General features: G+C 42.7%; 1 protein-coding gene and 1 long non-coding RNA gene across 2 annotated transcripts; one reads left to right on the top strand and one right to left on the bottom strand.

The window, feature by feature from the left end:
• Positions 1–28,711: 28,711 nt before the first annotated feature.
• Positions 28,712–130,886, top strand: LOC130355341 (uncharacterized). Its single transcript, XR_008888478.1, has 3 exons — positions 28,712–28,777; positions 72,093–72,198; positions 130,704–130,886. It is a non-coding gene; the product is annotated as an uncharacterized LOC130355341 (long non-coding RNA).
• LOC130355340 (aquaporin-5-like) lies at positions 119,536–130,432 on the bottom strand. Its single transcript, XM_056555370.1, has 4 exons — positions 129,879–130,432; positions 128,284–128,445; positions 124,908–124,988; positions 119,536–121,352 (listed from the first exon to the last, which is right to left on the bottom strand). The coding sequence occupies exons 1-4, from the start codon at positions 130,239–130,241 to the stop codon at positions 121,134–121,136; spliced, it is 825 nt and encodes a 274-aa protein (XP_056411345.1). The 5' UTR covers positions 130,242–130,432; the 3' UTR covers positions 119,536–121,133.
• Positions 130,887–144,179: the final 13,293 nt, after the last annotated feature.

Raw genomic sequence — 144,179 nt, 5'->3', positions numbered from 1 at the left:
AAGGGCATACCTGTACGTATGTGAGAGATTTGGTCCCTGCCAGGCGGGGACCGGAGTCGGGTCCTGCAGAAATCATTCAGCAGGCATTCAGTGACAATGCCTGGGTGGGGGGGTCCTGAGACCCCCCCATGTCGGCAATCACCGTAAATCGCATGCTGGGAGTTGAAGTTTTGCAACATCTGAAAGGGCACTGTTTGGAGACCACTATACAGTTTTGTCCAAACTGTAGCGCTCTAGATGTCAATTCAAAACATGCTGCCGAGACTGTCGGCATGCTGGGAGTTGTAGTTCGGCAACATCTGGCACTTCAGATGTTGCCAAACTACAACTCCCAGCATGCCTGGGCAGTCTGAGCATGCTTGGATTTGAAGTTTTGCAACATCTGGAGGGCTACAGTTTGGAGACCACTACACAGTTGTCTCCAAACTGTTCTCCTCCAGTTGTTGCATAACTCCCAACATGCCCTTCGGCTGTCTGGGCATGCTGGGAGTTGTAGTTTTGCAACAACTGGAGGCACACTGGTTGGGAAACATTGTCTGTTTCCTAACTCAGTGTTTCCCAACCCGTGTGCCTCATGCTGTTGCAAAACTATAACTCCCAGCAGGAACTGAAAGACCATGCATGCTGGGTGTTGTAGTTTTGCAACAGCTGGAGGCACATTGGTTGGGAAACACTGAGTTAGGAAACAGACAGTGGTGCGGAAACACTGCGGTAGTCTGTTACCTAACTCAGTGTTTCCCAATCCCAACCAGTGTGCTTCAAGCTGTTGCATAACTACATCTCCCAGCATGCACGGTTGTAGTTTTGACCCCCCCCCCCCATGTGAATGTACAGGGTACATTCACATGGGCGGGGGTTTACAGCAAGTTTCCCGCTTCAAGTTTGAGATGCGACAAATTTTAAGCTGCAGTGGGAAACTTACACTACAATTGAGAAATTGCGCTTTTCCTTTTACCCCTTATGAAAAGGTAAAGTTGGGGTGTACACCAGCATGTTAGTGTAAATTTTTTTCATTTTTTACACTAACATGCTGGTGTTGCCCCATACTTTTCATTTTCAGAAGAGCTATGAGGAAAACAGACCTCCAAAATTTGTAACACAATTTCTCCCAAGTACGGAAATACCCCATATGTGGGCGTAAAATGCTTTGGGCGGCGCACAACAAAGCTCAGGAGTGAGAGCGCACTGTGTACATTTTAGGCCTAAATTGGTGATTTGCACAGGGGTGGCTGCTGGTTACAGAGGTTCTAACATAAACGCAAAAAAATAAATACAAACGTGTGACCCAATTTTATTTTGGAAACTACACCCCTCACGTAATGTAATAAGAGGTACAGTGACCATTTACACAGGTGTCTGACAGATTTTTGGAACAGTGGTCAGTGAAAATGACACAAAAAACGGTCATTACAGTTGTGAGTAATGCATGCATAATCTGCTATTTTAAGTGCCCTATTTCTACTATTCCATATTATAAGGGCTTTGATTCCATCAATGGTAAGCTATGTATGTGTAAGGATGCATGGAACGTTGGTCACATGACTCATTTCACCTACTTTCTTTGCAGAAACATCTGGAAAACCAAAACCAGTTCAATCTGGCTCTAGCCAGAGAAGTGTGAGGATATCTCCCAAATCTGCACATTGCTAGGTAGACCAGAGCCAGATCTAGCTTAGGCTAGGTCCGAGCACAAAAGTTTGATTATCACTCAGTATTCTGTTAAATCAAAAGCCTGCTACAAGGCTTTGCTAGAGCAAATTATTCCTGTTGCTAAAATCTAATATGAGGCAGATTAGGGTCTTATCGCAGTGATCCCCCACAGTGCAGCTTTCAGGAGGTTTTGTCCAATTCTCCAATTCAAGCTGACAGGGCTACAATCTCCAAAATACTGTTTCCTGCTCTGAGAGAGAGAATCTTCTAGTCAGAAGAGGGAATAGCTAAGCAAGGACTCTTTTGCTAATATTTAAAGTGTACCTGTCAGACCCCACATAAAAAAAAGAATATATATATATATATATATATATATATATATATGTGTTACTCAGTACTTAATCCTGACCATGTAAATCTATTTATTTATGCCTCTATCATCTATATTTATTATAAAAATACCTTTTTACTTTAGCTCACATTGTTAGAAATCCTCTCAGGGGAAAGGGAGCAATTTAAGGGGACGGGCCGGGATGTCATGAGGGGCGGAGCCATGACATCACTCTGCTCCAGCCCCTGTATTGCCTGTCATTACGCACAGAGCGAACTCGCTCTGTGCAGTAATGATGGCGGGGTGCCGCAGCGGCGATCCCCGGGGTCCCCAGCAGCGGGACCGCGGCGATCTAACATCTTATCCCCTATCCTTTGAATAGGGGATAAGATGCCAGGGGCGGAGTACCCCTTTAATACAATACCATAACGTATTGTGGCCTATAAAAACCGTACCACCCGAGAAATTCCATAATCATATACTCTATACCTATGAAATGCATAACATTATGTGCCACTAACATATAGAAATAATGCCCCATTCTGTGCCCCACATATATTAATTATGACCCGTCCTGTGCCCACCACATAGTAACATTGTCTGTCCTGTTCCTCCCACATAATAATGTCCTTTGCCCTGTGACCCTCACATATAATGCCACCTGTCCTGCCCCCTCAGGGGGCATTATATGTGAAGGGCACAGGACATAGGGCATTATGTGAGGGGCACAGGACAGGGGTATTATATGTGAGGGGCACATGACGGGGCATTATAAGTGTGGGGCACAGGACAGGGGGCATTATAAGTGTGGGGCACATGACAGGGGGCATTATAAGTGTGGGGCACATGACAGGGGGCATTATAAGTGTGGGGCACATGACAGGGGGCATTATAAGTGTGGGGCACAGGACAGGGGGCATTATAAGTGTGGGGCACATGACAGGGGGCATTATAAGTGTGGGGCACAGGACAGGGGGCATTGTAAGTGTGGGGCACATGACAGGGGGCATTATAAGTGTGGGGCACAGGACAGGGGGCATTATAAGTGTGGGGCACAGGACAGGGAGCATTATAAGTGTGGGGTACATGACAGGCGGCATTATAAGTGTGGGGCACAGGAAAGGGGTTATTATATGTTAGGGGCACATGATGGGGTCATTATATGTGAGGGGCACAGCACAGGGGCATTACATGTAAGAGGCACATGACAGGGGGCCCCCTGTCATGTGCCCCACACTTATAATGCCCCCCTGTCATTTGGTGGCTGCAATCTACAGGACAGGGGTATTATATGTGAGGGGCACATGACGGGGCATTATAAGTGTGGGGCACAGGACAGGGGGCATTATAAGTGTGGGGCACATGACAGGGGGCATTATAAGTGTGGGGCACAGGACAGGGGGCATTATAAGTGTGGGGCACATGACAGCGGGCATTATAAGTGTGGGGCACATGACAGGGGGCATTATAAGTGTGGGGCACATGACAGGGGGCATTATAAGTGTGGGGCACATGACAGGGGGCATTATAAGTGTGGGGCACAGGACAGGGGGCATTATAAGTGTGGGGCACATGACAGGGGGCATTATAAGTGTGGGGCACAGGACAGGGGGCATTATAAGTGTGGGGTACATGACAGGCGGCATTATAAGTGTGGGGCACAGGAAAGGGGTTATTATATGTTAGGGGCACATGATGGGGTCATTATATGTGAGGGGCACAGCACAGGGGCATTACATGTAAGAGGCACATGACAGGGGGCCCTATGTCATGTGCCCCACACTTATAATGCCCCCCTGTCATTTGGTGGCGGCAATCTACAGTAGTATGTGACAAGACAAGTATGTTAGTGGCATGCGAGCTGTGTCAGCCGCCAGGCGCCCCTGTTGCTATGGCGCCCTGTGCAGCCGCACAGCTCGCACACCCCAAAGGCCGGCCCTGATCACAGTGCTCTCTGCTGCCACCTCTGTCCATGTCAAGAACTGTCAAGAGCAGGAGAGGTTTGCTATGGGGATTTACTCCTTCTCTGGACAGTTCCTGACATGGACATGTCAGGTGTCAGAAGAGAGCACTGTGGACAGACAGAAAATAACTATACAACTTTCTCTGGAGCATACAGCTAATAAGTACTGGAAGTATTAGGATTTTTATATAGAAGCAATTTTCAAAAGTTTATCTTTCTGGCACCAGTTGATTAGAAATTTTTTTTTTTACACCGGAGTACCCCTTTACGGTTATTTTCATGTTGACATCGGAAAATCAGCAGGGACATACAAGATTAGATTTTGTAAATAATTATTTTCAAAGAATCCCAGGTACATATCACATCATAACTGCACCCATCCTGCAGCCTAGTATTGATACATTGTGGATAATAATTCATGTAACAGTAATATTATTTTGCCTTATAATGGATGAGTTCATGCTGATTTTACAGGTCACTTAGCATTAGCCTGAGTCATCTCACCATGCATCTTCAGGAACTCCAAAGCAGAGGGGTAATCCTTTTATGTACAGTCTTGGAAGTAAATGTTGGCACTCCTGAAATTTTTCTAGAAAATGAAGTTTTTCTTACAGAAAAGGATTGCAGTAACACATGTTTTGCTATACACATGTTTATTCCCTTTGTGTGTATTGGAACTAAACCAAAAAAGGGAGGACAAAAAAGCAAATTGGACATAATGTCACACCAAACTCCAAAAATGGTCTGGACAAAATTATTGGCACCCTTTCAAAATTGTGGAAAAATAAGATTATTTTAAGCATGTGGCAAGTAACAGGTGTTGGCAATATAAAAATCACACCTGAAAGCAGATAAAAAGGAGAGAAGTTCCCTTATAGTCTTTACATTGTGTGTCTGTGTGTGCCACACTAAGCATGAACAATAGAAAGAGGAGAAGAGAATTGTCTGAGGACCTGAGAACGAAAATTGTGGAAAAATACCAACAATCTCAAGGTTACAAGTCCACCTCCAGAGATCTAGATTTGCCTTTGTCCACACTGCGCAACATTATCAAGAAGTTTGCAACCCATGGCACTGTAGATAATCTCCCTGGGCGTGGACGGGCAAGAATAATTGATGTAAGCTGTCAACACACGATAGTCCGGATGGTGGATAAGCATCCTCAAACAAGTTCCAAAGATATTCAAGCTGTCCTGCAGGCTCAGGGAGCTTCAGTGTAAGCGCAAACTATCCGTCGACATTTAAATTAAATGAAATGATATGGAAGGACACCCAGGAGAACCCCACTGCTGACGCAGAGACATAAAAAAGCAAGACTACATTTTGCCAAAATGAACTTTAGTAAGCCAAAATCCTTCTGGGAAAACGTCTTGTGGACAGATGAGACCAAGATAGAGGTTTATTTTATAAAGCACATCATTTTACTGTTTACCGAAAATGGAATGAGGTCTAAAAAGAAAAGAACACATTACCTACAGTGAAATATGGTGGAGGTTCAATGATGTTTTGGGGTTGTTTTGCTGCCTCTAGCACTGGGTGCCTTGAATGTGTGCAAGGCATCATGAAATCTGAGGATTACCAATGTATTTTGAGTCGCACTGTACAGCCCAGTGTCAGAAAGCTGGGTTTGTGTCTGAGATCTTGGGTCTTCCAGCAGGACATTAATACCTCAACTCAGCCCAAAAGGACTGAGCAAAAAGTCCACTTTTTATCCCTCACTTGATTAAAACTTAACTTTTAATTAAACAATAAGGTGAATAATCAGAGCTATAGGTGATTTTAAAAGACCCAGCATTTTAGCACCACATGTATTATTATACTTGTCCCTAGGGACCAACTGGATTTAGGAATCTACTCAGCGCATCTGCAGAAGGCGCTGATTAAGGGTGCTTATGCTGATATTTAAAATACTAACACACTGTCCCTCCTAACATGTTTCGCCACCAAAGTGACGTCTTCAGAGGTTAGGGAACAATGGCTGTAAGAACGCCGCGTGGAGGGTTTATATAACCTCCCTTACCAAAGTCACAGCCCCTTCCTGTATTTAACCATCCAATAGAAATCTATCAATAAGATTGGCAGTTCACCTACCCAATTGCCAGGATTAATAGATTAACCAATCACAATAATGACACCTGGGCAGGTAACTTACCTCCCCAGGTATACGTTAGCTTACCTGTCTATCTTCCCCAACTGTAATTTGATAGGTCTACTCATTAACACTCACGGAACTCCGTCAGTTCCGGTTCCTTCTGCGCTAGGTCGCGGCAGATCCCTAATGCGCCTGTGTGAAAGACCACGCTTGCGCGCCAGATTGTAAACAAACAACGTCACTACGTAACATAGCGCATGCGCCCGTCCACCAATCAATCGTGCATGCGAAAAAACTTAGAAAGTAGAACGTAGTGACCGGAATCAAAGTGCGCATGCGGGAAAACTTAGAACTAGAAGGGTAGTAACTGCAGTCCACTAACAGTTTTCTTCATTGGGACAGTTTCCATCCTCCTCCCCTCAAAAGAGGGATACCTATAGGCCAGTATTTAAGGGCCAAGAGAAACTGTTCGAGTGAGGAGACCTTTCAGAAGGAATGTAAGGAGTTGTATGAGAGATTCCTGAGTCGTGGTTATCCCAAAAAGTGGCTCCATAGAGCCTATGCCAGAGCGAGAGCAACACCACGTAGTTATTTATTGTCTAATCAATCTAGAAGTACTAACGAATTTGGAAAGGTCATACGCTGTATTGGTACATATGACTCTAACAATAATCAAGTGGTGAGGATATTGAATAAATTTTGGCCCTTTCTTATGAGTGATACGGACCTCAGAGAAGTATTACCCAAGAGACCAGCAATAATGTATCGCAGAGGACGAAACGTGAAGGAGTCCCTTGTTCATAGTTTCTACTCTGAGAACAATATGCAAATGTGGCTGAAGTCACCAACTACTGGCTCATACCCCTGTGGGAGTTGCACTTTCTGTAAGTTTATGCCTAGAACCAAAGAATTTACTAATCCGGTGGACAATAAGAGCTATAAGATTCAGACCTTTATTAATTGTCAAACGACTGGGGTGGTGTATGCGGCCCAGTGCCCATGTCCGAAATTATATGTGGGCAAAACAATTCAACAACTACGGAGGAGAATATCCAAACATCTGAGCACAATTAACACCCATATGGATACCCCTCTGTCAAGACATGTTAGGGAAGTCCACAGTGGTAATGTCACCTTGTTAAAATTTTGGGGCATTCAAAAGTGCAACTTAGGCCCACGACGGGGAAATTTGAACCGTAAACTTCTCTAGGAAGAAGCATTTTGGATTTTCAAATTGAAATCTAGAAGCCCATTAGGTCTAAATGAGGGCTTTACATTTTCAGCCTTTTTGTAAAGTAAGACATTTCTGTAAAGTGAGACATACCTCCAGCAGTGACAGTTTGTGTAAATTATACAAATATGTGTATTGATATTAGTACTAATTGTTGAGCTACGCCCACAATATATTATAAAAGTTTTCCTTCCTGTTTTTCCTTAATATATATTTTTTTCATTTTTATTTTTTTTATTTTTCGTTTTGTTTTATGTGTATGAAGATTATGGATTCCATTTATTGTAAATTTCTTTTGGACTACTTACCTTAAAAATGTGGAAACATGCTTGCATTTAAGGTATATTCCCTGATACATACTTTTGTATGTTTACATTTTCATAAACCATTGAGTTTGCTACATTAATCTTTTCACACTGCAACTTGGCGATCTGTGAAGGTCCATTTAGGATTTACTGCTGGCCAGCAATCAATCCTTTAATAATGGTCCAGTATGTAGCATGGGGCATACACACAATAAACGTGGATGTATATGGTATATTCGGTTTACTACCCATTATATGTAATATTGTGTGTTGAGCCTCATCAATCATAATCTTTTATACACAATATTTTACAAATTAATCTTATGTGGTTGACAATTGCCTGCCTTTTCTTGATTGGGATATACTTACCTAGTATTGGATACATAATTGTATTAATATACTGAAAAGAATGTCCATATTGGTTTTGATATAGTGATTAACAGACCATTTTTAGGTCTGATTTAAGCTATCATTAGTGAGTATCTATTAAACCTAGTCTTCCCGTATGCATGTTAATCTGCAGTTACTACCCTTCTAGTTCTAAGTTTTCCCGCATGCGCGCTTTGATTCCGGTCACTATGTTCTACTTTCTAAGTTTTTTCGCATGTGCGATTGATTGGTGGACGGGCGCTTGCGCTATGTTACGTAGTGACGTTGTTTGTTTACAATCCGGCGCGCAAGCGTGGTCTTTCACACAGGCGCATTAGGGATCTGCCGTGACCTAGCGCAGAAGGAACCGGAACTGACGGAGTTCCGTGAGTGTTAATGAGTAGACCTATCAAATTACAGTTGGGGAAGATAGACAGGTAAGCTAACGTATACCTGGGGAGGTAAGTTACCTGCCCAGGTGTCATTATTGTGATTGGTTAATCTATTAATCCTGGCAATTGGGTAGGTGAACTGCCAATCTTATTGATAGATTTCTATTGGATGGTTAAATACAGGAAGGGGCTGTGACTTTGGTAGGGGAGGTTATATAAACCCTCCACGCGGCGTTCTTACAGCCATTGTTCCCTAACCTCTGAAGATGTCACTTTGGTGGCAAAACATGTTAGGAGGGACAGTGTGTTAGTATTTTAAATATCAGCATAAGCACCCTTAATCAGCGCATTCTGCAGATGCGCTGAGTAGATTCCTAAATCAAGTTGGTCCCTAGGGACAACAAGTATAATAATACATGTGGTGCTAAAATGCTGGGTCTTTTAAAATCACCTATAGCTCTGATTATTCACCTTATTGTTTAATTAAAAGTTAAGTTTTAATCAAGTGAGGGATAAACTTTTTGCTCAGTCCTTTTGGGCTGAGTTGAGGTATTAAATGAACATATGCTTAGTCCACCCCTCACTAGGGTCATTGATCCTTGTGATCATTAATTTTGAGTTATTCCAGCAGGACAATGACCCCAAACATACGTCAAAAAGCACACAGAAATAGATGGCAACAAAGCGCTGGAGAGTTCTGAAGTGGGCAGCAATGAGTCCAGATCTAAATCCCATTGAACATATGTGGAGAGATTTTAAATGTTATGGGCAGTGCTCTGGTCACTCATTCCAGCCGTGAGCGCCCCTCTCCTCTTGTCACTGCTGGCCCCGGGACTCGCTGTGCGGGAATGGGCCCGCATGTGAGTCCCGGGCATCTCCTTACCTCACGCTGTCACTGTCTCCTCTCTGCATGCGCATCGTCGGTGCACGCATCCCCTTCCCTTAGGGTGCGCACGCCGGCGCTCTTCATTTTAAAGCGCAAGTGCACTCTTGATTGGTCTGCTGATGGGTGGACCTTATATAAGTCCTTTACCTCCCTATTCTTGTCCAGGATCTTTGTGCTTTGTGCCTCTGAGAAAGTGTTACTTGTGTTTTGCCTACTGTGTCCTGACATCCTCGCTAGTGACCTGACCTTGCTCCTTTGCTGCCTGCCTTCTGACCTCTACTACTTCCTGACTATGTCTATAACCTTTTGGTATCGTGTTACATTTGGGCAACTTGTGTGGACGGATCGTACCAGGGGTAGCAACTTGAGTGCTGCCTGCTGCTGCAAGTCCATCCCTCTTTACGGCGGGCTCTGGTGAAAACCAGCAGCACCTTAGACTCCGCTCCCTGGTACGATTAAGTCATTGTCCACATAGGTCAGCGGATCCACTACCATCTGCTGTTAACATTAAAATTGCTGTTAGGAAAAGGCGCCCTTCCAATAAGAGAGACCTGGAGCAGTTTACAAAGGAAGATTCCGGCTGAGAGGTGTAAGAAGCTTATTGATGGTCATAGGAAGCAATTGATTTCTGTTATTTTTTCCAGAGGGTGTACAACCAAATATAAAGTTAAGGGTGCCAATAGTTTTGTCCAGACCATTTTTGGAGTTTGGTGTGACATTATGTCCAATTTGCTTTTTTTCCACCCTTGTTTGGTTTAGTTCCAATACACACAAAGAGAATAAACATGTGCATAGCATAATATGTGTTACTGCAATCCTTTTCTGGGAGAAATACTTAATTTTCTAGAAAAATTTCAGGGGTGCCAACATTTACTGTCATGACTGTAATGAAATGACAGCAATGAGAGGAACATGTAATTTATTGTAATTAGTAAATGATAACTGTGTCAGCCCTTAGCTAAGACAATGTTTATATACAAAGCCTATTTACTGAGCACAATTACATGTATTTTAATTGTATCTTATGTTATACTCACAGTAATAAGGCTTCTTAAAGGAGCAACTCCCAGATACTCACATACAACAAACTGATCATTAATGCAGTCAAATAATAACAGCATATTGAAATCAACTTCTTCATTGCACTGTACAATAATGTCATAATATTAGCACTTCTGTCCATCACTATGGAATGCCCGTTTGACCTTTACCCTTTGTGGAAAGTTTAGTGGATTGAAAGGTTATTTTTTCTTATTTTTTCCTGTGTACCACCAAGTGGTAAAACAAAGATGTCAATTTATTTAAAATTTTCGAAGAGGAATAACAAAAGATCAACACAATGCAGAGATTTTAGGTGTTGCACAAATGTTATTTTGTGGGGAATGTAAATATTAAAGGGGTACATCGCCCCTAGACATTTTATCCCCTATACAAAGAATAGGGGATAAGATGTCTGATTGTGGAGGTCCAGCGGCTGGGAACCCCGCACTCTCCTGCCTGGTAACCTGGTGTTTTCAACATTCATGCTCAGAATGCCGGTTTCATGTTTATGGGAAGGGGCGTGATGGTTGAGATCTAGCATCCACAGCTGGCTTGTCCCCTCCCATAGACAAATATGGAGGGACCGTGACATCACAACCATGGACTACCAAAACTGGCGTTCTAAACATAAATGTTCAGAGTGCCTGGGGTGCCAGGCCAGAGATCTTGCTAGGTTCCAGCAGCCGGACCCCCCGTAATCAGACATCTTATCCCGTATCCTTTGGAAAGGGGATAAGATGTCTAGGGGTGCACTCCACCCCTTCAACTAAGACAAATCTGTAGAGTTGAAGATGAATCACAAGCCCTTCTCCTGCAGGAGTGGAATCCCCCACAAACCTTTTCTTTACCTTTGAACGAAAAGGCACCTTTTAGGGTCCAGGATCAATGTACCTCGTTTGATGGAGCTCAGGGAGGAGCAATGTTGCCCTTATCAACCATCAGGGCATCACCCAAGTATGAGCCAAGGAGCACAACAACTGGCACACCTGTAAAAACAGGGACACAGGGTTGCAGGGAGGTGAGGAACCTAATGGTCATACACACCATTCATAGACCTCCAGGAAGCCACTTCACCCTGAAATATCCTTGTGGACAATTATACATGAAAAGTAAACACGCAGTGCGCTGTGTAGTACCGCCCGGACATCAGGCTGGACTATAAAAGTTTTTCATACAGACCATCAGCCAGAAGGCCGGAAGCTAGGGGTGTGTGCACAGAAGGGTAAAAGTGAGGTGTGTGCAAATTGCCATCCCTCAGAGGGGCAGTGTTGAACTTTCAGCCACCTCAGGATCACCACCATCAGGGCACTGCTTCACCGTGGCTCTTTTTTTAAAATTTTTTATAACAATGTTTTTATTGCTTTTAAAATATCCAAAAGATGCAAAACACAAACATTCATGTCAGAAAATATAACATGATATGCACAAAGATACAATATACAGTATCTGGCAACATTTAGAGTGGATATCTATCACGTAGACCATATTTGGTCAGCATATGTAAAGAACAAACTAAGATAACATTACAACAATGAAAATAAATAATGCACCTATATTACGAGAGTGGTATGATACAATATTGTTGTCACGATGCCGGCTGGCAGGTAGTGGATCCTCTGTGCCAGAGAGGGATTGGCGTGGACCGTGCTAGAGGATCGGTTCTAAGTCACTACTGGTTTTCACCAGAGCCCGCCGCAAAGCGGGATGGTCTTGCTGCGGCGGTAGTGACCAGGTCGTATCCCCTAGCAACGGCTCAACCTCTCTGGCTGCTGAAGATAGGCGCGGTACAAGGGAGTAGACAGAAGCAAGGTCGGACGTAGCAGAAGGTCGGGGCAGGCAGCAAGGATCGTAGTCAGGGGCAACGGCAGAAGGTCTGGAATCACAGGCAAGGAACACACAAGGAACGCTTTCTCTGGCACTAGGGCAACAAGATCCGGCGAGGGAGTGAAGGGGAAGTGAGGTGATATAGGGAAGTGCACAGGTGTAAACACTAATTGGAACCACTGCACCAATCAGCGGTGCAGTGGCCCTTTAAATCGCAAAGACCCGGCGCGCGCGCGCCCTAGGGAGCGGGGCCGCGCGCGCCGGGACAGAACTGACGGGGAGCGAGTAAGGTACGGGAGCCGGGGTGCGCATCGCGAGCGGGCGCTACCCGCATCGCGAATCGCATCCCGGCCGGAGGTGGTAACGCAGCGCCCCGGGTCCGTGGAACCGACCGGGGCGCTGCAGTGAGGGAAGTGTAGCGAGCGCTCCGGGGAGGAGCGGGGACCCGGAGCGCTCGGCGTAACAGTACCCCCCCCCTTGGGTCTCCCCCTCTTCTTTGGGCCTGAGAACCTGAGGATCAGACTTTTGTCCAGGATATTGTCCTCAGGTTCCCAGGACCTCTCTTCTGGACCACAACCCTCCCAATCCACTAAAAAAAAAGTTCTTCCCCTGACCTTTTTAGAGGCCAAAATCTCTTTGACAGAGAAGATGTCCGAGGAGCCGGAAACAGGAGTGGGAGGAACAGATTTAGGAGAAAAACGGTTGAGGATGAGAGGTTTAAGAAGAGAGACGTGAAAGGCATTAGGGATACGAAGAGAAGGAGGAAGAAGAAGTTTGTAAGAGACAGGATTAATTTGACACAAAACTTTAAAAGGACCAAGATAGCGTGGTCCCAACTTATAGCTCGGGACACGGAAACGGACATATTTAGCGGAGAGCCATACCTTGTCTCCAGGGGAAAAAATGGGAGGAGCTCTTCTTTTCTTATCTGCGAATCTCTTCATGCGAGAAGAAGCCTGTAAGAGAGAATTTTGGGTCTCTTTCCATATGGTGGAAAGATCACGAGAAATTTCATCCACAGCGGGCAGACCAGAGGGCAAGGGGGTAGGGAGGGGGGGAAGAGGGTGACGGCCGTACACCACGAAAAACGGAGATTTGGAGGAAGATTCAGAGATTCTGAAATTATACGAGAATTCGGCCCAAGGTAGAAGATCTGCCCAGTCATCCTGGCGGGAGGAAACAAAATGTCGTAAATAGTCACCCAAGATCTGGTTAATTCTCTCTACCTGTCCATTGGATTGAGGATGGTATGCAGAAGAAAAATTTAATTTAATCTTGAGTTGTTTACAGAGAGCCCTCCAGAATTTAGACACAAATTGGACGCCTCTATCCGAGACGATCTGTGTAGGCAACCCGTGAAGACGAAAAATGTGTACAAAAAATTGTTTAGCCAACTGAGGCGCTGAAGGAAGGCCAGGAAGAGGGATGAAATGTGCCATTTTGGAGAATCGATCAACGACCACCCAAATAACAGTGTTGCCATGGGATGGGGGTAAGTCAGTAATAAAATCCATACCAATCAGAGACCAAGGTTGTTCGGGGACAGGTAGAGGATGAAGAAAACCAGCGGGCTTCTGGCGAGGAGTCTTATCCCGGGCACAGATAGTGCAGGCTCGCACAAAGTCCACCACATCAGTCTCTAGAGTCGGCCACCAATAGAAGCGAGAGATGAGTTGCACAGATTTCTTGATGCCCGCATGACCTGCGAGATGGGAGGAGTGACCCCATTTGAGGATCCCAAGGCGTTGGCGTGGAGAAACAAAGGTCTTTCCTGGAGGAGTTTGCCTGATGGAGGCTGGAGAAGTGGAAATCAGGCAGTCAGGAGGAATGATGTGTTGAGGAGAGAGTTCAATTTCAGAGGCATCTGAGGAACGAGAGAGAGCATCGGCCCTAATGTTTTTATCAGCAGGCCGAAAGTGAATTTCAAAATTAAATCGGGCAAAGAACAGAGACCACCTGGCCTGACGAGGATTCAGCCGTTGGGCAGACTGGAGGTAGGAGAGGTTCTTGTGATCGGTGTAAATAATAACTGGAAATCTTGATCCCTCCAGCAGATGCCTCCATTCCTCAAGTGCTAATTTAATGGCTAGAAGCTCTCGATCCCCGATGGAGTAGTTCCTCTCCGCCGGAGAGAAGGTCCTGGAAAAAAAACCACAAGTAACAGCATGCCCGGAAGAGTTTTTTTGTAGAAGGACAGCTCCAGCTCCCACTGAGGAGGCATCAACCTCCAATAGGAAGGGTTTAGATGGGTCAGGTCTGGAGAGCACGGGAGCCGAAGAAAAGGCAGACTTGAGTCGTTTAAAGGCGTCTTCCGCTTGAGGAGGCCAGGACTTGGGATCGGCATTTTTTTTTGTTAAAGCCACAATAGGAGCCACAATGGTAGAAAAATGTGGAATAAATTGCCTGTAATAATTGGCGAACCCCAAAAAACGTTGGATGGCACGGAGTCCGGAGGGGCGTGGCCAATCTAAGACGGCAGAGAGTTTATCTGGGTCCATTTGTAGTCCCTGGCCAGAGACCAAGTATCCTAGAAAAGGAAGAGATTGGCATTCAAACAGACATTTCTCTATTTTGGCATAGAGTTGATTATCACGAAGTCTCTGAAGAACCATACGGACATGCTGGCGGTGTTCTTCTAGATTGGCAGAAAAAATCAGGATATCGTCCAGATATACAACAACACAGGAGTATAGTAGATCACGAAAAATTTCATTAACAAAGTCTTGGAAGACGGCAGGGGCGTTGCATAGACCAAAGGGCATGACCAGATACTCAAAGTGTCCATCTCTGGTGTTAAATGCCGTTTTCCATTCATCCCCCTCTCTGATGCGGATGAGATTATAAGCACCTCTTAAGTCCAGTTTGGTAAAAATATGGGCACCTTGGAGACGATCAAAGAGTTCAGAGATGAGGGGTAGGGGGTAGCGGTTCTTAACCGTGATTTTATTAAGACCGCGGTAGTCAATGCAAGGACGTAGAGAGCCATCTTTTTTGGACACAAAGAAAAATCCGGCTCCGGCAGGAGAGGAGGATTTACGGATAAAGCCCTTTTTTAAATTTTCTTGGACGTATTCAGACATGGCAAGAGTCTCTGGGACGGACAGAGGATAGATTCTGCCCCGGGGTGGAGTAGTGCCCGGGAGGAGGTCAATGGGACAATCATAAGGCCTGTGAGGAGGTAGAGTCTCAGCTTGTTTTTTGCAAAAAACGTCCGCAAAGTCCATATAGGCCTTAGGGAGACCGGTTACATGAGGAAGCACAGGGACACGGCAAGGTTTACTGGGAACCGGTTTTAAGCAGTCCTTGGAACAAGAGGGCCCCCAACTCTTGATCTCCCCAGTGGACCAATCCAGGATTGGGGAATGGAGTTGAAGCCAGGGAAGTCCAAGAAGGATTTCAGAAGTGCAATTGGGGAGGACCAACAGTTCAATCCTCTCGTGATGAGATCCGATGCACATTAGAAGGGGCTCCGTGCGAAAACGTATAGTACAGTCCAATCTTTCATTGTTTACACAATTGATGTAGAGGGGTCTGGCGAGACTGGTCACCGGGATGTTGAACTTGTTGACGAGAGAGGCTAAGATGAAATTTCCTGCAGATCCAGAGTCCAAGAAGGCCACAGCAGAGAAGGAGAAGGCAGAGGCAGACATCCGCACAGGCACAGTAAGACGTGGAGAAGCAGAGTAGACATCAAGGACTGTCTCACCTTTGTGCGGAGTCAGCGGACGTCTTTCCAGGCGGGGAGGACGGATAGGACAATCCTTCAGGAAGTGTTCGGTACTAGCACAGTACAGGCAGAGATTCTCCATGCGGCGTCGTGTCCTCTCTTGGGGTGTCAGGCGAGACCGGTCGACCTGCATAGCCTCCACGGCGGGAGGCACAGGAACAGATTGCAGGGGACCAGAGGAGAGAGGAGCCGGGGAGAAGAAACGCCTCGTGCGAACAGAGTCCATATCCTGGCGGAGCTCCTGACGCCGTTCGGAAAAACGCATGTCAATGCGAGTGGCAAGATGGATGAGTTCATGTAGGTTAGCAGGGATTTCTCGTGCGGCCAGAACATCTTTAATGTTGCTGGATAGGCCTTTTTTAAAGGTCGCGCAGAGTGCCTCATTATTCCAGGATAATTCTGAAGCAAGGGTACGGAACTGTACGGCATACTCGCCAACGGAAGAATTACCCTGGACCAGGTTCAACAGGGCAGTCTCAGCAGAAGAGGCTCGGGCAGGTTCCTCAAAGACACTTCGAATTTCCGAGAAGAGGGAGTGTACAGAGGCAGTGACGGGGTCATTGCGGTCCCAGAGCGGTGTGGCCCAAGCCAGGGCTTTTCCAGACAGCAGGCTGACTACGAAAGCCACCTTAGACCTTTCAGTGGGGAACTGGTCCGACATCATCTCCAAGTGTAATGAACATTGGGAAAGAAAGCCACGGCAAAACTTAGAGTCCCCATCAAATTTATCCGGCAAGGATAGTCGTATTCCAGAAGCGGCCACTCGCTGCGGAGGAGGTACAGGAGCTGGCGGAGGAGATGATTGCTGGAGCTGTGGTAGTAACTGTTGTAGCATAACAGTCAGTTGAGACAGCTGTTGGCCTTGTTGCGCAATCTGTTGTGACTGCTGGGCGACCACCGTGGTGAGGTCAGCGACAACTGGCAGAGGAACTTCAGCGGGATCCATGGCCGGATCTACTGTCACGATGCCGGCTGGCAGGTAGTGGATCCTCTGTGCCAGAGAGGGATTGGCGTGGACCGTGCTAGAGGATCGGTTCTAAGTCACTACTGGTTTTCACCAGAGCCCGCCGCAAAGCGGGATGGTCTTGCTGCGGCGGTAGTGACCAGGTCGTATCCCCTAGCAACGGCTCAACCTCTCTGGCTGCTGAAGATAGGCGCGGTACAAGGGAGTAGACAGAAGCAAGGTCGGACGTAGCAGAAGGTCGGGGCAGGCAGCAAGGATCGTAGTCAGGGGCAACGGCAGAAGGTCTGGAATCACAGGCAAGGAACACACAAGGAACGCTTTCTCTGGCACTAGGGCAACAAGATCCGGCGAGGGAGTGAAGGGGAAGTGAGGTGATATAGGGAAGTGCACAGGTGTAAACACTAATTGGAACCACTGCACCAATCAGCGGTGCAGTGGCCCTTTAAATCGCAAAGACCCGGCGCGCGCGCGCCCTAGGGAGCGGGGCCGCGCGCGCCGGGACAGAACTGACGGGGAGCGAGTAAGGTACGGGAGCCGGGGTGCGCATCGCGAGCGGGCGCTACCCGCATCGCGAATCGCATCCCGGCCGGAGGTGGTAACGCAGCGCCCCGGGTCCGTGGAACCGACCGGGGCGCTGCAGTGAGGGAAGTGTAGCGAGCGCTCCGGGGAGGAGCGGGGACCCGGAGCGCTCGGCGTAACAATTGTACATGGGGAGAGATTAAAAGAAAATAAGATCTCAGCAAATAAAAAGAGGAAAAGGGTCAATAGTCATATAGGCACATCGAGTAATGTAGGTTGTTTTGGACACCGTCAGCTATTAAAGTTGGACTGTGTTGAAAGGGCTATGAAGCCATACATCCCATCTAGCGAGAAAATCCCGGTCTGTATTCAAGGCACAAGAGACCTTATATTCGTGCCAACAATTGTAGTTGACCTCCCTCCTAATCTCCGCAATCAAAGGCACCCTTTCAGATCTCCAATTTTTCGTTATATTATGTCTGGCCGCTATCAAAGAGTGCAAAATAATGGTTCTATGGAAGTGGGAATAGGTGTGCAGGTCTATGTTTAATAGGACTAGAGCAGGGTTAAGAATTATTGGGAATCCACGTAAATGTGAAAGAAATTGGTCCAATTTTCTTCAAAGGGAGAGTAATTTAGGGCACTCCCACCAAATATGGAGGAATGTGCCAGTTTTAGGGCAACGCCAGCATTTTCCAGGGGAGTCAGAGAAATTATCTAACCTAGAAGGGGTGAAATACCAATGGAAGGAGAGCTTTTTAGAAGTCTCTAAATGACTGGTGCACTTGGTGAGTTTGCTTACTACTGAATGAGTATGTTTTCACTGGTGGTCCGTAAAGTGGGTCTGAAGTTTATGTTCCCACTTAGTTACAATCGGGATTGGGGGATGAAGAAATTGATTAGAAACGCATAGCTTCAAGTGATTCCTTTGCTCAGAGATGAGGATTGGGAAAGCCAGTTAATTAGCTCAGAACCATTATCAATGTGCTGAAATTTTAAAGAGTCTAGTGCATGGTGGATTTGAAGTTATTTGTAAAAGTCTTTGTTACTTATAGAGTGTAGTTCCTCGAAAGTTACACAGGTCTTGCCGTCCAAGAAGTTGGCTCTTTTCTCTAACCTTAGCCTCCCTATCAGATCTGAACGGACAAATCAATGCTGGGGTAGCAGTTGGGCCAGCCTGTTACCTAAAACTTCCACTCCGTGTGTATAACATCATCCATTCGGTGTTAGTAGCCCGGCCAGAGCCAGATACTACACTTGATCTTGGTCAAGAGCATGAGAAGCGACACTGTATGCCATTATGTGTAAAAGGCATCACATTGAATTTGATGTCTCAGGCCTGTGCATATGGGATCTATGAAACATAGCTGAATATGGATAGCTGCAATTATTCTCAATGACCATACATTGTGTACCATGAGACCATTATTATATAAGTGTGTAGGTGTGGGACCAGCATTTACAATCAGTTACTGAATTATAGTCCATGATAAGATCCCTTATATAATTAGTATTTCAGACATATTCTAATTATACTGTTGCTGGCAAGATAAGGCAATGTCTGATGTACATCTCCCTGAAGAAGAAGAAGAAAATAAACTCATTTAAAAACCATGTATTATTTAAAAACCATGTTATTGGTGGCATGTGAATTAATGTATGTAAAAATATTTAATGAAAATGAAATAGTTACTACTAGACTTCATGCAAATTCCGACCTATGATATTTTCTCCAAGTGTAAATAAATTTAATTAAAAAGGCAAGTTATTGTTTGTACAAAGTTGAGGTGTAGGTATGAATGGATATTATAATCTTTCGTTTAAAGGCGAATTCCAGTGGAATTTTTTTTTTCTTTCTAATCAACTGGTGCCAAAAAGTTAAACAGATTTGTAAATTACTTCTATATAAATATCGCAATCCTTCCAGTACTTATCAGCTGCTGTATGCTGCAGAGGAAGTTGTATAGTTCTTTTCTGTCTGATCGCAGTGCTTTCTGCTGACACCTCTGTCCATGTCAGGAACTGTCCAGAGCAGGAGAGTTTTGCTATGGGGATTTGTACCTGCTCTGGACAGTTCCTGACATGGACAGAGGTGTCAGCAGAGAGCACGGTGGTCAGACAGAAAATAACTATACAACTTCTTCTGCGGCATACAGCAGCTGATAAGTACTGGAAGGATAAAGATTTTTATATAGAAGTAATTTACAAATCTGTTTAACTTTTTGGCACCAGTTGATTTAACAAAATTTGTTTTCCACCATAGTACCCTTTAAGTGAAAGATTATCATATCCAGACATAACTTAGTGCAAACAATTACTTACCTTTTTAATTTTATTTATTTCCACTTGGAGAAAATATCAAGGGTCGGAATACGCATGAAGTCTAGTAGTAACTATTTCATTGTCATTCGATTTTGTTCAATTTTGTCATTCATGTCGGTGGCAGAGGGGGCATGACAGCCCTCTAACATGAATGCAGGGGGCGTGGTGTGACGTCCCGCAGGAACCCTGCATGCTAAATATACTGTTTAGAATGCCGGGCGCTGCATGGAGATTGTGGGGGGCCCAGCAGCGGGATCCTCACGATCAGACATCTTATTCTTTATCCTTTGAAAAGGGGATAAGGTGTCTAGGGGTGGAATACCCATTTAAGATATGTGTGAATCCAGACCATGATTTGGAGATGGGCATTAAAAGTTGAATAAAGATCTACAGAAGGAAGAGGCTCTTCTTGCTATTGCCATGAGGATCTCCCTAATATTTTGAGGAAAAATAATTGTATAAAACTGGTTGTGTCCATTAGATATTATATAACATTATTCAAGCACACATTGAAATAGGTCAATTTATCAACAGTAAAGACTGATCTGGTTGCAGAGAGAAGGAAATGGGTGGCATAACACGTCAAATGTAACATAAAGCGTAAAATATGTAAATCACAAATTTTCTATGGCCCTAAATACATTTACAGTAAATAATAAGACACATTCTGGCCTCTCTGGTGTCTAATGTAATCTGCAGATTGGTTTGATAAGATGTGGTGGTAACAGCGTAGATCTGTCTCTGCTATTCGCTGATATTATTGTCTAACATATAATTTAGATACAAGGAAAATTTTATAATATGTCTCTCTCTTAACCTCAGGTTCAGCAGCTGCCGTTCCATTATACACATTTATCTTTACACAGAGAGAAAATGTTCTCAGTCAAGTGGGATAATTACTACGAGCGTCAATGCAGATTACATCAAAACACGATCTGACCTAAGTCACTGCCATTCCTTTCATCCAAGTTACTGCTCTGGAGTAAATCATCCAGCAGAAATACACTATTCTCTCAAATGTTTATTTATTTATTTTTATTTACAGAATAATACATGTGTATTGGTTAAATGTTACATATTCAATGAAATGCAAGAACTGATTGGTGAAAGAACAAATTGTCATGTTTTGGGCGCCAACTAACAATTATATGTAAAATCTATTGGTGTAATTAATAGATTAATCAGATAAAAGAAAAAAAATGGAATTAGGGAACCAGGTAAGGGTTAACGAGAGGAAGTGAGGACTGCATTAGAAACGCTGCTCAGCGTTTGGAACAAACTGTTCTGGAGCTGGCGTCGGGAGCTCGTGACATCATTGCCCCGCCCCTCATGATGTCATGCCCCGTCCCCTCAATGCAAGTCTATGGGAGGGGGCGTGACGGCTGTCCGACACCTGCTCCAGCGTTTGGAACAGTTTGTTCCAAACGCTGAGCAGCGGAGTACCCCTTTAACAGGGGGAAAAGAGATGGGAGCACCTGAAGGGTTACAGAGGGTAAGAGCAAAGGGACAGCAACTGAAGGGTTAACAAGGGAGAAAAGAGATATTTATGTTTTATTTTGCAATAGTAAATATTGCATCAACAGGAAGCTGTAATGGTTCCAACATGAGCAATAGGTTTATTAGGTAATATGTTGTTTTGCTGGAAATTTAGTAACTGGTAGTCAGAATATCAAATTGAGAGGCTGCTATGGAGGTAAAATACCACATATCACTAGCCAGATTTCCCCCATGGATCTGATCAGTTTCTCTCTGACCTGTGACCATGTGGTTATACATTTTTCCTGTATTAAAATTATAGGCAAAGCAGATGTATGGTAAAAGTTTTAGTCTAATAGACCCTTATCAGGTTGTCTTATTGTTAAGAAGATAAGGAGAAAAGGTTTTAAACAAGCAGAATGCATAGAAGAAACTCCATCTGTTGAACTATATCCCCGGTAGAGATGTCGCAAATTGTTCTCCGGCAAACAGTTCCCGGCAAACTTAGCATGTTCACGTTCGCATCGCCGGGCGAACATATGTGAAGTTCGATTCACCCCCTATACTTTAACATTGCGGTAAACTTTGACCGTGTGAGTCGGAGTCAGCAGACACATTACAGCCAATCAGCAGCAATCCCTCCCTTCCAGACCATCCTACCTCTTGCACGGACGCTATTTTACCCTCATTCAGCATGCTGCAGGCTTAGGAAGTGGAGGGACAGAGAAGCTGCTCCTGCTGTAATAGGGAAAGCGATAGCTAGGTTGCTGCTAGGTGGTGTATTCAGGGTCCAGTTTACTCCTAAAGCACTAGTCTAACATATGCTTTAAGAAAAGCACCCAAAAAAGCCCTTTTTAGGGCTCAAATATCAGTCTGTGTGTCTTGCAGCAGCTGGAGGCACCCTGGTTGGGAGAGAACCTCTGGTTAAAAGGGGTACTCCAGTGTAAAATTTAAGTTCCTTCAAGCAACTAACTACAGTATTAAAAGGGCTATAAGTTCAGTCCGTGTGTCTTGCAACAGCTGGAGGCACCCTGGTTGGGAGGGGACCGCTGGTTAAAAGGGGTACTCCAGTGTAAAACTTAAGTTCCTTCAAACAACTAACTACAGTATTAAAAGGGCTATAAGTTCAGTCCGTGTGTCTTGCAACAGCTGGAGGCACCCTGGTTGGGAGGGGACCGCTGGTTAAAATGGGTACTCCAGTGTAAAACTTAAGTTCCTTCAAGCAACTAACTACAGTATTAAAAGGGCTATAAGTTCAGTCCGTGTGTCTTGCAACTGCTGGAGGCACCCTGGTTGAGAGGGAACCGCTGGTTAAAAGGGGTACTCCGATGTAAAACTTAATTTCCTTCAAGCAACTAACTACAGTATTAAAAGGGCTATAAGTTCAGTCCGTGTGTCTTGCAACTGCTGGAGGCACCCTGGTTGAGGGCCTCTGCTTAAAAGGGGAACTCCGCTGGCAACCTTTTTTGCTCATTGTCACACTAGTGCAAATCACATTTGGTGTGACAATTGTTCAAATAAAAAAAACAAAAAACTTTTTTGGCTGTGAAATAAAACCAGTGCTGCCTAAAGGGGGGCTCTAACTATGTGCTGCCTTATATGGGGGAACCTATGTGCTGCCTAAAGGGGGAATCTAAATATGTGCTGCCTAAAGGGGGCTCTATGTGCTGCCTAAAGGGAGGCTCTAACTATGGGCTGCCTAATATGGGGGAATCTATGTGCTGCCTAAAGGGGGGCTCTATGTGCTGCCTAAAGGGGGTCTCTATGTGCTGCCTAAAGGGAGGCTCTAACTATGTGCTGCCTAAAGGGGGAATCTATGTGCTGCCTAAAGGGGGGCTCTATGTGCTGCCAAAGGGGGGCTCTATGTGCTGCCTAAAGGGGGGCTCTAACTATGTGCTGCCTAACATGGGGGAATCTATGTGCTGCCTAAAGGGGGATCTAACTATGTGATGCCTAAAGGGGGCCCTATGTGCTGCCTAAAGGGAGACTCTACCTATGTGCTGTCTAAAGGGGGGATCTAACTATGTTATGCCTAATGGGGGGCTCTATGTGCTGCCTAAAGGGGGCTAAAGCACGTTATTCCAAAGAATTTAGGAATAATAGGTGATTTATGCCCTTTATGGATTAAAACCAGACTCTGCATCAACTATGTAATTTTCCATGGGAGTTTTGCCATGGATCCCCCTCCAGCACGCCACAGTCCAGGTATTAGTCCCCTTGAAACAACTTTTAAATCCCTATTGTGGCCAGAAAGAGTCCCTGGCGAGTCAATGGCGGTTCGCCCGGTTCGCCGGTTCACGAACATTTGCGGAAGTTCGCGTTCGCCGTTCGCGAACCGAAAATTTTATGTTCACGACATCACTACTCCCCGGTTGATTTCAGACAAAGCAATAAGTCTAGGGGAAATCAGTTATCATAGAGTTATCATTAAAAGGGGTACTCCAGGGAAAAACTATTTTTTTTAATCAACTGGTGCCAGAAAGTTAAACAGATTTGTAAATGACTAATTACAAAATTATAAACAAAATTATGGCACAGTGTAATATATATTATAATTAGGGATCTATGATTCCTATATATAATTATTACATATATATACTCCTTATACTGAATAGAATATGCACAAAAAATGGGATGGAGTACTAGATTAGTATTAAAATATTAGAACTTTATTAACAATTCATTACATTATATAAAAACATCATGAAAGGGAAAAGCCAACTTGTGGTGGAAAGAGGGCGTCACTCCAGAAGGTCCACAATGTAAACTACAATATTAGACACATTACATATATGGCACTGCTGCTCATTCTATTGCACAATCCCATAGAGGATATACCTCAACAACTATAAAGTGCTTAGAAACAGTGTACATACCAGTAAACAAAATTCCAAACAAATTCTCTATCCAAAAGCTCAATGGCGCTCCTTCTCTTCTGAGCATTGTAGTGCACCCGCAGAGCACTTTACATCCTCATATGGGGTATTTCCATACTCAGTAAAGATGGGGTTACAAATTTTGGGGGGCATTTTTTCCTATAACCCTTTGTAAAAATGTAAAATTTGGGGAAAAAACGGCATTTTAGTGAAAAAAAAATTATTTTTTACATCTGCACATCCGACTTTAACAAAAATGTGTCAAACACCTGTGGGGTGTTAATGTTCACTGTACTCCTTGTTACGTTCCTTGAGGGGTGTAGTTTCCAAAATAGTATGCCATGTGTTTGTTTTTTTAGCTGTTCTGGCATCATAGGGGCTTCCTAAATGCGACAAGCCGCCAAAAACCATATCAGCAAAATTTGCTTTCCAAAAGCCAAAAGTGACTCCTTCTCTTCTGAGCATTGTAATGCGCCTGCAGTGCACTTGATGTCCACACATGGGGTATTTCCATACTCAGTAGAGATGGGGTTACAAATTTTGGGGGGCATTTTCTCCTATTACCCCTTGTAGAAATGTAAAATTTGGGGAAAAAACTACATTTTAATGAAAAAAAAAAACATCTGACTAACAAAAAGTCGTCAAACACCTGTGGGGTGTTAAGGCTCACTGTACCCCTTGTTACGTTCCTTGAGGGGTGTAGTTTCCTATATAGTATGCCATGTGTTTTTTTTTTTTTTTTTTGCTGTTCTGGCACCATAGAGGCTTCTTAAATGTGACATGCCCCCCAAAAACCATTTCAGAAAAACTCACTCTTTAAAATCCCACTGTCGCTCCTTCCCTTCTGAGCCTTGTAGTGCACCCACAGAGCACTTGACATCCACATATGAGGTATTTCCTTACTCGAGAGAAATTGGGTTACAAATTTTGGGGGGCTTTTTCTCCTTTTACCCCTTGTAAAAATGTATTAAGAACATGCAAGTGTAAAAAAAATGAAGATTTTGAATTTTTTCCTTCACTTTGCTGCTATTCCTGTGAAACACCTAAAGGGTTAACACACTTTCTGAATGTTATTTAGAATGCTTTGAGGGGTGCAGTTTCTACAGTGTGGTCATTTATGAGGTATTTCTCACAGTAAAGCCCATCAAATCTACTTCAAACTTAACTGATTCCTGAAAAATTCAGATTTCGAATTTTTCGTGAAAATTTAGAAAATGATGCTATATTTTGAAGCCCCCAATGTCTTCAAAAATTAAAGACATGTCAACTTTACGATGCCAACATAACGTAGACATACTGGGGGAGATTTATCAAAGGATTTAGACCGTTTTTTCCTGTCTAAATTTGTCGCAAAGATAGTCGCAGTCCAACTATGTGTGACTTTTCTGCGACTTTTGCTTTAGAGGATTTTTAGAACATGGCGCATTCTAGTCTATTTTAGACAGAAAAATGCATTGATGCTGAATTTATCAAAAGTGACTTTTCAGCGACAAGTCGCATCGGCTGAAAGTATGCTGAAATGTCAGACCATACAGCAGCAGGTTTAAATACAGTCTAAAGCATAGATCCCGAAGTCTGTGCACAGAATTTATCAAGAGCCTTGCACCTTTTGATAAATTAGGCGCACAATTGACCGGCCTAAAGCTCTGTAGTTTAGTCTATATTGATGCGTGACATAGACAGCTTTGATAAATCTCCCCCACTGTATTTGAGAATCAATATATAATTTATTTGAAATGTCCATTTTCCTTACAAGCAGAAAGTTTCTAAGTTAGAAAAATGCTAAATTTTCTAAATTTTCATAAAATTTGGGGATTTTTCATCAAGAAAGGATGCAAGTAACAACAAAGATTTACCAGTATGTTAAATTAGAATATGTCACGAAAAATCTATCTCAGAATCAGAATTAAAGGTAAAAGCATCTCAGAGTTATTAATGCATAAAGTGAGAGTGGTCAGAAAAGGGCTGAGTCCGTAACCCCTTAAGGACCCAGGATGTACGGGGACGTCCCCGCACCCTGGGCTTTAAGGGTGTTTTCCGGTCCCTGCCACGCGCCGGGCAGAGATCGAAACTGGATGCCTGCTGAAATGCTTCAGCAGGCATCCAGGGCAAACGCCGAGGGGGGCCATGAAGGCCCCCCATGTCGGCGATCGTCGCAAATCGCAAGGGAAATCGCCCCTGCGATCTGCGGCGATACCGGGCAGATCGGGTCTCTGGGACCCGACCGCCCGGTAATTTTGCATGATCCCGGTTGTCACAGACAGCCAGGACCATGCTGGAGGCTAGGAGCGAGGTGGAAAGCCTGCCACCTCCTCCTATCCCCTGCGATCCGTCGGTTAGCTAACTGACCAATCGCAGGGGGGGTTACTTCCTCCCACCCTGCCCGGCCCCTGGAAGTCCGGAGAGAACGGGACGAAGACCGGAGGACGTGGCGGGGGACGGGGGAGTGCTGGGGCTGGGGCCCGGCCCCGGTACTTACCTCGTTCCTGAAGACCCGAATCCCGGCAATGAAGACGGCGGCGGCGGCGACAGGTGAGTTCCTCTTCAGCCGCGGTCGGGCCCTTTACAGCAATGCACGTCGCCGTAAAGCGACATGAATTGCTGTAATGGGACCCTGTATACTACAACTCCCAGCATGCCCAGACAGCCCTTGGCATCTGGGCATGCTGGGAGTTGCAGTTTTGCAACATCTGGAGGTCCACAGTTTGGAGACCACTGTGCCCTTCCAGATGTTGAAAAACTACACATCCTCAGCATGCCATTACTGTCCAGGCATGCTGGGAGTTGTAGTTCTGTAACATCTGGCCCTTCAGATGTTGCAGAACTACAACTCCCAGCATGCCTGGGCAGTTTTGGCATACTGGGAGTTGTAGTTTTGCAACATCTGGAAGGGCACAGATTGGGAACCACTGTATTTGGTCTGCAAACTGTAGTCCTCCAGATGCTGCAAAACTACAACTCCAAGCATGCTGGGAGTTGTAGGTCGGCAACATCTGGCTCTAAAGATGTTGCCGAACTACTACTTCCAGCATGCCTGAGAATGTTTGGGAGTAGTGGTTTTTATCACCGAGAGAATTCCTCCTGATCGACTAGATTAGGGTAAAATATAAAACATAGCCTTTAATAATAATTAATTAAAACCTCTATATAGAAAAAACTGCAAAATGAATAGAAAAGCGTGTACAGTGGTGTCACAGCACTCAAAAAAAAATAAATTTGGGGGGTCAAAAAAAATAACTAAAAAAGGTCAAAAAATGAGCCCAGAGGTATACCATCCCGCATTTTATATAAGAGGGACAGAGTGTTACTCAAGTATGAACATATAGGGGGGGCATTAGATGTACAGCTATAATATCTATATATGATGGGTGAACAACCAATCCCTACAGATATGATTTGATAGATGCTAATAACAGGGGGATGTGCCCACTAATGGCTAAAATGCCCACTCCTCTGTCCCTGCCTTTTGAGGGACCCACCTCCTTAATAGGGTGGCCTCAACCACGGTGCCGGGCCCTACCCTGTCTAAGTGAGGGAGAAAATAATAAACATACGATAGAAGGCAGTAGGCCGTGGACTAGTACTGTAGGTGTATGTGGGTGTATACCCCGGGGCTCAATGTACGACCAAAAGAAATAACGTGCTAGAAATAACGTGCCAGATAAAAATAGAGAGCAAGTAGCCAAGAAACAAGCAGTATTATCCCAGATAACAATTCCTACGCGTTTCACCTGCCTGATATTGCAGGATCATCAGGGAACAACACTTGGCACCGAAATATTTAAAATACAAGATACATCTGTAACACCATTATTTATAGAGTCACAGCTTGTCAGCAATAGGATAAACAGCAAAAAAAAAATATATATATATTGAATAGATATAACAATAACTTAATTGCGTCAGATGAGTGTATTAGCCAGGAGGCTAGATAACAGTAAATGGTGTGTGGACTGTAAAAATCACAACAGCCACACAATGTATTCAGCCTCATAGGACAAATGCTGCCACCTGCAATTAATCCGGAACCACAATGATCCCCATAAAAAAGAGAACAATAAGGATGATTACATGCAGACATAAATGTTTTTTAGAACTGAATTGTGGGGTTTCTAGGACACTTGAAAACCCCAGCCAAGATATTCAATATATCCACACACTATAGGAAAGGAGGGATACAGGAGGTGCATGTAGGTAACTAACAGCTAGTATACAACAGCCGATCCAAAATCCATAGTCTAATAATTAGAACAAGCTGGGTATAGAATGCACATCAGATAATGATAAACGTATATGTGCACACTGATTAATAATACATGGATGGGCAAACAAGGCCGTGGTGTGTAATGGCACACACACGGTGAGTATACATAGGCATCCCCGACAATACAGAGGTCCGGACCCCAAACAGTTCTTAATTGATATGCATGATCCTGATGGGGGAGCCCCGCTAAGGATATCTATCCTGATGGCATGCTGCAGGCTAATGTGTCCGCAGACGCCAGGGATTTTTAAAGTCCCGCGGTATGACTAGCTTCCGGTGTTGTCGTGAGATGTAGGAGAGACACTGCGCATAATCGGATGGTAGTTAAGATCTTACATGCGCTTCACAGTGAAACGCACATGTGATCGGAAATGGTATACATTTGCAGCGCTCATTCAGCAGTGCGCACAGGACGCCTGTGCGTCTCACATGACATATGCGCTCCACACACCGGAAGTGTACAGAACCAATGCGTTCCATACACCGCTGACACCTGCGCTCCAAACACAGGAGGTGTTCAGAAGCGATTGGTTTTACACAAAAAGGTAATTATTAAAATATTTAGATTATCAGATGTGTTCCTAAGGGGAGCTAACCATGATAGCCATATAGTGATATGGAAATGTACAAGTGAAAAAAAGGGGGGTATTGTGGTATAGATATATATGGGCGGCATGATGGTATTATAGAGGCTCTAGGTATATATCATATGAAAGCATGATTTCTTGATGCAAACATGAAATCAAAAAAATACAACATAGAGGCAAAAAAAGTAAAGCTATTGCTAATACTCTACAAATATATCAGATTAGGATCCATTGCTGACCAATGCATTACATTAGATAAATATATACAACCGCAGGTAACCTACATTATATTAAAGACCACGATAGATATTAACATGAGGGGCCCCTCACATCACCACCCATACGGTCCCAGATATTGTAATACATATAAGGGTGGATTTTGTTTCAAAGAGAGGCTGTATTCCGTATGATAAGGTAAAGAACATATATTAGTGGTGGTATCAGGCATGCGGCGGAGCTATATGTAAGATACAAATGATAGAACACGATAGGGGCTCAAAGGATCTAGAAGATAGAGAGGTTACTTGATAAAAGAAGTGAAACAAAGACACTCATTGAGACCCCCTGGGGCAACCGTCCCCAGTCTGTAGATCCATTGAACCTCCTTCTGTAAAAGTATTTGATCCAAGTTTCCGCCCCTTATATTGGAACGGACAACCTCCAATACTTGAAATGTGAGGGCACGAGGAGATAACGCATGGGTAGTCCACATATGGTTGGGTACAGGCTTATCCCGTTTGTGATTTATATCACCGACGTGCTCCAAAACGCGACGACACAACTCCCTCTTGGTTTTACCTACATAGAGTAGGGGGCATGGACACTGGCAGGCGTAGATGACTCCACGTGTTTTACAATTAGCGAAGTCCCTGTTGAAGAATCTATGCCCGTCGTGTGGGCCTGTCAGGGATTTAGTTATTTTGATATAATCACATCCCTTACAGACTCCACACCGGTATGTGCCATTTATGTACAGGTGGTGACAAGTGACTATGTATTAGCCTGTCGCCCAGGTTTCTACCTCGTCGGTACGTTATTTGGGGGCGTTCTCCCACTAGATCGGTTATTGATGCATCTGATGTTAGAATAGGCCAGAATTGCATGATGATTTGACGGATAGAATTGGCCACTATGTCATATGTACCAATTATTCTCAGACAGTTATCATCTTTTTTAGGTTTGGGAGCTAGCAGGGTGCCTCGATCCCTTTGGTTGGCCTCATTGAAGGCTTGTTTAAGGATACTTTCCGGGTAACCCCGCTCCCTAAACCTCTGTCTGAGTTTATTGGATTCTGATCTGAACGATTCCTGGCTGGAGCAATTACGTCTCATACGAAGATATTGAGCTTTAGGGATGCCACGTTTTAGAGGAGTCGGATGATGACTCTCCCATTTAAGAAAGCTATTATCTGCAGTAGGTTTTCTATATACGCAGGTATCTAGATGTCCAAAGGAATTCCTGTCTAAAACCACGTCTAGAAAACACAGAGAATTTTTATGAATTTCGTATGTAAAATGGAGACCCAGCTGATTGACATTAAGATCTTGTACGAATGACATGAATTCATCCCTTTGTCCAGTCCAAATGATGAGCACATCGTCAATATACCTTCCCCAGAAGGATATTGACGATTGATATTTCTCATATGCATCACTGAACACAACAGATCTCTCCCACCAGCCCAGATAGATGTTGGCATAGGTGGGCACTGCTGGACTGCCCATGGCAGTCCCTCTGAGCTGGTGGAAGATCTGTGCGCTAAAGATTAAATAATTCCTAGTCAAAACGAAGTTTAATAATTTTAGTATAAAGTTGTTATGTGCTCTCAGATGTATGCTCCGACTGGACAGAAAGGATTCCACAGCCTCCATCCCCTTATCATGGGGTATGGAGCTGTACAAAGCTTCGACGTCTATTGAGCATAACCATGCTTCATCATCCAGGGTAACATCCTCCAACTTGAGTAGGAGATCCGTCGTATCCCTGATGTATGAGGGAAGGGATAGTACGAAAGGTCGTAGAATTTGGTCTAGATAGACTCCTGCATTTTGGGTTAGATTATTTATGCCTGAAACAATCGGACGGCATTTAAGTGGGGAAAGGCCTTTGTGTATTTTTGGGAGACCATAAAATGTGGCAAGAGTAGGATGCGATGGATAAAGGAATTCATGTTCCTTTTCGTCAATCAGCTCAGATTTTAGTGCCTCATCAAGTATTTTTTTGAGTTCTTTTTGAAACATGGGTGTAGGATCTCTTTCGAGGATACAATATCCAGTCCTGTCTTTTAGAGCATTTTTGCACATGATGATATAATCAGAATATTCCATAATCACCAAGTTTCCGCCCTTATCGGATGATTTTATCACTATTGATCTATCCTTCTCAAGTACTTCAAGGGAGTGTAATTCTTCCCTGGTAAGGTTTGTAACTGGTTTATGATCCATTTTTATGGTCTCCTCTATAGCTTTAGTAGTCACTCTTAAGAATGTACTAATGCTGTCGTCATCATTATTCGGAGGCATCCTCGTACTACGTGTAAGGCATGTTGAAAAGGGGCCTTTCCCTGGTTCTCTATCCTTATCTTCTAAAAGAGAGACAAGGGCCTGTACATCCGTGAGTTTTTCGGGAGTAAGGCCATGTTCCATACCTATTCTTGTATCACGCATTCTGAAGAACTTCTTCCATCTGAGAGACCTAGCAAAAAGATGAAGATCCCGTACCCAGCCAAAAGCATCTGGCCGGTTTGTGGGGATAAAGGACATGCCCTTTTTCAACAGTGAAAGTTCAGACGTGGTAAAGTTTCTCTTAGAGAGATTGATAATTTGTTTATCGCCGGCAGAGGGACCAGTAGAGGAAGATCCAGCTACCAGGGTAGATGTTATCCCTGGCTCTGGGTGGGTAGCGTACCTCTCTCCAAAAAAGAAGGAGCAGAGGACGAACTCGTGGAGGGGGGAAGTGTAACTGTATTGATTTGTGGTGGCGTGGGTGCAGAGGAGGACCCATAATAGGAGGATCCATGTGCTTGGTTCTTGTTTCTGCCTCTTCCTTTGTCCCTGCCCCTGCCAGCATAATTGTACCTGTTCTGCCATCCTCCTCTTCCTCTATATCTCGTACCGTAGGGTGATCTAGAACGGGACCCCCTATTGGATTCCTGGTCGGAGTTCTCCGTGTCGGAGGAAGATACCTCTGTATCAGTGCCGCTTCGACCACCGGCACCCAGAAAGGAGTAGGCTCTGTTTTCTTTAAATTCTGTTAGATCTCTAACGTATTGTTTATGTTTCCTATCTTTTAAGATGTATTTACATTTTTCCACCTTATTCTGCAATTCAAGTTCTTTTTTTGCAAAATTTGGATCTGTTTTCAAAGTAAGAGCAATATCAATCGACTCCTGTAATTTATGAGTTGTGGTGGTTAAAGTTCTCTTTTCCTCTTTTTCTCTGTTCATAAAGCGGAGTGAGCATATGGTTGCTTTTTGCTCCCACTTTTGCATCAATTCTGGAGTGCGTGATCTCTCAGCAGGGACCACATTGATCCTTAGCCCCTTTGGTACAATGTTATTGGAAATATAGCTTTCCAAAGAGCGTACTTCCCACCAGGATTTTATATTATCCCTGTAATGATTTGTTAGATCCTTAAACACTGAGTTTAAAGTAGGTATCTCCTTGCTCCTCAAATTAATGTTTTTATCAGAGAAGACCTCTCTCGCCTCCTCGGCCCAACTATCGACGTTAATACTGTTGGACAGAAAATTCGCCATCTACAGAACACCACAGGTCAGATACTCATTTAAAGGGATATATTTCTATGAAACAAGCAGCCGTCAAAACCGCAGCTGATACGGGTACAGCTAGAATAAAATCCCAGTATACTCTGGAACAAAAAAGTAGAGAAAAAATATATCACTGATCTCAGACTACGCCAATTTACGTGGTCAGAGTACCATCATGATAAACGTCATGAGAATTATAGAAAATTTATCACAGAGAGAATTCCTCCTGATCGACTAGATTAGGGTAAAATATAAAACATAGCCTTTAATAATAATTAATTAAAACCTCTATATAGAAAAAACTGCAAAATGAATAGAAAAACGTGTACAGTGGTGTCACAGCACTCAAAAAAATAATAATTTTACAGATAGGGGGGGGGGGGGGCATTAGATGTACAGCTATAATATCTATATATGATGGGTGAACAACCAATCCCTACAGATATGATTTGATAGATGCTAATAACAGGGGGATGTGCCCACTAACGGCTAAAATGTCCACTCCTCTGTCCCTGCCTTTTGAGGGACCCACCTCCTTAATAGGGTGGCCTTAATCACGGTGCCGGGCCCTACCCTGTCTAAGTGAGGGAGAAAATAATAAACATACGATAGAAGGCAGTAGGCCGTGGACTAGTACTGTGTGGGTGTATACCCCGGGGCTCAATGTACGACCAAAAGAAATAACGTGCTAGAAATAACGTGCCAGATAAAAATAGAGAGCAAGTAGCCAAGAAACAAGCAGTATTATCCCAGATAACAATTCCTACGCGTTTCACCTGCCTGATATTGCAGGATCATCAGAGAACAACACTTGGCACCGAAATATTTAAAATACAAGATACATCTGTAACACCATTATTTATAGAGTCACAGCTTGTCAGCAATAGGATAAACAGCAAAAAAAAAAATATATATATATTGAATAGATATAACAATAACTTAATTGCGTCAGATGAGTGTATTGGAGTAGTGGTTTTGCAACAATTGGAGGCAGACTGGTTGGGAAACATTGTCTGTTTCCTAACTCAGTGTTTCCCAACCCGTGTGCCTCCAGCTGTTGCAAAACTACAACTACCAGCATGGACTGATAGACTGTGCATGCTGGGAGTTGTAGTTTTGCAACAGCTGGAGGTCCCCCCCCCACCGTGAATGTATAGGGTACATTCACATTGGCAGGGGGCTTACAGTGAGTATCAGGCTGCAAGTTTGTGATGCAGCAAATTTTGCGCGGCAGCTCAAACTCGCAGCCGGAAACACGCTGTAATCCCCCGCCCGTATGACTGTACCCTAAAAACACTACACTACACTAACACAAAATAAAATAAGAAGTAAAAAACACTACATATACACATACCCCTACACAGCCCCCCTCCCCTCCCCAATAAAAATGAAAAACGTCTGGTACGCCACTGTTTCCAAAATGGAGCCTCCAGCTGTTGCAAAACAACAACTCCCAGTATTGCCGGACAGCCGTTGACTGTCCAAGCATGCTGGGAGTTTTGCAACAGCTGGAGACACCCTGTTTGGGAATCGCTGGCGTAGAATACCCCTATGTCCACCCCTATGCCAATCCCTAATCCAGGCCTCAAATGCGCATGGCGCTCTCACTTTGGAGCCCTGTCGTATTTCAAGGCAACAGTTTATGGCCACATATGAGGTATCGCCGTACTCGGGAGAAATTGCCTAACAAATTTTGGGGGGCTTTTTCTCCTTTAACCCCTTATGAAAAGGTGAAGTTGGGGTCTACACCAGCATGTTAGTGTAAAAAAATAAATTTTTTACATTAACATGCTGGTGTTGCCCTATACTTTTTATTTTGACAAGAGGTAAAAGGGAAAAAGGCCCCCCAAAATTTGTAATGCAATTTCTCCCGACTATGGAGATACCCCATATGTGGGCGTAAAGTGCTCTGAGGGCGCACAACAAGGCCCAGAAGGGAGAGTGCGCCATGTACATTTGAGGTGATTTGCACAGGGGTGGCTGATTGTTACAGCAGTTTTGACAAACGCAAAAAAAAAAAAAAACCACATGTGACCCCATTTCGGAAACTACACCCCTCACGGAATGTAATGAGGGGTGCAGTGAGAATTTACCCCCACTGGTGTCTGACAGATCTTTGGAACAGTGGGCTGTGCAAATTAAAAATTTCGTACAGCCCACTGTTCCAAAGATCTGACAGACACCAGTGGGGGGTAAATGCTCAGTGTACCCCTTGTTACGTTCCTCAAGGGATCTAGTTTCCAAAATGGTATGCCATGTGGGTATTTTTTGCTGTTCTGGCACCATAGGGGCTTCCTAAATGCGACATGCCCTCCCGAGCAAAATTTGCTCTCAAAAAGCCAAATATGACTCCTTCTTTTCTGAGCATTGTAGTTCGCCCATAGTGTTTTTCAGGTCAACTTATGGGGTAGCTCCATACTCAGAAGAGATGAGGTTACAAATTTTGGGGGTATTTTCTGCTATTAACCCTTGCAAAAATGTGACATTTGGGGGGAAACACACATTTTAGTGAAATTTTTTTTTTTTACATATGCAAAATTCGTGAAACACCTGTGGGGTATTAAGGCTCACTTTATTCCTTGTTACGTTCCTCAAGGGGTCTAGTTTCCAAAATGGTATGCCATGTGTTTTTTTTTGCTGTTCTGGCACCATAGGGGCTTCCTTAATGCAACATGCCCCCAAAAAACCATTTCAGAAAAACGTACTCTCCAAAATCCCCTTGACGCTCCTTTGCTTCTGAGCCCTTTACTGTGCCCGCCGAACACTTTACATAGACATATGAGGTATGTGCTTACTCGAGAGAAATTGGGCTACAAATATAAGTATAATTTTTCTCCTTTTACCCCTTGTAAAAAAGGTAAAAAATGTAAAAGTGTAAAAAATGAAGATTGTGAATTTTCTCCTTCACTTTGCTGCTATTCCTGTGAAACACCTAAAGGGTTAAAATGCTGACTGAATGTCAATTTGAATACTTTGGGGGTTGCAGTTTTTATAATGGGGTCATTTGTGGGGTATTTCTAAGATGAAGACCCTTCAAATCCATTTTGAAGTGGTCTTGAACTGGTCCCTGAAAAATTGTGAGTTTGGAAATTTTGTGAAAAATTAGAAAATTGCTGCTGAACTTTGAAGCCCTCTGGGGTCTTCCAAAAGTAAAAACACTTCAATTTTATGATGCAAACATAAAGTAGACATATTGTATATGTGAATAAAAAATAATAATATTTGGAATATCCATTTTCCTTACAACCAGAGAGCTTCAAAGTTAGAAAAATGTTCAAATTTTTCATCAAATTTTGGGATTTTTCACCAAGAAAGGATGCAAGTTTTGACAAAATTTTACCACTATGTTAAAGTAGAATATGTCACGAAAAAACAATCTCGGAATCAGAATGATAAGTAAAAGCATTCCAGAGTTATTAATGTTTAAAGTGACAGTGGTCAGATGTGCAAAAAATGGCCGGGTCCTAAGGTGTAAAATGGCTGGGTCCTTAAGGGGTTAAAGACGTATTCCAGGAAAAAACTTTTTTTTATACATCAACTGGCTCCAGAAAGTTAAACAGATTTGTAAATTACTTCTATTAAAAATTCTTAATCCTTTAAGTACTTATGAGCTTCTGAAGTTAAGATTGTTCTTTTCTGTCTAAGTCCTCTCTGATGACACGTCTCGGGAAACGCCAAGTTTAGAAGAGGTTTGCTATGAGGATTTGCGTCCCCAAGGGGTTAAGGACACAGCCCATTTTGGACTTAAGGACACAGACAATTTTAGTTTTGCAAAACAAAAATAGAGAAACAGAAACAAAGCCGCACATCCATCATTAGTATTCTGATCTACTTGCTTCTCAGCATAATTTCAAAAACTGACAGGTTGTTAGTATACTTTTTGATTAAAAAGTACAAGCCCACTCGTAATGTCAAGGCCGCCTATTCAGAGTGGGCCCCTATCCTAACACTGGCGTAGTGCCGGACAGTGGCCACTGCTACCGAAACACCATGCCCACAGGGGGAATGACCCAGTGGCCAGGTAGCCCCCCTGCTGCCCGACCAAGCCCCTTGCTCTGGGCAACACCAAACCACAGACAAAGCATCACAGAAACAACGCCCACCGCAGAGCACCACACAAGTGTGAACACCTACCATGTGCTCCCTGCCAGAGGGCTGGGCGAATGCTGGGAGCATATGGGTTATATGCTGTTTCCTGCCAATTAAAAATGCCTGGGATGAATGGGTTGAGTGGAGTGCTGGCTATGAAAGAGGGGACAGACTACAAATGTACAACAAAAAGAGAGGAACAATAACACAGCTGCACATCCACAATTTGTATTTTTGTGTAGGTTGTTAGTATACATTTTAATCAAATTTTAGATTAGCATTTTCATTTTTTCCTGCTTGTGTTTTAAGAGACATAACTTTTTTCTTTCCATCTTCAGACCCATACGAGGGCTTGTTTTTTGCATGACCAATTGTACTTTGTATTGACGCTTTCATTTTACCATAAAATATATATGGTACAAAAAAAATTATATGACTTGTGTGGGGAAATTAAAAACATAAATGAAATTTTGCAACTTTTGGTGGTTTTGTCTTTATGCTGTACAGTTTACGATAAACTGAAATTTTTTCTTTATTCTGTGGGTCCAAACGATACTCATGTTTACATGTAGAGATGAGCGAATTTTTGAAAAATTCAATTTGGCCGATTTGCGCATCGCTATTAGAATCACTGCTGCAGAGCGTCTGGATGTGGCAGCAGGGAGCCCATTTGGCGTCAAAATTGAAGAGAATAAATAGATTTTATGTAATTTTTATTTAATTCAATTAAAATTTATTTACATTTTTCGAGTACTCATTCTGGCGAGCATCGAGCAGGTGGTCCGCCGAGAGGCGAGCTACCACCTGTTCCAGCCCGTGCCTCTCAGCGCCCCGCCCACCCCACACTTTCTTACTCTATGTGGAACTGCAAATGTTTCATGTAATCAGTTATGGTTCATTGTTATCGCTCCAACCTGTTTCATTGGATTCTTGTGTTCATTATACAGCTAATATATGACATCAGTGTCCCGCAGCGCTTGCGATGTCACTGACCACGTGCACCTCCACCAGGAAGTCCCCACAGGCCACCATAGTGGCTGAATGGCACAGCTTGGAGTTGGCAGCAGCATGAGAAGAACATACAGTGGCTGAATGGCACAGCCTGGAATTGGTGGCAGATGAGGAGACCATATAGTGGCTGAATGGCACAGCATGGAGGTGGCAGCAGCATGAGGAGAACATATAGTGGCTGAATGACAGTCTGGAGGTGGCAGAAGCATGAGGAGACCATATGGTGGCAGAATGAGAGAGCCTGGAGGTGGCAACAGCAGTATCAGGAGTCCTGAAAGTGACCCGGTGACAGAGTGGTGCGGTGGGTGGCAATACCAGTTCCCGGGGACAAAGGTTTGTGAAATGGTCTGATGCGGAGGAATGTTTGTAACTGGGGAGCAGCACCACAAATCTGATTGGCACTATATATATTTTTGAATAGTGTTGAGCAAGAATATTCGTAATGTAAAATTTAATCGTGAATAAGAATATTGACAATTCGCGATTTCGCAAATATTTAAAATATAGTGCTATATATCCCATGCAAATTTTGATGCTAATTTTTCATGCATATTTTTATTTTTGTCTTCATTTTTTTCACATGCAAATTTTTATGCAAATTTTCCATGCGAATGGAAAAAAAGTGAGTGGACATAGCGAATATGCAAATTTCACAAACATAGGACAAATAATCGTCAATATATTCGCGAAATATTACAAATTCGAAAATGGCCCCTGCTGCTCATCACCATTTGTGAAGTGTTGGTGGGGCACCATGGCTAATCTACACTGAAGCATCAGGCAATAGTGGGTGGAAATCCTGGCTGATCCATGCCTGATTCATCTCAATAAAGGTTATTCTCTCCACATGGCCCCGCTGCACTAAACTCCCACTCTTATGGCACACTACTTGCCCGGCAGGACAGCTTTTCCAGGGTAAACTCTGCTAGTTGCAGCCACAAATGGGCACGTCAATGTATGCCACCACCTGGTGGTTCAGGTCCTGCTCCAGGTCTACCTGCCCAGAGAGACTCCGAGGTGAGCCCAGAGAGACCCTGAGTCAGACCTGCGAGAGGATGGCATCGGCCAACTGACTACGTAGGATGTCTCTGTAGTAGGTCAGTTTGTCCTCCCTCTCAGTTTGTGTAAAAAAAGGCCCTGATTTTGTGGCGGTAGCAAGGGTCCAATAAGGTGGAGAGCCAGAAGTAATCCCATTGCCGAATGGTGACAATTCAATGGTCACTACACAAGCAAGTGAGCATGCATTGAGCCATTTGTGCAAGTGACTCGGAGGGACTCCCTGCCTCCATCTCCACTTCATACTGCCACAGTGTGTCTGGGTCCCCTGTCTCGCCTTCCTCATAACCCTCTAGCTCCTCTGGCTGCTCCTGCTCCTCCTCTCCTGTCAGATGACTAGAAAAACCGCCATTTCGCTAAACCTAAACTGTGCTCCACTGTGCCCCTCCCCCTTGTGCCCCTCCCCCTCCTTCAGTTCAGCCCCCACAGGGCTCATGGGGCCGTGAGATGTAGGCGCCACGTCTCTAGTGACCTGACCAGCCATCGTTTCCAACAGAAGTTGTAGGAAATGAAGCAGTGGAATGACGTTGTTCATCCTGTAATCCTGGCGACTGGCTGATAATGTGGCTTCCTCAAAGGGCCTAAGCAAACGGCAGGTGACACATATGAGCTGCCACTGGTTGACATTGAAGTTACACAGGGGAGTACCCCTATCCACCTGGATCATCAAGAAATCGGTGATGGCTTTTTTCTGTTTGTACAGTCGGTCCAACATATGGAGGGTGGAATTCCAAAGTGTGGCAACTCCACAAATCAAACTATGTCGGGGGATACCGTTCTGACGCTGCAGCTCATGGAGGGTGTACTTTGCGGTGTACGAGTGGCTGAAGAGCATGCAATGTTTCCTTCCCATTGTTAGGATGTCTTGCAAATGTTGTGAACACTTCAGAAACCGCTTGACAAGCAGATTGAACACGTGTGCCATGCATGGCGCATGGCTCAGCCTTCCTTGTTGCAGCGCAGACAAGATGTTCTTCCCATTGTCAGTCACCATGGTTCCTATTTCCAGTTTTCGTGGAGTAAGCTATGGTCCGATTTCTTTATTAAGGACTTTTAGCAGTTCCTCCCCTATGTGAAGAACAGTGTGACACCGTCGTGCCCTGCACACATGGTATGCTAAAAGGGCACTGAGACTTGTCTGTGCAGTGGAGGCTGAAAAAACGGTGGAGGATGAGGAGGCGGAGTCGCACACTGTCACAGGACCAATGGCTTAGAGCATGGAGGAGGAAGCGGTGTGGCCTGTCCAAGTTGGTGTTGTGGCTGTGCAGGGACCACATTCACCCAGTGGGCCGAAAAGGACATATATTGTCCCTGGCCATAGTTACCGCTCCAGGCGTTGGCACTGCCGTGCACTTTGGTACACACTGACAGGCTTAAGGACTGGCCCACCTTCTCTTCCACAAAATTGTGCAGGGGTGGTACTGCCTTATTCGCAAAGAAATGACGGCTTGGGACTCTCCACCTCGGCTCGGCACAAGCTATCAGTTCTCTGAAAGGTGCAGAGTCCACCACTTGAAAAGGGAGGGACTGCAGCACCAGAAACTTGGACAGGAGCACATACTGTTGTCTCTTGGACGTGGCTTCGCCGATGGATTGCTGGCAGAATGACTGACTAAAAGTAAGAGGAGCAGGAGCATCTGGAGCAACAAAAGGAGGGTATGACAAACAGCTCCCTTTGGCTGAAAGAGGGAGCGGTGTGCCACTGGGTCATGCAGCAGGCTGGACCATTACATCAGAGCCATGATTCACCCATGCCTTTTTATGCTGGTGCAGCATATGTTGATGCAGGGCCGTGGTGCCAACATTGGGACCCTGGCCACTTTTCACCTTCTGCCGACACATCTTGCATGTGGCTATGTTAACCTCCTCCAGATGCTTGATGAAAAACTGCCACACCCAGGGTAGCTGATTTTCCCACCAACAGTCCACACTAATTGATTGCTACTGCCGCCGTCTCCAGGAACCCCTATTCCACTACCTCCCGGGAAGGTAGGCTGCGGCGAAGCAGGTGGTCTCCGCCAAGCATGTTTGGCTCCGGAATTTCCACTTCTTCCACCATGCTGACTGCCAACCATGCTACCACCTTGCTGGCTCAGCTGCTGCCTCAAGGGCAACCTGCAACCTTCTTCTCCTGGTGATGATGAAGCCCCCTCTGCACCCGACTCCCAATTGCGATCGGCTTCATCATCAATAACAAGTGTCTGCATGTCGCTGATGTCCTTCTCAGGTTCCTCAACAGTGACTGCTACCTTGACAGATTAACAGGTACAAAATAGTACACTACTTCAAAGTAGGTATGTGGTATGCATTTATGAGGGGATGACAATGTGCTACAGTACGCTTAAAAAAGTATTGGAGTAAAACACCAGCCGGTAATTGCTGTTGCCTGGCCTTTTACAGTATGTAGGCCCTTGACAGATTAACAGGTACAAAATAGTACACTAATTAGATGTAGGTATGTGGTATGAGGGCAGAAAAATGTGCTACAGTACGCTTTAATTATTTGAGTAAAACACTAAATGGAGTTTAATGAAGCGATTCATTTGATAGAATCACAGCGATATTTGCATTCATTCCGAATCAAATTTTTGATTAAATTCGTAAGGAATTCAGATTCGTCATATTTGATTCACTAATCTCTGTTTACATGCTTTACTATTATTGTACTGCTGCACAAGAAGCTTGGCCATTCTGCACACCAGAGGGAAGTAAGACACCACCATTGCCCATTTGGGCTTATCAGACCCCCAAGATTGCACAGCAGGGGACTAATAAGACCACCAGAACCTCCAGTTTTACTATAGATGATGGGATTGCTCTGTGCGCTACATTACTCACTACAGAGCTGTACATTTAAACAACATGTCCTAAAGGGGTTAAAACTTTGGGGATAAGTGTGTAATCAAGGGGGTTCTGACCTTTGTGACTGCCCCGATCTCCAGAAAGGGGTACATTCTCTCCCTGCGTATGAAGTGGTGTCTCAGCACTGTCTATTGGAGTGCCAGGGATTTTTAGCACTCCCGGAAAATGGGGAAAAGCTTTAAAATAGTGGAATACCCCTTTAATACATTTTACCAGAAAACCTGATGTTTGGATGACTTCTACTGGCCACAGAACTTTGCAACCATCATTACTATTAAACATCTCCAATAAAAGAAAATGTATATTGGCTTTGATTGGAGTGATTTGTTTAGAGTTGTTGATCATTCTTTAGGAATGTCTTTATTGATCTTTTGTCTGATCATGAGCACTGGGTTCAGATCTCTGGACTTAATATACCTAATAGGTGATTTAATTAAGACTTAATTGTTACAGCGGTGACTCCTATTATAAGATTAGGATCGCCAAAACACAGTATCAATTATTTGTAATAGGTCTGGAGAAGAAAGGCTTGACTGAAAGGGAGACTCTCTAAGCAACGTCGTCTTGTTGTCAGCTATACATCATGCAGTCTTTCAATTGGCTAAATGTTTGATCCAAAGACTTGGGTATATAGTTCATAAAACTGTACAATTGTATAACATTTGAGAAAATCGGATCATCCACACTTTCAATGTGCTTTCTGCAGTCTCTTCAATTTATTGCTAGTCATGACCTTATACATGAGGGGGGGGGGGGGGCTGGGTATTGTCAGATTGCATATCCTAACATGAGAAAAGGAATGGAAATTATGAGTCAGTCTATTGTCCTTCGGTATGGTTTGAAATAGCTGCATATGATACAACAGGATATTTTGGTTTAGTTCTGCAATTTTTGTAGTAAATATTTCATATTTGTATTGTCAGGAAGCTGTAATGGTTCCAAAATGATGCTGCCTATGCACAGTGAGGCAAAAAAGTATTTAGTCACAACATGATCCCCCCATGCTTCACAGTAGGTATGATGCTCTTTGGATGCAACTCAGTATTCTTTCTCCTCCAAACACGATGAGTTGAGTTTTTACAAAAAAGTTCTACATTTGTTTCATCTGACCATATGACATTTTCCCAATCCTCTTCTGGATCATGCAAATGCTCTCAAGCAAACTTCAGACAGGCTTGGACATGTACTGGCTTAAGCAGAGGGACACGTCTGGCACTGAATGATTTGAGTCCCTGGCGGTGTAGTGTGTTACGGATGGTAGCCTTTGTTACTTGGTCCCAGCTCTCTGCAGGTCATTCACTAGGTCCCCCCCCATGTGGTTCTGGGATTTTTGCTCACCTTTCTTGTGATCATTTTGACACCATGAGGTGAGATCTTGCATGGAGCCCCAGATCGAGGGAGATTATCAGTCATCTTGTATGTTTTCCATTTTCTAATAATTGTTCCCACAGTTGATTTCTTCACACCAAGCTGCTTGCCTATTGCAGATTCAATCTTCCCAGCCTGGTGCAGGTCTACGATTTTGTTTCTGGTGTCCTTCGACAGCTCTTTGGTTTTGGCCATAGTGAAGTTTGGAGTGTGACTATTTTACACCTTAGGACCCGGCCATTTTTTGCAAATGTTGTGGTATCTTGCATCCTTTCTTGGTGAAAAATCCCAAAATTTGATGAAAAATTTGAAAATTTTGCATTTTTCTAACTTTGAAGCTCTCTGCTTGTAAGGAAAATGGATATTCCAATTAATTTTTTTTAATTCACATATACAATATGTCCACTTTATGTTTGCATCATAAAATTGACGTGTTTTTACTTTTGGAAGACACCAGAGGGCTTCAAAGTTCAGCAGCAATTTTCCAATTCTTCACAAAATTTCCAAACTCACAATTTTTCAGGGACCAGTTCAGGTTTGAAGTGGTTTTGAAGGGTCTTCATATTAGAAATACTCCACAAATGACCCCATTATAAAAACTACTCCCCCCAAAGTATTCAAAATAACATTCAGTCAGTGTTTTAACCCTTTAGGTGTTTCACAGGAATAGCAGCAAAGTGAAGGATAAAATTCACAATCTCCATTTTTTACACTCACATGTTCTTGTAGACCCAATTTTTGAATTTTTACAAGGGGTAAAGGGAGAAAATTTATACTTATATTTGTAGCCCACTTTCGCTCGAGTAAGCACATACCTCCTATGTCTATGTAAAATGTTCGGTGGGCGCAGTAGAGGGCTCAGAAGCGAAGGAGCGACAAGGGGATTTTGGAGAGTACCTTTTTCTGAAATGGTTTTTGGGGGGCATGTTGCATTTAGGAAGCCCCTATGGTGCCAGAACAGCAAAAAAAAACACATGGCATACCATTTTGGAAACTAGACCCCTTGAGGTACGTGACAAGGAATAAAGTGAGCCTTAATACCCCATAGGTGTTTCACGAATTTTGCATATGTAAAAAAAATAAAAAAAAAATTTCACTAAAATGTGTGTTTCCCCCCAAATTTCAAATTTTTGCAAGGGTTAATAGTAGAAAATACCCCCTCAAAATTTGTAACCCCATCTCTTCTGAGTATGAAGGTACCCCATAAGTTGACCTGAAGTGTACTACGGGCGAACTACAATGCTCAGAAGAGAAGGAGTCATATTTGGCTTTTTGGGAGCAAATTTTGCTCGGGGGCATGTCGCATTTAGGAAGCCCCTATGATGCCAGGACAGCAAAATAACCCCACATGGCATACCATTTTGGAAACTAGACCCCTTGAGGAATGTAACAAGAAATAAAGTGAGCCTAAATACCCCACAGGGGTTTCACGACTTTTGCATACGTAAAAAAAACAAAATCACTAAAATGTGTGTTTCCCCCCCCCAAATTTCACATTTTTGCAAGGGTTAATAGCAGAAAATACCCCCCAATATTTGTAACCCCATCTCTTCTGAGTATGGAGGTACCCCATAAGTTGACCTGAAGTGCACTACGGGCGAACTACAATGCTCTGAAGAGAAGGAGTCATATTTGGCTTTTTGAGAGCAAATTTTGCTCAGGGGGCATGTCGCATTTAGGAAGCCCCTATGGTGCCAGGACAGCAAAATAACCCCCACATGGCATACCATTTTGGAAACTAGACCCCTTGAGGAACTTAACAAGGGGTACAGTGAGCATTTACCCCCCCCCCCCACTGGTGTCTGTCAGATCTTTGGAACAGTGGGCTGTACAAAATTTTTAATTTGCACAGCCTACTGTTCCAAAGATTTGTCAGACACCAGTGGGGTGTAAATTCTCACTGCACCCCTCATTACATTCCGTGAGGGGTGTCGTTTCCGAAATGGGGTCACATGTGTTTTTTTTTTTTTTTTGCGTTTGTCACAACTGCGGTAACAATCAGCCACCCCTGTGCAAATGCAAATGTACATGGCGCACTCTCCCTTCTGGGCCTTGTTGTGCGCCCTCAGAGCACTTTGCGCCCACATATGGGGTATCTCCGTATTCGGGAGAAATTGCATTACAAATTTTGGTGGGGCTTTTTTCCCTTTCACCTCTTGTCAAAATGAAAAGTATAGGGCAACACCAGCATGTTAGTGTAAAAAAAATATTTTTTTACACTAACATGCTGGTGTAGACCCCAACTTCACCTTTTCATAAGGGGTGAAAGGAGAAAAAGACCCGCAAAATTTGTTAGGCAATTTCTCCCGAGTACGGCGACACCCCATATGTGGCCCTAAATTGTTGCCTTGAAATACGACAGTACTCCGAAGTGAGAGCGCCATGTGCATTTGAGGCCTGAATTAGGGATTTGCATAGGGGTGGACATAGAGGTATTCTACGCCAGTGATTCCCAAACATGGTGCCTCCAGCTGATGCAAAACTCCCAGCATGCTTGGACAGTCAACGGCTGTCCGGCAATACTGGAATTTGTTGTTTTGCAACAGCTGGAGGCTCCATTTTGGAAAGAGTGGCGTACCAGACGTTTTTCATTTTTATTGGGGAGGGGGGCTGTGTAGCGGTATGTATATATGAAGTGTTTTTTACTTTTAATTTTATTTTGTGGTAGTGTAGTGTAGTGTAGTGTTTTTAGGGTACAGTCACACGGGCGGTGGATTACAGCGAGTTTCCTGCTGCGAGTTTGAGCTGCCGCGCAAAATTTGCTGCATTGCAAACTTGCAGCCTGATACTCACTGTAAGCCCCCTGCCCATGTGAATGTACCCTGTACATTCACAGGGGGGAGAGAACCTCCAGCTGTTGCAAGACTACGCACAGTCTATCAGTGCATGCTGGTAGTTGTAGTTTTGCAACAGCTGGAGGCACACGGGTTGGGAAACACTGAGTTAGGAAACAGACAATGTTTCCCAACCAGTCTGCCTCCAGTTGTTGCAAAACCACTACTCCCAAACATTCTCAGGCATGCTGGAAGTAGTAGTTCGGCAACATCTTTAGAGCCAGATGTTGCCGACCTACAACTCCCAGCATGCTTGGAGTTGTAGTTTTGCAACATCTGGAGGACTACAGTTTGCAGACCAAATACAGTGGTTCCCAATCTGTGCCCTTCCAGATGTTGCAAAACTACAACTCCCAGTATGCCAAAACTGTCCAGGCATGCTGGGAGTTGTAGTTCTGCAACATCTGAAGGGCCACATGTTACAGAACTACAACTCCCAGCATGCCTGGACAGTAAGGGCATGCTGAGGATGTGTAGTTTTGCAACATCTGGAAGGGCACAGTGGTCCAAAAACTGTGGACCTCCAGAAGTTGCAAAACTGCAACTCCCAGCATGCCCAGATGCCAAGGGCTGTCTGGGCATGCTGGGAGTTGTAGTATACAGGGTCCCAATACAGCAATGCATGTCGCTTTACGGTGATGTGCATTGCTGTAAAGGGCCCGACCGCGGCTGAAGAGGAACTCACCTGTCGCCGTCGCTGTCTTCATCGCCGGGATCCGGGTCTTCAGGGATGAGGTAACTACAGTGTTTAAGACATCTAATAGTTCGCGCACACGAGAGTGCGCACACGTGATGATAAGCCCAGGGACGAGGAAAAGAGATCAAGAGTTCGCGCAGCCGAGACTACGCCACTCACGTCATGTACTGACGTAGTAAGTAAACAAAAGAATTGATTGGCTAACGGACCTGAGAAGGATGTCACAAATTAGGGCTGACCTTGGAGCAGGACTCTAAATGGAGCCAGAGCCCATCAATCAAAAGGGCTGATCCAATGAGCTGCCTGCATTTTGACAATTGCAGCTCATTGGTTGTGTAACACATCCTGCTGTCTATCAGTGACGTTACAAACGTAGGTTATAAACATGACCGACATCGCATCCACGCTCATTTGCCCGCTACCTCTTGATAACGCTACGTCGTAGCGAAAGATGTTGAGGGGGGCAGAGTGGATATTTTAACCATGGCAGCGCTTCTGCTCCTATGCAATAACCCTGTATGACCTGCATGCATACAGGATAGTTTACAAACAAGGAGGAAATTAGCAGAGAAGTCTGCATTGAAAATCTAACAATCAAAAGGATAATTGGAGCAAACAGCGCTGTTTGATTTTAATACATATGTGTAGAAACTAATAAAGCTTATGGAAATTTTAATCACAATAAGTAGTATATGGGAAATTAGGTTTTTTTTTGGATTCCCAAAGGGGAATCTATTGGAAATAAACATACAAATTTAACCCTCCATATGCTGGTCTTACCAGGTATGGTGAACTACCAGGGCCAGGCCCCAGCACTCCCCCGTCCCCCGCCGCGTCCTTCGGTCTTCCTCCCGTCCTCTCCGGACTTCAAGGGGCCGGGCAGGGTGGGAGGAAGTAACCGCCGCCCCCTGCGATTGGTCGGTTAGCTAACCAACGGATCGCAGGGGATAGGGGGAGGTGGCAGGCTTGCCATCTCGCTCCTATACTCCAGCATGGTCCTGGCCGTCTGTGACAACCGGGATCATGCAAAATTACCGGGCGGTCGGGTCCCAGAGACCCGATCAGCCCAGTATCCCTGCAGATCGCAGGGGCGACTTCCCTCGCGATTTGCGGTGATCGCTGACATGGGGGGCCTACATGGCCCCCCTCTGCGTTTGCCCTGGATGCCTGCTGAAGCATTTCAGCAGGCATCCGCTTCCGATCTCTGCCCGGCGCGAGGCAGGGACCGGAAAACGCCAGGACGTACGGGGACATCCTGGGTCCTTAAAGCCCAGATTGTGGGGACGTCCCCGTACGTCCTGGGTCCTTAAGAGGTTAAGGTTGCGGACAGGTGTCTTTTATACTGATAACAAGTTCAAACAGATGCCATTAATACAGGTAACAAGTAGAGGACAGAGGAGACTCTTACAGAAGAAGGTACAGGTCTGGGAGAGACAGAAATCTTGCTTGTTTGTAGGTGACCAAATACTTATTTTCCACCATAATTTGCAAATAAATTCTTTAAAAATCATACAACGTGATTTTCTTTCTCCTCATTATGTTTTTCATAGTTGAGGGTTACCTATGATGAAAATTACAGGCCTCTCTCATCTTTTTAAGTGGGATAACTTTCACAATTGGTGTCTGACTAAATACTTTTTTCCCTCACTGTACTACTAACTGCTTATTGGGTCTTAATATACTGTATTTTTCGCTGTATAAGACGCACTTTTTCTTCCCCAAAACTGGGGGGGAAAAGTTGGTGCGTCTTATACGGCGAATACACCCCTATCGCGGCGGTCCCTGCGGCCATCAACGGCCGATCGCGGTGATGCCCTGTATTAACCCTTCAGACGCTGCGATCAAAGCTGACCGCCGCATCTGAAGCGAAAATAACACTAACCCGGGTTCACCGCGATTTCACGAACAGCCGGTCCCGAACAGCCGGTCCCGAACAGCCCGACTGAACAGCCGGGTTAGTGCTTACAGGACACCGGGAGGGACCTTACCTGCCTCCTCTGTGTCTTCTGCCGGCGCTCTCCTTCCTCGTCATCACGTCGTCGCGCACGTGCGTCGGCGTGCATAACGACGTGATGGCAGCGACGGAGAGCGAGGATACCCGGCCGGCAGCAGAGACATTCCGGAGCGACGGGGACACGGCAACAGTGAGGGAGCGACATCCAGGGCAGCAGTGACGGGTCCGGAGCGACGGGGACACGTGAGAATTACCTCCTATGCAGTGGTCTTCAACCTGCGGACCTCCAGATGTTGCAAAACTCCAACTCCCAGCATGCTGGGAGTTATAGTTTTGCAACATCTAGAGGTCCGCAGGTTGAAGACGACTATTGAGTTCAGAATCTTTATTTTTTTAGATTTTGCACCTATAAATTGGGTGCGTCTTATACGCCGGTGCGTCCTATAGGGCGAAAAATATGGTAATAATAATGATAATAATAATAATTATTATTATTATTTATATAGCTCCACCATATACTGAAGTTCTTTTCATCCCTTAAATCAGTCCTTTCCCCCTATGTACTATTTTTCAAACAAGAAAGTCAATACAGTATTATCACATTTATATGGAGATTTGTTCTAATATAAAGAAATGATGAAATGCTTTGAAATTCATGAATTTAATCAATTTTATATTTTATTCAATGTCTATAGTGAATGGTTGTTTTTAACCTTTGTTACCTTTAACATTAGTTTGAAATCATACTATTCATTGTATTAAACAAGGTCCTGGCACTCGTAAGTCATATAGCCGCAAGGAACTGGATGTTCCAGCTATCTCAGGACAGCATAATACAGCAGCTGCCAACAAAACTGTATACATATTGGAAAAGCCCAAACAGTGAATGGCAGGGAAAATGAAATTTCTCATACAGGTTACAAAACCTGATGCAAAATGCTATCGTTGCCATTGCTGCTCACACGATACTTGGTGAGAACCAAATCACTCTCACAACCCTACACTTATTAGAGTACTGTAGTGCCTGCAACACACACTCAACTCACAACCTAAGTCCTAACTGTGGATTAAAACAATAACCAAAGCCCCACCCCCCCACCCCCAACATGTTTCACTACTCAACATGTAGCTTTATCAGGGGTTAATGGGTTAATGACACGTTTAAACGCAGACTTAGGTTATATGACATCCTGTAATGACATCATAAGTGGTCTTCATTATGACTAACTTGTGGGCATAGGTAAACCATTCCCCAATCACATGTCTGAATTCCTACCTGACAATAAAATGAGTCAGTCATTTAGGACCTCACGCCAGTCAATGACCTCCCTATGTTTGATAATTCTATAGGATCCAGAAATGTCATATGACATACCTGAACAGGACTCAAAAATGCACCCAAACTTAGATTCCAACAGGACACAAAAAGTAGTAGAGTTGAGCAAACTTTTTAAAAGTTTGCAAACCTTTTGGAAAAGCTTGGTTTGCGGCAAACAGATTCTCTGAAAACCGGCAATAAAATAAGCCTCAAAACATTTGTATAACACTGTCCAAGAGCTCTATATAACACTGCTAGGGTCACCTGGAAATGTATTCAAGATGTGAACCTTCCTTCATCCCTCCTTGATCAATAATCACTGTGAGTGTTTGAGACATTTTTTCAATTGAAAAATATTTGGAGTCTATTGTGATGTTTTTGGGTTGATTTGGCACCAAGTAGTCAAACGGCAGAAAAACTGCAAGTCAACTTTTACTCTCATCGGTTTCAATGCATATTTATGATAAAGAAAGGTAGAAACACTATGGCCCTGATTTACTAAGAGTGGAGTGTATAAGTTTTCTTTGTGGGTTTTTATTCCCAACAGGTATTTTTCCACTGTATTTACTAATGTTTCCCTACGTTTTGCTTTTTTTTTTTTTTTGCACATGCTCTGAGCTGTTGGGTTTTCCAGAGCTCAAATCCACCACATTTTCTGTTGAAACATTAGTAAATATGTTGGGATTTTTTGAAAATTTCAGGAACATGCCCCCCCTTTTCTGTTACCACGCCCCCTTATTCCGCCGGCAACGCCATATTTTTGGGTTTTCTAAATAAAATGGACAGTTGGTTGAATTTTTGGGAAATTTTGGTACAAATTCTGGCGCAGACACAATTTGTGGCGCAATGTGACACATTTTTGTGTACAACCTAACAAAACAAGTCGGGTTTACAATAGTAAATAAGGGCCTTTATGTTAAATTAAACCCAGAAAATACACGCAGCTTGTCCTAAAATGTGTTCCACATTCAAGCTCAACGCTTTCAATGCATATTTATGTTAACCCAGGTAGATATTCTATTTGGTTGATTAAACCCAGAAAATGCACGTAATTTGGCCTTAAAGCGTACCCGTCAGATCCAACAAAGAATTTTTTTAAAATTTATCACTCAGTACCCAATCCTGACCAAGTACATCAATTTTATGTGTCTAGCACCTTGATTTATTTTTTTATTACACTTTTAATTTAACTCACTAGTCTGAATTCCTCTCAAAGGGAGGGGGCGTGGCCTCACTGTGCAGGTCTCCGCCCCCTCCCTCAGTATGCTGTCTGCTCACATCTCCCCTACCATTAGCAAAACTACAACTCCCAGCTTGTCCTCGCTGACAGTAGCGGGACACAATTTTTCCTCTAGCTGTGAGCCCTGCGCTCACAGCTGTCAATCAAGAAAGTGTGTCCATGACATAGGTGATGATGCATGGACACAGCAGGACTAGTATGTGTCCAAGCACATTAGAAAATGTTCTAATGAAAGCAATTGCAAAACCTATTGGTTTTGCAAGCTTTACAACTTATCAAAAGTTTTTGTATCTGACAGTGCTCATTTAAATATGTATTTCATGTTCACTATAAATGCTTTTAATGCATTTTTATATTGAAATACAGGTCAGCCCACTGATTTGCTCAGCTTGCTTTGTATTGTAATGTAATAGCTTTTGTTAGTTAGTTAGAAATTAGGTTGTGAATTCACATTTTTCTTTATACATTAAGTATAGCTCTAATACTCCCTAAAATATTATCTTCAGCTTTCAAAATGTCACCACATCCTAGAAACTTGATCTATTTAGTAACATAGAGAATGAGACTATCCCTTATACATAAAAATGATACAGATTTTTCTCAGTTATGTAGACTACTATTTGGACTGCCGTGTCTTCATCATTAGAATAGTGTTCTATGCAGGCACAATTATAGTGATGAATGTGGGCTCGCTGCCACATCCTGTATTTGTCCATGGATGTGTTTGCAAAACAATGTGGTTCTTATAGAAAATGACAAATCCCTGAACACTTTATTGCCTTCAGCAACATTTGCCAACTGCAAAATTGTTCCATGTAGGTTAAGCTTTTTTGTCTTGTTATGAATGTGTAATGTGCAGGTTAAACTTTTCCATATATAATGTATATGAAAGAAGTTTTTTAGCACGTGACTTTTAGAGATGAGTGAATCGAACTTGATGCGAATATCGCCACGATTGTATCGCGCGAATCGCTTCATTAAACTCCATTTTACAGCGTTCCAGGCTATTGGAGAGCTGAGATGGCGGATCCACATGTGAGTACATGGGGCAGGGGATTATGGGAGGGCGGGAAACAGCGGCGGGAATGAAGGTAGGTGGGCTGACCCTGAACAACATGTGAGATGCAGCCTATCAGTGTTCACTGACCCCTATGATGTCACAGCCCCTATATAATCGGCGGCCATCTTGCCTCTCTTCATTTCATCTATGCATTCAGATGGAGAGGACGGGACTGTGTGTGTGTGAATAGCTCATACCACAGCGTTACACTGCAACTGCTACTCACATCAGCATTAGGGAAAGGCAGGAGTGCAGAGTGCTTTGCTGTTACTCTGAGAAGGATCATTGATAGCTAAACCTCCTATTCACGTTATTGAGCATTGCAGCAGAGAAGGGCAGATAGCTGTCAGCTGCCTCATACAGATCTCCAAGCTGCCTGAACTTTCTGAAGCATCTCATCTCCTAATTTTTCAGCCCAATTGAGTTTATTTTTATTTGCTCCACAAATCTTCTGCTGCTCAGAATTGTGTGACAGAGTGCAATTTAGGGTTTAATACCTGGATTTTTTTTTTTGTGTGGTGCTGCACTGTTGGGTCCTGCTGATGTTCAGAAATACGCGATTGTTCAGTGGACTGTAGTGCATTTGTACCATTTCGCACCTGTTAATCTGTCAAGGGGCTGGCTACATACTGTGCAAGTCCAAACATGTCTTTTTTTATTTTTATTTTTTATAGTTTTTTCTGCGTATAGTTAAGCATATACAACTGCCCTCATCAGTGCATCCCACATAGATACATCCAAGTATTGTACCATATAGTACCTGTTAAGCTGTCCAGGTGATCCATACCGTCAAAGTCCAAACCATAGTATCCACCGGCTGGTGTTTTTCAAAAATACAGAGTTTTTTCTGCTAATAGTTAGGCATATTACTGCCCTCATCAGTGCATAGCGCATAGGTACATGCAAGTATTGTATCATTTAGTTTTTTGTTAAGCTGTCCAGGTGCTCCATACCGTCAAAGTCCAAACCATAGTATCCACCTGCTGGTGTTTTACAAAAATACTGAGTTTTTTTCTGCTAATAGTTAGGCATATTACTGCCCTCATCAGTGCATACCGCATAGGTACATGCAAGTATTGCACCATTTAGTACCTGTTAAGCTGTCAAGGTGCTCCATACCATCAAAGTCCAAACCATAGTATCCACCGGCTGGTGTTTTACAAAAATACAGAGTTTTTTCTGCATATAGTTAGGCATATTACTGCCCTTATCATTGCATAGCGCATAGGTACGTCCAAGTATTGTACCATTTAGTACCTGTTAAGCTGTCAAGCTGCTCCATACCGTCATAATCCAAACCATAGTATCCACCGGCTGGTGTTTTAAAAAAATACAGAGTTTTTTCTGCGTATAGTTCGGCATATTACTGCCCTCATCAGTGCATACCGCATAAGTACATCCAAGTATTGTACCATCTAGTACCTGTTAATCTGTCAAGGGCCTACATACTGTTCAAGGACAGCCGTAAGTAATCACCTGCTGCTGTTCTAGACAAATACTGTTTAAAGAGAAGTGTAGCGTATTGTAATACCCTCATAAATGCACTAAGTATGTCAGGCAGAGAAGTGCCAGGACGTGCTCAGAGGAGTGGCAGAGGCCTAAATACTTCAGGCAGAGTTGGCAGCAGACTTGGGGCGAGTGGCAGCAGGAGTGGCAGCGAGAGTCCTGAGCTCCCATTATCAGCCAGCGGTCGTGTTTCCACCAGCAACCCATCTGCTGTCGTGGATTGGTTAACACGCTCATCCACATCATGACAAGTGACATCTGACACCCCCAGTCAACAGTCGGTGGGTTCCTCAGACACAACCCTCAATTGGCATGGCCCTGGAGCAGTCCCTGTCCTCCCATTGCCTTTGTCCTATGCTGTTCCCTCTCCTAAAGAAGTATCTTATGCTGTGGGTTCAGCTCCACTATTTACTGAGGACGATCTAATAGAGCACAGTCAGCAGCTACTGGACAGCCAAGAAGGGGAGGAGACATGCTCTGCTTGCTCCGCTAGGCGGCCAAGTAGTAATGCGGAGAGTGACGTGGGAGGCGATGTTGCAAGTGTTCAGGGTCCTGAAGCAGACACTGTTGGGGAACCTGAGGAGGACATCAGTGACGTGCACACAACTGTTGATGATGATGAAGCCGATCGCAATTGGGAGCCAGGTGCAGAACGGGCTTCATCATCATCAGGAGAAGAGAGTTGCAGGTTGCCCTTGAGGCAGCAAGGCGGTAGCACGGTTGGCAGTCAGCGTGGTGGCAGTAGTGGAAGTTCAGGAGCCAAACGTGCCCGGGGGAGACCACCTGATTCGCGGCAGCCTACCTTTCCGGGAGGTAGTGGAACAGGGGTTCCTGGAGACGGCGCCAGTAGCAGTCCATTAGTGCGGACTGCGGGTGGGAAAATCAGCTACTCGGCGGTGTGGAAGTTTTTCATAAGGCATCTGAAGGAGGTACACGTAGCCACATGCATTATAGAGTCTTCTGAACTGTTTGATATGCGCTTGTTTTTACACAAAGGTGTACATTTTTAAAAATAATTATACAATTTTGTTGATTTTGGGGGGGATTGTGAAGCCCTGTCTGTACTGGTGCATCAGCCAACTCCAGGCTGTGTCCTTGAGCCAATATATGGGTTACTGATGCCGCTGTGGTGGGGCCTGGGTCTGGGAATTTCAAATTTTCTCATAGGTAGCACCCGCTATCCAAAATCTTTTTCAAAAATTTCTAAAATTGTGGTGTTTTTTGGGGGGAATTTTGAAGCCCTGCTGTGTACTTGTGAATCAGCCAACTCCAGGCTGTGTCATTCTGGCAATATATGGGTTACTGATGCCGCTGTGGGGCCTGGGTCTGGTAATTTCTAATTTTCTCATAGGTAGCACCCGCTATCCAAAATCTTTTTCAAAAATTTGTAAAATTGTTGTGTTTTTTGGGGGGGATTGTGAAGCCCTGGTGTGTACTCGTGCATCAAGCAACTCCTGGCTGTGTCATTCAGGCAATATATGGGTTACTGAAGCCACTGTTGGGCCTGGGTCTGGGAATTTCAAATTTTCTCATAGGTAGCACCCGCTATCCAAAATATTTTTCAAAAATTTCGAAAAATGTGGTGTTTTTTGGGGGGATTGTGAAGCCCTATTGTGTACTCATGAATCAGCCAACTCTAGGCTGTGTCATTCAGCCAATATATGGTTTACTGATGCCGCTGTTGGGCCTGGGTCTGGGAATTTCAAATTTTCTCATAGGTAGCACCCACTATCCAAAATCTTTTTCAAAAATTTCTAAAATTGTGGTGTTTATGGGGGGGAATTGTGAAGCCCTGCTGTATACTCGTGAATCAGCCAACTCCACGCTGTGTCATTCAGGAAATATATGGTTTACTGATGCCGCTGTGGTGGGGCCTGGGTCTGGGAATTTCAAATTTTCTCATAGGTAGCACCCGCTATCCAAAATCTTTTTCAAAAATTTCTAAAATTGTGGTGTTTTTTGGGGGGAATTTTGAAGCCCTGCTGTGTACTTGTGAATCAGCCAACTCCAGGCTGTGTCATTCTGGCAATATATGGGTTACTGATGCCGCTGTGGGGCCTGGGTCTGGTAATTTCTAATTTTCTCATAGGTAGCACCCGCTATCCAAAATCTTTTTCAAAAATTTGTAAAATTGTTGTGTTTTTTGGGGGGGATTGTGAAGCCCTGGTGTGTACTCGTGCATCAAGCAACTCCTGGCTGTGTCATTCAGGCAATATATGGGTTACTGAAGCCACTGTTGGGCCTGGGTCTGGGAATTTCAAATTTTCTCATAGGTAGCACCCGCTATCCAAAATATTTTTCAAAAATTTCGAAAAATGTGGTGTTTTTTGGGGGGATTGTGAAGCCCTATTGTGTACTCATGAATCAGCCAACTCTAGGCTGTGTCATTCAGCCAATATATGGTTTACTGATGCCGCTGTTGGGCCTGGGTCTGGGAATTTCAAATTTTCTCATAGGTAGCACCCACTATCCAAAATCTTTTTCAAAAATTTCTAAAATTGTGGTGTTTATGGGGGGGAATTGTGAAGCCCTGCTGTATACTCGTGAATCAGCCAACTCCACGCTGTGTCATTCAGGAAATATATGGGTTACTGATGCCGCTGTTGGGCCTGGGTCTGGTAATTTCAAATTTTCTCATAGGTAGCACCCGCTATCCAAAATCTTTTTCAAAAATTTCTAAAATTGTGGTGTTTGGGGGGGGGGGGGATGGTGAAGCCCTGCTGTGTACTCGTGAATCAGCCAACTCCAGGCTGTGTCATTCAGGCAATATATGGGTTACTGATGCCGCTGTGGGGCCTGGGTCTGGTAATTTCAAATTTTCTCATAGGTAGCACCCGCTATCCAAAATCTTTTTCAAAAATTTCTAAAATTGCGGTGTTTTTTTTAGGGGGATTGTGAAGCCCTGGTGTGTACTCGTGCATCAAGCAACTCCAGGCTGTGTCATTCAGGCAATATATGCTTTACTGATGTTGCTGTGGGGGCATTTTGGATTGGGTCCTTCATACCCACACGGTGGGGTCCAGGACACTCAAAGTTTGTTTTAATTTTCAAATAAAAAAATGATGGCGCTGCTGGGCCTGGGTCTGGTAATTTCAAATTTTCTCATAGGTAGCACCCGCTATCCAAAATCTTTTCCAAAAATTTGTAAAATTGTTGTGTTTTTTGGGGGGGATTGTGAAGCCCTGGTGTGTACTTGTGCATCAGGCAACTCCAGGCTGTGTCATTCAGGCAATATATTGGTTACTGATGCCGCTGTTGGGCCTGGGTCGGTGAATTTCAAATTTTCTCATAGGTAGCACCCGCTATCCAAAATCTTTACCAAAAATTTGTAAAATTGTGGTGTTTTTTGGGGGGGATTGTGAAGCCCTGGTGTGTACTCGTGCATCAGGCAACTCCAGGCTGTGTCATTCAGACAATATATGGGTTACTGAAGCCACTGTCGGGCTTGGGTCTGGGAATTTCAAATGTTCTCATAGGTAGCACCCGCTATCCAAAATCTTCGGTTTAAATTTCTTAATTAATCTTTTAAACTTAGGGATTGTGAAGGCCTAGTGCCTACTCATGCTGCTGGCAACTCCGGGCTGTGCCATTCATTCACTATATGGTGTCCTCATGCTGCCAACACCTCCACGCTGTGTCATTCAGCCACTATATGGTCTCCTCATGCTGCCAACACCTCCACGCTGTGTCATTCAGCCACTTTATGGTGTCCTCATGCTGCTAACACATCCACGCTGTGTCATTCAGCCACTATATGGTGTCCTCATGCTGCCAACACCTCCACGCTGTGCCATTCAGCCACTATATGGTGTCCTCATGCTTCAGCTTCATCCAAGCTGTGTCATTCAGCCACTATATGGTGTCCTCATGCTGCCAACACCTCTACGCTGTGCCTTTCAGCCACTATATGGTGTCCTCATGCTGCCAACACCTCCACACTGTGCCATTCAGCCAGTATATGGTGTCCTCATGCTGCCAACACATCCACGCTGTGCCATTCAGCCACTATATGGTGTCCTCATGCTGCCAACACCTCTACGCTGTGCCTTTCAGCCACTATATGGTGTCCTCATGCTGCCAACACCTCCACACTGTGCCATTCAGCCAGTATATGGTGTCCTCATGCTGCCAACACATCCACGCTGTGTCATTCAGTCACTATATGGTCTCCTGACACTGATGCCACCACCAGGCTCTGTAATTGTGCTGCTGTGCGGCAGTAATTCTAAAAGCAAGGCCGGTAATCTGCATGTTATTCTGAATAACAGTATTATTTCACTAGCCCAGCACACTCAATATGCGTTTTAGAACAAAGCAAAGTGTTCTATACCCCTATAGAGGCTGTATGTAGGCTAGAAATAGCCTTTTTTAATATAGATGCGCCGCAAAAAAATTTGAAACAAAACAAACTTTTTCGGAAAATTCGGCGACTCTGCCGAATCGAATTTTTGAAAAGTTCGCTCATCTCTAGTTACTTTATTAACAAAGGGAGAATTTTAGGGTCTAAGCAAGAGTATAATCTACTGTACATGGATTATCTATTGGACAAGACAGCTAAGCATCTCTGAACTGGCTGTCAATGGAACCTGACAATATACTGTCCTTGATATCTTTTAAAGAGGTACTCCGGTGGAAAACTTTTTTTTTTTTTTTATCCGTGCCAGAAAGTTAAACAGATTTGTAAATTATTTCTATTAAAATCTTAATCCTTCCAGTACTTATTAGCTGCTGATTACTACTGAGGAAATTATTTTCTTTTTGGAACACAGAACTCTTTGCTGACATCATGACCACAGTGCTCTCTGCTGACACCTCTGTCCATTTTAAGAACTGTCCAGAGTAGGAGAAAATCCCCATAGAAAACATATGCTGCTCTGGGCAGTTCCTAAAATGGACAGAGTAGTCAGCGGAGAGCACTGTGGTCATGATGTCAGCAGAGAGCACTGTGTTTAAAAAAGAAAATAATTTCCTCTGTAGTATTCAGAAGCTTATAAATACTGGAAGGATTAAGATTTTTTAATAGTAAAAAAAAGTAATTTTCAAATCTGTTTAACTTTCAGGCACCAGTTGTTTAAAAAAAATAAATAAAATAAAATAAAAAAATAAAAGGTTTCCACCGGAGTAGCCCTTTAAGGCAGGGGACATGGGTTATTGCATTTTAACATATCGGACTGTTTGTTCCTAAATATAAACCTCATATCTCATAATTTACCTAACAATTGGTTATTTAACTAATCTCTAAGCCTATAGTTGTCAATGGAATACTAAAGAAGATACAGGCCACTTAGCACATGTGGTTAGAAAATGTCTATTGAGGCATACTTGGGACAACCTGAACTTATTAGGTCCCCCAGTGATAAGCTGATCACATTACATTATACTGCTGGGAGTTTTCCTGCAGCACCACCACAGGAGGAATTAAGCATTACACGGTTTGAAACAAAAGCGTGTACATGTCATGTATGGACCAATCAGGTAATCTGGGGAGAAGATAGCTCGCAGTAGGCTTTCACCTCTTCCAAACTCAGAATTGACAAGTCTATTTTTTCTGCAGATGCCAGAATTAGGAAATTCTGCAGTGTGCCCAGTGCAGCAGAATCCCATTAAAATCAATAGGTCACGGAAAGTCCGTGCCTTAGTTTTTAAGAAATTGGTTTCAAAGCTAAACAACAGGGATTTAAACTGTTGCCAAGATATATTAAAAGCTTTGCTCGGTCAAGATCTGAGTGTTCATTAGGTATAGCTGGGAGAAGCCTGCAACTGAGCGCTTCACTCCTGGCTCCTTGTGATCTCCACCTTGCTGCATGAGGCAACCCCTTTACACTTATAATGTAGCTACCTCAAGCAACATAATGGAGATTGCAGGGAGCTAGAGAGTGTCACTTTCAACTATTTGCTTATTCCAGCTATATCTAATGATCAGTGGTGGTCTAAACACTCAGATCCTGACCGATCAGAACTTTTGACATGTCTCTGCGACATGTTAAAAGTTTATTCCAAATGACAGGGACACTTCACAGCAGTGTTTCCCAACCAGTGTGCCTCCAGCTGTTGAAAAACTAAAACTCCCAGCTGAAGGCAAACTAATTGATTTAAGACTATGTTAACACACTATAACAAGGGCAAAACCATTATAAAAAGGCATTTTTTTTGTTTCATCCATTTATGCCCCCCCCCCCCTGTAAACGTCTGCAATAAACGCCAGTAAATGAAACAGGGCATGAACGGGGAACATGGCGTAATAAGAATGTAACATGGGACATGAAATTGTTCAAATCTTAACAACGCCTCTATCTTTGTAGATATGTCATCTATTCATTGTGCAAGGTGATGCAGTGTGTAATAAAGGTTACTGGGTGTAACAACTCATCTGCCTATACATTATTATTACTATCCACAAATCAAACCATATACTATTGAATAAGGTATTGAATAAACTGATAGGGTGTAAAAATGTAGCACTAAAAATGTATGTTATGTTGGGGCACACCTGGGTGGTTGGTTTAAATATAGAAAATGATAGATTTCAACAACTTGGGTCCGGTATTTACCTTGCCTTGCCTAGGAGAGGTCACCTTGTAATGCCGTCCTTCTGAAATGGACAAGCAATACATAGGTGGATTGTGGGACTTAGTGTTCTTCATATTAAATAGCCCAAGAATACAAGACCTTAAAATCCTATATAGAAATAATATAAAGATCAGGTTAGCTATGTACAGATCTTCCAAAAGTCAAACACATATATATGAGGGAGATTTATCAAAACCTGTCCAGAGGAAATGTTGCTGAGTTTCCCATAGCAACCAATCAGATCGCTTCTTTCATTTTTCAGGCCTTTTCAAAAATTGCAAATTTCTGTGCTAGTGTGTGTGTTTTTTTTTTTGTGCATTGACTTGCTTTGAGCGCATTCACACTACAGAATGTCTGCCTGTCTCCATAGACGGCAATGCATATCTGAGTGGACCCGCTGAAAGAATGAGCATTTTTTTAGACACAGCCCATAATTGGAATTTCTGCAGTGTGCAAGGTGCAACAGAATCCCATTAAAAACAATAGGAGTGCTTGAAAATTCCCAATGCTTGAAAATTTTGTAGTGTGAATGCGCCCCTAGCCTCAGCTCAGCACCAAACTCTGTATCTTGGGACTTTTCGAGACACATCTGGCATTAAAACAATGGAATGAGGAGCATAAACTTGAAGACAAAGAAGCAGGAACCACTCATGACCTAAACAGGTACTTCTTAGCTGTTTTTATATTAAAGGGGTTATCCCGGAAAAAAACTTTTTTTTATAGATTAACTGGCTCCAGAAAGTTGAACAGATTTGTAAATTATCCACATTAGAAGAAAGGTAGACGGCACTCACCAGGAAATAGCTTCAACTTCTTTATTTTGCTGAACAACGTGTTAGATCAAAGGAACGATCTCAATCAGGTATCATGGCGGAGACACCGGGGATCTAGCGTGGAGGTAACAGCTGTGTCGTACTTCCGTACTTCTTCAGACCACACACGCCCCAGGCATAGCCACCAGTAATATACCTGTGTGACGTGAACAGGGAGCGGGGAATAGAAAAAAGGTGTACACCAAAAAACATGTGCATTAAAAACAATTAAAAACACAAAATACACGCTGGGATAACTTCCAAAGGCAATGCATTCATTCAAATAAAGATGCTTAAATCAAGTTTTTTTTTATTTAATCCTAAATTCCCCTGAGCTTCGGTGCGCATAATCCAACAAGCCTCTGTTTAGAGGAGGGCCCTGTTTCTATCTATCCCGTCTTGATTATGCACCTTTTCAATACCACAGAAGCGTAAAGCCGAGGGATTCCCACTATGGGTTTCCCACATATACTCAATAACTCTCGGAGAGCCCTTCCTGCTCCATAAGGAGTACAGATGCTCACGGAATCGAATGTGCAACGCTCTTGTGGTGCTTCTAATAGAAAATCGTCCACACTCACAAATTAACCCATAGACCACAAAATTTGTCTCACAACAAATAAAATCTTTGCAACGGATAGGGACTCCACCTAAGGTCATGGATTTATCACATAATAGCTGTGGACACCATTTACAAGCTCTGCACTTGTAATTTCCTTTTAGGTTTAACCAATTCCTATTTTTTTTTTTTTTGTGTGAGGAGAGAAGAAAATTTGCTACAGGTAATTGTATCACCTAAGTTTTTAGCTCTCCTATAGGCTATCATAGAATTATGACGGGCATATTCAGAGAGAGCTGGATCATTCTGTATGAGAAACCAGTGTTTGTGAATCACTGATTTTATGAAATGTTGTCATAGGTCTGAATTTAAAGGAAAACATAAATCTATCTGATTGTTTGTTTTTCTTTTTAGTTTTCAGCAGATTATTTCTATCCTGAACTAAGGCATGATTGTAAGCTTTTTCCAAAACATTAGGGGGATACCCTCTTTCTTGAAATCTTGCAGCTAATTTAGCTGCTTGTTTTTTAAAATCGTCTTTGGTGTTGTTAATCCTTTTAAGTCTGAGCATTTGCCCGTAAGGTATAGCTGTTTTAACATGCTCCAGGTGATAACCACTGTAGTGTAGGAGGGAATTACCTGCAGTGGGTTTCCTATACCCAGTAGTTATCAATCCTTCATTCCTTACCAAGACCAAAACATCAAGAAATTCTAGCTGAGTAGTGGTAGTGTTAAAAGTAAAACTCAGATTCATATTGTTGTTGGTAATATACCTGACAAAGTCTTTGAATTCCGCTTCTGATCCCATCTAGACGATAAAAATATCGTCCACGAAACGGGCATATCCCCTCAAAAATCCTAGAAAAGTATTCGAGGCTGAGAAAATAAAATCTCTCTCAAAACATGCCATGAATAAATAAGCAAAAGTGCAGGCCACCGGAGTGCCCATGGCCACTCTGGAGGTCTGCCTATACCATTCATTAATGAATATAAAAGCATTGTTTTTGAGGATCAACAGAAGTGCTTCGCAGACAAAGTCAATAACTGCCTGACTTTTATCGTTTTTGTCCAGCAATCTACGGATGCAAAAAACTCCTAAATCTTGAGGGATATTGGTGTAGAGGGATTCTATATCAATAGAAACCAATACACCACCTTCTACCCATTCTTGTTCTTTAACTGCGGCCAAAAATTCATTTGTGTCTTTTACCAAAGTGGGGACATCCTTAAGCAGGGGTCTCAATAGAAAATCTATATATCTAGAGATAGACTCTGTTATGGAGCCCACCCCGGACACAATATTGCATCCGGGGGGGGGGGGGGGGGGGGGGGGAAGACTTCCAAACATTTGTGAAGGGTAATTTGGAAACACACAGAGTAATTTAGATGCCATATCCTTGGATAATATACCCTTCTCTACTGCTTCTCTATGCAGGGTTTGCAGTTTAGATTTTATCTTACAGGTGGAATTCTTTGTGAGTTTCTCATAATTGGCACTGTTCTCTAACTGTCTTATAGCTTCTTTTATTAGCACAATATTGCCACCTTAATCTGCCTTTTTAAAGGTGACATTATTGAGAGAGCTCTTAACCACATTAGGGCTTCTTTTTCTTCTTTCTTTAAATTACTAACTTCGGTTGGATATTTAAGCGCTTTGTATAACTTTGTAGTAAAACAGATCTAAATTACTACCTGGCGCAATAGGGGGGCAAAACTGTGATTTAATACCCCCTGTAAAAATTGCTTCCTGAACAGAATTACAACTTGTACTTTGAAAATTACCCCCTGCCAATTCGACCAAGTCGGTGAGGCATTGCAATTCTGCCTCTCCGGCCTCGTCGAAGGGGCTGAAGCCCAGGGGTCCAAGTTGACAGCTATTCCTTACGGGCAAATGCTCAGACTTAAAAGGATTAACAACACTGAAGATGGTTTTTAAAAAACAAGCAGCTGAATTAGCTGCAAGACTTGAAGAAAGAGGGTATCACCATAATGTTTTGGAAAAAGCTTACAATCGTGCCTTAGTTCAGGATAGAAATAATCTGCTAAAAACTAAAAAGAAAAACAGACAATCTGATAGATTTACGTTTTCCTTTAAATTCAGTCCTATGACAAATTCCATAAAATCAGTGATTCACAAATACTGGCTTCTCATACAGAATGATCCAGCTCTATCTGAATATGCCCGTCATAATCCTATGATAGCCTATAGGAGAGCTAAAAACTTAGGTGATACAATTACCTGTAGCAAATTTTCTTCTCTCCGCACAAAAAAAGAAGATAGTAATTGGTTAAAACTAAAAGGAAATTACAAGTGCAGAGCTTGTAAATGGTGTCCACAGCTATTATGTGATAAATCCGTGATCCTAGGTGGAGTCCCTATCCGTTGCAAAGATTTTATTTGTTGTATAACTAGGTGTCCCATAACTAGATGGCCTCCATGTTGGAAAATGCAGTCCAATGTACATCCTGTTTAATGTATGCAATCCTTGAACAACAGTTTGAGGGTGCATATTGTTGTGCGAGATGTGTGCTAGTTGTCCGTTTGGAAGCCCAGATCGTGCATCTAGAGGGGCAACTGGCAACAATGAGAAGCATTAACAACATGGAGAGGAGTCTCCTGCTCACTGAGCAGGCACTCTCGGGAATAGAGGTGGGGGAGGACAGTGGGACGGAGTTGCAGGCCATCAGGCAGTTAGCTGGGTTACAGTTAGAAAGAGGGGTAGGGAAAAAAGTGTCAGGGAGGCTAGTCCTGAACTGGCACACCCCAACAAGTTTGCCCGCTTGGCAGATGAGGGGGATGCCATTACAGAGCTAGCAGAACTGCAGCAGGATACCGCCTCTGACCGCCAGGGGGGTGTCTGCTCCAGTAAGGAGGGAGGGAGGAGTACAGGGCAGGCCAGACAGGTACTAGTGGTGGGGGACTCAATTATTAGGGGGACAGACAGGGCAATCTGTCACAAAGACCGGGATAGCCGAACAGTGTGTTGTCTGCCTGGCGCACGAGTTCGGCACATCGCGGATCGGGTTGACAGGTTGCTGGGCGGGGCTGGAGAGGACCCAGCAGTAATGGTACATATTGGCACCAATGACAAAGTAAGAGGTAGGTGGAGTGTCCTTAAAAATGATTTCAGGGACTTAGGCCACAAGCTTAAGGCAAGGACCTCCAAGGTAGTATTTTCTGAAATACTACCAGTACCACGAGCCACACCAGAGAGGCATCGGGAGATTAGGGAGGTAAACAAGTGGCTCAGAAGCTGGTGTAGGAAGGAAGGGTTTGGGTTCATGGAGAACTGGGCTGACTTCGCTGTCGGTTACCGGCTCTACCGTAGGGACGGGCTGCACCTCAATGGGGAGGGTGCAGCTTTGCTTGGGGAGAAGATGGCTAGAAGGGTGGAGGAGTGTTTAAACTAGGGACTTGGGGGGAGGGAACTTACAGCAAAGAGGGGGAAGATAGTGTAGATAGAGAGGTGGGAATTATAAATGTACCTGGGGGTGGAGCGGAGGGAGGGGTTAGAATAGTTAATAGGAATAGGCTTCATAGGAAAATAAAACTTACACCCTTGAATACCATTAACCCCAATAACATAAAGGATGGAAATGTAAAGTGTATGTTCACAAATGCCAGAAGCCTAGCAAATAAAATGGGGGAGCTTGAGGCCTTGATACTGGAGGAACATATTGATATAGTTGGGGTCACTGAGACATGGCTGGACTCCTCGCATGACTGGGCTGTCAATCTGCAGGGGTTTACATTGTTTCGCAAGGATAGAATGAACAGAAAAGGTGGTGGAGTCTGTCTGTATGTAAGAAGTGGTATGAAAGTCAGTGTGAACGATGCCATAGTGTGTGATGATTTTGAGGAGGTGGAATCACTGTGGGTAGAATTACAAAAGGAGGGAAATACTGAACAAATAATATTTGGGGTAATCTACAGACCCCCTAATATCACTGAAGAGATAGAAGTTCGGCTTCATAAAAAAATAGAGAGGGCCACCCGGGCAGGTACAGTGGTAATAATGGGAGATTTTAACTATCCAGATATAGATTGGGGTCCGGGGTTGGCTAAAACTACAAAGGGGCGACAATTCCTAAATTTATTGCAGGATAATTTTATGGGCCAGTTTGTGGAGAACCCAACAAGAAGTGATGCCTTGTTGGATCTGATCATTTCCAACAACGCAGAGCTGGTTGGTAATGTAACTGTGCGGGAAAACCTTGGTAATAGCGACCACAATATAGTTACTTTTGACTTAAAATGTAGAAAACAGAGACAGGCGGGGAAGGCAAAAACATATAACTTTAAAAAGGCAAACTTCCCTGGGCTGAGGGCTGCACTACAGGACATAGACTGGGGGGAGGTGTTGTCAAATACTGATACAGAAGGTAAATGGGACATCTTTAAATCAACTCTAAATAACTATACAGCTAAATATATACCAAAGGGGAACAAATATAAACGATTAAAACTAAATCCTACATGGCTGACAAATGATGTTAAAAGAGCAATAAACAACAAAAAAATAGCCTTCAAAAAATACAAATCTGATGGGTCAGCGATAACATTTAAACAGTACAATAGCTTAATAAAATCTGTAAAAATGTAATAAAAACAGCAAAAATTCAAAACGAGAGACAGGTGGCCAAAGAAAGCAAAACTAATCCTAAATATTTTTTTAGATATATAAATGCAAAAAAACCAAGGACAGAGCATGTAGGACCCCTTAATAATGATAATGGGGAGGTTGTCACAGGCGATCAAGAGAAAGAGGAGCTACTGAATGGGTTCTTTAGTTCTGTATACACTATGGAAAAAGGAGCTGACATTGGCCAGGTCAGTGCTGGTAACACATCATGTAATGTACTGAACTGGCTTAATGTAGAGATGGTACAAGGTAAGTTAAGTGATATAAATGTAAGCAAATCCCCAGGGCCGGATGGACTACACCCAAGAGTTCTTAGAGAGGTAAGTTCAGTAATATCTGTACCCCTGTTCATGATATTTAGAGATTCTCTGGTGTCTGGTATTGTGCCAAGGGACTGGCGCAAGGCGAATGTGGTGCTAATCTTCAAAAAGGGCTCTAGGTCTTCCCCAGGAAACTATAGACCGGTAAGTTTAACGTGCATTGTGGGTAAATTGTTTTAAGGACTTATAAGGGATTACATACAGGAATACATAGGGGATAATTGTATTATAAGTGATAGCCAGCATGGGTTTACTAAGGATAGAAGTTGTCAAACCAATCTAATTTGCTTTTATGAAGAGGTGAGTAGAAGCCTTGACAGAGGAATGGCTGTGGATATAGTGTTTCTGGATTTTTCTAAAGCGTTTGATACTGTCCCTCATAGACGTCTGACAGGTAAGTTAAGGTCTTTGGGTTTGGAAATTTTAGTTTGTAACTGGATTGAACACTGGCTCATGGATCATACCCAGAGAGTGGTGGTCAATGATTTGTACTCTGATTGGTCCCCGGTTATTAGTGGTGTACCCCAAGGTTCAGTACTGGGCCCGCTGTTGTTTAATTTATTTATCAATGATATAGAGGATGGTATTAACAGCTCTGTTTCTATCTTTGCAGATGACACCAAGCTTTGTAGCACGGTACAGTCTATAGAGGATGTGCATAAGTTACAAGATGACTTGGATAGACTAAGTGTCTGGGCATCCACTTGGCAAATGAGGTTCAATGTGGATAAATGTAAAGTTATGCATCTGGGTACAAATAACATGCATGCGTCGTATGTCTTAGGGGGGATTAAACTGGCAGAGAGTCACTGGTAGAGAAGGATCTGGGTGTACTTGTAGATCAGACTACAGAATAGCATGCAATGTCAGGCTGCTGCTTCCAAAGCCGGCAGGATATTGTCATGTATCAAAAGAGGCATGGACTCAAGGGACAGGGACATAATACTCCCCCTTTATAAAGCATTGGTACGGCCTCACCTGGAATATGCTGTTCAGTTTTGGGCACCTGTCCATAAAAGGGACACTGCGGAGTTGGAAAGGGTGCAGAGACGCGCGACTAAACTAATATGGGGCATGGAACATCTTAGCTATGAGGAGCGATTAAAGGAGTTACAATTGTTTAGTCTTGAGAAGAGACGTTTAAGGGGGGATATGATAAACGTATATAAGTATATAAATGGCCCATACAAAAAATATGGAGAAAAACTGTTCCAGGTTAAACCCCCCCAAAGGACGAGGGGGCACTCCCTCCGTCTGGAGAAGAAAAAGTTTAGTCTCAAGGGGCGACACGCCTTCTTTACCGTGAGGACTGTGAATTTATGGAACGGTCTACCTCAGGAACTGGTCACAGCAGGAACAATTAACAGCTTTAAAACAGGATTAGATACATTCATGGAGCAAAATAACATTAATGCTTATGAAGAAATATAAAATCCCATCCCTTCCCCATTATCGCGCCACACCCCTACCCCTTAATTCCCTGGTTGAACTTGATGGACATATGTCTTTTTTCGACCGTACTAACTATGTAACTATGTAAGACAAATTTTGTAGTCTATCGGTTAATTTGGACGATTTTATATCAGAAGCACAAGAAGAGCATTGCACATTCGATTCCGCGAGCATCTGTACTCCTTACGGTGCAGGAAGGGCACTCCGAGAGTTATTGAGCATATGTGGGAAACCCATAGTGGGAATCCCTCGGCTTTACGCTTCTGTGGTATTGAAAGGGTGCATAATCAAGACAGCATAGATAGAAACAGGCCCCTCCTCCAAACAGAGGCTCCTTGGATTATGCACACCGAAGCTCAAGGGAATTTAGGATTAAATGAAAAACTTGATTTAAGCATCTTTATTTGAATGAATGCGTTGCCTTTGGAAGTTATCCCAGAATGTATTTTGTGTTTTTAATTGTTTTTAATGCACATGTTTTTTTTTGTAAAACTTTTTTGTATTCCCCACCCCTGTTCATGTCACACAGGTATATTACTGGTGGCTATGCCTGGGGCGTGTGTGGTCTGAAGAAGTATGGAAGTATGACACAGCTGTTACCTCCACGCTGGATCCCCGGTGTCTCCACCATGATACCTGCTTGACACCACTCCTTTGATCTGACACATTGTTCAGCAAAATAAAGAAGTTGAAACTATTTCCTGGAGAGTGCCGTCTGCCTTTCTTCTAATGTGGACATTGAATTTGCTCTCTCCTGGACGCAGCACCCCTAGAGGTTTCATGCTTCATTTATCCCACCTGTTGCAAGCCTTTTGCCGTTAACACAGCAGCGCCAGTAGCTATGTCTTTTCCTTGTTGAGATTTGTAAATTACTTCTATTAAAAAATCTTAATCCTTTCAGAAGTTGAGTTGTTCTTTTCTGTCTAAGTGCTCTCTGATGACACCTGTCTCGAGAACTGCCCAGTTTAGAAGCAAATTCCCATAGCAAACCTCTTCTACTCTCTGCAGTTCCCGAGACAAGCAGAGATGTGAGCAGAGAGCACTGTCGCCAGACAGAAAATTACAACTCAACTTCAGCAGCTGATAATTATTGAAAGGATTCAGATTTTTTAATAGAAGTAATTTACAAATCTGTTTAACTTTCTGGAGACAGTTGATATAAAAAAAAAGTATTTTTCCTGGAATACCTCTTTAACTTTATTTTACCTACAGTAAAATCCAAATATACCAAGTTATTCCATCAACAGTGTGGGCCTAGAACATTGCATCCTCCTAAATAGGAACCTGTTCTCCTTTGGGTCTTTTCACACAGCAGAATTTCTACTTGCGGAATTCTGCCTCAAATTAAATCCCATAGACTTCTATGGGATTCCACACTCCTATTCACACTTCTGAATTTCCGCAAGTGGAAATTCAGAAGTGTGAATGGGAGTCCGGAATCCCATAGAAGTCTATGGGCACAAACGGAAATTCTGCTGTGTGAATAGATCCCTTATCCTGTATTCCTCACAGTAGGTTAATCCCCCACCCCCTTCTCTTTAGGCTGCCACTCCTTCATAAGGAATCAGTTCCAGGAAAATGTCCTCTAATGGCTTCTATGGAAAACCACATTGTTGAACTTCACATTAAAGTGAAGTCATTGCTTTTACTTGTAGCTTTCCAATATTACCTTTGCCTCTTTACATTCATGGGGGGGGGGGGTATAATTATGTAATTATGTGGATCACATGAAGTCAACTTTTGTAACAGTAAAATGGAGGCCAAATGATAGCCATTTTGTTCTTTGAAGTGTAATGATGTATTATATTCTCTTATAAATCCATCCCTCAGTTTCTTATAGTACACATAGACGTATTCACTACAGTAAACCATAATCCTACAAAGATGAGGAAGTGAAAGGGCTATGGCAATGTTTATATGGAGGAGATGTATTAAATGCTGGTAAATGATGAGTAATCTGTAGTTTTACCTCGGATAGCACACATTAGAACAAATGATACTGAGCATGACTGCCTTCTCATTCCAAGTGCCCTCAGCAGCATATGCGCTATTTAGATAGATGAGGTGCAATGTCATAGTTGAAGTTTTAATCTTGCATAAAGAGACACATGGTTCATTCCTTGCCTTGGTTATTTATCTTCTCTCTGGTCATCATGAGAAAGTCATTACCTTGCCTGCCACACAACAGAGTAATTTCTATATACAGTCCAATAAGTACTATTGCAAGGGGTTTTCCTGGCTGGCTAATCATTACTTTTGTATTATTATGGTATCGCATGTATATCATGAATACATTCTAATAATGTCTTTAGCCTCACTAGATAAGAAATCTCCCTTATAGCTTTACAGAGTTGTCATGTATTTTTACATCCATCTTCAAGCCGAATTTAAGTACATATACTGATGTGATCTGCAGAAAGAATGAGTTACTATTACATACTTTGCTTATCTTGCATAATAATTATTATTTTCTTATATAGTGCACACAACTTCTGCTTCGTTGTACACTCAAATTGGTACCCAGTCCTTATTGGGATTCAGTATGTTTTTGGAGTTTGGGAGGAAACCCACGCAAGCATAAGCCATTTTAAATAGGTCTAACCTACAAACAACGGACATTACATTACAAAACCATTAAACAATTGTACAAACATAAGGGCAGCCCTCCCATTAAAAATACTCACCCTTAAAATTACATCAACCCCGAATGCAACAGTAGGGAGCATCCTGACGAAGATTTGTTCAAAACACGTGTTAAGGTAGATGTGGGGCGCATCCAGGAACCCCAGATGTCCCATTCAGGTAAATATGAGGGCTCTCATGTTTTCAACATGCAGTACTGTATTGCTATTTAGCTGTTTACCTATGTGTACAGTGTAACATTGTGGACTAGTATACTGGTGATACTCCTTGTGGATGTTCCCCGCTGTTTGCTTTTGGGGTTGATATTATTTTAAGGGTGGGTTTTTTTAATGGGAGGGCTGCTCTTTGGTTTGCACAATTGTTTAAGAAAGGTTTTGTAATGTAACAGGGGTCAGTCGTTGTAGGTCAGGTCTCATAGGTAGACTGGGATATGCTGGATTATAGGTTTTGACATTTTAAAGAGGTGGTCTGGAAAACTGACTTTAACAGACACTTATTCTCCATCCACAAGATAGGGGATAAGTTTCCTATTTGGGGGGGGGGGGGGTCCTCTTCCAATAACATAGCCTATACAAAGCTTATTATATGTCCTACTTTGCATTACCTGTGTATAAAATTTACACAGTTGTTACCCGGGTAGTATTATTACTAAATCTGTTTGTGTTTTAGGATAATAGTCATATTTTTGAAAAGAAACAAAACTCCTACTTTGTTTAATAAGGAAATATTACAGTGATTTCTCACATAAAACATAGGGTCACAACAGCACTGCAGATACAAAAAATAAGTACCGTATATAAGTAAGTAAATAAAGATGCAAAGTCACAAGGCCAATAATCCCTCAAAATCTAACAATTGTAGAACAGAAGGTACTAATGCTGACCGCATCCAACATAGTAGAAACTTACATATTTATCAGTGTCCTTAAAGGGGTACTCCAGTGGAAAACTTTTTTTTTTTAAATCAACTGGTGCCAAAAAGTTAAACATGTTTGTAAATTACTTCTATTTAAAAAATCTTAATCCTTCCAGCTGCTGTATACTACAGAGGAAGTTGACCACAGTGCACTCCGCTGACGCCTCTGTCCATGTCAGTACTGGAAGGATTAAGATTTTTCTATAGAAGACATTTACAAATCTGTTTAACTTTCTGGCACCAGTTGATTAGAAAAAAAATTGCTTTCCTCTGAAGTACCCCTTTAACAAGTATCTAGCAGCAACGTTCCAAAAATGAAGTCTTTGCCAAGCAAGTGTTTTCTGATTGGGCCATTGAAAGTTGAACACTATAGGCAAAACCCATACACTGTTTTATGCCTAATACAAAGTGTGATGGTTGTGTCGGACATGGTGTATCACCGTAAATGCTTACTGGTAGTTGGGAGCACAGGACTATGTTAATTTGGTATTATGTGTTCTGTACACAAGTGCTCATTCACTGCATGATAAAAGCACATTTTCTTATTGCAGTGACTAACCAATTTGTTAAATGGAAACATTTATTTAATTTACAGAGTGGGAGAGAGAGGTGAAAATGACTACAATCATCACTGTATACTAAAGGAGAACAAATTATCAACACTCTCTATCATTAAAACCCCATCTCCACAATACAAATAGGTAGGTGCTGAACTGTCATATGAAAGCACCTCTTGTGTTTATGTCTTTTCATAATTTAGGCATTTACACAAAGGTATGCAAATAGAGTCACATTCTGCCCGGAATAAAATAAGAAGAAAAGTTAGCAACTGCTACATTACTTAATCCTACAATAAAAATAGAGTTTAATATAAGAAAGCTTTTTGTCGCTTTATATATTACATGATCCAAATCAGGATTTCTTCGTTCTCATTGAATACCTTCATTCAAAATGAAGGCCTTAGGCGGATTTGTAACATTTTTCAATTGGCAGCTCCATTTAGAGATCGATAAGAGTCTGGCTTTGAGTTTTATATGTGTTTCACTGTATTTTGACATTTTTTTTAAGCTGCCAGAGGTAGTGGTGGTAGCAGTGTTGCTAGTCCCTTTTGTAAGTAGTTATATATAGTTGGATGTTTCTTATAGGGCTAAGGGCTATATTGTGAACCATAATTGTCCCAAAGTCACCTCAGCGTGGTGGCCCATCGGTTAGCTGTTAACTGTTCTCTTGTAATACTGTGTTCATGGATTTGATTAAGACTTGAATATCTGCATGGAGTTTGTATGTTCGCCCTTTACTGGGTTTCCGCTATGTGCAACAATGCTGATATTATGCTTTAACATGTCTAAAACAAGGTCAACATGACTTTTAATCATTATTCCCACTAAGCTGCTTGGCGGTGCACCCTGCTACCCTGCAGACTACCTTAAGAGTAGGGGCATACATAAATGATCCGCAGCATATTCTACGCTGCGGATCTGCCGATGACTGACCCAAGAGTGTGCTCCCAGTGTTGTCTGCTCAAAGCTGCAATCTGCCGCTATGAGCAGACACACAGGGACCTGCAAGTCGCCGTGTGCACGCGCAGTGTACTCACAAATATTGCAGTTGCTCCCCCTGCTCCCTGAGCTAGGCCAAGAGCGGCCGCGATGTCTGAGTGCACTGCACATTCTTGGGTCAGTCATCAGCAGATGCGCAGCGTAAAATACCCTTTCACTGTTGTGCACCAAGGATCTTAAAATTAACTACTTGACTGCCATGTGCCAACAGGAATCCTTATATTAACCCCTTAATGACCAGGGGTTTTTCCGTTGCACTTTCATTTTTTCCTCCTTACCTTTAAAAAATCATAATTATCAGTTTTGCACCAAAAATCCAAATGATGGCTTAATTTTTGCGCCACCAATTCTACTTTGTAATGACATCAGTCATTTTGTAACTTTTGGGGGCTTCTGTTTTTACGCCGTACATTTTTCGATAAAAATGACACTTTCTTTATTCTAGGTAGGTCCATGCGATTAAAATGATACCCTACTTATATAGGTTTGATTTTGTCGTACTTCTGAAAAAAATCATAACTACATGCAGGAAAATGTATACGTTTAAAATTGTCATCTTCTGACCCCTATAACTTTTTAATTTTTCTGCATATGGGGCAGTATGATGGGTCATCTGAAGTTTTCAGCGGTACCATTTTTGTATTGATCTGACTTGTTGATCGCTTTTTTTATTTTTTTCATGATGTAAAAAGTGACCAAAAATACACTATTTTAGACTTTTGAATTTTTTTTCGCGTACGCCATTGACTGTCTGGTTTAATTAACAATATATTTTTATAATTCGGACATTTCCGGATGCTGCGATACCACATATGTTTATTTTTATTTACACTGGATCTCGGGCACTGAGCAGTCATTCGGCGATCGGACACCAGGAGGCAAGGTAGGAGACCCTCCTCGTGTCCCACAGCTGTTCGGGATGCCGCGATTTCGCCACAGCGATCCCGAATAGCCTCCTGAACTAACCGGCATTGATTTACTTTCACTTTAGACACAGCGTTCAACTTTAAACGCCACGTCTAAAGGGGTAATAGCGCGCGGCACCGTGATCATTGCACCGCACTATTAGCCACGGGTCCCGGCCGTTGTTAGAGGCCGGGCCCGACCCGCAATGATGTTGTGGCCCCGCGTTATAGAAAGGGAAAGGACTCAGGACGTACCAGTACGTCCTTGGTCCTTAAGTGGTTAAACCTTTCCCTGTCCTAGACTACCAGGGATGCTGAAACTAGCACATTTACTACCAAAGACCAGCAGAGATGCTGGCATTAACCCCTTGACCACAGGGTTGCAAACAATACCCTTTACTGAACTAGAGTTAAATGTGTTTAATACTATTTGCTTTTATAAGATGTTATCTTGTATACAGTATATCACGTAAGTGAGTATACCCCTCACATGTAAATATTTTAATATATTTTTGTGATAACACTCAATTTTGTTGCCAGGATTTAGACATTAATGGCTGTGTTTGAGTTTTTTGAGGAAACACAATATTAAACACTGTTATACAACTACTTGACATTGTAGCAGAGTGTCATTTCTTCAGTCACATGAAAATATATAATCAAATATTTACAAAAATGTGAGGGGTGTACGCACTTTTGTGAAATACTGTATCTGCATGCTTAATAGCTAACTATTAGGACACTGTATGTTACTATTAGGTTGAGACAGTTCTGTATTGCTCAGCTTGGAGGGATTTGTGCCCAGGCCTCTAAGTGATGCGCGCACTAGCTAGAAAGGCTTAGAGGCAACAATGCTTCTAATATAAAGAAAACAATGATGGTATTGCCCAGAGCGATGATTTGGACATTGTCTGAGCTGTTTTGGAAAACAATCATCAATCGTCCTTTCCGGGTAACAATAACATATATTTAGCTGTAGTTTACACTGAAGGTTTATGAACTGATTGGAAAAGGTTTCTGAATGCGTTAAAATGAATATAATAAATTATTCATCTTCTTTCATGTACTTGATTAAAATGACAAACTTTATTTCTTGTCACCCATGTCTCCTTATTAAAAGCATCTCAAACGATAATGGCACCTCTGACATGCATAAAAATTCCTGCTTAACATGGCAATTACAGACGCTTCATTCAGACACTGATTTTGCTTCTTTTAATGTCTGGCAAAAATTTTCTGTAGGATGTCGCTTAAAAAATAAAGAACCTGGGACTCCTTAATGAATATAGAAGTTTTCATCTAAAGTCTAAGCTATACATTGCCTAGGCAGATTCCATAAAGGTTGGAGAGTCGCAACTTGCCAAGTTTGTTCATGATGAAAGGGAAAAGAAAATGTAGACATTCATTAGTCACAAAGGGGGAGATTTATCAAGAAATGTCTATTTTAGATCAAATTTCCACCTTTTTTTTGTCTATACTTTGACTAGCGTGCGCCTTATTCATCAATAATGCGCAGCATAATGATGAATAAGGTGCAGCTCTTCTTTAGCGTGAACAGTTGTCTAACGTACACCTTTTATAAAAAAGAGTCAGACCAACAACCAGAGGCCTGGGTTCTAATCCCGTGGTACACGTACCCATAGGGGTACGCCACGTGTTGAGCGTTGGTATGCAAAAGTGCCGACAAATGCTGGCCATGCACTGGCAGTTACTTGTCAGAGCTTAGCCGGGCAAACCTCCAGCTGTTGCAAAACTAAAATTCTCAGCATCCAGTGACAGAAGGGCATGCTGGGACTTGTAGTTATGCAACAGCTGGAGGCACACTACTATAACTTTCAGCATGCCCTTTGGCTGTCTGTGCATGCTGGCGGTTGTAGTTTTGAAACTCCTAGAAGCAGCAGTGAAGATTAGTGACAATCTTCACTGCTGCCGCTGATGCCGACGCTGCTGTTGCCTCCTCCACTTGCTTGACGCCTCCACGTGTGCCTGCCGCTGGGGGGAAATAGCTGATAACTTTTACCGGAATATCGGTATAAGTTATCAGCCTGAAATGTCACAGATTATCGGTATCTGTATCAGCCCTAAAAAAATCGATATCGGTCGATCTCTAGTCCTGGGGGTGTTAGCAGAAGTTGTCCCCACTGGTAACAGCGGGACTTCTGCCAGTTAACCCCTGCAATGCCGCGCATCACCGGGTTAACTGAATTCGCCGTCTATAGACGGGATTCTGCAGGAAGGGGTTAACGGTTGAATTGTGGAAGGCAGAAATTATTCTCACGCCTACTGGTAAGTGGTGTAGCTTTGCGCCTAAAAATGTACCTTTGCGCACAAAATAGTGACTTTTGACAAAAGTTGCAAATGATGAATACGTGACCACTGCATGGTCAAAAAGAAAAAGTTCTATGGGTAGGCAAAAAGAGTAAAACTGTCTATATCAAAAGGCACATAAAAGTCTCAAAATATGCTGCTTGCGCCTGAACTGCGCCTGAACATAGACAAAAAAAAATGCTCTAAAAGCAATGATAAATCTTCCCCAAAGTGTTCATATCTTGGCAGGTATTATCATTAGAGATGAGCGAATTTTTGAAATTAGTGGGTTAGTGAAATAATACTGTTATTCAGTATTACATTCAGATCAGAGGCGTCGCTATTAGAATGACTTAAGCAGAGCGGAACAATGACAGAGCCTGGAGGTGGCATTAGTATGAGGAGACCATATAGTGGCTGAATGACAAAGCATGGAGGCGGTGGCAGCATGAGGAGACCAAATAGTGGCTGAATGACACAGTATGGAGGTGGCAGCAGCATGAGGAGACCCTATAATGCCTGAATGACACAACGTGGATTTGGCGGCAACATATAGTGGCTAAATGACACAGCCTGGAGTTGGCTGCAGCATGAGGAGAACATATAGTGGCTGAATGACACAGCCTGGAGGTGGCGGAAGCATGAGGAGACCATATAGTGGCTAAATGACTCAGCCTGGAGGTGGCAGCAGCGTGAGGATAACATATGGTGGCAGAAAGAGACAGCCTGGAGGTGGCAACAGCAGCATTAGGAGTCCTGAAAGCTACCCGGTGACAGAGTGGTGTGGTTGGTGGCAATATCAGTACCCAATGACGAAGGTGGGTAAAAAAAAGAGAACTTGGCATAAGATGTGTGGCATCAGGCTGGTGGCAGGATCAGAATAGTAGCTGAGGCAGGTAGGCAGAAGAAAACGGTCTCTTTTGTAAAAGTGTTAATATGCACATGTAAGTATTGAGGATATGCATTACGTAAAACTTAACTTTAATAATATGCTTAGGATAACATATATGGGCCACATTTTTTTTTTAAATCAAACAAAAGGATAGGTGTGCAAAAAACACCATGTGCCACCTACACCACTAAGTTTTGATGTGATGCAAAGACCTCTAAAAGGTGGAAGAGAACAACGTATGGTCCATTGTAACCGGTGGGGGGAAAAACTTCCCCTGTAAGGCCCTACTCTTGCATTAGTAATTCCCTTCTTGGCAAGTGTTACTCGCCATAAAAAAGGCAGCCCTGCACAGGAACCTCTCCCTATTTCCACCTTCAAACACTGCCATTTCTCAGGGTTTTCAGGTGGAAATAGGGATTGGTTACTGTGTGGGGCCGCCCTTCTTAAGACGAGTAACACTTTCTTCGAAAAGGTGGAAAGGAACAACGTATTGTCCATTGTAGAAGGTTGGGGTAAAAACTTACCCTTACGGCCCTACTCTCGCCTTATTATTTCTCTTCTTGGCAAGTGTTACTCACCCTAAAATGGGCAGCCCCAAACAGGAAACTCTCTCTATTTCCACTTAAAAACCCTGGGAAATGGCAGTGCTTGTAGGGGCAAATAGGGAGAGGTTCCTATGTGGGGCCGCCCTTTTTAGGGTGACTAACACTTGCCAAGAAGGGAATTAATAATGCAAGAGTAGGGCCTTATAGGGGAAGTTTTTATCCCCCCCCCCCCCGGTAACAATGGACCATACACTGTTCCCTTCAACCTTTTAGAGGTCTTTGCATCACATCAATACTTGGTGGTGTAGGTGGCACATGGTGTCTTTTTTTTGTTTGTTTTCAAAAAATATTTGGGTACATATATATGTCTGTAACTGGGGAGCAGCACCTTAAATATGTTTTTCACTGTCCATATTTGTGAAGTGTTGGTGTGGCACCATGGTCAATCTACTCTGATGCATCAGGCATTGGTGGGTGAAAATCCTGACTGATCCATGCCTGATTTATCTTAACAAAGTCTCTCCACATTTTTCATAGACGAGTTCTCCTTGGGGTTAATATGGCCCCTGCCGCACTAAACCTGCTCTAATGGCACACTACTGGCCAGGCAGGACAGCTTTTCCAGGGCAAACTCTGCTAGCAGCGGCCACAAATCAAGTTTGGCTGCCCAGAAGTCCAGCGGATCTTCAAGCTATATTGGCATGGTCATGTCAAGGAACGCCAGGTCCTGCTCCAGGTCTTCCTGCTGCTGATGAGTTGCTTCACTATGCAGGTGAAGAAAGCTACTCATCAGCGACTGTAGACTCAGGCTGCTGCTGATGGAGCTGGTACTGCTCTCAGACCTGTGAGAGGATGGACGATGGCGCCGATAGGCATCGGCCAACTGACTGCATATGCTGTCTCTGTAGTAGGTCAGTTTGTCCTCCCTCTCAGTGGGTGTAAAAAGGCCCCCATTTTGTGCCGGTAATGAGGGTCCAAAAAGGTGGAGATCCAGAAGTCATCCCGTTGCTGAATGGTGACAATTTGGTGGTCACTACGCAGGCAAGTGAGCATGCATCGTGCCATTTGTGCAAGTGACTTGGAGGGACTCCCTGCTTCCATCTCCACTGCATACTGCCACGGTGTGTCTGGGTACTCTGTCTTGCCTTCCTCATAACCGTCTAGCTCCTCTGGCTGGTCCCGCATCTTGCATTACCTAAACTGTGCTTCACTGTGCCCCTCCTTCTCTTTCTCCTCCTCGAGTTCAGCCCCCACAGCGCTCATGTGGCCATGAGATGTAGGCGCCACTTCTCCATTGCCCTGACCAGCCATTGTTTCCAACATGTGTTGTAATAGAAGAAGCAGTGGAATGACGTTGTTCATCCCGTAATCCTGGCAACTGACTAATAATGTGGCTTCCTCAAAGGGCCTGAGCAAACGGCAGGTGTCATGTATGAGCTGTCACTGGTTGACATTGAATTTACTCAGGGGAGTCCCCCTATCCGATTGGATCATCAAGAAATCGGTGATGGCTTTTTTCTGTTCATATAGTTGGCCAAACATATGGAGGGTGGATTTCCAATGTGTGGAAACGTCTATCAGACAACGTTGGGGGATACCATTCTGATGCTGCAGCTCAAGGAGGGTGTGCTTTGCGGTGTACGAAAAGGCTGAAGTGCATGCAAAGTTTCCTTCCCATTGTTAGGATGTCTTGCAGATGGGGGGAACACTTCAGGAACTGCTTGACAACCAGATTCAACACGTGTGCCATGCAGGTGCATGACTCAGGCTTCCTTGTGCCAGCGCAGACAAGATGTTCTTCGTGTTGTTGGTCACGATGGTTCCCATTTCCAGTTTTCATGGAGTAAGCCATGATTTGATAACTTGATGAATTACTTTAAGCAGTTCCTCCCCTGTGTGACTCTGTTCGCCAAGGCAAACCATGTGAAGAACAGTGTTACACCGCTGTGCCCTGCACACATGGTATGCTGGAGGGGCACTGAAACTTGTCTGTGCAGTGGAGGCTGAGGACATGTTGGAGGATGAGGAGGCGGAGTTGCACACAGGACCAACGGCCAGAGAGTATGGAGGTGGAAGCAGCGTGGCCTGTCCAAGTTGCTGTTGTGGCTGCGCAGGAACCAGTGGGCCGTAAAGGACATGTATTGTCCCTGAACGTAGATACAGTTCCACACGCTGCCATGCCCTTTGGTACGCACCAACAGGCTCAAGGACTGGCCCACCTTCTGTTCCACAAAATTGTGCAGGGCTGGTACTGACTTTTTCGCAAAGAAATGACGACTCGGGACTCTCCACCTCGGTTCGGCACAAGCCATCAGTTCCCTGAAAGGTGCAGAGTCCACCACTTGAAAAGTGACTGCAGCACCAGCAACTTGGACAGGAGCACATTTAGCTTCTGCGCCGTTGGATGAGTGGGCGCATACTGTGGTCTCTTGGACCTTGCTTCGCCGATGGATTGTTGGCGGAATGGCTGACTAAAAGTAGGAGGAGCAGGAGCATCTGGAGTGACAGAAGATAGGTATGACACACAGCTCCCTTCAGCTGAGGTGGTGGAGCTTTGGCTGGCTGAAACAGGAAACAGCGTGCCACTGGGTGATGCAGCAGGCTGGACAACCACATCGGAACCACGGTTCTCCCAGGCCGCTTTATGGTGACACTGCTTATGTTGACGCAGGGCCATTGTGCCAACATTGGGATCCTGGCCACGCTTCACCTTCTGCTGACACATCTAGCATATGGCCAGGTTAACATCCTCTGGATGCTTGATGAAACACCGCCGAGTAGTTGATGATGAAGCCCCTTCTGCACCCGGCTCCCAAGTGTGATCGGCTACATCATCATCGAGTTGTGTCTGCACGTCACTGATGTCCTCCTCAGGTTCCTCAACAGTGTCTGCTTCAGGAGCCTGAACGCTCGCAACACCACCTCCCACACCACTCTCCTTATCCCTACTTGCCCGCCTAGCAGAGGAAGTGGGGAATGTCTCCTCCACTTCTTGACTGGGCAGTAGCTGCTGACTGCTTTTTGTAGATCGTCCTCACTAAATAGTGGAGCTGAACCCACAGCATAAAATACTTCTGTGAGGGAGGGCACAGCATAGGACAGAGGCAATGGGTGGACAGGGACTATGGGTTATGCCAACTGAGGGTTGTGTCTGAGGAACACACCGACTGTTGACTGGGGGTGTCAGATGTCACTTGTGATGAAGTGGATGACCGTGTTAACCAATCGATGACGGCAAATGGGTTATTGGTTGAGACATGACTGCTAGCTGATACCGGGAGCTCAGGCCTCTTGCTGCGACTCCTCCTGCTACTCACCCCTAGTCTGTTGCGACCTCTGCCTGATGAATTTATGCCTCTGCCACTCCTCTGTGCATGTCCTGGCACTTCTCTGCCTTACAAACTCAGTGCGTATATGAGGGGAGGACTATGTGCTCTTGTACGCTTAAAACAGTATTTGTCTACAACACCAGCAGGTATGTACTTTTGGCTGGCCTTTCACAGTATCTAGGCTCTTAAGACTTTAACAGGAACAAAATTGTACATCACGTAGATGTACGTATTTGGTATGCACTTAGGGGGGGAGGACTATGCGCTCCATTATGCTTTAAACAGTATTTGTCTACAACACCAGCAGTTGTGTACTTTTGCCTGGCCTTTCACAGTATCTAGGCCCTTAAGACTTTAACAGGAACAAAATGGTACACCACTTAGATGTACGAACAGGTCACACTTAATAAAGGACAATATTCTTTTAGTGCTCTTCTTACCCTACCTGGCTGGCTATTATTAGCTTTTCAGTTGTTGTACACACCAATGCTGCAGCACACAGTCGCTGTGTACTACACCCAAAATTGCAAATTCTCTCTAAATCTCACTCCCTTCCCTATCAGTGCTTTAAGGCTGGATTTGGGCTTGAGGTGATTCGCTGCTGTAAAAAAGCTTTTCTGTGCAACTCACTTCTCTCTGTCCCTCTCTGCAATAGAAAACTGATCTGACTGGAAGGTGAATCGCTGCTGTAAAAAAAGCTTTTCTGTGCAACACACACTGCTTTCTGTCCCTCTCTGTCTGCAATAGAAAGCTGAAGTGACTGGAAAGTGAATCGCTGCTGTAAAAATGATTTTCTGTGCAACACGCATTGCTGTCTGTCCCTCTCTCTCTGTAATAGAACGCTGATGTGACTGGCCGTGATGGCTGCAGATTATATAGGGCTGTGACATCACGGGGGTGACTGGCTGCTGATAGGCTGCATGCTGCATGTGATTCAGGGTCATCCCGCCTACCCTTGTTCCCGCCTTCCCAGGATTCCTTGCCCCATGTCCTCACATGTGAATCCGCCATTTTAGCCTGGACCGCACTAAATGGAGTTAAATGAAGCAATTCGCGTGATTGAATCGCGGCAATATTCAAATTCGTTGCAAATCAAATTTTTACTGAAATTCATAACAAAGTCAGATTCGATTCGCTCATCCCTAATTCTCATGAAGTCATATTTTCAATGAAAGTCAGTCTCAGTAGGTTTAAATTACATAAAAGGTTAGGTTTCTTTGAATTCTTTAGCCAAGAGATCATTTCTTTAACCCCTTAAGGACCAAGCCCATTTTGGCCTTTAGAAGAAGGCCAATTTTATTTTTGCATTTTTGTTTTTTCACCTAGCCTAACTCTTTTATATTTTCATCCACAGAAGAGTATAAGGGCTTGTTTTTTGCGTGACCAGTTGTCCTTTGTAATTACATCACTCATTTTACAATAAAATGTATGGCGCAACCAAACAAATATTATTTTTGTGGTGAAATTGAAAAGAAAACTGCAATATAGCAAATTTAGATAGTTTTCGTTTTCACGTGGTGCAATCTACATAAAAAAATTAGAAGTTTTCTTTATTTTGTGGGTCAATACGATTAAAATGTTACATACTTTTCTATTATTGTGCCGCTTTAAAATTTCAAACTTTTTAACCAAATTAGTACGTTTAAAATCCCTCTATTTTGACAATCTATAACTTTTTCATTTTTCTGTATAAGAGGCGGTAAGAGGGCTCATTTTTTGCGCTGTGATCTATAGTTTTTATTGATACCAGATTTGCATTTATAAAATTTTTATAAATTTCTTTGGGAATATGATATGACAAAAAAGCAGAAATTTTGGGCAGGTGAGGGGACCTCCGTCCACCATTACAGATAATCGGATGATAAATTTTAAGTGCCACACTGCCGCAGATGCCGTGATTTGTATTGATCACTGCATCTGAGGGGTTAATGGCAGACATCGGCATGATTGCTGATGTCCGCCATTACCGTCGGGTCCCTGGCTGCTGACAGCAGCTGGAACCTGCCATGCTTGATGTGAGCACCGGTCCAGTGCTCGTGATGATGTTCATGACGTAAATGTACGTCATAGTGCATTAAGTACCACCACACCATGACGTACATTTACATTCGATGTCATTAAGGGGTTAAGGGCGGCCAAGTGATCACTCCAAAAAAAAAGCTAAACTCTGATAGGGCAACTTATGTGTTTCTAGATAGTTAAGAATGCTCATCCTCATTTAACATATCTCAGTATAGATCAGCGTTACCAATTCTGTTTTTTATGCTGTCAATGTTTTATAATGTAAGTAAAAACATTATAGGTGTACTCCAGTGGGAAACATTTTTTTTTAAATCAACTTGTGCCAGAAAGTTAAGACAGATTTGTAAATTTACAGATTTAAAGTTACAGATTTGTAAATTGCTTCTATTTAAAAATCTAAATCCTTCCTGTACTTATCAGATATTGTATGCTCCAGAGGAAGTTCTTTTTGAATTTCATTTCTGTCTGACCACAGTGCTCTCTGCTGACACCTCTGTTTATTTTGGGAACTGTCCAGAGCAGGAGAGGTTTGCTATGGGGATTTGTTCCTGCTCTAGAGAGTTCCTGACATGGACAGAGGTTTCAGCAGAGAGCCCTGCGGTCAGACAGAAAATAAATTCAAAAAGGAAAGAACTTCCTCTGGAGCATACAGTAGTTGATAAGTAATGGAAGGATTAAAAATTAAGGATAAAGATTTTTAAATAGAAGTAATTTACAAATCTTTCTGTCACCAGTTGATTAAAAAAAAATAAAAAATGTTTTCCACTGGATTACCCATTTAAAAAATCTAAAATTACTTAACTTTCATGGAGTTATTGGAGATTAAAACAAATATGGCTACTTTTGTTTGTTTGTTTATGAGTCATCTGGGACATTGCTGCTATACCCCGTGCAGCAATGTTCGTAGAACTAAAAAAAAAAAAAAAAAACATTTTCTAACCTTGTATAGCCTTTTTAAAGTGGTTACTTTCTACTAAAAAAAAATACACCACACCTACACGTGGATTATATCTGATATTGTGACTTCACTCAGGTGTAAAGGGCTGACCTGCAATACCAAACATAATTTATGGGCAGATGTTTTTGGTAGAAAGCAGCAATGTTTTTGCTTTACCTGGAATCTCCTTTGATGAAGTGATACATGATGTCATTCCACTCCTAAAATCATTGTGTAATGACTATCAGATAATCTGAGGCTAGGCAATATGGTTTCTATGGTTGCCTGCAGTGACCAAGAAGATAATCATGTATGTTTGATGTATGTTTGATGTCACATCAATGATTCCAAGAAAAGTCTACCCGTGAAGGCGCAGCCATAAACATGTAAAATACTTACATTTGGAATCTATATTCATACCAAAGCTCAAGAAATGCTGTTCATAGATCTTTTTAAGTAATTTGCAGAGTTTCTTGCATTAAAATATGATTTTCTTCGCGTCTAGTTTTCATCTCTCCTTTTTAGTGCTGCTTGCCATGGGCTCTGGGCAGAATCAATCTCCTTCTCCCTAATTTACTGTAGTTTCTTCTAAAAGTGATACTCCGCTGCTAGACATCTTATCTTGTATTCAAAGGGTTTCTGCTGCAGTGGTCGTGACTTCATGGCCACGCCCCTCGTGATGTCACACCACACCCTCCATTCATGTCTATGGGAGGGGGCGTGTCGGCCGACACCCCCCTCCCATAGACATGAATGGAGGGGGCATGGTGTGACATCACGAGGGGTGTGGTTGTGACATCATTATCACAGCCTCCGGCTCCGAGCATTCTGCACAAAATGTTCAGAACGCTGGAGCACCAGAGCACCCCTTTAATCTCACCTTGGATAGGAATTGTTATTTGGAGTAGTGATTGCTAGAAACCAAACCATATTGACTGCTAGAAAACTATATTGACTTCTCTGTAGTGAATAGAAGATCACTACCCAGACTGTGAAGAGAGTGACTGAGCATATGTGTCCACCAGGACTTACCTCATTGTTTGGATGTGAAGATTCCTATACAGTTGGAACAGGAAGTGGAGGCATTCTATATAATTTCACAACAATGTAAATTTTTTATGATCTATGCAATGCAGAGGCAGGTGCAGAGGAGGGTGACCTAGGTTATTATAGGAATGGGTAGATTACAGGACCAAGAAAGGTTTCAAGCTTGGGGTTATTTAGTTTGGAGAAAAGACGTCTTAGGGGCGATCTGATCAAAATTACAAATATATGAATGGATAGTATAGATGTCATTAAAGGACAACTGCAGCGCAATATACACTTATCCCCTATCTACAAGACAGGGGATAAGTGTTTGATCGCGGGGGGGTCCGACCGCTGGGACCCCCCGCCATCTCCCTAATGGGGCACCGCCATTAGCGCTCATAGTGAGTGCTAAGGCGCGTAGCGTCGACCTAGGGGTCGACGGTGACGCCCCGTCTCCTCCCCGTCCCAATACAGTTCTATTGGGGGAGGCGGGGAGGCACGAATGCTGCCTCCCCGCCTCTCCCATAGAGATGTATGGAGGAGGCGTCCCGGCCGCAACGCCATGCTGCGGCTGGCACGCCCCCTGCATGGGACAGCCGCGGCCCCGTACAGGATATCACAGGGGGTTCCAGCAGTCGGACCCCCCGCGATCAAACACTTATCCCCTATCTTGTAGATAGGGGATAAGTGTATATTGCGTTGCAGTTGTCCTTTAAGGGGTTAACGGTGGCCAAGTGGTCACTCCAAAAAAAAATCTAAACTCTGATAGGGCAATTTATGTGTGCTTAGATGGTTAAGAATGCTCATCCTCATTTAACGTATCTCAGTATAGATCCGCGTTACCAATTCTGTTTTTTATGCTGTCAATGTTTTATAATGTAAGTAAAAACATTATAGGGCTACTCCGGTGGAAAACATTTTGTATTTTTTAAGTCAACTTGTGCCAGAAAGTTAAGACAGATTTATAAATTTACAGATTTAAAGTTACAGATTTGTAAATTACTTCTATTTAAAAATCTAAATCCTTCCTGTACTTATCAGATATTGTATGCTCCAGAGGAAGTTCTTTTTGAATTTAATTTCTGCCTGACCACAATGCTCTCTGCTGACACCTCTGTTCATGTCGGGAACTGTCCAGAGCAAGAGAGGTTTGCTATGGGGATTTGTTCCTGCTCTAGAGAGTTCCTGACATGGACAGAGGTTTCAGCAGAGAGCCCTGCGGTCAGACAGAAAATAAATTCAAAAAGGAAAGAACTTCCTCTGGAGCATACAGTAGTTGATAAGTACTGGAAGGATTAAGATTTTTAAATAGAAGTGATTTACAAATCTGTATAACTTTCTGTCACCAATTGATTTAAAAAAAATAAAAAATGTTTTCCACTGGATTACCCATTTAAAAAATCTAAAATTGCTCAACTTTCATGGAGTTACGGAGATTAAAACAAATATGGCTACTTTTTTTTGTTTGTTTATGAGTCATCTGGGACATTGCTGCTATACCCCGTGCAGCAATGTTCGTAGAACTAAAAAAAAAAAAACATTTTCTAACCTTGTATAGCCTTTTTAAAGTGGTTACTTTCTACTAAAAAAAAAATATACCACACCTACACGTGGATTATATCTGATATTGTGACTTCACTCAGGTGTAAAGGGCTGACCTGCAATACCAAACATAATTTATGGGCAGATGTTTTTGGTAGAAAGCATCAATGTTTTTGCTTTACCTGGAATCTCCTTTGATGAAGTGATACATGATGTCATTCCACTCTTAAAATCATTGTGTAATGACTATCAGATAATCTGAGGCTAGGCAATGTGGTTTCTATGGTTGCCTGCAGTGACCAAGAAGATAATCATGAAGCAATGATGTCTGTTTGATGTCACATCAATGATTCCAAGAAAAGTCTACCTGTGAAGGCCCAGCCATAAACATATAAAATACTTACATTTGGAATCTATATTCATACCAAAGATCCAGAAATGCTGTTGTTCATAGATCTTTTTTAAATAATTTGTAGAGTTTCTTGCATTAAAATATGATTTTCTTCACATCTAGTTTTCATCTCTTTTTTAGTGCTACTTGCCATGGGCTCTGGGCAGAATCAATCTCCTTCTCCCTAATATACTGTAATTTCTTTTAAAAGGGATACTCCATTGCTAGACATCTTATCTTGTATTCAAAGGGTTTCTGCTGCAGCGGTCGTGACTTCATGGCCACGCCCCTCGTGATGTCACGCCACACCCTCCATTCATGTCTATGGGAGGGGGCGTGTCGGACGACACCCCCCTCCCATAGATATGAAACGAGGGGGAAAGGTGTGACATCACGAGGGGTGTGGTTGTGACATCATGATCACAAAATGTTCAGAATGCTGGAGCACCAGAGCACCCCTTTAATCTCACCTTGGATAGGAATTGTTATTTGGAGTAGTGATTGCTAGAAACCAACCATATTGACTGCTAGAAAACTATATTGACTTCTCTGTAGTGAATAGAAGATCACTACCCAGACTGTGAAGAGAGTGACTGAGCATATGTGTCCACCAGGACTTACCTCATTGTTTGGATGTGAAGATTCCTATACAGTTTGAACAGGAAGTGGAGGCATTCTATATAATTTCACAACAATGTTAATTTTTTATGATCTATGCAATGCAGAGACAGGGGCAGAGGAGGGTGACCTAGGTTATTAATGGTATAGGAGGATTACAGGACCAAGACAGGTTTCAAGCTTGGGGTTATTTAGTTTGGAGAAAAGACGTCTTAGGGGCGATCTGATCACAATTACAAATACATGAATGGACAGTACAGAGATCTTTCTAGTGATCTTTTTATATCTAGGCGGGTAATCATGACAAAGGGGCATCCTCTACGTCTAGAGGAAAGAAGGTTTCACCATCATCAGAGATTGGGATTCTTTACTGTTGCGATGGCTGATTCCTTAAGATTTTTTATATGATCTCTATATTGGAGTTGGGAAGAAATTATTTCTCTGTTATTGTGTAAGTGGCATCAATTCCATAAGGATTTTTGCACCACAGTAGGGTTATGGGTTGAACTTGATGGACTCTAACTGACTCCACATGGCTCATTCAAATGAATGTGGTGCCGTGCGATGGGGATACAGCAGCGGGCAGTTTCAATTTCAAACTGCTGGAACCGGCTGCCATATCCCCAAAACAAGCCCTAGTAATACAATTTATCACTACTTTGCTGAACCCAATTCCGAACCTTTTGCATCCAGTGAAAATGTTGTCTCTTATTAATGAATTTACTATAATCCAACATTACAACCTCGCACATTTGCATTGGGTATAATAAACAGAATCAGACAAGGAAGGAAGATTTCTACACTAACTAGCACTTCATAACTGAACAACACTCTCCTGTGTCCTTATCGCTGTGTATTCTGGTAGTCATACTAACATATGAATGTTCACATAAACCCCATACATTAACAACATAATTCCTAAGTATAATGACATTACTTAATTTTCTCACCATTCTAGAATTTGCCTTCTGTCAATTGCTTCTTGAACATTATATGCTAATAGACACTTAATATGGATGTTTTTCTTTCCTAATGTTTTATAGAGAATATAGACTGTGTGTTTTTTTATTTTTATTAAGCCAGTTTTAACAGATAAAAAGTACTGCTGTGTAAAGACTGACACATTTTTACTTTGCATTTAGTTGGATAAATAATGACAGATATTTTATCGCTCTAACACATGGAATACACTCTGTTCTGATTTGGGTACAGATGGCATAGATACATAACAAATGTGACACAATTACATTCATAGCGTGTTGTAAATTGATATTATTGCTGAGCCCTATAACAAACCGTGCACCAGTTCCACGCTCACCCCTGTAGTCCCAGATAAAAAATATACCTTGGGGCTTTTCCCTCCATGTGATTCTCTGATGTTATAAATCTGCAATAATAACCTGTTTTTAGTGCTAACCACAAGATTAGAAAGTAAAATACAATCACATATACTAAATAACATATGTACTATATGTAATGTTAAGTGAGCAGAAAGTCAGCATTGCCCCTGATATCTCTAAGAAGCTTATTTTTGACAACATTAGGGGGTTGATGGGAATTTTCTTGGGATGCACAGTAACCAAAAAAAGGTAATTCTGGTACTGGTAATTTTTTTTTTTTACTGACATTTTATTTTAGCAATACATTTTAACTTCTTCCTGACCCCCTGAATTTCATATTTTGCTCATGATTTCAATCACCTTCTAAGGAAGGGCGGGGGGGGGGGGGGGGGGGGATTTATCATTGCCAAATTAGCAAAAAAAAGAAAACTGAAGAAAATCACATGATTTTTAAACTCTCGCTGAATGGGCATGATTTCACTAAAAGGGGGGATGGTCTTGACAGGAGAGGGTGTGGTCACCCCCGCTGGAAGAATTGGTGATGGTTTACCCTTGCTAGTAAGCCTGAACTGCAGTTGAAGTTTCTGCAAGCTAACAGCTGGCAGAAATTTAAGGGAGGGCGCACAGGATCCATGGGTTTATGTAAAGGCATTTGCCTCTACATAAATCTAGCAAGCCTGTGCACTGGTGAGGGATTCATTTAGGCCAGAATGTGAGAAGCCGGCATTAATAAACACCCATAAAGTTTTTATTTTTGTTTACTGGCAAAGCCGGATGTCAGGGTGGGAGGTAAGCACAGATTTTTTTTCTTTACTTTTAGCAGGGAACCTTGACAAGTTTTATGGGATGTGTCCAGAAAACAGCAGTTTTGTTATTTGGTATTTTTTTTTTTTGTTTGTTTTGTTTATGCTATTTACTTTGTGGAATCAGGAATGTGATACTCAGCTAGTGAAAAAATACAAATAAAAATGCTAGCCAAACCCATTAAGGTTTCCAAGTGATGCACTAATCAGTCTTTCAACAAGTTATCCAGGGCAGGGGGTATCTGTGGTGCACCAAAACAGCCATTAACTTGGCATACCTTTAATGCGCTGTACAGCAAAAGATAGCAAAAAATATTAAAGCTTGATTTACACCTACAGTTTATTTGCTGAGTGTTGCTTTATTGGTTAGCAAGAGCAACACCTGAATGCAGCTTGTATGTTTTCCCTGTGTTTGTGTGTTTTCTGAATATAGTAGGAACTCGGTTGATTTGTTTCCATTTGCAAAACATGTACACACTCATACTAAGAATACAGTGCCCATACCAAACTTATACGCCAATCATAACATGTGTTTAATGTATGCCCCGGCCAGTTTGCGCATGCTGCACACTGGTCAGCTTAGTGTTAATGTTGCTAGCCAATTGGTATCTATAAAGAGTTATTTCTAGCCTTCTCAGGCCTTCTGCCAGGCTGCTGATTTTAATTCACTATTATTTAGTATTTGTATGCGTTTTTTTGATTTTGTGTTTCCTTCAAGGTTAGATCCTGCCGGAAACTGTGGTTTTCCCTCTAACTTGGAGTCTATTTGGATTTGGTATTTTGTGTCTCTCCATATTATTAGTGAGTTGATGTTGTAGTTTATCCGGTTCCTCCTAGTGTTAGATCTGTTTCCTGAGCTTTGCTTTGTTCCTAACATAGGAGTCAGTTTGCTTTGTATCTAGTTTGAATTTGTTCTGTGCATCCTGTTCTTGGTCCATGTTCAGACCAGTTGATCTTTGAGCATTTGTGTTTGTTCTTGTCATTGCAGTATTTATATATTCTTAGAGTTATATGGTGTTTGTCTTCAGTCTAACCTTGTTCATCCCCTGCATCCTTGGACATATCTTGCTATATATAATTCCTAGCTTATCCTGTTTTGTCTATATGTTCATATGTGCTACTTTGTATTCTAGCTGTAATTCTGTATTCTGGTATATTGACTGACCTGTACAGTACTTGCTTATAATTTTGACTATGATGCCTGTGCACCTTGGTTAAAGTATGGACTGTCGCCCAGTTGTGAGCTGTCATTTTAGGGAGGTTGTGCAAGTAGATAAGAAAAGAGGTTGAGGGTCAGTTTAGGGCTCACTCTTCCCTACCATATGATCATGACAATAACCTCCTCTTCCCCTATGAATCCTCTAATGTGGTATATCTCATCATGTATGCTAAATGTCCAACTGCTCTACAGGGTGGGCCATTTATATGGATACACCTTAATAAAATGGGAATTGTTGGTGATATTAACTTCCTGTTTGTGGCACATTAGTATATGTGAGGGGGGCAACTTTTAAAGATGGGGGGTGACCATGGCGGCCATTTTAAAGTCGGACAATTTGAATCCAACATTTGTTTTTTCAATAGGAAGAGGGTCATGTGACACATCAAAATAATTGAGAATTTCACAAGAAAAACAATGATGTGCTTGGTTTTAATGCAACTTTATTCTTTCATGAGTATGTGTTCAATGTGATGCCCATTGTGTTGGATTGTCAATGCAACCCTCTTCTCCCACTCTTCACACACTGATAGCAACACTGCACGAGAAATGCTAGCACAGGCTTCCAGTATCCATAGTTTCAGGTGCTGCAGAATGGGCAAAAAAAAATTGTAACAGGGCCCTCAGTTTACGCAGAAGATTTTGTTCAGTGATGAGGCAAACATTTTATGTGAATGGTGAAGTTAACAAACAAAACCAACGCTATTGGTCTGACACTAACCCACATTGGATAGATCCCTCCAAGACTGTTGGAACACAAAAATTGATGGTATGGTGTGGTATATGGGGTACAAAGATAGTGGGGCCATTCTTCATCAATGGAAACCTCAAGGCCACTGGATATGCAAAATTACTACATGATGATGTGTTTCCCTCTTTATGCACTGAAGCTGGCACGTTTCCTGAGTTTTTCCGGCAAGATGGTGCACCACCACATTATGGGTGTCAGGTCCGAGCATTCCTAGATGAACAGTTTCCTGGAAAGTTTATTGGTCATCGTGGGCCAGTTGAATGGCCCCCATGGTCTCCCGATCTGACCCCCTTAGACTTTTATTTTTGGGATCATCTGAAGGCAATTGTCTATGCTGTGAAGATACGAGATGTGCAGCACCTGAAACTATGGTTACTGGAAGCCTGTGCTAGCATTTCTCCTGCGGTGTTGCTATCAGTGTGTGAAGAGTGGGAGAAGAGGGTTGCATTGACAATCCAACACAATGGACAGCACATTGAACACATTTTATAAGTGGTTAGAAACTTGGAAATAACTCATGAAAGAATAAAGTTACGTTAAAACCAAGAACATCATTGTCTTTCTTGTGAAATTCCCAATAAGTTTGATGTGTCACATCACCCTCTTCCTATTGAAAAAACTAAAGTTGGGTTCAAAATTGCCGACTTCAAAATGGCCACCATGGTCACCAGCCATCTTGAAAAGTTTCCCTCCTCACATATACTAATGTTCCCCAAACAGGAAGTTAATATCACCAACCATTCCCATTTTATTAAGGTGTATCCATATAAATGTCCCACCCTGTATATGTGAGTGAAACAGGACAACCACTGCATAACAGGTTTAACACAGATACTACATCAAAAATAAGTGGGAGAAATTTTTTGCCAGATTGGACACAGCGTCAGGCACAGCCGACTCATTGTGTAAATGGGACTGTTCAAATTCAATTATGTAAGTTCTGGCCTCAACAAAGATAGAGAAGGTATGTCACTAGTGATGAGCGGCATTGCCCATATTCGAATTCGCAAAATTTTGTGAATATATGGACGAATATTCATCCTATATTAGCAAATTTTGCGTATTTGTTATATTTGTATATTCGCATATTCGCTTATTCGAGGAAGAAAACAGTGAGGGGGTGGGCAACTTTACTATTGGTTGCTAGGGATGTTGTTGATAACCTCTGACAAGTGTATTTGCATCATTTTAGCTGGCCCACAAGTGAAAAGAAGGAATTTGCAAATATTCACATATGCGCATATGCGTCAAAAAGTGAATATTCGTAATTACGAATATATAGCAAATTCAAAATGCAAATATTCGCGCCCAACACTATATTTCACATTACAACTTGGGGGATTAACAAACCACATTATAACACCATGGACTTCTCACAAAACGTTTTCCTACATTGGGTTGATCTTATCTTCTTACCATTTGTAACCATGGCAGTTGGATATGTTGGTATTTCACGTTTATTTTGTAGATCATACCCAATGAAGGGACCTGAGAGGTCTTGAAAGCTTACACTCCACTTATCTTCCATTATTTTAAGGAATTTCTTTTTGTATAATCATACTTAAGATTTAATGTTAAACTATATTGACTCATAAATACATGGACGTTCTTATTTTCCAACTTGCTCCAGGATTATTGAGAATTTGTGATGTATTATATGATCTCTACGTCTATCATCACATCATCTACTATTCTCTAATCGCTTCATCATGTGGTTATTGGCTTCTACTGTTCTCCTAAAGTTGAAAAAAGTCTTCGGTCTGTGTAACTTGGTGACAGATAAACAATCTTTAATTAATATTATCCCGGAAATAATGTGGTGGCTGCCAAGATTTAAAACTCACGTGAACCAGGTTAAACAATGCAGGTTATAAAACCTTTGGGTCATGCTATCCACTTTTAATACACAGTTGAGCTGTGCCTGTAGGCAATATTGTTTATTCTTTAGTCTACACGTGCAGAGTAAGCAAAGCAAAAGCAACAAAAAAATGCAACATAAAATAAAGCATATTATTTTTAAAAAGAAATTGCACTAGCGTATACAGACTATAACAACTATTTTAATTACAAGAAAACTGAAAATAATAAAAAAACAATAAGAAATTTGTATTGTTAATTTGTATTTTTAATGTTTAAGTTAACACTGCATTTGAGTATCAGATATGGCGAAGCATTCTGCCAGTATATACCTAGGTGTATGCAACTATATGTCTATACAGGTGTATATGGCTGTTATTCACACCCACAGATGTATTTAAAGCTGGAGTAGATTTCTGATATAATTTTACATAAATATCTGGTGTAAATTATGTTAACTCCTCCATGCCCTCTACTACTGAGGCAGATTCAATGGTGTAAAGGGGTTGAAAATTCAGCTTGCACAAAAATTTGCACCTTTTTTATGCCAGAAAGCTGGCAAACAAGGATAAAAAAAAAACTCTCCCTATATTTACATTTAACAATGATTAAGACAAAGTTTTGTTTTACATCAGCTCCCCCTTTGCTTTCCTTACCTTAAAGGATGCCTAAGTCTAAAGACATTAGTAAATGTCTAACATCAGTAATCACGTAATAGATGTCATGACATCTTCTAATAATAACATAATGACACCGCATACTAGGGAACATTAGACCCATTTATTGATGGCTGAAGGGACACTTTATTTTAGAATCCTCTTTAACCTTTATATAATAGATGCATTACTAACAGTGGTTGCGGTGCCCTGCATCACTTGGCAGAATAGAGTGCTTACTTCTGCGCTGATCATTGGCATATTTCTTCCAGTAGTTCATTACTCTTCCCAACAGCGGATTAGCGCATGAGGTGATTTTGCTATCCGGCGTTATGTATATCTGGACTTGTTTAGTGCTCAGTAATTACTTTCTCCTTTACCCAGCAGGCTAATGATGATACATTTACCATTATGGCTGTTCTATTAACAGTCTGGTAAACACAGGGATAATTCAGGCACGTTGCTGAAGGCTGTACAAGGCAATGTGGCACGCAGTATTTATGTCTCTCCAGCTGTGGATCCAGGCTTACGCAGTGGATACGATCAAAAGCTATTATAAATATTAATTTTATTTATCAAAAGTATAGACAGCGTTTTAACTGAGAGAATACAGCACAATCCTCCAATAATGACAGTGCACTTGTTTTGATCATTTACATAAGCTACATTTCTTCTGAAACTCTGTGAAAAATGAACAATTTGATTATAGTTACAAATTAACTTTTACCACATTAACTATAAAGCGTCATTTCAGTCTGCAGTGTATATTTTTTGATTTTGGTTGATATGTTACGTAAGGCTGAGTTCAAATAGGGTGTTTATGATGAACTTCCTCAGACAAGAGTGAACAGATGTGCAAAAGTAGACAATGTTCACGTGGTATTTTTTTTAGACTTTGGTAGATCGAGAGTGGATTGGCCATTTTGATATAAGAGTATTGCTTAAAGTGTTCCGGTTCATCTCCCCCAAATAATAAAAAAAACTGTTATATGTTACCCAGTACCTCACCCTGATCATGTACATCTAAGTTTTATGTGTTTAGCCCCTATATTTCTAATAAAAACAGCTCACATCAGTTGCAGTCTGGATTGTCATCTTCTCTAGGCAGGGGGCGTGTCCCTCTCCTGCCCTCACTCTACATGACTGAACTTCCTTCCTCACCGTGTGTCACTGAGTCTGGGAGGGAGCCTGGCAGTCAGCCAATCACTGTAGGCTACTCTGTAACCCTTTACTCTCTGGACCACCTCATCCTCTGATCCTCTTACATATTGCATGACATGCTGGGATTTATAGTCGCACACATGCTTTTTCTAATGCAATATATAAGAGGAGCAGTGGATAATATATATAATCATCTGCTCCTCTTTTATATTGCATAAGATAATGTGTGTTGGTGACTACAAATCTCAGCCAGCCGTGCTGTGACTCTGACTGGGATAGCGGTGTACATATATATATATATATATATATATATATATATATATATATATTTTTTATTTTTTTTTATATATATATATATATATACATATATATATATATATATATATATATATATATATATATATATATATATATATGTATATATATACATATATACAGTCATGGCCATAAATGTTTGCACCCCTGAAATCTTTCAAGAAAACAATTTCAAGAAAACAATTTCTCACAGAAAAGGAGAAAAGGGTTGCAGTACATACACATGTTTATTCCCTTATTGTGTATTGGAACTAAACCAAAAAAGGGAGGAAAAAAAAATAAGCAAATTGGACATAAGGTCACACCAAACTCCAAAAATGTGCCAAAAATTATTGGCACCCTTTAAAATTGTGGAAAAATAAGATTGTTTCAAGCATGTGATGTTGCTTTAAACTCACCTGCGGCAAGTAACGGGTGTGGGCAATATAAATATCACACCTGAAAGCAGATAAAAATGAGAGAAGTTCACTTAGTCTTTGCATTGTGTGTCTGTGTGTGCCACACTAAACATGGACAACAGAAAGAAAAGAGAACTGTCTGAGGACTTGAGAACCAAAATTGTGGAAACATATCAACAATCTCAAGGTTATAAGTCCATCTCCAGAGATCTAGATTTGCCTTTGTCCACAGTGCGCAACATTATCAAGAAGTTTGCAACCCATGGCACTGTAGGTAATTTTCCTGGGCATGGACGGAAGAGAAAAATTGATGAAAGGTGTCAACGCAGGATAGTCCAGATGGTGGATAAGCAGCCCCAAACAAGTTTCAAATATATTCAAGCTGTCCTGCAGGCTCAGGGGGCATCAGTGTCAGTGCAAACTATCCATCAACATTTACATAAAATGAAACTCTATGGCAGAAGACCCAGGAGGACCCCACTGCTGATACATAGACATAAAAAAACAAGACTACATTTTGCAAAAATGAACTTGAGTAAGCCAAAATCCTTCTGGGAAAACTTACTGTGGACAGATGAGACCAAGATAGAGCTTTTTGGTAAAGCACATCATTCTACTGTTTAACGAAAATGGAATGAGGCCTACAAACAAAAGAACACAGTACCTACAGTGAAATATGGTGGAGGTTCAATAATGTTTTGGGGTTGTTTTGCTGCCTCAGGCACTGGGTGCCTTGAATATGTGCAAGGCATCATGAAATCTGAGGATTACCAATGGATTTTGGGTTGCACTGTACAGCCCAGTGTCAGAAAGCTGGGTTTGCGTCCAAGATCTTGGGTCTTCCAGCAGGACAATGACACCAAACATACGTCAAAAAGCACCCAGAAATGGATGGCAACAAAGCGCTGGAGAATTCTGAAGTGGCCAGCAATGAGTCCAGATCTAAATACCATTGAACACCTGTGGAGAGATCTTAAAATTGCTGTTGGGAAAAGGTGCCTTCCAATAAGAGAGACCTGGAGCAGTTTGCAAAGGAAGAGTGGTCCAACATTCCGGCTGAGAGGTGTAAGAAGCTTATTGATGGTGATAGGAATCAACTGATTTCAGTAAATTTTTCCAAAGGGTGTGGAACCAAATATTAAGTTAAGGGTGCCAATCATTTTGTCCAGACCATTTTTGGAGTTTGGTGTGACATTATGTCCAATTTGCTTTTCTTCGTCCCTTTTTTTGGTTTAGTTTCAATACACACAAAGAGAATAAACATATGTATAGCAAAACATGTGTTATTGCAATCCTATCCTGTGAGAAATACTTAATTTTCTAGATAAATTTCATGGGTGCCAACATTTACGGTCATGACTGTGTATATTATCCTCTGCTCCCCTTTCATATTGCATAAGATATTGTGTGTAGGAGACTATAAATCCCAGCCAGAGGAAAATATATATAATGCAATGCACGAATGGCTGGGATTTATAGTCTCCTACACACAATGGCCCTCATTTACTAAGAGTGGAGTGTAGGTTTCTTTCTGGGTTTAAATTCCCCACAATTTATTTTCCACGGTATTTACTAAGGTTTCTCTACATTTTCCACTTTCCCTACATTTTGCTCTTTTTACACCTGCTCTGATCTGTCGGGTTTTCCTCAGCTCAAATCCACCACATTTTCTGTGGAAACCTTAGTAAATATGTTGGGTTTTTGTGAAAATGTCGTGAACACACCCTTTTTCTGAGACCACGCCCCTCTTCCCGACAACCACGCTCATTTTTCGGGTTTTCTTAGCAAAATGGAGAGTTAGTTTTTTTTTTTTTTTTTAATTCTGGCGCAAATTCTGGCTCAAAATCTGGCGCAGACAGAATTTCTGGCGCAATGTGACAGAATCTGGCGCACAACCCGACAAAACATGTCGGGTTTGCAATAGTAAGTGAGGGCCAATATCTTATGCAATGCAAAATTTTTGTGATAGTGGCCATTTAAAGGCCAATGGCCAATATTGGCTCTAAACCATAGAGTTATATGCACCAATATACATCTTATACATTATATAAAGGCCGGTTAACCTCTTCAGGACACAGGGTCCGAGTCCTTAAGGGCACAGGGCGTATCCATACGCCCGTGGAAAATCCGGTCCCCACCGCTAGCCGGTTGGTGACCGGAGCTGGATGCCTGCTGAAATCATTCAGCAGGCACCCCGGCACATCGCCCAGGGGGGTCCTGAGACCCCCCCCCCCCCATGTGGGCGATCGGAGAAAATCGCATGTCAATTCAGACATGCGATTTTCTCCAATTTCGGGCTGATTGGGTCTCTGGTGACCCGATCACCCGGAAAATAAGGCTGATCGGCGTTGTCAGCAACAGCCCCAATCAGCCTAAGGGATAGGAGTGAGGTCGCAGAGCTGCGATCTCCTCCTATCCCCTACCATTAGTCAGAACGGAGTTCTCACCAATGGCAGCGCAGGACAGGGGGTTGCCATGGCAGCCCCCCGTTCTGCCTGCCCCTGGATGTCGAGGGGATCTGGGAAGAAGATGGAGGCCGTACCTGCAGGAGAAGATGCCTGGGGACCCGGGATCTTCGCTGGAGCCTGCTGGATCAGATAGGGAATCGACGGTGGGGGGGTAATTGAAAGTGAAAGTAAAACGATCTTTACTGTGGCAACCACTAGGAAGGCCAAACTGCAACTCCCAGCAAGCCCAGACAGCCAAAGACTGTCTGGGCATGCTGGGAGTTGTAGTTTTGCAACATCTGGAGGGTCAAAGTTTGGAGATCACTGTTACAGTGGTGCCCAAACGGTAGCCCTCCAGATGTTGCCAAACTACAACTTTCAGCATGCCTCGACTGCCCAGGCATGCTGGGATTTGTAGTTCTGTAACATCTGTCCCTTCAGATTTAGCAATTTTCATGAAATTTTTGAAAATTGCTGCTCTACTTTGAAGCCCTCTAATTTTTTCAAAAAGTTGAAATATGTCCATTTTATGATACCAACATAAAGTGGACATATTGTATTTGTGAAGAAAAATAAAATTTATTGTGAATATCCATTTTCCTTACAAGTAGAGAGCTTCAAAGTTAGAAAAATACAAAATTTTCTACATTTTCATGAAATTTTGGGATTTTTCACCAAAAAAGGATGCAAGTAACGCCGAAAATTTACCACCAAAATAAAGTAGAATATGTCAAGTAAAAACATTCTAAGAATGAGAATATTCGGTAAAAGCATTTTCGTGTTATTAATTCGTAAAGTGATGGTGGTCAGAATTGCGAAAAAGGGCTCAGTCCTTAAGGTGAAAAAGGGCTGCGTCCTTAAGGGGTTAAGGCAATGTGTCAAGTATATCATGACTATGGAAGTGAGTTAAAAGGGTATACCAGGCAAAAACATTTTATCCCCTATCCAAAGGATAGGGGATAAGATGTCTGATCGCGGGGGGCCCGCCGCTGGGACCCCCCCGCAATCTTCCTGCAGCACCCGCATTCTATGAGCTCTGAGTGTCCACTTGAATAGGGAGGGACAGCAGTATCAGCAACTTGGACAGGAGCATATTCAGCTTCTGTGCGGTTGGATAAGTACCGTATTTTTCGTCCTATAGGACGCACCGGCGTATAAGACGCACCCAATTTTTAGGGGCAAAATCTTAAAAAATAAAGATTTTGAACCCAATAGTGGTCTTCAACCTGCGGTCCTCCAGATGTTGCAAAACTTCAACTCCCAGCATGCCCGGACAGCCGTTGGCTGTCCGGGCATGCTGGGAGTTGTAGTTTTACAACATCTGGAGGTCCGCAGATTGAAGACCACTGCAGGAGGAGGTAATACTCACGTGTCCCCGCCGCTCCGGACCCGTCACCGCTGCCCAGGATGTTGCTCCATCGCTGTCGCCGTGTCCCCGTCGTTCCGGAACGTCTCTGCTGCCGGCCGGGTATCCTCGCTCTCCGTCGCCGCCATCACGTCGTTACGCACGCCGACGTACGTACGCGACGACGTGATGACGAGGAAGGAGAGCGCCGGCCATACAGGGGATCCCGGCATGGAGCAGACACCAAGGAGGCAGGTAAGGTCCCTCCCGGTGTCCTGTAAGCACTATCCCGGCTATTCAGTCGGGCTGTTCGGGACCGCCGCGGTGAAATCACGGCGGTCCCGAACAGCCCGACTGAACAGCCGGGTTAGTGTCACTTTCCCTTCAGACGCGGCGGTCAGCTTTGATCGCTGCGTCTGAAGGTTTAATACAGGGCATCACCGCGATCGGTGATGTCCTGTATTAGCCGCGGGTCCCGGCCGTTGATGGCCGCAGGGACCGCCGCGATAGGGGTGTATTCGCCGTATAAGACGCACCGACTTTTTCCCCCCAGTTTTGGGGAAGAAAAAGTGCGTCTTATACGGCGAAAAATACGGTAAGCGCATAAAGCTAGAAGTAGGTGCAGTGAAAAATCTCATACTTGTATCTCAAAATCGAGCTGGCGGTCCTCCGCGAGGCGAGTTACCTCCTGTTCCAGCCCCTGCCTCTCAGCCCCCCCCCCCCCCCCCCTTGACTGTGAAAGTGCGAATGTTTCATTTAATCAGTTATGGTTCATTGTTATCTCTCCAACCTGTTTCATTGGATTCTTGTGGTAACAGGTAATATATGACGTCGACGACCATAGGGCCTCAGTCTTGAAGATGACATCAATTTAAATTTAAGATTTTGATTAGATTCACAAGTTTAATGTTCCAGGTGCCTGAAGGGTTTACTTTCAACTAATACTGTATGACCACAAAACCCAATCTAACAAGGAGTCACATGGCGGCACAATGACAGAGCCTAGAGGTGACAGCAGCCTGACGAGGCTTCACAATAAAAAAAGATTAAAGATATTTTGAAAAATTAAAATTGAAGATAATTTTTTTTTTTTTTTTTAACGTTAAATTTAAGATGCCAACAGCATGAGAAGACCATATGCTGGCACAAGGACACAGCCTGGAGGTGGAAGCAACATAAGGAGACCATAATGTGGCAGAATGACACAGCCTGGAATTGGTGGCAGCAAGAGGAGACCATATAGTGGCAGAATGACCCAGCCTGAAGGTGGCAACAGCCTGACGAGACCACAGGGCCTCACAATTGAAAGGATATTTTGGAAAATTTTAATTGAAGATCTAAAATAGATTACGATAAAGTTTCATTTAATGTGCCTGCAGCATGAGCAAACCCCATGGCCACGGTGTGTCTGGGTCCTCTTTCTCGTCTTCATCATCACCCTGTAGCTCCACAGCCTGCTCCTCCTCTCCTGTCAAATGACTATAAAAACCACCTATTTTGCAAAACCTTGCCTGTGCTCCACTGTCCCCCTCCCACTCCCCCTCCTCCTCCAGTTCAGCCCCCATGTGGCTCATGTGGCCTCGACATGTAGGCGCCACGTCTCCAGTGCCCTGACCAGCCATCGTTTCCAACACATGTTGTAGGATATGAAGCAGTGGAATGACGTCGTTTATCCCGTAATCCTGGCGACTGACTAATAATGTGGCTTTTCTCTGTTCGTATCGTCGGTCACACATATGGAGGGTGAAATTCCAACGTAAGGAAACGTTGCAAATCAGATGCCGTTATGCTGCTGCCGCTCAAGGAGGGTGTGCTTTGCGGTGTACAAGTGGCTGAAGTGCGTGCAAAGTTTTTTTCCCATTGTTATAATGTCTTGCATATGGGGGTAACACTTCAGGAATCTCTTGACAACCAGATTGAACACGTGTGACATGCAGGTCGCATGGCTCAGTCTTCCTTGACGCAGCTCAGACAAGATGTTCTTCCCATTGTCGATCACCATGGTTCCCATTTCCAATTTTCATGGAGAAAACCACGATTCAATTTCTTGATGAATGACTTTTAACAGTTCCTCCCCTGTGTGACTCCATTTGCCAAGGCAAACCATATGAAGAACAGTGTGACACCGCCGTGCCCTGCATACATGGTATGCTGGAGGGGCACTGAGACTTATCCGTGCAATGGAGGCTGAGGACACGGTGGAGGATGAGGAGGCAGAGTTGCACACTGTCGCAGGATCAATGGCCTGAGAGGGTGGAGGCAGAAGCAACGTGACCTGTCCAAGTTGCTGTTGTGGCTGTGCAGGAACCACATTCACCCAGTGGGCCGTAAAGGACATGTATTGTCCCTGACCGTAGTTACAGCTCCACTTGTCGGCACTGCCGTGCACTTTGGTACACTTTGGAAGAGTGGGGTAGTGGATGTTAATACCAGTACCTGGTGAAGGAAGGTGGGTGAAAGAAGGAGAACGTGGCATCAGATATATGGCATCAGGCAGGTGGCAGGATCAGAATAGTAGTTGAGACAGGTAGAAGAAAACAGTCTCTTTTGGCAAAGTGTTGGTGTGCACAAGTAAGTATTGAGAATATTATGCATTAGCTAAAACTTAACTTTTTTTAGCATAAAATATATGGACCAAATTTTTTTTTGAAATCTAACAAAAGGAAAGGTGTGCAAAAAACACCATGTGCCACCTACACCACCACGTATTGATGCAATACAAAGACCTCTAAAAAATGGAAGGGAACAACGTATGGTCCATTGTAACTAGAGATGAGCGAATCGAATATGACGAATCCAAATTCGTTATGAATTTCATGAACAATTTGATTAGCAAGGAATGCGAATATCGCCGCGATTCTATAGAACGAAACGATTCATTAAACTACATTTAGTGCAGCCTGAGCTCCAGGGCATCTAAAATGATTGATCCACATGTTAGGACATGGGACAAGGAATCCTGGGAAGTCGGGAACAAGGGTAGGTGAGATGACCCTGAATCACATGCAGGATGCAGCCTATCAGCAGCCAGTCACCCCTGTGGTGTCACAGCCCTATATAATCGACAGCCATATTCCGGCTAGTCACTTCATCCTTTCACTTCAGAGAGATAGGACAGACAGCACTGTGTGTTACACAGACAAGCTTTTTCCAGCAGTGGTTAATCTCCTAGTCACGTCAGCACTCTGGTGGACAGAGAGCAGTATTTTTGCACAAAAATGTTTTTTACTGCAGCGATTAACCTGCCAGTCACTTTATACAGCATTGTATTATAGAGAGGGGCAGAGAGCTGTGTGTTGCCTCATAAGTTTGAACAAGCTGGCTCAGCTGTAGTTAGGAGAGGAGGGAGGAATATGTTTTTAGCGCAATTCTGTGTCTTTGTTGCTTAACAAATGGTCTGCTGGTTATACTAGTCTGTAGACGGGATAATACCCAGCAGTCCATTCCTAATAGTCTTTGAGAGAGTGCAATATTGGGTTTAGTACACAGCGACTGTGTGTTGCAGTACTGTTCTGTACTGCTGGTGTTATGCACAAATACGTTATTAAGGGTACTGCAGTGCATTTTTCTGCCCTCATAAGTGCATACCACATACAATATACCTACATCTAAGTAATGTACTATTTTGTACCTGTTAATCTGTCAAGGGCCTAGATATTGTGAAAGTCCAGGTAAAAGTAAATACCGGCTGGTGTTTTACTCCAATACTTTTTTAAGCCTACTGTAGCACATTTTCTGCCCTCATAAGTGCATTCCACATACCTACATATAAGTGCTGTACTATTGTTATTTTTAAAGTTTTAAGAGCCTATATACTGTGAAAGGCCAGGCAAAAGTAAATACCGGATGATGTTTTACTCCATTACTTTTTTAAGCGTACTGTAGCGCATTGTCCTCCCCCCATAAGTACATACCACATACCTACATATAAGTAGTGTACTATTTTGTACCTGATAATCTGTCAAGGGCCTAGATACTGTGAAAGTCCAGGCAAAAGTAAATACTGACTGCCTTTTTCGCAAAGAAATGATGGCTTGGGACTCTCCACCAAGCAGAGGTGGAGAGTCCCAAGCCATCATTTCTTTGCGAAAAAGGCAGTACTAGCCCTGCGCAATTTTATGGAAGAGAAGGTGGGCAGTCCTTGAGCCTGTCGGTGTGTACCAAAGTGCACAGCAGCGCCAATGTGTGGAGCTGTAACTATAGTCAGGGAAAATACATGTCCTTTACGGCCCACTGGCTGAATGTAGTTCATGCACAGCCACAACACCAACTTGGACAGGTCACGTCGCTTCCTCGTCCACGGTCTCAGGCTGTTGGTCCTGTGACAGTGTGCGACTCCGCCTCCTCATCCTCCACCATGTCCTCTGCCTCCACTGCACAGACAAGTCTCAGTACCCCTTTAGCATACCATGTGTGCAGGGCACGGCGGTGTCACGCTGTTCTTCACATTGATTGCCTTGACGAACGGAGTCACACAGGGGAGGAACTGCTAAAAGTCATTCATAAAGCAACCGAAGCATGGCTTACTCCACGAAAATTGGAAATGGGAACCATGGTTCCTTACAATAAGAAGAACATCTTGTCTGTGCTGCGACAAGGAAGGCAGAGCCATGCGCCCTGCATGGCACATGTGTTAAATCTGGTTGTCAAGCGGTTCCTGAAGTGTTCCTCCCATTTGCAAGACAATCTAACAATGGGAAGGAAACTTTGCATGCACTTCAGCCACGCGTACACCACAAAGCACACCCTCCTTGAGCTGCAGTGTCAGAACAGTATCCCCCAACATAGTCTGATTTGCGACGTTGCCACACGTGGGAATTTCACCCTCCAAATGTTGGATCGACTATACGAACAGAGAAAAGCCATCACCAATTTCTTGATGATTCAAGCGGATAGGGGTACTCCCCTGTGTAACTTCAATGTCAACCAGTGGCAGCCCATACGGGACACCTGCCATTTTCTCAGGCCCTTTGTGTTGGAAATGATGGCTGGTCAGGACTCTGGAGACGTGGCTCCTACATCTCATGGCTACATGAGCCCTGGGAGGCTGAACTGGAGGAGGAGGAGGAGGGTGAGGGGCACAGTGGAGCACAGTTAAGGTTTCGCAAAATGGGCAGTTTTTCTAGTCATCTATTCTCCTGTCTGATAGCACTCCTCTATGCTCTCTCCTGTCTGATAGTACTCCTCTGTTCCCTCTCCTGTCTCATAGCACTCTCTTTGTGCTCTCTCCTGTCTGATAGGACTCCTCTGTGCTCTCTCCTGTCTGATAGTACTCCTCTGTGCTCTCTCCTGTCTGATAGAACTCCTCTGTGTAGGACAGATGAGTATTATTAGACAGGAGAGAGCAGAGAGGAGTATTATCAGACAGGAGTTAGCACAAAGGAGTACTATCAGACAGGAGAGAGCACAGGGGAGTGCTATCGTATAGGAGAGAGCACAGAGGAGTGCTATCAGGCACTCCTCTGTTCTCTCTCCTGTATGATAGCACTCCCCTGTGCTCTCTCCTGTCTGATAGTACTCATTTGTGCTAACTCCTGTCTGATAATACTCCTCTCTGCTCTCTCCTGTCTAATAATACTCCTCTGTCCTCTCTTCTGTCTGATAGTACTCCTCTGTGCTCTCTCCTGTCTGATAGCACTCCTCTGTGCTCTCAACTCTCTGATAGGACTTCTCTGTGCTCTGTCCTGTCTGATAGTACTACTCTGTTCTGTCTGATAGGAGAGAGCACAGAGGAGTCATATCAGACAGGAGAGAGCACAGAGGAGTGCTATCAGACAGGAGAGAGCACAGAGGAGTCCTATCAGACAGAAGAGAACACTTAGGAGTCCTATCAGAAAGAAGAGAGCACATAGGAGTACTATCAGACAGGAGAGAGCAAGGAAGTCTATCAGACAGTAGAGAGAACAGAGGAGTCCTACCAGACAGGAGAGAGCACAGAGGTGTACTATAAGACAGGAGAGAGCACAGAGTAGTGCTATCATAAAGGAGAGAGCACAGAGGAGTCATATCAGACAGGAGAGAGCACAGAGGGGTACTATCAGACAGGAGAGAGCACAGAGGAGTACTATCAGACAGGAGAGAGCACAGAGGAGTACTATCAGACAGGAGAGAGCACAGAGGAGTGCTATCAGACAGGAGAGAGCATAGAGGAGTGCTAGTCCAGCCTCCCTTACTGGACTTTGTCCATGCCTGTGCTTCAGCATGGACAAAGCCATGATTTTATAAGCCATGATTTCTATAATAAAGGAAATAACAGTTTCTTACGAAGTATATTAGAAAGGTTAATGTTAAGATGTATAACATATAAAAAGTTTTTGTATCTGACAGTGCCCATTTAAAGATCTTTATTACCTGCTACCATAGTTTCTATGGAAAAGTGGATGTCAGCTAAGCATTTGTTCACACTGTATAGGAAATTGTCCCTGAATTCACATGACACACATATTTAACATGTATTTGTAGTCACAGCTCAACTCCAGGGGTCCGGTGTAGTTCAACAAGGCTAAGAAGTTTATTGTACTGTTTTGGAACCGTGCCCCTTGGATTGTTGTTTAACCCCTTAAGGAAGGCGGGGGTATCCATACGCCCCCATTTTAAAGTCCTTAAGGACTATGGATATGGTATGGATACGCCCGTGGGAATTTCGGTCCCCGCCACTCGCTGGGCGGGGACTGGAACGGGTGACTGCTGATATCTATCAGCAGGCACCCCGTGCAAACCCCTGGGGGGGTCCCGAGACCCCTCCATTTTGGCGATCGCCGCAAATCATCAGTCAATTCAGACCAACAATTTGCGGCTTTTCCGGGTCAATCGGGTCTCTGGTGACCCGGTGACCTGGAAAAAAAGGGTGAGTGGGGCTGTCTGAGACAACCCCATTCACCCTTACTCAGCAGGGTGCCGCCTCACGATCAAGTGATTGATCGGTTGAAATGACCGATAGATCACGACCTGCTGGGCGGCGATCGGGATGGCGGAGATCGGGCCCGGTGGGGGTCTCCTACCTTGCCCTGGTCCGGCAGGGGTCCCCTCGGGATCGATGGCAGCAGCGGTGCGGTCAGGAGCAGCAGGATCGGTGGCGGCAGCGGCGCGGTCATGGCGTGGCGGGATACAGCAGGAGGTGAGGCCTGTTCACCTCCTGCTGTTGCTTAGCGACAACTCGCAGCATGCACAGCCAAAGGGCAGGCTGGGAGTTGTAGTTTTGCAACAGCTGGAGTTCCAACTACAACTCCCAGCATGCCATTTGGTACTCTGTGCATGCTGGGGGTTGTAGTTATGCAACAGCTGGAGGCACATTTTTTTCTATGGAAAAAGTGTGCAGCCAGCTGTTGCTTAACTACAACTCCCAGCATACACGGAGTGCCAAAGGGCATGCTGGGAGTTGTAGCAGTGTGCCTCCAGCTGTTGCAAAACTACAACTCCCAGCATGCCCTTCGACTGTTAACCCCTTAAGGACTCAGGGTTTTTCCGTTTTTGCACTTTCGTTTTTTCCTCCTTACCTTTTAAAAATCATAACCCTTTCAATTTTCCACCTAAAAATCCATATTATGGCTTATTTTTTGCGTTGCCAATTCTACTTTGCAGTGACATTAGTCATTTTACCCAAAAATGCACAGCGAAACGGAAAAAAAAATCATTGTGCGACAAAATCGAAAAAAAAACGCCATTTTGTAACTTTTGGGGGCTTTGGTTTCTACGCAGTGCATATTTCGGTAAAACACCTTATCATTATTAATTACACCTTATCATTATTCTGTAGGTCCATACGGTTAAAATGATACCCTACTTATATAGGTTTGATTTTGTCGCACTTCTGGAAAAAATCATAACTACATGCAGGAAAATTTATACGTTTAAAAATGTCATCTTCTGACCCCTATAACTTTTTTATTTTTCCACGTATGGGGTGGTATGAGGAATCATTTTTTGCGCCGTGATCTGAAGTTTTTATCGGTATGATTTTTGTTTTGATCGGACTTTTTGATCACTTTTTATTCATTTTTTAATGATATAAAAAGTGACCAAAATACGCTTTTTTGGACTTTGGAATTTTTTTGCGCGTACGCCATTGACTGTACGGCTTAATTAATGATATATTTTTATAGTTCGGACATTTACGCACGCGGCGATACCACATATGTTTATTTTTTATTTTTTTTACACTGTTTTATTTTTTTTATGGGAAAAGGGGGGTGATTCAAACTTTTATTAGGGAAGGGGTTAAATGACCTTTATTAACACTTTTTTTTTACATTTTTTTTGCAGTGTTATAGGTGTATTAACACGCCTGTGATCAGCATTATCGGCGCTTGACTGCTCCTGCCTGGATCTCAGGCACGAAGCAGTCATTCGTCGATCGGACACAGGGGAGGCAGGTAAGAGCCCTCCCGGTGTCCGATCAGCTGTTCGGGACGCCGCGATTTCACCGCGGCGGTCCCGAACAGCCCGACTGAGCAGCCGGGTCACTTTCACTTTCACTTTAGAAGCGGCGGTCAGCTTTGACCGCCGCTTCTAAAGGGTTAATACCGCACATCGCCGCGATCGGCGATGTGTGGTATTAGCCGCGGGTCCCGGCCGTTGATTAGCGCCGGGACCGACGCGATATGATGCGGGATCGCGGCGCGATCCCGCTTCATATCGCGGGAGCCGGCGCAGGACGTAAATATACGTCCTGCGTCGTTAAGGGGTTAATGCATGCTGATTGTTGCAGTTTTGCAACAGCTGTAGACACATTGGTTGTGAAACCGAGTTTGTTACCTAACTCAGTGTTTTGCAACCATTGTGCCTCCAGCTGTTGCAAAACTACAACTCCCAGCGTGCACTGAGAGACTGTACATTCTGGGAGTTGTAGTTTTGCAAGAAGCTGGAGGCACACTGGTTGCGAATCACTGAGTTAAATAACAAACTCTGTGTTTCGCAACCAATGTGCCTCCAGCTGTTGCATAACTACAACTCCCAGCATGTATAGTCTGTCAGTGCATGCTGGGAGTTGTAGTTTTGCAACAGCTGGAGGTTTCCCCCCTCCCCCATGTGAATGTACAGGGTACATTCACACGGGTGGGTTTACAGCGAGTTCTGCTGCAAGTTTTAGATGCGGCAAATTTTCCGCCGCTGCTCAAACTCCCAGCGAGAAACTCATTGTAAACCTCCACCCGTGTGAATGTACCCTAAAAACACCACACTACACAAAAAAAAGTAAAACAGTACATATACACGTACCCCTACACAGTCCCCCCACCAATAAAATAAAATAAAAAACGTATTGTACGGCAGTGTTTCCAAAACGGAGCCTCCAGCTGTTGAAAAACAACAACTCACAGTATTGCCAGACAGCCACTGACTGTCAAGGCATGCCGGGAGTTTTGCAACAGCTGGAGACACCCTGTTTGGGAAACACTGCCGTAGGGTATTTTTGTGGTGGATTCAAATCCCAAATTTAGTCCTCAAATGAGCATGGTGCTCTCTCACTTCGGAGCCCTGTCAAGGAAACAGTTTAGGGCCACATATGGGGTATCTCCGTACTCGGGAGAAATTGTGTTACCAGGTTTGGGGGAGTTTTCTCCTTTTACCCCTTATGAAAATGTAAAGTTGGGGTCTACACCAGCATGTTAGTGTGAAAAAAAATATTTTTACACTAACATGCTGGTGTTGCCCCATCCTTTTAATTTTCACAAGTGGTAAAAGGAAAAAAAGACCGCCAAAATTTGTAACGCAATTTCTCGTGGGTACAGAACTACCCCATATGTGGGCGTAAAATGCTTTGCGGGTGCACAACATGGCTCAGAAGTGAGAGCGCACTATGTACATTTGAGGTCTAAATTGGTGATTTGCACAGGGGTGGCTGATTTTACAGTGGTTCTGACATAAACGCAAAACAATAAATAACCAGATGTGCCCCCATTTTGGAAACTAAACCTCTCATGGAATGTAACAAGTGGTATAGTGAGCCTTAACACCCCACAGGTGTTTGACAAATTTCCGTTAAAGCTGGATGTGAAAATGAAAAAAACATTTTTTTTTCTCTAAAATGCTGGTGTTACCCTACATTTTTCATTTTCACAAGGGAGAATAGGAAAAAAGCCCCCAAAATTTGTAACCCCATTTCTTCTGAGTAAGAACATACCCCAAATGTGGATGTAAAGTGCTCTGCGGGCAAACTACAATGCTCAGAGGAGAAGGACCGCCATTGGGCTTCTGGAGAGAGAATGTGTCCGAAATTGAAGGCCATGTGTGTTTACAAAGCCTTCATAGTGCCAGAACAGTGGAACCCCCCCACATGTGACCCCATTTTGGAAACTACACCCCTCATGTAATGTAATAAGGGGTACAGTGAGCATTTACAACCCACAGGTGTCTGACAGATTTTTGGAACAATGGTCCGTGAAAATGAAAAGTTAAATTTTTCATTTGCACAGCCCACTGTTCCAAAGATCTGTCAAATGCCAGTGGGGTGTAAATGTTCACTGCACCCCTTATTAAATTCTGTGAGGGGTGTAGTTTCCAAAATAGGGTCACATGTGTGTGTGTGTGGGGGGGGGGGGGGTCCACTGTTCTGGCACCATGGGGGCTTTGTAATTGCACAAGGCCTCCGACTTCTATTCCAACCAAATTCTCTCACCAAAAGATCAATGGCGCTCCTTCTCTTCTGAGCATTGTAGTTCGCCCGCAGAACACTTTACATTCATATATGGGGTATTTCCATAATCAGAAGAAATGGGGTTACAAATTTTGGGAGGCTTTTTCTCCAATTACCCCTTGTGAAAATTAAAAATTTGGGGTAAAACCAGCATTTTAGTGAAAAAAATCTAATTTTTCATTTTCACGTCCATCTTTAGCGGAAATTTGTCAAGCACCTGTGGGGTGTTAAGGCTCACTCTACCCCTTGTTATGTTTCTTGAGGGGTGCAGTTTCCAAAATAGTATGCCATGCGTTTTTTTTTTTTTTGCTGTTCTGGCACCATAGGGGCTTCCTAAATACGACATGCCCCCCAAAAACCATTTCAGCAAAATTTGCTTTCCAAAAGCCAAATGTGACTTCTTCTCTTCTGAACATTGTAGTGCACCCGCAGTGCACTTGACGTCCACACATGGAGTATTTCCATACTCAGAAGAGATGGGGTTACAAATTTTGGGGGGCACTTTCTTCTATAACCCCTTGTAAAAGTGTAAAATTTGGGGGGAAACCAGCATTTTAAAGAAAAAAAAAATTACTTTACACATCCAAATTTAATGAACAGTCATCAAACACCTGTTGGGTGTTAAGGCTCAGCGGAACCCTTGTTACGTTCCTTGAGTGGTGTAGTTTCCAAAATGGTATGCCATGTTGTTTTTTTTTTGTTTTTTTTGCTGTTCTGGCTTCCTAAATGAGACATGCCCCCCAAAAAGCCATTTCAGAAAAACTCACTATCCAAAATCCCATTGTCGCTCCTTCCCTTCTGAGCCCTCTAATGCACCCACAGAGCACTTGACATACACATATCAGGTATTTTCTTACTCGAGAGAAATTGGGTTACAAATTTTGGGGGGATTTTTCTCCTTTTACCCTTTGTAAAATTTCAAAAACTGGGTCTACAAGAACATGCGAGTGTAAAAAATTAAGATTTTGAATTTTCTCCTTTACCTTGCTGCTATTCCTGTGAAACACCTAAAGGGTTAACACACTTTCTGAATGTAATTTTGAATACTTGGGGGGGGGGGTTGCAGTTTTTATAATGGGGTCATTTATGGGGTATCTCTAATATGAAGACCCCTCAAATCCACCTCAAAACTGAACTGGTCCCTGAAAAATTCCGATTGTGAAAATTTTGTGAAAAATTGCTGCTGATCTTTGAAGCCCTCTGATGTCTTCCAGAAGTAAAAACATGTCAACTTTATGATGCAAATATAAAGTAGACATATTGTATATATGTGAAGCAATATATAATTTATTTGGAATATCCATTTTCCTAACAAGCAGAGAGTTTCAAAATGTTGGGATTTTTCACCAAGAAAGGATGCAAGTAACGACTAAAATTTACCCCTATGTTAAAGTAGAATATGTCACGAGAAAACAATCTCGGAATCAGAATAATTTGTAAAAGCATTCCAGAGTTATTAATGCTTAAAGTGACAGTGGTCATAATTGCAAAAAAGGGCTCAGTGCTTAAGGTGAAAAAGGGCTCAGTCCTTAAGGGGTTAAGTTTAACAGATTGGCAAGTCACATGGATGGGAGGTTGTCTAGTGCTGACTTTCTTTGGATCTGGATACATGTATTTAACATGTATTATTTTGTGTGATTCATGTTGCTCAGATTTTTATTTTGTTGATATAAAGAGATTGATCTTATCTTCATATATAGCTGTATGTCACAGTCAACCCACAAGACGTCATTATAATTACTGGTGGTGGGGACTGGCATTCCGATCATCACCCTGTCTTGTTTGTTTTACTTTGTGGCAACTGTGTATGTGGTTCTATTACCTTAGGAAGTGTAATCTTACCAGCCTGCAGTACAGACCCCAATCAGGATGACAGAGATGTTTCTATCTGAAAATGAAAACCGAACTCTTTCCATTTGGAACACTTCTGAAAAGCAAAGAGCTACTTCGTGCAGAACTTCCTTTCATCTTGCTAATTTAATAGTTCTAAAAGCCGATTTTCACACTTTCAGGGTAATAGAGAACATTTTGTAATGGTAAAGTACATACGAGTGTGTAGAAATAGCACAGATAAAAGCAAGATGTAAACACTATTTTGATCAAATACAGTTTCAGAAGAATAAAATGAAACTCTTAGTCTTGGGCCTACTTCAGATGGTTGTATTTTTTAATGTATAGCTAAATGTAGTCTTATGTGCTTTCTTATATTATTGACCACCACAGGATAGGTGTTAACATTGGGACATATGGCCGATATAAGGGCCTGTATTATTGGCGGATATGGTGGACTAACACAGCACCTGTTATCTGATGCCCGTGTACCCACTACCACCATAATCAGGGATGGCGCTGATGGCAGTAGATAAGTAGCAGGGATGGGTTGTGTCAACTTAGTTAAGTTAGGGAACGGCACCATGGTTGAGGCCACCCTGTTAAGGAGCTGGGTCCCTCAAAAGACAGGGACAGATGGATGGAGCCTGTATATTTAGAGTGCACCTACCCCAATATTATAATTGAAGTCTATCCTACATCTGCCCGATATTATTCTTGTGTATCTATTATACCCACCTTAATAACCCGGTTCTGTCTATCTGCTTAGTGGCTGCTCCACGGCCCGTGACCCCAAGGACACTTGCATTTGTTGATGGTTTTGTGGAGAGTTCACATCTTTGTTCATTATTATTTGTATATTAGATGTATATTTTATTTGGTAACTAATAAAGGTTATGTTTTACAACTTACAATCTATATTTCTATTTATAAAAGAGGCTTGTTCTTTGGTGTAACTGTATGATTACCTCTTTGAATTACGTGTGTGGAGGTGGCGTTCCTGATTGCTGATAAGCCCTTGTAGGTGAATTATTCCTGTAAAGCTATAGAGAGGAATATGTTAGAGTCTTCCATCTAAGGCATTCTTTGGGGAATACTGACATATATGTATGACAGAAGGCTCAGACATAATGTGAACAGGACCTATTTTGAATTACACAGCTCAAAAAAATAAAGGGAACACTAAGATAATGCATCCTAGATCTGAAAGAACTAATCGTATGAAATACTGTTGCGGTGTCCCGGTACCATATTTTATACATTACCTGTGTAGAGGTCCCCATAGTCAGAGTCGCTAGGACGTCGGGGTCCCTCTTTTCTAGTCTTCCCCTTGTCACCTCTCACTTAGCCACTAGATATATAATAGTTCTATCTGAACACTTGATTGATCCTCTCGCAGAGCCCATTCCCTTGGGGATGGTAGGCCGTCATCCGGAGCTTCTTGCAGTCATGCAACCGGCAAAGTTCTTGGAACAACTGGGCTTCAAAGGCGGTTCCCCGATCCATGAGGACCGATTCGGGACACCCCAGAGGTTGGATCCAATGACGATAGAAGAGCTGAGCAGCAGTCTTGGCAGTAAGATCCTTGACAGGGACCACGACCACCCACTTAGAATAATGATCCACCATGGTTAGAGCATGACACTGTTGTCTTTACATAGTTGAATGTGCTGACAACAAAATCACACAAAAATTATCAATGGAAATCAAATTTATCAACCCATGGAGGTCTGGATATGGAGTCACACTCAAAATCAAAGTGGAAAACCACACAACAGGCTGATCCAACTTTGATGTATTTGTCTTGCATTAGGAGGAACCCAGGGCCAACCACACCAGCATATGGTCTCACAAGGGGTCTGAGGATCTCATCTCGTTACCTAATGGCTGTCAGGCTACCTCTGGCAAGCACATGGAGGGCTGTGCGGCCCCTAAATGCCACCCCACACCATTACTGACCCACCGCCAAACCTGTCATGCTGGAGGATGTTGCAGGCAGCAGAATGTTCTCCATGGTGTCTCCAGACTCTGTCACATCTGTCACATGTGCTCAGTGTGAACCTGCTTTAATCTGTGAAGAGCGCAGGGCTCCAATGGCAAATTTGCCAATCTTGGTGTTCTCTGGCAAATGCCAAACATTCTGCACGGTGTTGGGCTGTAAGCACAACCCCTACCTGTGGATGTTGGGCCCTCACCCCACCCTCATGGAGTTTGTTTCTGACCGTTTGAGTGGACACATGCACATTTGGGGCCTGCTGGAGGTCATTTGGCAGGGCTCTGGCAGTGCTCCTCCTGCTCCTCCTTGCACAAAGGCGGAGGTAGCGGTCCTGCTGCTGGGTTGTTGCCCTCCTATGGCCTCCTCCACGTCTCCTGATGTACTGGCCTGTCTCCTGGTAGTGCCTCCATGCTCTGGACACTACGCTGACAGCCACAGCAAACCTTCTTACCACAGCTCGCATTGATGTGCAATCCTGGATGAGCTGCACTACCTGAGCCACTTGTGTGGGTTGTAGACTCTGTCTCATGCTACCACTAGAGCTCAGCCAGCATTCAAAAGTGACTAAAACATCAGCCAAGAAGCACAGAAACTGAGCAATGGTCTGTGGTCACCACCTGTAGAACCACTCCTTTATTGGGGGTGCCTTGCTAATTGCCTATAATTTCCACCTGTTGTCTGTTCCATTTTCACAATAGCATGTGAAATTGATTGTCAATTAGTGTTGCTTCCTGAGTTGACAGTGTGATTTCACAGAAGTGTGATTGAATCCAAAGGTGTAACTTAAATCCCCTTAGCCCCAATACAAAACCAGTCACATGGCCCCCCATGTACCATGTGCCAAATATATTACTGGTGGCTTCTTCTGTGCAGATCGGCCCTTTGGCCTTTTCTGGCACTGGGTGTAACACCTGATCAGCTTCTATGAGGAGGTGAGCTCCAGACTGGACCTGGGGCAACCGCTGGATGTCGTATAACTGGATTTTTCCAAAGCATTTGATACGGTTCCACATAAAAGGTTGGTGCATAAAATGAGAGGGATTGGGCTGGGGGAGAATGTGTGTAAGTGGGTAAGTAACTGGACATAGGAAACAGGGTGGTTATTAATGGTACTTATTCTGATTGGGTGACTGTTACTAGTGGGGTACCACAGGGGTCAGTCTTGGGTCCTGTTCTATTTAATATATTTATTAATGACCTTGTAGAGGGGTTGAATAGTAAAGTAGCAATCTTTGCAGATGATACTAAACTCTGTAAAGCGGTAAACACTATAGAGGACAGTGCACTGTTACAAATCGATCTGGATAGGTTGGAAGTTTGGGCTGGGAAGTGGCAGATGAGGTTCAACACTGATAAATGTAAAGTAATGCACATGGGGAAGAAAAATCCGGGCTGGGATTATGTATTAAATGGGAGAACACTTGGGATGACTGACATGGAAAAGGACTTGGGAGTCTTAGTTAATAGTAAATTTAGCTATAGAGACCAGTGTCGGGCAGCTGCTGCCAAGGTAAATAAAATCATGGGAGGCATCAATAGGGGCATAGATGCCCCCGACAAGGAAATAATTCTACCACTGTACAAATCACTGGTCAGACCACACATGGAATACTGTGTACAGTACTGGGCACCAGTGTACAAGAAAGATATAGTGGAGCTGGAGAGGGTTCAAAGATGGGCAACCAGGGTAATATGGGGAATGGGAGGACTACAGTACCCAGAAAGATTATCAGAATTAGGGTTATTTAGTTTAGAAAAAAGAAGGCTTAGGGGCGACCTAATAACTATGTATAAATATGTTAGGGGGCCGTACAGAGATCTCTCCCATGATCTATTCATACCCAGGACTGTATCTATAACAAGGGGGCATCCCCTACGTCTTGAGGAAAGAAGGTTTCAACACCAGCAAAGATGGGGGTTGTTTACTGTAAGAGAACTGAGACTATGGAACTCTCTGCCAGAGGAGGTGGTCATGGTGAACTCTGTAAAAGAGTTCAAAAAGGGTCTGGATGCATTTTTGGAGAATAATAACATCGCTGGTTATGTATACTATATTTATATGGACAGATTGTTGATCCAGGGATTTATTCTGACTGCCATATTTGGAGTCAGGAAGGAATTTTTACCTCTAGTATGAGGTTTTTTTGCCTTCCTCTGGATCAACTCAACTCAGTAGGGACTTAAGGGTATAGGTTGAACTTGATGGACTCTGGTCTTTTTTCAACCTTATGAACTATGTTACTATGTTACAATGTTACTCATGTTTCAGTAAACTGGAACACGGATGATAGTGGATCCCCTGGACCTGTGTGGTGCCGCTGGTTCTCACCAGAGCCTGCCGCATAGCGGGATGGACTTGCTGCTGCAGGCGGCTCCCAGTTCGCTACCCCTGGCATGGCTCAACCACACAGACGGCTGAGGAGATTGAGGCACAGGTGGGATAAGGCAACTCGTGGTCTGGATAGCAGGAGGTCAGGGCAGGCAGCACAGTAGCGTAGTCAGGAACGTAGCAAATGGTTAGTAGGCAGGTGGCAAAGGAGCAAGGTCAGGTTACGGAGCACAGGATGGCAATACACAGGAAGTGTGGGAGGTGGAGGAATTTATCAATGAGCCACAGGTGTTACTTCACTAATGGGCGCACTGGCCCTTTAAATCTTAAAGCTCCGGCGTGCACGTGCCCTAGGGGACGGCATTGCCCATATTCAAATTCACTATATTTTGCGAATATATAGATGAATATTCATCTTATATTCGCGAATTTTGAGGAAGAAAACAGTGAGGGGGTGGGCAACTTTATTATTGGTTGCTAGGGATGTTGTTGATTATCTCTGACAAGTGTATTTGTATCATTCTAATTGGCCCACAAGTGAAAAGAAGGTATATGCGAATATGGGGAAAAAAGTGAATATTCGTAATTTCGAATTTATAGCGAATATATTCATGAATTTGTGAGTTTGCGTTATTCACGATAAAAATTCAAAATGCGAATATTTGCGCCCAACACTGTTTCCTATGACAATAATGATATTGGCCCCATTGTATCCTGCTAGTTCTTATACTTGTCAACATTTCTTATATATACCTGATCAAATAATTCCTCCAGAGTACATTATAATGTCAGTTTTTAATCATATAGAAACATGCAATGTGGTTGCATTAGGAAAGAAAATAGATTTTCTTACAACTATAGTCTCAGAAGTTTTTTGCCTTCATTGAATCTCACACAAATCTGATTAATATGGTAGTAAGAGGTAGAGGAAAATGTGGTGTGAGTGCTGTCACCTTGTCCATATTCTGCATCATGTAAATTGGTCTAGACTATAGTAAACTTACACAACAAAATGGGAGACTGGTTACTGTGCCAATCTGTGTACCCGACAGCTTACAACATGTCTTACCATCCCTTTTGCTAGGTTCTACATAGTAGCATGGGCACCATGCAGCATCTTAAGGGACTGGAGCATGCCATTTGGTTGGCACTTAGTCTGTGGGATTATGCATGTGAAGGCATCCAAATAATTTTTTTTTCTGTAGCATCTATATCAAAAAAAGCATCAGCCAGCCCTGACCTCTGTTTATCTGTCCTGGAATTATGCTTCAAAAACACCTTCAGGCTATTAGAAACTACCCCAGTGATATGAACTAGTGGATCCTTCTGCAAAGTCCATACCCTAGGGAGGAGATTTTAAAGTGGACCTGTCTGCAAGTTTTTAGGGTATATAGTAAGGGCATGGTTGTATAGGACTTTTGACATAACACAGAGGAACAATAATTTATAACAAACATTAAATTTATTAAAATTTTACACAAATATAGAGGAAGACATTGGAAATTTTATTTAATATACATACAGTATAGAAAGAGCATCTAAAATGTTAAGAGTACAATATAAGTGAGTACAGACATACGGATGTACACAAGTTTTAATGCTCAGCTTACGCAGACTATAAAAGTAAGGCCTTGTGCACACAGCTGCGTCACAGCTCCATACAAGTTGTGAGTTGTGCAGAGCCATAATATGGTACCTATAGAAAGTCTATGGGTACATACCATATTATTTATGTATTCATAAAGGATCCATGAGGAAAAAATGTTAGCATTTTCTATTGGAGACTGTATGACAGCCCACAGTTTCATCTGACAGAACAGTAGGGGTTTCATGTACCAGAATATGGTTTCCATGCACACAGCTGTGCTTTGTGCATGTGGCTGAATACATAGTGAATGTATATATATATATATATATATATATATATATATATATATATATAAAAAAATCACTGATGGTCAATTGTTGGAATCCATGATACGTTGTTATGCAGAATAGAGAATGCTCTGCATACCAGATTCACAGTATAGCAGCATATATACAAGCCTTTAAAGGGGGTACTTTTTTTTTTTTTTTTAATCAACTGGTGCCAGAAAGTTATACAGATTTGTAAATTACTTCTATTAAAAAATCTTTACCCTTCCTGTACTTTTAAGCAGCTGTATTCTACATAGGTAAATTCTTTTCTCTTTTAATTTCTTTTTTTGTCTTATCCACAGTGCTTTCTGCTGACATCTGAGGCCCGTATCAGGAACGGTCCAGAGACAGTTCCTGACACGGACAGAAGTGTCAGCAGAGAGCACTGTGGACAAGACAAAAAAAAATTCAAAAAGAAAAGAATTTCCTCTGTAGCATACAGCTGCTAAAAAGTACTGGAAGGGTGAAGATTTTTAATGGACGTAATTTACAAATCTGTTTAACTTTCTGGCACCAGCTGATTTAAATTTTTTTTTTCCACCGGAGTTCCCCTTTAAAGCTTGCTACATTATTTACCTGCCCAATCAGCTTTAAAATACAAGTACTACAGCGTAAGAATGACCAATAAAACACAGAAAGCAAAAGCTGTACAAAATGTTAAGCTAACAGCAAATCCTTCACAATCGGAGCCAAAATGCTATAGAGAATTTTTACTATTTCTCAACTTTTGGGGCTGGTGAATGTTTAATACAGTTTTCAATGCACATAATTCTAGCATAACAGTCTAAATATGTTAATATTTAAATACAATAATGGTCAATAGTGGTTTCAAACTGAAGTTAAAGGTTTAGTTTGTGAAGGATAAGGGTAAATGTGTGTGTCTTGTTTATTCATATATACAACATTGCATGACTTTATATGTAAAACGCAAGTAAATCATTTGAAAGAGTATTATGAGAGGTAAAAAAAAAAAAAAGAACCCCCCCTCCCCCCATCAAGAAGGACTTGTAAATGTTCCTTCCTACAAGGTTATTAAAAGGGATGGCTCCTCAAGACACCATGTTTCCATATGTTCTGTCAGGACATATTAATGTTATAGAAGAGTCTCTTACATGGGACCTCTGTATTAGCCAGATCGGAAAAATGCTAAAGTATGTTTTGCTCTGTTCGATATCATGGGGGACAATCTCTTTAAAGACTGTGTTTAGCTATCTTTTTTATTTATTTTTTAAGGGGGGAGGGCTGGGGATAAAGGCTTTATCAACTGGTTGCCATGAAACTTTCTTAAAGGGAACACGCCATCGCTTTCATGCTCCCTGAAACATGAGCACCCAGTGGCTTCTTACCACCCCATCAGCCATGATTGATTGATCTTTTCTTGTTAGGTATAGGGAAATATCAATAAAGGCTAGTAAGGAAGGGAGACACCACTAGGGACCACCTTAATAACACAGGATTCAGGCAGTAGGAAAGTGACAACAGTTTCTCTTTAAAGGGGTACTCCACTGGCCAGTGTTTCGGACATTTAGTTCCGAATGCTGTTTGCTCGCTGCAGGGGTTGACCACGCCCCCCTCGTGACATCAGGCCATGCCTCCTCAATGTAAGTCTGTAGGAGGGGGCGTGACGCTGTCACGCCCCCTCCCATAGACTTGCATTGAGGGGACATGGCGTGATGTGACAAGGGGGCATGGCTGACCCAATCAGCATGCTGGCCAAGGGAGTATCCCTTTAAAACCCTGACAAAACAATGTCTAACTATGTACTCTTATGGCAGAATAACAGAGTAGTTTTGCCATTCAGGTAATTGGGTGAGGACAACAACAGGTTGACATATTGTATGCCATACAGATTTCCTTGTAATGGGAATAACTAAGAAAAGGCTTCACATGAAAATTCTAAACATAATATTTTCTTGTGATTTTATTTTTATTTTGGAAGGATGAAGATACATAAAATACAAAATATTATGTCTATGTTGCACAGTATTGAATACATTAATCCTCCTTTAAGTACATCATGAGCAATGGCTCTTCTCCACTCTGCTTTACTACTACTAAACTCAATTATACAGTAAGTACTTAAATATAATCGACTGACATATAACTTCTTGCTGAAGTATATAAAGTGACATTGTTTATTCGGAGATGAGTTACTATAGCCAACCGTAGAGGCTGCGTACAGTATGCCGTATTAATTGTAGACAGTCCTGGGCTCTGGATCAATACTTTATTCTGTCAGACTGAATTATGTGCATGACTGATGACTCTATACCCAGTGTGAGTAGATATCTCAGACTTTACGGAAGATGCTCAACCTAAAATGGGATGTGATGTATGTTTGTGGTTTGTAAGCTCCTGGGCCTCAAAGATTAATAGAGAAGATAATGGTATTATATCAAATAATGCTGGAAAGCCTTACAAAACAAAATTATATTTACAAGGGATTAGGCATGGAGAGAATCTACAGCACAGAGTTATGTGAACTCCAACTTCAGCTGCTGAAAGCCCTGGATGACGCTTGACCAAAATACATAAATAATGGGTTGGTAGAAAGTTCGACGGCTTAGAATTTCTCTGTGCCCTTAGGCAGAGGGTGGGCAGAGTACAACTCCACTGACTGCCTCTTGTGATCCTGCTTGTTTTCCCATGTTTCCTCCTCTGGCTCATATGTACCTTTAAGAACAGCAATCCTATCAGACAGGCTCTTGGTATGTGGGAACAGGACGAAGTTGTAGATGAGTGAAGCCAAAATTCCACCAACGATTGGTCCAATCCAGAAGACCTGATGAAATAACAGGAATAATTTATTAACTCTCTAAATACATTTCATTTATACCCAGTTGGGTTTTTAAATTTACTCTGATCTTTAGGCCTAATCTGGCCTATATCTCTTCTAATAAGCTTTACATGTGTTGTTTAAGTATTTCTAGAAATTACTAGGTAATGTATGGATACAGTGTAGTTAAAGAGTTGCATGTTTGTTAAAAATGTTGCATTATATATCTTGTAACTTGATCGACAGTAATTGCCTTTATTATACTTCAGTGCTGTATTCAGTATTCTGTTTGCTGTTCTGGTATGTTTACAAATCAGTATTTAATCTAATATGTATTTACAGGAGCAACAAGGCTAACACTAGACATGCCCAGATTCTCATGTGCATAAGCCCCAATGTCATTAAGTGGGGCTAAATCATGGCTTTTGGATATAGAATCCACAAGAAAAAATTACATTATCATGTTAAATATTTTTCTATAGTGTGTGAAAGGGGTATAAAAATACCCATTTACTTGCACTGGAAACAGAATGTAAGCAGATTTAACAGGGATTTAGGTAAAGAACTATAGAGGATAAGATGTCTGATCATGGGGGTCCCGCCACTGGGGACCCCCGTGATCTCGGCTGTGGCACCCCAGACATCCGGTGCACGGAGCAAACTTTTCTCTGTGCCGGATGACTGGCGACATGGGATGGAGACTCGTCCGGCACTGAACCCGATGCTCTAAATGAACACTAGGTGCAACAGGGAGATCACGGGGGTATGCTTTTAAGTGTGGTCTACACCCAATATAGATTAACTGAATTTCCAGCGGGACACTGGATCTGTATGACGCTTGTGAAAGGACTACACTTTTAGGAATGCAGTCAACAGGGCAATCTCTATGCAACCAATGTGCTAGGGAGGAATGCTGGGAGATTTTAGCTAAACAGGTAGTAAAATAATGAAATTAAGAATACAGCTGTGAATAAGGATATGGGCTGTAACCCAGAGTCATTGCAAGTGAAGTATTTACAGTTATTTAACTCCTGTTTACTTTAATACGTGATAATGCAGGATAACTCATATATATATATATATATATATATATATATATATATATATATATATATATGAGCTAATGCACAATAGGTTATATACAGGCTATTTGTTCACCAATTCTCTATTAAAGTGTCTCCAACATGTGGCTCTTCAACTGTTAAGAAAATAAAACTCCCATCATATGCCTTTGGCTGTCCAGACATGTTGGAATTTGGAGTTTTCCGAAAGCTGGAGGGCTACAGGTTGGAGTCCATTGCTATTTGGCTAGTGAGTAGGGCTCCTTAAGTACACTGGCATACAGATAACAAAAAGCCCCTTACCCCTTTATACCCCAATTTTAGGGCTCAGGAAAAGAGTTTAAAAGCAGTACATATTAAAGGGGTACTCTGGTGGAAAACTTTTTTTTAAATCAACTGGTGCCAGAAAGTTAAACAGTTTTGTAAATTACTTCTATTAAAACAATCTTTATCCTTCCAGTACTTATTAGCTGCTGAATACTACAGAGGAACTTCTTTTCTTTTTGGAACACAGTGCTCTCTGCTGACACCACGAGCACAGTGCTCTCTGCTGACATCTCTGTCCATTTTAGGAACTGTCCAGAGCAGCATATGTTTGCTATGGGGATTTCTCCTACTCTGGACAATTCTTAAAATGGACAGAGATGTCAGCAGAGAGCACTGTGGTCATGATGTCAGCAGAGAGCACTGTGTTCCAAAAAGAAAAGAAGTTCCTCTGTAGTATTCAGCAGCTAATAAATACTGGAAGGATTAAGATATTTTAATAAAAGTAATTTACAAATCTGTTTAACTTTCTGGCACCAGTTGATTAAAAAAAAAAAGTTTTCCACCGGAGTACTTCTTTAAAAAGAGATGTTAGACAATCCCACAGAGCCTCTTAGGTAAAATACACATTTAGCTACAGTATATGCAAAACAACCTTGCTCTACATCTTGTCCGAGGGAAGGGAAAAAAGTAGTTCAGCTAGAAGAGCTCACCTGAGGTACCTCCCAGTTACACAACTTTATTACTGTGTTTAGGAACCTCTGCGGTAGGTCTGATTCATATTAACAATGGCGTTGATAACAATTTTATGAGATGTAATAATAAAAGGTATTACTTTATTAAGGGTGCGTATATGTTTAAAATGTCTTTAACTCTGCATTTAGCTGCACTATTAAAACTGTATACATAGGTATAATATAGGCAATGAGATATCACACATGCTTTGGTGTTGCTGTAGTTACTTTTGATGATATGTTACAATTTGTAATTATTTTCCTATTATATTCATTATCAGTTTATAGCAATATTGGATTGATGTGTTGTTTTATATGCACTTTTATAGGAAAGCACTTAACAGCTGTGCTTTCCTGTGCTTAGTTGTATGTGATTTACGATATACCTGTTTGTTATACAAAAGTGCACAAGGTATGAGACATCATTAAAAATGTTACTATGATTTCATATCCTACATTAAGACCCTTTTACATGGACAGATTATTGGCTGAATGGGCTGATCCCATCTTTTGAATGGCTCCCCCATGTATACAGCAGATGCGTTACCAACTATTTTGCCAACTACAATGAAAGTGAATGTAAGCATGGAGGATCCCACAACTCCCAATAAATGGGCAATGTAAATGCTCCTGTTAATGAACGTCAATCAACTTGTAGATCAATCGACATTTAGTTGTCTGCCTGTGCAAAATGAGCATAAGGCTTAAAGGGGTATTCCAGGAAAAAACTTTTATATATATATATATATATATATATATATATATATATATAGATAGATATGTATATATATATATATATATATATATATATATATATATATCAGCTGGCTCCAGAAAGTTAAACAGATTTGTAAATTACTTCTATTAAAAAGGTTTAATCCTTTCAATAATTATCAGCAGCTAATGTTGAGTTGTTGTTTTCTGTCTGGCAACAGTGCTCTCTGCTGACATCTCTGCTTGTCTCGGGAACTGCACAGAGTAGAAGAGGTTTGCTATGGGGATTTGCTTCTAAACTGGGCACGTGTCATCAGAGAGCACTTAGACAGAAAAGAACAACTTAACTTCAGCAGCTCATAAGTACTGAAAGTATTAAGATTTTTTAATTGAAGTAATTTACAAATCTGTTTAACTTCCTGGAGCCAGTTGATATATAAAAAAAAGTTTTTTTCCTGGATAACCCCTTTAATGCAAACAAACATAACATGGCTCTGCACAACCTTGTTGTATTGGTTCTTACTACAGCACCCATAGTATTCTGTTGGGCCCTACTGTACCTAGGTATGCCCCAGATCCATGCAGAGGCATACAGTTTTTTCTAAAGTATGTCTATTATAGACTATTTCTCTGTTTCAGAAGCCTGCATAGAATCTGTAATAAGGTACTGTGCACTTTTGCTTATAGGCATAAGGGAATTTGTTCTGATATAACATTCATGTCATATCATGGTTGGTAGATTTTCTAATTTTCTTCTAAATATACATTCAATGTAAGTAATGTCTCACCCATTGATCAGCAAAGATTCCAGTAATGGCTGCAGGGCCGAGGGATCGAGCTGGGTTCATAGAACAGCCGTCAAAGTAAATCTGTCGATAGATTTAGAATAATTAGTTGCACATTTTATGTTTTAATATTTATAGTATAAAGCATGTGTAGAATATAATACAAGGTAAAGCCATGATGAGTTTTAGTAAGACGATGTACAGTAAATCTCTTCTATAGTTCCCAGTCAATAATGCGCTATAAAATGCCCTACTATGGCTATGTTCCACATGGAGATTCCACAGCAGCAGAGTCCCATTTATATCAAAGGAATTCTGCTGTGCTCATGGCAAAAAAATCCCAATTCCTGAGTCCACAAAAATAATTGATGTGTCTATTCTTTTAGCGAAATAGGCATGGAAATGCATTGCCGTCTATGGGACGGCACATTTCTGAGCGGTCCCAGCGTTGACATGTTCTGCTTTCAATTGACCTACTGCAAACATCTGGCTGTCATGTTTTTGTTTGTTTTATTTTTTTGGTCCAAAAAGATTGCAAAAAAAAACCAAAAAACATTTAAACATCTTTAATTGTAAAGAATGCTTTAGCAACCAACCAAAGCACAGCTTTAATTATTTACAAACTGAATACAAAATGAAAGCTGAGCTATGATTGTTTTTTCTGGGCAACAAAGTCAGCTTTAAAGGGGCACTCCGGCACTAAGACATCTTATCCCCTATCCAAAGGATAGGGGATAAGATGCCTGATCGCGGGGGTCCCACCGCTGGGGACCCCCCTGATCTTGCACGCAGCACCCCGTTACAATCAGCTGTCACGCCCCCTCCCATAGGCTTTCATTGAGGGGGCGGGCGTGATGTCACTCAGGGGCGGGGCCTTGATGTCACAATGCTCGGGCCCCCGTGATCGCCAGTAATCAGACCCAGCGAGAACATGCTCCGGGAACTGATTGTAACAGGGTGCTGCGTGCAAGATCACGGGGGTCAGCAGCGGCAGGACCCCCGCGATCAGGCATCTTATCCCCTATCCTTTGGATAGGGGATGAGATGTCTTAGCGCCGGAGTACCCCTTTAAGTTATCTTTTGAAAACTGTCTAAAATTAAAACTGTCATTGTTTCCCATAGCAACCAGTCTCAGCTCAGCTGTGACAGTTTTTGATTTTCTTCCCCAATATAGGTGCAACTTCCTTTTATCTGGTTCTGTAAAAATAAAGGGGTCTACTGTTTGCCTAAAACAGCACCACTACATAGGGAACATAGGATTTCTAGTATTGCATTTCACCTCCCTTCAAGTGATCAGACACCACGCAGGCACAACAGAGGTGCCGTTTTTGGATAAGAAGAGAAATTGTGCAGCCATTTTCTCTTTAATGTGCTGTTCAGCAAAATGTGAAATTGTCTAATGAAAATAAGAAATGACTAGTGTTTTCTCATTATTCCTTTAAATGCAAGATCTACCACTTAACATATTAATGATTCCAAGGACAGGACTCAATTTAAAATAAATATGATATTACAAGAAAGTGTTGAATTCTTCCTGCCCAGGACATATAATACAATGAAGAGCCTCTTAAGATGACTAAATGTTTACTAAGCAGAACAGTATAAAATTCCTGACATGCCTCACTATTAACCTCTAGGTGTAAAATTCAATAACCAGAGCAGGGAAGTGTTATGTATCAAACAATCAGTAAATATTCCAGCATAATGTATAATAATGTCATGCATGTTTTCCAATGGATTAAATATAATGTATTGCCTTTTTTACCCTTCATTATTTCATATTCATTCAAAATAGCTACAGACAAAACGTGTTATTCTTTTATTTGATATGTTCATTTTATAGGTTGTTTGAGGAATGTCTATCTTAAAGGGAGGAAATAAAAATGCCAGGAACTGTCATGACAGTTCCTGACACAGACAGGGGTGGCAGCAGAGAACACTGTGGTCAGTCTGTAAAGAACTACACAACTTCCTCCGTAGTATACAGCAACTGATAAGTACAGGAAGGGTTAAGATTATTAAAGAGAAGTAATTTATGAATCTGCAGAGGTTTGTATTGGAGGGGTATCCAGAACAGATAGCTATTAAAGTGTACCTGTCAGATCCCCTAAAATAATAATAATAATAATATGTTACTCAGTACCAAATCCTGGCCATGTACATCTAATTTCATGCCTATATCACCTATATTTATGATAAAAAATCCCTCTTTTCATTAGCTCACAGTGTTAGAAATCCTCTCAGGGGGAAGAGGGAATGTCTCTCACTTGTGATAGTGGAAGGTGATTGGTGTGTGGTGGGCGGGGCGTGTCCCTTATTTGTGGTGGGAGGTGATTGGTGTGTCTGCTCATGACTCATGGAGAAGCCTGATGCTGCTGCAGGACTGGTTAATGTCCCAGTAGGTATAGGGACCCCTAGTGGTGGGATTTTCAGGAACAATTTTCTTTACTAAATATTCCAAAAAATGTTAACAACCATATTACAAAAGTTCTTTAATATTCATCAGTAACAACATAAAAAAAGTTTTTCAATTTGACAGAGCCCATTTAAGAATGAGTATCTCTCACCCTTAACCTGCCCATGGCTAATGTATGATGTTAAGGCTTTCATCTAAAAAGGGGTTGTGGTGATGAGACCCAGTAATCCTAAAGATACATTATTACTCTTGGCTTTAAAGGGAACCTATCATGTTGAAATGCAGTCATCGTGTTATAGAGCAGGAGAAGCTGAGCAGATTCATACATAGTTTAAAGTAAAAAGTTCCAGTATACCCAGTCATTTAGTCATGTAAATCTCTGCTCATTCTGGGCTAAGTAGTCATGTGGGCGGTCCTGCTCAGTGATTGACAGCTGTCTCTATATGCACACTAATACATAAATCTGTCAATCACTGATTAGCACCATGGACTACTTAGCCCAAAATGAGCAGGGATTTTCATAAAAAAATCTCAAGTAATACTTAAACTTTTCCCACAAAACTCTGTCAGTTTGCTTGGCTTCATATGTGCTATGACAGTGCTTCCCAACCATTATGCCTCCCACTGTTTCAAAACTACAAAGTCTGTCCAAGCATGCTGGGATCTGTAGTTTTGCAACAGCTGAAGGCACAACGGTTGGGAAACAATTGGTTAGAGTGGTTATGTATCTCCTAGTGATGTGCTGCAAAGCAACTTTTTCTAATTTTTTTTTCATTATAATTGAGTCTTACTTAATACTGGATAATAAACATACTATCATTTTACACTATTTGACCCTATGTAAATATACCTACTTTATTTTATGTATAATATATCAATGTATTTATATATAATATAAAATTATGTAGGTCACTTCCCCTTTAAGACCAGGAAACTATTTAAATGTGTAGACAGTTCTCTTACCCCCAGGAGATGTCCCAGTGTCACAGAAAGCCCAATGGACAGCGCCGGGGATCCTACATTGTCATTCCGTCTACCGTCTGTGGACGCAAAGATACAGAGGACCAGCTGGAATGTCAGTATTATCTCCACAACCAGTGCCAGACCTGGGGATCCAGCAGATACCTGTACGGGGAGGGATAATTGTTAACATATATCTTGCGCACTTGACTAATCCTGGCAGCCCCCTCGCTGCTATTAGAAGAATAAACTGGAATTAGAATGAATATACTCTTCATGTAATTATCTTTCAGGGAATCCTTGAGATAATTCTAATTAAACATTTCCCCTCAGCACAAGAATTAATTAGTGAGCAACACACATGGTAAATCACTCATATTTCTCCTGATTAATCACACATCAACATCATCTGACAGCGCCAGCCCATCACATGGGGAGATGAGGATAGCTGTATGTAACTGATACATAGGTGTGCTTCTTCGTGACAGATAGGAAGCATTCGCTAAGCATTGTGGTTCCAGACATCTCTTCTAGAATAGTCTTCCCCAACCTGTAGCTGTTGCAAAACTACAATATCTAGCATGCCCGGACAGCCAAAGGCTGACTGAGCATGCTGGGAGTTGTAGTTTTTTAACAGCTATAGAGCCATAAATTGGGGAACACTACTCAGTGTGCCCCCAGCTGTTGCAAAAATACAACTAACAGTATGCCCGGACAGCCAAAGGCTGTCCGGACATACTGGGTGTTGTAGTTTTGCAACAGCTGGAGGCACAAAAGGCTGTCCGGGCATGCTGGGGGTTGGAGTTTTGCAACAGCTGGAAGCACACTGGTTGAGTATTTTACAAAGACTTTATATGATATAAATACTATTTAGCTATGAATACATTTTCATCTATCTATCTTTCTCATATCTATATATCTTTCTATCTCATATCTATCTATCTCATATGTATCTATATATCTATCTCATATCTATCTATCTATCTATCTATCATCTATCTACTCTATCTGTCTATTGATCATCTATATATCTATTTATCTTTCTATCCATTTATCTATCATCATCTTTGCATTACAAAGAGCATTTATTCAGGACCCCCAATCAAGTTATAGGGAAACGTCCCAGATAACACAGCAGGTTTACCTACATATCTGTGTAGAACCTGGAGATGTCAGGTTTACATATATATATATATATATATATATATATATATTTTTTTTTTTTTTTTTTTTTTTTTTTTTTTTATTTAGATGTAGCAGAGCTAAAATAGTTTTTGTAATTGATTGCAACTTTAACGCTGCTAGAAATCACTATACACCATTTCCCACATTCAGATCTAAATGTTAGTTTTTCAAAATGATGATTTTCATTTCCATCACTAAATACTTTGCTAGAATGAAACAGATGCAAAATGTTATCATCATAGAAGAATATTGCCCATAATGGCTCATCCCCCTGATCGTTATTTACATACCATGGCAGCAGTGATACCATATGTTGGATGGAGCAGCTTGTTCACCATATTTATATTTTACACAGTTACACATTAACACTTTACATACAGAATTAAAATACCCATAATTCAGAAAAAACATACCTGGTTGATGGCAAGGTTTCCACGGACAGGTGTGGGTGCCACCGCATGTAAGATACCGGCTCCTGCAATGGCCCCAACAAGCTGGGCAACTATATAAAATATTGCACGCAGAATAGAGATGTGGGACCCCAACAAGAATGCTATTGTGACAGCTGGATTTATATGGGCCCCACTAACATGTCCGAATGTTTGTACCAAGGTACCAATGGCGAGGCCGAAAGCTATAGCTATCTGTAGAACACTGGGGAGAGCAGATGGCCAATTGAGGGCAGATCCCAATCCCAAAAATACAAATATTAAGGTGGCTAAGAATTCGGAAAATACTGCCCGGACAAATGCTAAGGAGCAAATTTCATTCCTCATTGTGTTCTAAGTAAGAATCTAAGCAGGATAAGGATGTTTGTTCTATGCCTGAGTTTCCCTGCTATTTACTTGAGAGGTATTTCAGTGGCATATATATATCAACAGGAAGAGCGGGGAACCAATCCAAAAGGGGCTGTACCCATGGAACAAGGCACATCTTCAAAAGTTTCCAGCACACAGGAATCCAGACCTTCCCTAATGGTAGAATAGAAAGCTCTAATTTGACAAGTGTATTGCATGCATACTGGCAACACCCCGTGTGGCACACTTTTTTTTAGGTGACATTTAGATTGCCTAATTTGTTACTAGGCTCCTCCTCGGGAATACTATTATTAATAGTATAACTATTACTTGCTATAGCCAACAATGTGCGATTACTTAACATTAGATAATATTCTGCAATATGGCTTTCAAACTAAATAAAGCTCTAAAGTTTTTATTATTTTTTTTACTTTTATTCAGGTTACCTGCCTGTGCCAGAAGCAGTGTCCATTCCTGCATATCCACTCAGGCTACATTAGCTGAATACATGCCACTAGGAATTGCTGCTGACAGTCCATAATCTGTAAGGCTGACGGTCTATAATCTGTAAGGCAGGGCTTAACAAATTTGTTTTGAATCTGGAAGATAGCCATTTTTTCTTAAATAAACAATGACAATTTTTAACATATTTAAATGCAGTTGTTTACACATGCTGTTTACTATTTTCCTTATATTTTACATAGCTAGTCCAACACTAGCACTAACCCACTTATCCTGTATGCAGGACCCCCACTGTAGGTAGTTTGCCCTTATTGGACCCCCCCCCCCCCCCCCCCCGAAGGATAAAAGCTTTACATATGGACAGTTAATGTAGTTATAACCATTAAAATAAAGCAACTCTCACTCTCACCCTGCCCATGGCTAATGTATGATTGATGTTCAGGCTTTCATCTAAAAAGGGGTTGTAGTGATGAGACCCATTAATCCTAAAGATACATTATTACTCTTGGCTTTAAAGGGAACCTATCATGTTGAAATGCAGTCATCGTGTTATAGAGCAGGAGAAGCTGAGCAGATTCATACATAGTTTTAAGTAAAAAGTTCCAGTATACCCAGTCATATAGTCATGTAAATCTCTGCTCATTCTGGGCTAAGTAGTCAAGTGGGCCGTCCTGCTCAGTGATTGACACCTCTGTCTTGACACAGATAAAAATTCACAAGTAATACTTTTTACCACAAAAAAGTATATAATAGTGTTTCTTAACCATTATGGCTCCCAATGTTTCAAAACTACAACTTCTAGCATGCCCGGACAAATAAAAGGCTGTCCAAGCATGCTGGGAGTTGTAGTTTTGCAACATCTAGAGGCACCCTGGTTGGGAAACACTTGGTTAGAGTGTAATGTATCTCCTAGCCATGTTCTGCAAGACAAGTTTTACGTAATACTGGATAATAAACATACTATCATTTTACACTATTTGACCCTATGTAAATATCCCTACTTTATTTTTCATATAATTTATCGTATATCAATGTGATTAGGTAATTACCCAAATTAATGTAGGTCACTTCCCCTTTAAGACCAGGTAACTAATCAAATGTGTAGACAATTCTCTTACCCCCTGGAGATGTCCCAATGTCACAGAAAGCCCAATGGACAGCGCCGGTAACCCTACGTTGTCATTCCGTCTATCGTCTGAGATGATTGTTAACATATATCTTGCGGACTTAACTAATCCTGGCAGCCCCCTCGCTGCTATTAGAAGAATAAACTAGAATTAGAATGAATTGACTCTTCATATAATTATCTTTCAGGGAATCATTGAGATAATTCTATAATTCTAATTAAACAATATCCCCTCAGCAAAAGAATTAATCAGCGAACAACACAATTAGTAAATCACTCATATTTTTCTTGCTCTCTCACCTGGGCCAGAATATAGGGAGGGCAAAAGAGACAACTGACAAGGGATGCTCAGTTTCCAGTCCTGCCAGAGACTCTGAGCTGCTATACATATGGCTATGAAAAGATTTTAAACTGACTACCAAAAAATATGGAAATTTATATTTTCTTATAGTTTTGGGCACCCTGATTCCAACAGTATTTTTACTTTCTTGCTATGCGCCCTGGTTCTGTGGTGAGTGTGTGGGGAGGTGCTCTTACACTCGGCTGTACCAGCACTTGCAATTTATCAATAATTTCGAGCTGTACCTGAACTTGCCCGTTGCCTGTTTAACACAATGGGGGAGATTTATCATTTAGCATTTGGAGCTTCTTCCAGGTGCACAAATTGTCGCAATTGCACCAAAGCATTTTTTTTTTACAACTTTTGTGGGTACGCATTAAGTAGCAAATAGCACTACATCAGCAATTTTCAGTTTTCACTTTGCAGTGGTTGTGAACTTATGAAGTGCGACTCTTTTCAGGCTTAGTAGTGGAAGCTATTAGAGATGAGCGAATTTTTTAATAATTTGGTTAGGCCGATAAGCCGAATTTTATGAAATAAATTGGTTCAGTCCGAATTTATTTGTGGCGAATCTACATTAAAAACGGCTATTTGTGGCCTACAGAGAGCCTCAATAGGGGTGTAGAACACTTTGCCTTACTGTAACATGCATAGGGTGTGTGCTGGGTTAGTAAAATAACGCAATGACAGAGCCTGGAGGTGACATCAGTATGAGGAGACCATATAGTAGCTTAATGACACTGGGTGGAGGTGGCGGCAGCATGAAGAGACCATATAGTGGCTGAATGGCCCAGTCTGGAGGTGGCAACAGCTTGACGAGACCATAGGGCCTCACAATTTAAAAGATTCAAGTTATATTTTTTAACATTTAAATTGAAGATTTAAAATAAATGAACCTAAAAAGTTTTATTTAATGTGCAAGCAGCATGAGGAGATCACATGGCAGTACAGTGATACAGCCTGGTCGTAACGGAAGCATGAGGAGACCATATAGTGGCTGAACGACACAGCCTGTAGTTGGCGGAAGCAAGAGCAAACCATATAGTGGCGGAATTACACAGCCTGGAGTTGGCAGCAGCATGAGGAGACCATATAGTGGCTGAATGACAGCCTGGAGTTGGTGGCAGCAAGAGGAGACCATATAATGGCTGAATGACACAGCCTGGAGGTGGCGGAGGCATGAGGAGACCATATAGTTTCAGAATGAGACAGCCTGGAGGTGGCGGCAGCATGAGGAGAACATATGGTGAAAGAATGAGACAGCCTGGAGCTCACATCAGCATGAGGAGAAAATATGGTGGCCATATGAGACAGCCTGGAGGTGGCATCAGAAGCATCAGGAGTCCTGAAAGTGACCCAGTGACATAGTGGGGTGGTGGGTGGCAATACCAGTACCTGGTAATGAAGGTGGGTGAAAAAAGGAGAACTTAGCATCAGATTTGTGGCATCAGGCTGTTGGCAGGATCAGAATAGTAGCTGAGGCTGGTAGGCAGAAGAAAATGGTCTCTTTTGTAAAAGTGTTAGTGTGCACAAGTAAGTATTGAAGATATGCATTATGTAAAACTTAACTTTTAATAATGTTCTTAGGATAACATTTATGTACCCGTAGCAAGGTGTGCAAAAACCACCATGTGCCACCTACACCACCAAGTATTGATTTGATGCAAAGACCTCTAAAAGGTGGAGAGGAACAACGTATGGTTCATTGTAACCTGTGGGGGTAAAAACTCCCCCTGTAAGGCCTTACTCTTGCATTATTAATTCCCTTCTTGGCAAGTGTTACTCGCCCTAAAAAGGGCGACCCCACACAGGAACCTTTCCCTATGTCCACCTGCAAACACTGCCATTTCCCAGGGTTTTTAGGTGGAAATAGGGAGAGGTTCCTATGTGGGGCAACCCTTTTTAAGACGAGTAACACTTTCCTTAGAAAAGGTGGAAGGGAACAACGTATTGTCCATTGTAGCAGGTGGGGGTAAAAAAAATTCCCCTGTAAGGCCATACTCTCGCCCTATTAATTCCCTTCTTGGCAAGGGTTACTCACCCTAAAAAAGGGCAGCCCCACAGAGGAAACTCTCCCTATTTCCACCTCAAAACTCTGTGAAATGGCAGTGTTTGCAGGTGGAAATAGGGAGAGGTTCCTGTGTGGGGCCACCCTTTTTAGGGTAAGTAACACTTGCCAAGAAGGAAATTAATAATGCGAGAGTAGGGCTTTACAGAGGAAGTCTTTTCCCCCCACTGGTTACAATGGACGATACGTTATTCCCTTTCACCTTTTAGAGGTCTTTGCATCACATCAATACTTGGTGGTGTAGGTGGCACATGGTGTTTTTTGCACATCTTTCCTTTTGTTTGATTTCAAAAAAATTTGGGTACACATATTTTATCCTAAGAAATGTTAAGTTTTAGCTAATGCCTATCCACAATACTTACTTGTGGTCTGATGCTGTGGAATGTCTGTGACTGGGGAGCAGCACCTTAAATATGTTTTTGCACTATCCATATTTATGAAGTCTTGGTGTGGCACCATAGTCAATCTACTCTGATGCATGAGGTATTGGCGGTTGCAAATCCTGGCTGATCCATGCCTGATTCATCTTCACAAAGGTCAGTCTCTCCACATTTTTCGTGGACAGACGAGTTCTCCATGGGGTTACAGCTTTTCCAGGGCAAACTCTGCTAGTTGCGTCCACAAATCAAGTTTGGCTGCCCGGAAGTCCAGCGGATCTTCAAGGTGTATTGGCATGGTCATATGAAGGTATTCCACCTCCTGCTGGTTCAGGTCCTGCTCCAGGTCTACCTGCTTCTCATGAGTTGCTTCACTATGTGGTTGAAGAAAGGTACTCATCAGTGACTGTAGACTCAGGCTGCTGCTGATGGAGCTGGTACTGCTCCTGTCATGCCACCCTTCCCCAGCAGCCATGGCAGTGGAAGGTGAGCGCAGAGGACCCCCCGAGTCAGACCTGCTAGCGGATGGTCGATGGCGCAGATAAGCATCGGCCAACTGACTACGTAGGATGTCTCTGTGGTAGGTCAGTTTGTCCTCCCTGTCAGTGAGTGTAAAAAAGGCCCCCATTTTGTGCCAGTAGTGAAGGTCCAATAAGGTGGAGAGCCAGAAGTCATCCTGCTGCCGAATGGTGACAATTCGGCGGTCACGCCACAAGCAAGTGAGCATGCATTGTGCCATTTGTGCAAGTGATTCGGAGGAACTCCCTGCCTCCATCTCCACTGCATACTGCCACGATGTGTCTGGGTCCTCTGTCTCACCTTCCTCATAACCCTCTAGCTCCTCTAGCTGCTCCTGCTCCTCCTCTCCTGTCAGATGACAAGAAAAACTTCCCATCTCGCAAAACCTAAACTGTGCTCCACTGTGCCCCTTCACCTCCTCAAGTTCAGCCCCCACAGGGCTCATGTGGCCATGAGATGTAGGTATCACGTCTCCAGTGCCCTGACTAGCTATCGTTTCCAACACGTGTTGTAGGATATAAAGCAGTGGAATGACGTAGTTCATCCCATAATCCTGGTGACTGACTAATGATGTGGCTTCCTCAAATGCCTGAGCAAATGGCCGGTGTCACGTATGAGCTGCCACTGGATGACATTGAAGTTACACAGGGGAGTCCCCCTATCCACTTGGCTCATCAAGAAATTGATGATGGCTTTTCTCTGTTCATATACTCGGTCCAACATATGGAGGGTGGAATTCCGATGTGTGGAAAAATCGCAAATTAGACTATGTTGGGGGATACTGTTCTGACGTTGCAGCTCTAGGAGGATGTGCTTTGGGCTGAAGTGCATGCAAAGTTTCCTTCCCATTGTTGGGATGTCTTGCAAATGGGGGGAACACTTCAGGAACTGCTTGACAACCAGATTGAACATGTGTGCCATGCAGGGCGAATGGCTCAGGCTTCCTTGTCGCAGCGCAGACAAGATGTTCTTCCCGTTGTCTGTCACCATGGTTCCACACATGGTATGCTGGAGGGGTACTGAGACTTGTCCATGCAGTGGAGGCTGAGGACACGGTGGAGGATGAGGAGGCGCAGTCGAACACTGCCACAGGACCAATGGCCTGAGAGTGTGAAGGCGGAAGTGGCGTGACCTGTCCAAGTTGCTGTTGTGGCTGTGCAGGAACCACATTTACCCAGTGGGCTGTAAAGGACATGTATTATCCCTGACCGTAGGTACAGCTCCACACGTTGGCCACTGCCATGCACTTTGTACACACTGACAGGCTCAAAAACTAGCCCACCTTCTACTCCACAAAATTGTGCAGGGCTTGTACTGCCTTCTTCCCAAAGAAATGACAGCTTGGGGCTCTCCACCTCGGCTCGGCACAAGCCATCAGTTCTCTGAAAGGTGCAGAGTCCACCACTTGAAAAGTGAGGGACTGCAGCACCAGCAACTTGGACAGGAGCACATTCAGCTTCTGCACCGTTGGATGAGTGGGCGCATACTGTTGTCTTTTGGACATGACTCCGCCGATGGATTAGTGGTGGAATGAATGACTCGAAGTAGGAGGAGCAGGAGCATCTGGAGCGACAGAAGATGGGTATGATAAAGCGCCCTTCGGGTGAGGTAGTGGAGCCTTAATTGGCTGGGTGATGCAGGAGGCTGGACCCCCACATTGGAGCCACGGTTCTTCCAGGCCGCTTTATGGTGATGCTACATATGTTGACGCAGGGCCATGGTGGCAACTTTTGCACCCTGGCCACGCTTCACCTTGTGCCGACACATCTTGCATGTGGCCAGGTTAACACCCTCCGGATGCTTAATGAATAAATTGCCATACCGCCTGCACTGATTGAATGCTACTGCCCCCGACTTCAGGAACCCCTGTTCCACTTCCTCCCTGGAAGGTAGGCTGCAGCGAAGCAGGTGGTCTACCCTGGGCACATTTGGCTTAAGACTTTCCACTTCTGCCACCTTGCTGACTGCCAACCATGCTACCACCTTGCTTAATCAGCTGCTGCCTCACGGGCCACCTGCAACCCTCTTCTCATGATGATGATGATGAAGCCCCTTCTACACCTGGCTCCCAAGTGCAATCAGCTTCATCATTATTGAGTTGTGTCTGCATGTCACTGATGTCCTCCTCAGGTTCCTCAACAGTGTCTGCTTTAGGAGCCTGAACACTCGCAACACCACCTCCCATGCCACTCTCCTCATCACTACTTGCTCGCCTAGTGGAGGAAGCGGCGGATGTCTTCTCCAATTCTTGGCTGGGCAGTAGCTGCTGACTGTCCTCTAGATCGTCCTCACTAAATAGTGGAGCTGAACACACAGCATAAGATACTTGTGTTGGGGAGGGAACAGCATAGGACAGAGGCAATGGGAGGACAGGAACTGCTCCCTGGCCATTCCAACCGAGAGTTGTGTCTGAGGAACCCACCATCTGTTGACTGGGGGTGTCAGATGTCACTTGTGATGAAGTGGATGACCGTGTTAACCAATCAATTATTGCAGATGGGTTGCTGGTTGAGACACGACCGATAGCTGATACCAGGAGCTCAGGCCTCTCGCTGCGACTCCTGCTGCCATCCGCCCCTAGTCTCCCGTGACCTCTGCCTGATGAATTTAGGCCTTTGTGCATGTCCTGGCACTTCTCTGTCTGACATACTTAGTGCATATATGAGGGGAGTACAATGCGCTCCACTATGCTTAAAACAATATTTGTCTACAACACCAGCAGGTGTGTACTTTTGACTTACCTTTCACAGTATATAGACCCTTAAGACTTTAACAGGAACAAAATGGTACACCACTTAGATTTATTCACAAATGTCCCCCCAAAAAAGGGACAATCCTCAATTATGAAACAAAATTACCACAGAAAGTATAGCCTGGGGTACAGATATCCCTCTTAGATTTACGTATGTGATATGCACTTATGAGGGGAGGACAATGCGCTCCATTCGCTTAAAACAGTATTTGTCTACAACACCAACACGTGTGTACTTTTGGCTGGCCTTTCACAGTATCTAGGCCCTTAAGATTTTAACAGGAACAAAATGGTACACCACTTAGATGTACGGATGTAGTATGCACTTATGAGGGGAGGACAATGCGCTCCAGTATGATTAAAACAGCATTTATCTACAACACCAGCAGGTGTGTACTTTTGCCTGGCCCTTCACAGTGTCTAGGCTTTTAAGACTTTACCAGGAACAAAATGGTACATCACTTAGATGTACGTATGTGATATGCACTTATGAGGGGAGGACAATGCGCTCCAGTACGCTTAAAACAGTATTTGTCTACAATACCAGCTGGTGTGTACTTTTGGCTGGCCTTTCACAGTATCTAGGCCCTTAAGACATTAACAGCAACAAAATGGTAAACCACTAAAATGTACGTGTGGTACATGTGGTATGCACTTATGAGGAGAGGACAATGCGCTTCAGAACGTTAAAACAGTATTTGTCTACAACACCAGCAGGTGTGTACTTTTGGCATGCCTTTCACAGTATCTAGGCCCTTAAGACTTTAACAGGAACAAAATAGTACACCACTTAGATTTACATATGTGGTATGCACTTATGAGGGGAGGACAATGCGCTCCAGTACGCTTAAAACAGTATTTGTCTACAATACCACATAATAGAGGACAATATGCTTTTAGTGCTCTGCTCACCCTAACTAGCTGGCTACTATTAGCTTTTCAGTTGTTGTACACACCAGTGTTGCAGCACACAGTCGCTTTGTACTACACCCAAAATGTCTCTCTCTCTCTCTCAGTCTCACTCCCTTCCCTATCAGTGCTTCTAGGCTGGATTTGGGCTTGAGGTGAATCGCTGCTGTAAAAATGCTTTTCACTTAGCTGTCTGTCTCTCTCTCTTTGTAATAGAACGCTGATGTGACTGGCCGCAAGATGGCTGCCGATTATATAGGGCTGTGACATCACAGGGGTGGCTGGCTGCTGACAGGCTGTATGCTGCTTGTGATTCAGGGTCCTCCCGATGACACGTGTTCCCGCCTTCCCAGGATTCCTAGCCCCATGTTCTCACATGTGGATCCGCCATTTTAGATGCCCATCCCCTGGAGCCTGGACCGCACTAAATGGAGTTTAATGAAGCGATTTGCGCAATCGAATCGCGGCAATATTCGTTTCCTTACAAATTCAAATTTTCCTGAAATTCATAACAAATTCGGATTTGTCAGATTTGATTCACTCATCCCTAGAAGCTATCTAATAGACCATAAAGTTAATTACTAAGCCGGATACTTAGCATTAGCCACAAAAACAGCTATCGCAAACTCCCAATTATTACCCGGTACCCACCGCCACAAGGGTGCCAGGAAGAGTCGTACTGACAGGCCCAGAGCATCAAAAATGATGCTCCTGGGCCTAGGTGGTAACAGGCTGGCATTATTTAGGCTGGGGAGGGCCTGTAACAATGGTCCTCCTGCACTCTGGTATCGTCGGGCTGTTGCTGTTTGGTTGGTATCTGGCTGAGAATAAAAATAGGGAGAACTACACACTTTATTTTCTTTCATTATTTATGCACAAACCGTGTGGGGTTACCTATATTTTCATTCTCAGCCAGATACCAATCAAGAAGCAACAGCATGACGTTACCAGAATGAGTGAGAGCCATTGTCACTGGCCCTCCCCAGCCTAAATAATGCCAGCCTGTTATTGCCCAGGCACAGGTCCTGTTGGTACTGGATCTTCCCAGTACCCCTATAACAGTGGGTATTGGGGGTAATAATTAGGCGTTAGCACTAGATGTTTTTAAGGCTAACGCTAAGGCACAGCTAAGTAATGGATTCTATCTATAAGACGGCTTTCACTACTAAGCCTGAAAAGTCTAAGCCTGACTAGTCCAAAGAATCCATAATAGTCCTCTGCATACACTGATTTGACATGAAAAGAAAAAAACACACAAAAAATGGGTTAGTACAAAAAGTGGTAATTTTATATATATACTAGCTTTTGCCCGTGGCTTCGCTCGCGTTAAATTTGGGCTAACATAGATCTACTTTTTACGATCCTATAGTAATTAGACCACTCTGGGTAAAGTCCATGGGCATCCAAACAACCCGAATTCTTTCAACTTTGATTGCCGCGTCTAAAGAGTTAATGCCAGACATCTGCCGGAACGGCGATGTCTGGCATTAGCCACGGGTCCTAGCTGCTGATAGCAGCCGGGACCGTGCGGGTATGATGCGAGCTCAGCTCCTGAGCCCGCTTCATAACCCTCCCATGCCGCAGCGCCGGCGTTCTGCGGCAAGGGGTTAATCCATACAAACTTTGAACCCCCGTTTCACCCCTTCAGGGGTGAAATTTTAGAAAACGTTAAAACACGTGTTTCTTTATCTCTTTTTGTTAGCCTAAAAACAAAGTTTCATGTTTCTAGCTTAAAAAATGACGGACTTCCATACAAACTTTCAACCCCTTTTTCACCCCTTAAGGGTTGAATTTAGAAAAATCCTTTCTTATTCCTCGTGTACGTCTTAAAAACAACACCTGTGAAAAAATTCAGCTTTCTAGGTCCAAGGGTTTAGGCTGGGCGTTGATGAGTCAGTGAGTCAGGCCTTCTCTCTCTCTCTCTCTCTCTCTCTATATATATATATATAGATTAGATAGATATATTTTACATATCTATCTATATATATATATATATATATATATATATATATATATATATATACACACACAGTACATATATTGCACGTTTTTTTCAAAGCAGAAAAGGAGGTGATATTACAGTGTTGTTCTGAAGTCATTGATTGGTTTTTGCTTCTGTGTGCTAAAAAAGTGGTGTTCCAAAGTGATTTATTGCTGTTTTTTTTTCTTATGTGAGCCAAACTTATCAACCCCCTGTGATTGTATGATAAATATGTCACACAAAAGCAAAACCAAAGAATAAAAAAAAAAAATGACTTCAGAACACGCTTACCAAAGCAACAATGATAAATTCCCCTTATTATGTGGATTTGGGATATCTATACTGATAAACCTGTATTTTGCCAGGGTAAACCAAGTCTGATGTTATTATATCAAAGACATATGGAGAGACAGTGAGTAGAGGGTCTCCACCAAGTTTTTTTTGCCCATGGGTCTTTTTGACTGTTCTCAACCACTACAATGTCAATTTCTGAATATATTTTCTGTCCGATAACCTGCAAAGGTGAAGCTAACAGAAAAGTGACTAGAAAAAAAAAAAATAGAAATGTGTGTGTTAAGGAAGATCTGTGGTCAGTGTAAAAAGAAATAGTTTTGACTATTAAGTTGAATAAACAAGAGAAGGGGAATTGCCTACCCTATCAAATCCTTCTGATTGTTTATCCATTTCTCCAGTCTCTGATTGACATGATATAATGCAAATGAATTTTTGATGCATATGGCATCATATAGCCTCTTATAAGACCCTTATTCCAGTCATGGAAGGGTAGTTAATACATCCTTGGCAGTCATCATGGGCTTTGTTTAGTTTGTGTCCCCCTAAAGCACTGACAGAAGCTCCCAAAAGATCCTATTCTCTTCATAACTTTTAATTATTATTTGTAGACCTGTATTACTCTAACATAATCTAATAAGTGGTTATCTGTGGATAAATGATATGTGGCTGTGATGGGGTAAAAATAATAAAGAACCTATACTCGCCTGCTGTGACCCCAACAACCACTGTGCTGATGCTCCTGGTTCCCAGTCCTCTTGGCTACTTCCTGGTTGCTGGTGATGATGTACCATCCCGGCAGCAAGTGCCCCTCTCAGATGTGGGATACAGTTGTGGTCAGTGATTGGCTGAGCTGTATCTTCAGTTCTATAAATTTCTTCCATGTCATCAGCAACCAGATTGTAGCAGCAGTGGGCACCAGGAGCATGGGCGTGATAGCTGAGGGGGATGGGACAGGTGAGTATAGGTTCTTTTTTTAATTTTTCTCCCATCTGCATATAAATGTTTTTATCCCAAGATAACCCCTTCACCAGAGAACAGACAACATGAAAAAGTATTTATTTGAAGGAACTGCATAGCTGTATGTCATGCGTGATATTTCAGAAACAGGGTGTTCCATATCACTGGCTTGCCTATAGCCTAGTTGGGTCATGATGTGTCTTACATCTAGTGGTTATACTATTATGAGAAAGTTCCTTGCTATAAAGCTATATGTTGACTTCTTCAAGCCAAAGTACAGTATAGGTGTCACATTAAATTGTTTAGAAATGCTTTTGAAGGTATGTCAGCAAACCACAGCTGCATAAACTGACTGCACCCACGAGGAGCTTTACCACTGTTTTTACTTCATATTGTGGTATTTGGCAATGGCACTTATTTGTGGTTTACCTGGATTTTGGCATGTATACTGTTGTTAAAGAAGGGCTTACACCTTACCCTGCAGCTATTGTTGGAAAACACATCCAGACTGTAGACTAAAATGAAGGTGGTCATATGCATTAGCTAAACTACAGCCAACCTCCCCTTCCCCATTTGGGGAAGTCCCAGTGGGACTAGTTGACTATCTAAGGTGTATGGGATGTCCCAACCTCTCTTCCTTGATGGAAGATGTTGGGAAAAAATAATACAGAATGTTGGATTTCAACATGCCTGATCCTTTCTTCTTACAGGAGATAAGCTGCTGCCAGAGGTCATGCCAAGCATGGGTAAGTATGAGGCAAGTGCTTCCGACATCTATTGGACCTTTAGGATTGCGCAGTACCATTTTTACTAATGATAAAGTGATAAGTGTCCTGTTCTTCCTTTTATGTGTTAAGACAACAGAGAAGCTATTATCTATAGAGATGTCACATCCATTCACTTTTAGAGGATTTTTACAAGGTGACACCAAAGTACAAAGATCAATATCACGTAGAGGAGTAATGAAGCACAATTTTAATGGTATTTTCCAGTTAAAGTTTTGACTAGGCTGTCTATTACACGACCCAACCCCAACTGGCACTTATTTACAGAGCTTGTGCACCATGCGGAGAGGGCCACAAGATTGGTGGAAGCCCTTTTGCTGTCTTTAGTTATCAGCTGCACATACTTTATTACATGGAGGCATTTGCAGCCACTGGCCGATGATTTTTTTACCAGTCTAAATGATATGATCAGTTTGTCTGGCGACTGAGCGACATTGGCCTCTTTGGCCAATAATACATAATAATACATGAATGTAATACATACATTTGATATTTAGCAAGATAAAGGAAGCATATGGAATTATAACTGCATGATCAGGCTATGTATGGATTGTTTGTTGTCTTCAACCATAGAAATACATAGGTCTGCATAAGATCTGTATAAGATCTGTAAATGGTAGGATACATTAAAAGAGTACCTCTTATCTCACCTAGGCACTTAGCTTCAAGTGCTGCTAAAGCGAGCAGTATGCTGACTTGCCGAAAGTCCCATAGACTTGCTATATATTTTCAGAGCTGCTTTACCTTGTTAATGGAGAATGTTTGGTTATGCAACTCAGGACTATTCACTTGAGGAGAGATAAATTGCAATGATAGAACCAACTATTAGAAAAGAGTAAAAAATCTTGAAAAAAAGATGTGGTGAGTAAAGATGAGCGAACTTTAGAAAAATTCGATTCGGCCGATTCGCCGAATTTTTCTAAAAAATGTGGTTCAATCCGAATTTATTTGCGGCAAACCTATATTTCTGGCCTACAGAGAGCCTCAATAGGGGTGTAGAACACTTTGCTATGCTCTAACACACATATGGAGTGTACTGGGGTAGTGAAGTAATACTGTTATTCAGAATGACATGCAGATTACAGGTATCGCTTTTAGCAGGGGCGTACCTAGAGCATTTGGCACCCGGGGCGGACCGTTTGTTTGGCCACCCCCTCACCCGCACCCCTCCCCCCTTAATTACACCCACCTCCCTCCCCCCCCCTTCATTTACCTCCTCCCCCACTTAATTACACCCCCTCCCAGGAGCGGACTGACAACAGTCAGGGCCCACGGACCAAAAAAAAGCAAGGGCCCCTACTAGGGTCTGCAGCTCGTCAATCTTCTGCCACACCCCTATTCCACTTA

This window comes from Hyla sarda, chromosome 2 (assembly GCF_029499605.1).
Source record: "Hyla sarda isolate aHylSar1 chromosome 2, aHylSar1.hap1, whole genome shotgun sequence".
NCBI lineage: Eukaryota > Metazoa > Chordata > Amphibia > Anura > Hylidae > Hyla > Hyla sarda.
This window is presented reverse-complemented; position numbering and strand designations above follow the sequence as displayed.

Excerpts from the sequence above, each read along its gene's own strand:
- LOC130355340 (XM_056555370.1), bottom strand. The coding sequence starts at position 130,241 with ATGAGGAATGAAATTTGCTCCTTAGCATTTGTCCGGGCAGTATTTTCC. Across the intron at positions 124,989-128,283 it reads CACTGGGACATCTCCTGGGG|ATTTACTTTGACGGCTGTTC; the intron begins GTAAGAGAACTG and ends ATCTATCGACAG. Across the intron at positions 121,353-124,907 it reads GAATCTTTGCTGATCAATGG|GTCTTCTGGATTGGACCAAT; the intron begins GTGAGACATTAC and ends TTATTTCATCAG.